The 144,179-nt window shown below is 35.0% G+C and overlaps 1 long non-coding RNA gene across 1 annotated transcript; it reads right to left on the bottom strand.

Annotated features, from left to right (window-relative positions):
* Positions 1 to 26,974: 26,974 nt before the first annotated feature.
* LOC144577396 (uncharacterized) lies at positions 26,975 to 139,341 on the bottom strand. Its single transcript, XR_013521164.1, has 3 exons — positions 138,099 to 139,341; positions 95,338 to 95,498; positions 26,975 to 29,667 (listed from the first exon to the last, which is right to left on the bottom strand). It is a non-coding gene; the product is annotated as an uncharacterized LOC144577396 (long non-coding RNA).
* Between the last annotated feature and the right edge of the window lie 4,838 nt (positions 139,342 to 144,179).

The raw sequence follows: 144,179 nt of genomic DNA, 5'->3' as shown, positions 1-144,179 counted from the left end.
AAAGTGCTGGGATTACAGGCTTGAGCCACCGCGCCCGGCCATTAATATACTTTTAAACAAACAACAGTCTTAGCTATGCAACATACTTCATCTCTTAAACCAGTCATTCTTCAACTTTCTCCCTTTCCTCCTCCCTCTCTCTCCTCCTCCTCACTCCCCTTCTTTGCCATCCTCATACACACACAGGCAAACAAGAAAATACACAGGATGTCTTAATTCACATAGGAAACCACATAAATAAGCACTTACTTTAAAATAATCAAATGCTATTTATTTTTATTCCTGTTTCAAATTTATATTACATTTACACTGTTACCTAAAATCTAACTCATAATTTAGCACTACTTATCTGTATTTGTTTTATACATAGGGAAGAGTTAAAGAACAAAACTCAAAATTCTCCTGAGTATTAATAACTGAATCATTTTTGAATCTAGCATACATCCCAAACAAGAAAATGTACTTTATCATAATCAATCCTGTAATTACTTACCAAATTAAAAATACATATTTTGTTTATTCTAATGAAAATAGTCACCCATAGAGGACCACTTGTACCTTTAGGTAAGGCTGAAAGTAGTTTCACAAAATAAGTATTTGTTATTGTTTCAGGGTCTTTTTGTAAAGCTGTATGGTATCCTTTTCTCTCAAGGAGTTCTGGGTGTGTGAGCTGACTCAAGTCTGGGACTGCATTGAGGCTGCGAGTATTCTGTGTGATTCAGACAGATTTCTGTTCACTAGGCCTAGAATATTTCTGCTTAAACAGATTAATTTGGACTTTGATAGGCTGCCCAACTATTTCAGTTCTAGGAACATTATTATCAACTAGCCAAAGCCAACCACCTCTGCAAGGAAGATTATTCTAAATGCTGCTTTGCTTTGTGAAAATAAAAGAAAACCAAACAAATGAGAAAAAGCCTGTTTACTAAGAACTTGCTATAGCAAGAGAGGCACCAACTGTCATTTGCATTTTGGCAGAGATGCAAATGCAGGCAGAAGAGTGGAAAAGCTTTATAGTTGTGGAAAGAGAAGATTTCAGGTACACCCTGATTGGAGGCTATTGGCCTGAGGATGCTGTAGGGCTAACTAGAAGTGTGGCACCCTGTGGGATTGGTTACAGGTGCACAATTGGTTTTCTCTGGATGGTCCTAAGTTGGAAGCAGGAACGAAAATTAGGGAAGCTGTCAGTTATTAATCAATTATTGGAAATTTTGGGTTCATTGCACAGAATTTATTGTTTAGCTTCCTGGATTATTCTTAAAGATAATGATCCAGCTTCCTACAAGTCTGATTTATAAGTTTGGCTTCTTGGGCTGCTTATTATAGAAAAGGGGTTGGTTTCCTGGGAAGGTTGCTACAGGCTTTAGGTCAGAATTCTGTTTTTGAATAGGATCAGGTCATAACCTATTTGTACATTCAATTTCTTAGCATCATTGTCCATTATATTATCTAACATCATCTTTTCCTTGGTGATGAATTGTCGCTGCTTTGTCTCTGATACTCCAGAATTCCACCATCCCCATTTAAGCTGGGAATCTCAGTATAATTGCAGATACCACTGTAATTCTGGGCCTACATGAAATGTCACCACAGAGTTGTTCTACATTGTTAGGGATCCCTTCATAAATTTCTAACAGCCTCTGTTAAGTGAATGCTCTCTGGACCTTCCCAAGGGACATAGTGAAAGGGTATGTTTAGTAGATCCTGCACGATAAATCCACTCTAGCATTCCAATCTCCCTATTTCTTTGGATGGCTTCCTGACCACCTTCTGGTATTTTAATTTTAATTGTTCCAGATCAATTTTCAGTGGAGAATTCTGTCATCCAGACAAGCAAACTGCTAGAGCCATGACCAGCAAGGCCACTCTATCCAGAGTCTATTCTTATGATCCATACCAATAAACTCATTCTGATTTAACTTATATTCTTTATACTCTGATTACATATTCCCTGGTTTCTGTCTGTAAAAATTGGCAAAATCATGCAACTCTCTTGTATAGCTCATCTTCCCAAACAGTCCATTTGGTACCTCATTCTTTGGGACCTGCTGGGAATTGAGTCTATGTATAGATTTATAAATAGGTCTAGAAGCAGGATAGTGAAGATAGATTCTGAGGAGGAGTAGCAATTTCCTGTAAGGTACTTACCACTGGTGAGGCCATAATGGGTTCTTCAGACAAGTTGAGAGTAGTTTCCATATGGAAGGGATGGAAGAGTTGTTTCTGCCACTGAAAGAAGTTCGATGGAATGAAAGAATTCAAAGCCTGTGTTTCATTGACTCAGTGCATAAGACTACCTTTCGATTTTCAAGATTTTATTCTTCCCTAAGAAATGCCTTAATTGCAACAAAGCACATGCTGAATATTTGGGAATATAATTTGCATTATAATTCAACCACCTGCAAGATTGGATTTTAAATTTTGTTTTCAGAAATCCCACCCTTATGGCTACAGAAAGTAAGAGTTTTTTAGAGCAGTCAGAGGCTTTTTAGGTCCCTTATGTGGACTTTGAAGTGAGAACGTAGCATGTTCTTTCCACATGCTCTCTGGTGCACTTATGATAGGATGTGCTGTAATCCTTATATTTGCAAGCATATTCTAAAGGAATACATGCTTTGCAAAAATTTCACCTTCTGTAGGCATTTGCATTATCTACATTATCAGACAATTCACATAACTGTCCTGCCACTGCATGTCATGGACTATCACCTTCATCACTGGAAAGATTTAATGCTTTTACATCTAATTAGATCACTTCCAGAAAATGCAAAATTAATTCATAGAATGTGTTGTTAAGATTCAGTTCTGTCAGCCTTACTCTCAACATCAAATTGTGTATAACTCAGAGTCAACAAGAGAAGCAAAACCATTCCTATATGTTAGATGAGCAATGTATTGCGGGGCTTTAACATTATACAACTGTAGCATCTGGTTAAACAAACTCATCAGAGCTGTTGTTTTTATGTGTAAAGCTGAAGGTTTAAGTTCAAAGGACAGAAAATGAGGTTGTGAAGAGAACAGCAAAGACCAGGTTAATCCCATAAACATGTGCGATTTATGGCATGAGCAGGCTTGAATCCACAATGAGAGACTAGAAATTCCTGTCAGTTCTTACCATTTCCGACTTTGTTAATTAGGAGTCATGAAGGAGAAGTTAGCACCTGTCTTATAGCACTAAACACTTATTTGGTCGAAGGGTCAAAGAAGCTGAAAAAGGTGGAGTAATTGTGAGCCCAAAGTTTCAAAACCTACACTATGCAATATGCTAATCACTAGTCACATGTGACTATTGAGGATTTAAAATGTAGCCAGTCTAAATTAAGACACATTGTAAGTATAAAATACACACTGGATTTCAAAACCTTGGAATAAAACAATCAGAAAAAGAATGTAAAATATTTCATTAGTAACTTTTAATATTCAGGGTATGTTAAACTGATAGTTTAGATATTATTCGTTGAATAAGTATATAATTAATATTAATTTCATCTGTTTCTATTTTAGTGTTTTTAAATGTTTATATGAGGAAAAAATTGAATTATGTATTTGATTTCTATTTTATTTCTACTGAACAGCATAATTTTAGACTTTAAAAGTGAAATTTCTATTATCTATAAAATAAGTTCTAGTAAATTTCTTGTGAAGAAATCACCATACCCAAGTTTTAACAGCTTACAGTGGTTCTTCTTCAAGAAATTTCCTTTAAATGATTTATTTAGTATTGAGTAAAATTAATATTTATATATTTTCACAAGTTCTGTAAGGGATTTTTTTGCTTAGTTGATTTTTACATTGACCAATTAAACAAAATATGTCACTGAGTTTTTTAAAGAACACTTATTAATGCAGATGTTTATTTTATTTATACTAGAACTTCCTAGAAATTGCTATCATTAAAATTTTACTATGAACTCATTTCAATATCCCCAAGGTATGATGTTATATCTAGAGTTTCAATATGAAGCTTTTAAGATGTAAATTTCATTCCTTGTTATTCAAATATATCTTTAAATTTGACTCAAAATTTATGACTTTCAAGTTTGATCAGATGGCTGAAATCGTTTCTTATCCTCCACTGAACTAAATAAGTAATAGAGCCAATTTCTCTTTCTTTCTCAAGCATATTGGCCTGTAACCCAATACCAAAGCTCTTCGAATTTAAGCTTTGCCAAGAAAATAGTCTTAGGAAAAGAGAAAATAATGTAAAAAGTATCATACATATGTAGTGAAAATATTGAGTGCTTTGAAATTATTCTAGTACTGGATAGAGATGAAAATATAAACAAACAACCTTGACCAGTAATAAGATAATTATTCTGGAAAACAAAATAATTGCTGAGTTTTACCTTTGTATGATTTTGTGTTTTTTTTTTTAACTTTTGCTTTTCTAATTACCTTTACATATTTTCACAAAATAATTCACTTTAAAAGCAGCATTAAAAAGGAAGACAGACATAATAATAAAAAAAAATAATGCTTACATATGGCAGGCATTCTTCATAATACTGTATATGTATAATATATGTAATCCTGATAGCAATTTAGATGTTATTGTTATCTCTGTTTTACAGATGAAGGAATTAATGAACAGGGAAGATAAATAATTTGCTAAAATTTTCCTAGCTCTAAGTGGTGGAGCTAGGTTTGAACAAGGCAATTTGGCTTCGTGGACCATGTTCTTAATTCCAATTATTGAAAGGAGAATGCTATGTGACTTGCTCTAAGTCTGATGACTTTTGGTGTGACCAGGACCATTCAGGTTATCTGATTTCTAGTTTAATATTTTCCTATTATTCAGAAAATCTACTGAGACAGTATAAGAGGAAGAACAAAGAGAAGGGATGGAGGAAACAAGGAAGAAGAAAAACATAAAGAATCTGAAGCGTACAATATTATTACTATGCAAGTGTTTTAAATTTTAAATTTTTTAACTTTACTACTGCTTTCCTTCTGCATATGAATTCTCTCCCATACCATTTAAAGACTGAAACTTGATAAATGCCTGCTTTCATTGTAGTAGTGTGGCATTCCCTAAGACTGTGCTTTTATTTAAAACTAGTAATTACACTATGAACCAAATCTAACCAATCCTAAACTAAATCAAACAAACCTAATATATGGTAGGTTGAATTTTACATTTTATACAATATGTTGAGTAGATGTGCTTTGACATTACATTTGCAACTTTATATCTATGTGGTGCTATAGAATGGGCCCATAAAGAGAGCAGAGTGGTGACTGGAAATTACATTGTAAACATTAGGTGGAAATATGTTAAATCTATCCAAACTTTTCTATATATTTAAATTAATCACAATCAAAACCGCAACAATTATATGTGTGTATGTATATGTGTTTGTGTATATGGATATTAACAGGCTGCTTCTAAAATGCATGTGGCAATGAAATGGACTAAGAGTTCAGATAACCCCAGATTATCTTGATAAAGATGAACAATCTTGGTAGATTTAAATTATGTGATAATTAAGAATTTCTAAATGGCTAAAGCAATACAGATAGGGTTGTTTGGGCTAAAGGTTGTGCAAATAGACCAATGGAACAGATTAGAGTCCAGAAATAGACCCATGTGCATCTAGTAATGTCACTTTTGGCAAAGGCAACCCTGCAATGAAGTGATTGTCTTTTCAATAAATATGTTGCGTTGATTAACTATTCCTATAGGAAATAAAATAAGCCTTACATCTTACTTCACTTTATAAACAAAAATTAATTTCAGATAAATTTTAGGCACACATTTAAAAATAACAGTAAACTTCTAAGAGAATATCTTAAATACCTCAGAATAAGCAAAGATTTATTAAACTAGACAGAAAGCCATTAACCATGGAGCAAAAAAAAAATGATGAATTATTCAGGGTTAAATTGTCCATGACCTATATATGTGAAATATGGTTTGTTAAAACTAGTCAAGAATAGATAAAATATCATAAAATTCATTTTTTTAAAGTTAAGGCTACTATATTTTAAAAAGTAGCAAAAGTCTTGTAAAGGTAATTCAGAAAAGATAATACACAAAGGCATTGGGCATTATTTCAATGCCTTTTTCATAAACACATGAAAAATTAAGTCATCAGGAAAGTGTAAAGTCATTAATTAGCATCACCATGCATCCAACAGAAATACTAAGAACAACAACAGTATTGACAATTGTTGATGAAGATGTGGAGAAACTAGCATTCTCATATGTTGCTCGTGGGAATATAAATTGATACAACTTTGGAAAACTCTTTGGAAATGTCTACTATATCTAAAAATTTGTAAATTCTATTACACAACAATTCTATTTCTAGGTAAATATTGAAGAGAAATGTGTACAGGCATGTGTCACTTAATAATAGTGATACCTTCTGAGAAATGCATCATTAGGCAATTTTGTCACTTTGTGGACATCATAAGGTACACTTACACAAACCTAGATGTATACCCTACTACACACCTAGGCTATATGGTATATGAATACTGTAGGAAATTGTAATACAATAGTATTTGTGTATCTAAATATACTAAATATAGAAAAGATATAGCCAAAATATGGCATTATAATTTTATGGGACCAGTTTTGTATATGCTATCCATACTTAATCAAAATTTTCTTATACAATGCATGACTGTATTTATATTTGTGCATGAAAAGATATAGAAATGTTCATATCAGTAATATTTGCAAAAGCCCCTAAACCAGAAAAAAACAAACTCCTATTATATTAACCATTGAGAAGAATCTCATAAATAAGATAATGAGCAAAAAAAAAAACCCATTGTAAAATAATATATACTGATGATTTCATTTATATAAATTTCAAAAGAAAGCAATAAATCCAGCAATGGAAGTCATAATACTGATTATCTTTTAGGGATAATGATAAATATGAGGAAGTTGCCTGACATGCTGATAATGTTCCATTCTTTTGTCTGTGTGTGTGTGTTTTAAAAACTATCCCCAAGCCAGGTGCAGTGGCTCATGCCTGTAATCTCAGCACTTTGGGAGGCTGAGATGGGAAGATCACTTGAGGCCAGATCTTCCCAAGATCAACATGGTGAAACCCTGTCTCTACTGAAAATACAAAAATTAGTGAGGTGGTGACCCACACCTGTAATCCCAGCTACTTGGGAGGTGGAGGCAGGAGAATCACTTGAGTCCCAGAGGTGAAGGCTGCAGTGAGCCTAGATTGTGCCACTGCACTCCAGCCTGGGTGACAGAGTGAGGCTCCATCTCTAAATAAATAAATAAATAATAAAAAGTATCCCTGTACTTTTTCATTATGCTAGGAAGCCACTTCTATGGGTCCTTTTTTTTTTTTTTTTTTTAAATGGAGTCTTGCTCTGTTGCCAGGCTGGAGTGCAGTGGCACAATCTCGGCTCACTGCAACCTCCACCTCCTGGGTTCAAGCGATTCTTCTGCCTCTGCCTCCCAAGTAGCTGAGACCACAAATGCGTGCCATCATGTCTGGCTAATTTTTTTGTATTTTTAGTAGAGACGGGATTTCACTGTGTTGGCCAGGATGGTCTCCATCTCTTGACCTGTGATCCACCTGCCTCGGCCTCCCAAAGTATGGGTCCTTTTTTCTCTTGTCTAGTCATTTCTTAATATTTCCTACCAAAAACAGAAATAGAAGAAAAAGAAAAAGAAAAAAAAGTGAGCTATTAGATGATGATGCAATAACTCCAACTATGATTTTTAGAATGATTTTGGGCAAGTGTGTTGCAAAATTTTAAAAATAAAAACTTGAAAATAACAACATGATTGAAAACAATATAATGATACACAGTTATTGCTATCTTTGGTCATTTCACAGATAAAACACATCTTTACATTTTCCTTTCTCTTACTAATATCAGTTTTCCATCTTCCTACTCGCCCTTTCCTCCATAAAATTTTCTTCAAATTTATTCAGACTTTACTACTAAATTCTTCCCATAAAATTCTCTCTCACACCTTTATGTTAACTGAGACTTGGTAAATAACTGTTTGCATCATACCATTCACACACTTTCTAACAATCATAGTTGTGACTAAAAGAATTGGTATTTCAGTTCTTAATGATCCTTCCAGATTATTGTAATTTTCTATCACTACTTTACCAAGTTCTCACAAACTTAGTGGCTTAAAATAACACAAATTTATTATCTTAGAATTTTTAAGGTCAGAAGCCTTACTAAACTAAAATCAAGATATTAGCATGACAGCATTCCTTCTGGAAGTTTGAACAGAAAACTTGTTTTCTTGCATTTTCCAGCTCTGGAACTGTCAGTATTCCTATTCCTTGGTGCGTGGCCTCTGCCTTCATCTTCAAAGGCGGCAGTGTATGTAGCAACTTCAAATCTATTTTCTCTAACTCTGGTATCTAACTCCGTCTTATAGGGACCCTGTGATTACACTGGGCTCTCTTAAATAATTTAGAATAATCTTCCCATTACAAGATTCTTAACCAAATTACATCTACAAAATCCCTTTTGCCAAGTAAAGTAACATATTCACAGGTCCTAGGGATCAGGACATTGATATCTTTGGGGAGGCCATCATTCTGTCTACCAAACAGATCTTTCAATCTCTGTGAAATATCTTAAAATGGATTTTGTCTGTCTCTAAAACAATACAATTACTATCTAAACAATAACTATATATGAATATTATCTCAATTTTTAATTTCTCCCTCACAGACCATATCTAAATATACAACAAATGCTGTGAACTCAAACTTCTGTTTTACTCTCCTTCCTCTCCTTTGCCTATGCTCTTTTTATTCCCCTATCATCTCTATCTTGATCCATTGCAAAAACAACCTAACTTTCTGTCTTTACTACGTCCTCAGTCCCAAATCTATTATTAATTATACTGCCAGATTTATCCTTTTAAAAGGCAAATTATTTATGTCACTCTATACCTTCACCCATTTTGGTGCCTAATTATTTACTAGAAAATAAAGTTAAATTATTTTTTAAGGTTCACGAGGATCTGTATGATACTAGCTCAACCTATCTTATTTTTCTTACAGCATATCTATGCTATTTAAATTATCTCTCACTTCCAAATCTCCTTTCTAAATTATGCATTGTGATTCTGGGACTGAGATTCTGCAAAATCATGAAACCTTTCTGAAGATTCTTTTTGTGAAAAACGACTTCTGTCTTGTTTTGAAGACCCTAAAAGAGACTGAATATCTTAGCACATGACATCAAATAATAAATGGATTTCAGTGACTCATCATGAAGTACATGTTATCTAACTGAGCAATCCAAAAGGTTAGGCATGCATAGCCTAACCAGTTTGACATTAAGTACAAAGAGAATATGAGAATTTCAGCTCCAAAAGATCTGAGGCACAAGAGAGTTGCATGAACAGGTAGCTGAGACTCCTGGAACACCTACTCTTGTTTCATCCTCTCCTCTCCTTCAATCACATATACAATCTCATTGAAAGAACATAAACACCAGATAATAGATGAGAAAATAATTTTACTGTTTTAATAACTTTTATTTTAATGAGATACTTGTACCAAACAGAATTAGATGGCTGTCAATCAAGAACTTCCCTGAAAGGCAGTAATGAAATGTTACCAACAGACAGAACTGAGAGGAATGTATTTTGCTATCTACTTTATACTGAAAAAATGATTATACATATGGATTTGTACAAATTAATATGTAATTGTTGGAGTTCACTCAGGGTGGTTGGCAAAATATTGGGGAAATATTAGGGAAAGTTATAGATTAGTCTCAAACCTCATGGAAGGCTGAAAGGTTTTATTGGGACAAGCTGAAGGAAGCCAGTTCATTACATTAGCATAGTAAAAAGAGACAGTAAGAGGCTTGAGTCTTTCCCGGTTAAGTCTGTTTACCCCATACCCCTTTGTCTCTACTCTGTTTATTCATGTAAACTTTGTGTGGATGGTCCTCTCAGCAGGGAGTTACCTGTTATCGGTGTTTACTCTGGGCCCCCAGAACCTAGAGCTTTCAGCATTCATAAAACCACTCTTTTAACCATGTTAATTATCCACAAGCATGTTGACCTAGAACCTCCATTATGAAATTTATACTGAATAAATGTGTGTATGTACAGGGGTTTTGGTCAGTTGGCTGCATTCGCCCTCTGAAAGCAGCCGATGACCATCCCTAGCCTACTCGAATCACTGAAATAGGTGTGAGAGTGCATTTGTTCATCCATCATTGAGTCGGGGTCTGCAGAACAGACTGCCACAGGTGGTGATCGAGGTCTCATGTGATGGCTAATGGCTTGGTCTCATGGTCAGGAACTAGAAAGAACAGGATGGAAGATTGGCAATTTGAAGGAGGCATAAATATACATTATTAGAAAAGGGCAAAAGGTAGTAAGATTTTTGCTTTCATTTGAATGTTCACCACAGTGTGAAAAGGTGGTGTGTGTGTGTGTGTGTGTGTGTGTGTGTGTGTGTGTGTTCTGTGGACATCAATAAGCTTCATTTGTCAGCTTTCTGGTGCTTGGTTAATGAATTCAAGTATGGCATGTTCACAAAAGTAGAGTTGGAGTTATTGTGTGAACTCAACAGTGGACTTTCCTCACCAAGTCTGATCTTGCTACTTCCATTGCTCAGTAGCTGAACTGCAAAGAACAAAGACAAAGCTGTGCTGATACAGAGCTACAAGTGAGGCATAATTACCTTGAAGGACTAGCTAGGCATCTCATGATACAATGATTACCCAAAATTCCTTCCAGGCATAGAGATGTCTACTACTTTGCTTCATTAAAATAAAAGATAGTTGCTCTATTGTTATGTATTTCATGACCATAACTCTTCTGCCAGTATGAAAATCTGTGGACTTAGGGAATGACTTTTGTTCTAGCATTCCACCCAAAGTTACTTTTGTCAAGGAATTTATTTCATATAAAGGAATTGTTACAGTTGGCTCCCGCCTATGGAATTTACTAGTCTTACTAAATCGCTTGAAGATGCTGACATGAGAGAATAGAGCAATAGCCTAATAGAATACCAAAAGCTCAATTACAGCACCAGTTGAAAGAGAACATGCTGAAACTTTCAAGGTGCCATACACATATGCTCTGAATAATGAAGGTATGTGAATGATAACATTGAATGTCAATGAACCAAACTCTCCAATCAAAAGAAATCAATTGTCTGAATACATGAAAAAACAAGACTCACACTTGCTTATAAGAAACACACTTCACCTATAAAGTCACACACAAACTGAAGATAAAGGGATGAAAAAAGATGTTTCATGTCAATAGGAACCAAAAGAGAGCAAGAGTAGCTATACTTATATCAGAAAAAAAATAGATTTCCAGGTGAAACTATAATAAAAGACAAAGTATATCATTATATGTTGAAAAGGAGTCAATTCAGCAAGAAGATATACAATTGGAACTACATATGCTCCAAGATTTGAGCATCTAGATACATAAAGCAAATATTTTTAAAGCTAAAGAGAGAGTTAGACCTCAATACATTAATAGCTGGAAACTTTAACACCTCACTTTTAGCACTGGATACATCTCTCAAATACAAAATCAACAAAGAAACTCTATACTTAATCAACACTATACAACAAATGCATCTAACAGATATTTATATAACATTTCCTCCAATGTCTGCAGAATAAACATTTTCTCCTTATCACATGAATCACTGTGAAGGATACTATATGTTAGCTCATAAAACAAGTCTTAAAACATTCAAAATAATTGAAATATTATCAAACATCTTCTCTGATTACAATGGAATAAAACTACAAATAAATAATAAGAGAAATTGTTGCAAATATACAAACATATGGAAATTAAACAATATGCTCCTGAATGACAAATGAGTCCATGAAGGTACTAGGGAAAAAGCTGAAAATTTTTTTGCAACAACTAGAGTGAAAACAAAATATACCAAAACCTGTGAGATACAGCAAAGCAGAACTAAGACAGAATTTATCACTATGAGGAGGGCCTATATTGAAAAAGAAGCAAAACTTTAAATAAACAATCTAAGACGCATCTTACACACCAAACCTAAAATTAGTAGAATATTTCTGAAAAGAATAGGAGTCAGCAAGGAAAATGATGTGTCTCATATTTCATATAATTTCTCATAAAAGAATTCATAGAAATAAAATGAAAGAAGACAGATTACTAGAAATAAAAGTAATGTTTAATTAGAGATTTAGATGACTGAAAAAAGCAGTGCACTTTCTGTCAATCTGGGGAAAACTTTCATTTGGAAATAATTTTTTAAACCTTAGCTAAAAATGAGAAAAAATGTTAATTAACTCATACTTTGTTAATGGCACAGAAGCATTTTGCTTTCCATTTTCTGTAATACCAAATGTCTTTTAGAAATATTAACACATTTATTATTATATTTGTGGCTACATATGAATTCAGTTAATTTATGTAATTATAGATAGAAAGAAATATAAAATGGTCTTATTTTCCAACAAATAATTTTTTTTAATTTCCAAGAATAGAATATAGAATACATAATTTCTATTCTTTTTGTTGTTTTAAACCATGGGTCTATTTCAACCTTTAAGTCAGAGTTTAACATTGGGTAGATAAAGACATAGAAATAGGAGCAATAAACACTGGGGACTCCAAAAGTGAAGAAAAGGAAAGTGGAAGGGAAGGGCTGAAAAAGTACCTATTGGTTATTACATCCACTATTTGAGTAATGGGTTCAACTGAAGCTCAAACCTCAGCATCACACAATATATCCATGTAACAAATCTGCACATGTACCAACTGGATACAAAATCTTTAAAAAATTAGAGATTAATAACATAAAGTTTATGAAAAGTTATCACACATTCAGTTACTTATGTGCATAAATCAGTGTTCAAATAGGATGTGGCGTGTGACCACCACCAGGATTTCAATCAAATATTTAAAAATGTGTCATCTTATTACTCTAATACAAAATTATAATATAAATTATCATATAAATAAATATAATATAAACTATCATTAATAAAAATGTTTAACTCATATTGAAAGCATTCCACAATTAACAAAAATAATTCCATTTTTAAACTTAAACCATTTTCTTAATTTCAATATTTTAATACTGCCTTTTATTAACAGAACTTTTCCTGTACTCACATTGTCTGTATTTCTAAATATCTTATAATACCACCAATTAACTGTAAATGCCTTATTTACATGGTGTTTCCTCAAAATTTTCCTGCGTATTACATAGAATCATTTAAATTTAGAGATGGTGCCTCTCCAAATATTTTTAAAATAGTAGAAATATAGGAAATTTTAAACCTGAATATTTTAAAGCTGAATGAGATTTTCAGGGCTAGTAACCTGGCAGACATTCCAGCAGTAAGAAATATTTTGTATATCACTGATCTGAAGTTGGCAATATAAGTTTTTGACTCCACAAAGGGTCAAAAATCAACACTTTGTAATATTGGCTAAAGTTTTTCTGTTTTTAAATGTGAGATCTGCATTTTTACATATGTCAGAATAAACCATTTCTCTAAGTTTCTTTTTTCTAAACATACACAATATAGTGATGCATGAAAATTACCTATGCAGAATAGGTAGTTCCTAAGTTAAAAGCAAATTCTTTAGTTTCAACATATTGATAATATTTTTCCCTAAGTACTAAAAAATTGGTAACATTAACTATACACACAGACATTATAATTAGAATTTTTAGCTTTCACTTAATTATTTTAGAGTTATGCTTTTAATGCAGAATAATATAGTGTTCATATTATAAAACTTAAACTTAGGGCTATTCAGAGGCACTACCATTAAATATTTCACACTGGGCCAGGAGCGGTGGCTCATGCCTGTAATCCCAGCACTTTGGGAGGCCGAGGTGAGTGGATCACTTCAAGCCAAGAGTGTGAAACCAGCCTGGTCAACATGGCGACATCCTGTCTTTACTAAAAATACAAAAATAAGCTTGGCGTGGTAGCACATGCCTGTAGATCCAAATACTCAGGAGGCTGAGAAGTAAGAATCACTTGAACCCAGAAAGTGGAGGTTTCAGCGAGCCAAGACAGTGCCACTGCTCTCCAGCCTGGGCGACAGAGTGAAACTCTAACTCTAAATAAATATATAAATAAATAACCCAAACCCAAAACTACCACAAAAAGTTTCATACCGAAAGCAAGAGCACAAAAGTTTCATACATTAACAGTAAATAATGTAATCCAATTTAAAATCATAGTTAGCATTTAACTTATGAATAATTTTGAAATTCTATTGGAATCAGATTTTTGTTCATAGGAAATAAGTTTTTACTATACATCTTTGTTTAATATAAAATGTTTAATTCTCTTTACTATAGAATGTTTTTATGAAAACTGAGAAGAAAATATTTAGTCTTTGTTAATGATAACAAAAACCTAGTTGAAATACTATTAACATTTTGTATTTAAAAATAATAAAGAAAACAAAAGTTTGGAACTCATTTTTACAGAAAACATAAAGAGGAAAACTATGATATATCAGGGCCAATAATTAGCATAAAGAACTAGATAAATGAATGAGCTCTGTGGAAATTAAAAGATAAAGAAGTTTTACCTGTCATTTCCTGGCTCATTGGTGCTATTGGATATAATACTACTTATGGATAAAATACCACTTGTATAGCTGAAAAACACGAATTTTATCATCAACCTGACTTTAAAAATAGTTATTATTAAAATTTATTTAGAACTTATTACATATTATCCTCTCCAGTATATGCAGTCCAGATTTTCCCTAATCCTTCTGACACTTAAATCTAAACATTGTAATTTCTAGTTCAATTTTGATTGACTGCAGGATGTTTATACATTTTTTTGTGTTTTCCTTTCTTTGATTTTAAAAAAAGTGCTTCATAATTTCACAAAGTTTCCCTGGCTTGCATTTATCATCTTATAGTCTCAATTTTTCTTTTAAATGCCTTTGGCTAATTTGTAAATGTTTTCTGAGGCCATTGTCTCTCATTCAACAACATCACACGTATTTAAGATGTGACTGTTTCCTGAAGTTTTTTTTTAAGTTCAGCTTCTTAAAAATGTCATGCTTAGCAAATATTTCACTGATTATGATGTAAATATGAATGAGAGAATTAAAATGTAGTTAATGGAAGCTTAAGATAGGTTACAAGAAATGACTGATCCTGAGATCTATTGTATATTCTGGTGACTATAATTAGTAACAATATATTGCAAACTTTTAAATTGCTAGGAGAGTGGATTTTTGATGTTATTGCAAAAAAAAAGTATGTGAGGTCATGCATATTTTAATTAGCTTGATTTAGCCATCATTCCACAATGTATACACGTATTAAAACATCATGTTGTGCACCATGAATACATGTGTTTCATTTGTCAATTAAAAAACAAAAAGAAGGTTGGATGCCGTGGCTCACCATGTGTAATCCTTGTACTTTGGGAGGCCAAGGCAGGTGGATCACTTGAGATCAGGTACTGGAAATGCCATTTCAAAACAATTTGACATAAAATTTAAATTCATCTTAAACTGGATTTCCTGATTCTTTGTCCAGTAATATTTGGTTGAATTAATTTTACCCTTAGGAATTTCTGTAGGTAGTGCATAAAATAATATTTCTCCAAAGTTTTACCAAATAACATGTAATAAGTGGGGAGAATGTAATCCTGGTGGTCTAATGGAATGAACTGAAGTGACTCCCTTGCTTGTGCCAGTTTCTTAATCAATCTTAAGAAAATGTTTTTTCACCTAATATCTTATTGCTTTTAGTATTTGAAAGAATTGTTCCCCCTCAAGTTATTCAGTAAAATAATAACCCAAGGGTATTTGCCACACTTGTAGTTCCCAATAGCACCTAGACCATCACTGGCTAGCTCTGGAAGAATACATTATGACAGTCAGAGAAACACAGATGGGGACATCTGAGAAATATTAAATAATAAATTTTATTTCATTCCAAACAGAACAAAGGCAGGATTATTAATATAAGTGAAAAATAATATATTTACATGTACAAGAGTAAAAACAAGTCATTATATATTTAGCATTGCTAGTGCACATAGGTATCCTATAGATGAATTGATTTTATATTAATGAATAATTCACATATGCATAATCATTTTCCAAAAAATAATTAAAAGGATCTTTAAATACCTATGCTTATTGAATGATAATGCAACATAGTCTTTGGTAGTAATATTAGCTTCATACTCTCATAGGTTACTTTGCTTCATCAGTATGAATTATTTATACAATAGAATACTGCTTTTAAGCTGTTCAAAATATGCAATATTTCTTGCTATTCTCTGTCTTGTTTACTAAATATAGTAACTTGCATTTAATTATATTTTTGATTGTTTAATTACATATCCTGCAAATAATGTTACCTTCCATGTTCTACCTATATTACAGTAGCATCATTCATCCATTTATAGTTAAAGCAGTATGAAAGAACACTAGCATTTAATTTTTTTTAATTTTTGTATTTCTTTATTGCATTTTAGGTTGTGGGGTACGTGTGAAGAACATGCAAGATTGTTGCATAGGTACACACATGGCAGTGTGATTTGCTGCCTTCCACCCCATCACCTATATCTGGCATTTCTCCCATGCTATCTCTCCCCAACTCCCCACACTATCATTTAATTTTTAAGAATTTAAGTGTTTAATATTTAAAGTATAATGGAATATAAGCAATTTTCTAACTTATTAAATGTAACTAAATGAAAGCTGCATGAAGATGTTGATGCAAACATAGATTGCTCTACTTATCTGTTGTGAGACCTCATGTAATAACATAATTCATTTTCTCTTTCAGCTTTTTAGAACCATGTGTAGATTTGTTACAAAGGTAGATTGCATGATGCTAAGGTTAGGAGTACAAATGAATCCATCACCTTGGTAGTAAATATAATATCCAATAGGTAGTTTTTTTCAACATCTACCCTCCTCCATCTCTCCTTCTTCTTGAATTCTCCAGTGTTTCTTGTTCCCACTTTTATGACCATGTGTACCCAATGTTTACTTTCCACTTATAAGTGAGAGCTTGTGGCAGTTTTCTGTTTCTGCATCAATTCACTTAGGATAATGGTTTCTAGCTGCAAACATGTTGTTCCAAATAACATGATATTGTTCCTTTTTATGGATCTGTAGTATACAATGCATATATGTACCACATTTTCTTTATCCAGTCCACCAATTATGGGCATCAAGGATGATTTCAGTTCTTTGCTATTGTGAATAGTGCTGTGCTGAACATACAAGTACATGTATCTTTTGGTTTAATTGATGTTTTGTATCAATTTTTGGGTCTCAAGTTCATTCAGTTCTGCTCTATTTTGGTTATTTATTTTTTTCTACTAGCTGTGGGTTTGATTTGTTTATTTTTTTCTAGTTCCTCTAGGTGTGATGATAAATTGTTGATTTGAGATATTTTTCTAACTTCTTGATGTAGGCATCTAGCACTACGAACTTTCCTCTTAACGCTACTTTAGCTACATTCCAAAGATTTTGGTATGTCATCTATTTTTATCAATTACAAAGACGGTTTTTATTTATGCCTTAATTTTATTGTTTACCCCAAAGTTATTCATAAGGAAATTGTTTAATTTCCATGTAATTGTGTGGTTTTGAGAAATCTTCTTGGTATTAATTTCTGTTTTTATTGCACTGTGATCTGAGAGTGTGCTTGGTATAATTTTGATTTTTTGAACTTACTGAGACTTTCTTTGTGGCTGAGCAAGTGGTTGATCTTAGAATACATTCTATGTGAAGACAAAAAAAATGTATATTCTGTGGTTGTTGATGGAATATTCTGTAGATGTCTATTAGGGCCAATTGGTCAAGTGTCAAGTTTAGGCCCAGAATTTGTAAGTTTTCTGCCTTCATGTTCTAATTCTGTCGTGGGGTGTTGAACTCTTACTATTTTTTTTATTATACTTTAAGTTCTGGGGTACATGTACAGATCATGCAGGTTTGTTACAGAGGTATACACATGCCATGGTGGTGGTTTACTGCATCCATTGCCACATCATCTACATTAGATACTTCTTCTAATGCTATCCCTCCCCAATCTCCCCTGGTATTCCTCCCCTAGCCCCCTACCAACCAGGTCCTTATATGTGATGTTCTCCTCCCTGTGTCCTTGTGTTACAATTGTTCAGCACCCACTTGTGAGTGAGAACATGTGGTATTTAGTTTTCTGTTCTTGTGTCAGTTTGCTGTAAATGATGGTTTCCAGTTTCATCCATGTCCCTATTATTTTGTGGCTGTCTAAATCTTTTTATAGGTCTAGAAAAACCTGCTTTCTGAATTTTGGTACTCTAAGATTAGGTACAGTTATATTTCAGATAATTAAATCTTCTTGCTGAATTGAACCCTTTATCATTATGTGATTGCCCATCTTTGTCCTTTTTGTCTGTTGTTGGTTTAAAGTCTGTTTTATCAGATATAATAATAGTGACCTCTCAAATAAAGGACAATATGTGTGAGCCAAGCACCTTCAAAAAGATTTATTTTTAATCTAATAGAAATAGATTATGTTAATTATCTTAATATCAAGTATATATCTCTATTGTTATTAATAATGGGTATTCCAATAATAATATAAATAACATTTTCTATTTAAATTTGTTTCAAGATATTTACATAAAATTGAACATAGAATTCCTGGCTTAAAAATATTTTCAGGGGGGAGGACTCAAGATGGCGCTGTGAGAACAACCCAGGATTGGAGTTCTCGTTGTGTCTGCGGAGAGGTGAGTCTGAGCTGCATTTCCAGACTGATCTTTGTTGCTCACGGAACGGGGAAATTCCCAAGTGAAGAGGAGACGCGGGACGCCAGGCAGATATTCCGCCTGGCGAAGCCGGCAGCCGGGGTGGCGGCGGCCGGCCCTACCCAGCACTCCCCACAGGGCGCACTTGTCCGGGTGCCCCGTTGAACAGGCAACTGGAGACGTGAGAGGGCTGGACTTGAGACTGAGCTAGACTTGAACAGTGGGCCAGCCCAGGGGATTGAAGGAACAGAGCGTTAGGATTGGCCCAGTGGGACGAACAAAACCGCGACTTCAAACAAGCCCCTTGCAGACGGCCCGAGACGCTCTGAGGGGGAGGGGCGGCCACCATTACCGAGGTAACCCGCCACAACTGAGATACACGCCCATTGCTGACGCAGTGAGCCATTGCCGAAGCAACCCGTCCCTACTGAGATACACGCCCACTGCTGACGCAGCCAGCCGTTGCCGAGGCAACCCGTCCCTACTGAGATACACGCCCACTGCTGACGCAGCCTGCCGTCGCCGAGGCAACCCGCTACAACAGAGAGACTCCGCCGCAGGGCGTGGCGGAGAACAGCAGAACCGCGGAGCCAGGGCGAGCCTCACAACAGCAGGGCGGAGCCTCGGCAGGCAAACAGTGGCTAGTCTGCATCCTAGCTGGGCAGGACCTCAACGGACATCCAAAAATAAAGCCCAAACCCCTCAACACAGCATTAGAGGAAAAAAAGGGTTTTTTTAATGAGCTCTGTTGCAGCAGAATCAAACATAGCAGCCTAACAGCCCTGAATAAACAACACAGCTCACAGCTCAGCAATTAAACCACTATAAAGTACAAACTGTCTCCTCAAGCAGCTCCCTGACCCCTCTATATCCAAAAGACTGACATTAGGCAGGCACCATCCTGGGACAAAGATAGCAGGAAAAGAAACTGGTAGCATCCCTCGCTGTGCCACAGCTGCTAGAGGTGCACCCCAGACAAGCAGGGTCTGGAGCGAACCTCAGCACTCGTACAGCGAAGGGGCTAGAATGGTAGAAGGAAAACCAAGCAACAGAAATACTTCATCATCAACATTCTGGGTGTCCACTCAGAGACCCAATCGAAAAGTCAGCAACTACGCAGACGACCAGCGGACAAATCCGCAAAGATGGGAAGAAACCAGCGCAAAAAGGAGGAAAACACCCGAAACCAGAACACCTCGCCTCCTAGAAAGGACCAAAACTCCTCACCAGCAAGGGAACAAAGCTGGACGGAGAATGACTGTGACGAAATGACGGAATTAGACTTCAGAAGATGGATAATGAGAAACTTTGGTGAGCTAAAAGATCATGTATTAAATCAATGCAAAGAAACTAAGAACCTTGAGAAAAGATTTGAAAAAAGATTTGAGGAAATGATAACAAGAATGGATAACTTAGAGAGGAATATGAATGAATTAAAGGAGCTGAGAAACACAATACGAGAACTTCGCGAAGCATGCACAAATTTCAATAGCCGAATTGACCAAGCAGAAGAAACAATATCTGAAGTCGAAGACCAACTCAATGAAATAAAACGAGAAACCAAGATTAGAGAAAAAAACGCAAAAAGGAATGAACAAAGTCTCCAAGAAATGTGGGACTATGTGAAAAGACCTACTCTACGTTTGATAGGTGTACCAGAAGGGGACGAAGAGAATGAATCCAAGCTGGAAAATACTCTTCAGGACATCATCCAGGAAAATTTCCCCCACCTAGCAAGACAGGCCAACACTCAATTGCAGGAAATTCAGAGAACACAACAAAGATATTCCGCAAGAAGAGCAACCCCAAGGCACATAATCGTCAGATTCAATAGGGTTGAAATAAAGGAGAGAATACTAAGGGCAGCCAGAGAGAAAGGTCGGGTCACCCACAAAGGGAAGCCCATCAGACTCACAGCAGATCTCTCGGCAGAAACACTACAAGCCAGAAGAGAGTGGGGGCCAATATTCAACATTCTTAAAGAAAAGAACTTTCAACCCAGAATTTCATATCCAGCCAAACTGAGCTTCAGAAGTGAAGGAAAAATAAAATCCTTTGCGAACAAGCAAGTACTCAGATATTTTGTCACCACCAGGCCTGCTTTACAAGAGCTCCTAAAAGAGGCACTACACATAGAAAGGATCAACCAGTACCAGCCATTCCAAAATCACACTGAATGCTAAAGAGCATCAACATAATGAAGAATCTAAAACAACTAACAGGCAAAACAGCCACTTAGCATCAAAATGGCAGTATCAAATTCAAACATAACAATATTAACCCTAAATGTAAATGGACTAAATGCACCAATCAAAAGACACAGACTGGCAAATTGGATAAAAATCTAAAACCCATCAGTGTGCTGTATCCAGGAAACCCATCTCACATGCAAGGATACACAAAGGCTCAAAATAAAGGGATGGAGGAAGATTTACCAAGCAAATGGAAAGCAAAAAAAAGCAGGAGTTGCAATTCTCATCTCCGATAAAATAGACTTTAAAGCAACAAAGATCAAAAGAGACAAAGAAGGCCATTACATAATGGTAAAAGGATCGATACAACAAGAAGAGCTAACGATCCTAAACATATATGGACCAAATGCAGGAGCACCGAGATACATAAGACAAGTTCTTAAGGACTTACAAAAGGACTTAGACTCTCACACAATAATAGTGGGAGACTTTAACACTCCACTGTCAATACTAGACAGATCTACCAGACAAAAAATCAACAAGGATATCCAGGGCTTGAACTCAGACCTGGAGCAAGCAAACCTGATAGACATTTACAGAACTCTCCACCCCAAATCCACAGAATACACATTCTTCTCAGCACCACATCACACCTATTCTAAAATTGACCACATAATTGGAAGTAAAGCACTGCTCAACAAATGCAAAACAACTGAAATCATAACAAACAGCCTCTCAGACCATAGTGCAATCAAGTTAGAACTCAGAATTCAGAAACCGACCCAGAACCGCACAGCTTCATGGAAACTGAACAACTGGCTCTTGAATGTTGACTGGGTAAACAATGAAATGAAGGCAGAAATAAAGAAGTTCTTCGAAACCAATGAGAACAAAGACACAACGTGCCAGAACCTCTGGGACACATTTAAAGCAGTCTCTAGAGGAAAGTATATAGCAATAAGTGCCCATATGAGGAGAATGGAGAGATCCAAAATTGACACCCTATCGTCAAAATTGAAAGAGCTAGAGGACCAAGACAAAAAAAACTCAAAACCCAGCAGAAGACAAGAAATAACTAAGATCAGAGCTGAGCTGAAGGAGATTGAGACACGAAAAACCCTTCAAAAAATCAATAAATCCAAGAGCTGGTTTTTTGAAAAGATCAACAAAATAGACAGACCACTAGCCAGACTGATTAAAAATAAAAGAGAGAACAATCAAATAGATGCAATAAAAAATGATAAAGGGAAAATCACCCCAGATTCCACAGAAATTCAAACCATGATCAGAGAATATTACAAACAACTCTATGCACATAAACTAGTAAACCTGGAAGAAATGGAAAAATTCCTGGATTCCTGTGTCCTCCCAAGCCTAAACCAGGAGGAAGCTGAAACTATGAAGAGACCAATAACAAGGTCTGAAGTTGAGGCAGCAATTAAGAGCCTACCACACAAAAAAAGCCCAGGTCCAGACGGGTTCACAGCCGAATTCTACCAGACACACAAGGAAGAGCTGGCACCATTTTTTCTAAAACTATTTCAAACAATCCAAAAAGAGGGAATCCTTCCCAAATCATTTTATGAGACCAACATCATTCTGATACCAAAACCCGGCAGAGACCCAACGAGAAAAGAAAACTTCAGGCCAATATCCATGATGAACATAGATGCAAAAATCTTCAATAAAATATTGGCAAGCCGATTGCAACAGCAAATCAAAAAACTTATTCATCATGATCAAGTAGGATTCATCCCGGGGATGCAAGGCTGGTTCAACATACGCAAGTCTATAAATGTAATTCACCACATAAACAGAACCAAAAACAAAAACCACATGATTATCTCAATTGACGCAGAGAAGGCATTTGACAAAATTCAACAGCCCTTTATGCTAAAAACCCTCAATAAACTCGGTATCGATGGAACGTATCTCAAAGTAATAAAAGCTATTTATGACAAACCAACAGCCAATATCATACTGAATGTGCAAAAACTGGAAGCATTCCCTTTGAAATCTGGCACTAGACAAGGATGCCCTCTTTCACCACTCCTATTCAATATAGTACTGGAAGTTCTAGCCAGAGCAATCAGGCAAGAAAAAGAAATAAAGGGTATTCAAATAGGAAAGGTGGAAGCCAAATTGTCTCTATTTGCAGACGACATGATAGTATACCTAGAAGACCCCATTGCCTCAGCCCAAAAACTCCTGAAACTGATAAGCAACTTCAGCAAAGTCTCAGGATATAAAATCAATGTGCAAAAATCACAAGCATTCGTCTACACCAATAACAGACTTAAAGAAAGCCAAATCAAGAGCAAACTGCCATTCGCAATTGCTACAACAAGAATAAAATACCTTGGAATACAACTCACAAGGAACGTAAGAGACCTCTTCAAGGAGAACTACAAACCACTGCTCAACGAAATCAGAGAGGACACAACCAGATGGAGAAACATTCCATGTTCATGGTTAGGAAGAATTAATATCGTGAAAATGGCTATACTGCCCAAAGTAATTTACAGAATCAACGCTATCCCCATCAAGCTACCATTGACTTTCTTCACAGAACTGGAAAAAACCACCATGAACTTCATATGGAACCAAAAGAGAGCCCACATAGCCAAGTCAATTCTAAGCAAAAAGAACACAGTGGGGGGCATCACACTACCGGATTTCAAACTATACTACAAGGCTACAGTAATCAAAACAGCATGGTACTGGTACCAAAACAGAGATATAGACCAATGGAACAAAACAGAGGCACCGGAGGCAACACAACATACACACAACTATACAATCTTTGATAAACCTGACAAAAACAAGCAATGGGGAAAGGATTCCATGTTTAACAAATGGTGTTGGGAAAACTGGCTAGCCATGTGCAGAAAGCAGAAACTGGACCCCTTCCTGACACCTTACACTAAAATTAACTCCAGATGGATTAAAGACTTAAACATAAGACCTGGCACCATAAAAACCCTAGAAGAAAATCTAGGCAAAACTATCCAGGACATAGGAGTAGGCAAGGACTTCATGAACAAAACACCAAAAGCATTGGCAACAAAAGCCAAAATAGACAAATGGGACCTAATGAAACTCCACAGCTTCTGCACGGCAAAAGAAACAGTCACTAGAGTGGATCGGCAACCAACAGAATGGGAAAAAATTTTTGCAGTTTACCCATCTGACAAAGGGCTGATATCCAGAATTTACAAAGAACTCAAACAGATTTACAGGAAAAAAACGAACAAGCCCATTCAAAAGTGGGCAAAGGATATGAACAGATACTTTACGAAAGAAGACATATATGAGGCCAACAATCATATGAAAAAATGCTCATCGTCACTGGTCATCAGAGAGATGCAAATCAAAACCACATTGAGATACCATCTCACGCCAGTTAGAATGGCGATCATTAAAAAATTTGGAGACAACAGATGCTGGAGAGGATGTGGAGATAAAGGAACACTTTTACACTGTTGGTGGGAGTGTAAATTAGTTCCACCATTGTGGAAGACAGTGTGGCGATTCCTCAAGGCCTTAGAAATAGAAATTCCATTTGACCCAGCAATCCCATTACTGGGTATATATCCAAAAGACTATAAATCCTTCTACTATAAAGACACATGTACACGAATGTTCATTGCAGCACTGTTTACAATAGCAAAGACCTGGAATCAACCCAAATGCCCATTGATAATAGACTGGATTGGAAAAATGTGGCACATATACACCATGGAATATTATGCAGCAATCAGAAATGATGAGTTTGTGTCGTTTGTAGGGACATGGATGAATCTGGAGAACATCATCCTCAGCAAACTGACACAAGAACAGAAAATGAAACACCGCATATTCTCACTCATGGGTGATGAAAAATGAGAACACATGGACACAGAAAGGGGAGTACTAAACACTGGGGTCTATTGGGGGGAAAAGGGGAGGGCCAGTGGGAGGGGGAGGTGGGGAGGGATAGCCTGGGGACAAAAGCCAAATGTGGGTGAAGGGGAGAAGAAAAGAAAGCACACTGCCATGTGTGTACCTACGCAACTGTCTTGCATGCTCTGCTCATGTACCCCAAAACCTATAATCCAATAAAAAATTAAAAAAAAAAAAATTTTCAATAATTTAAATTGAAACATCTTAAAATTTTCAAAATGATTGTGGCCAAAATCATATTGAAATAGACTAATTTAATATATCTCAAACATACTCAATACAGTATGAAATGTTTTATTTTGTTAATATAAAAATATTTTAAAGAAAAAGAATTCCTGATTTAAGAGTAAATGAGTTCGTGTCGTTTGTAGGGACATGGATGAATCTGGAGAACATCATCCTCAGCAAACTGACACAAGAACAGAAAATGAAACACTGCATATTCTCACTCATAGGTGGGTGATGAAAAATGAGAACACATGGACACAGAAAGGGGAGTACTAAACACTGGGGTCTATTGGGGGGAAAAGGGGAGGGCCAGTGGGAGGGGGAGGTGGGGAGGGATAGCCTGGGGAAAAATGCCAAATGTGGGTGAAGGGGAGAAGAAAAGCAAAGCACACTGCCATGTGTGTACCTACGCAACTGTCTTGCATGCTCTGCTCATGTACCCCAAAACCTATAATCCAATAAAAAATTAAAAAAATAAATAAATAAATAAGTTACCTCTAAATTCAGGAGTATGTGAGTGGATGAACCTCCCAAAATATTTAGTATTTAACTTTGTGGAAAATAGGCTGATTGTTCAGAATATTAAGTAATAACTCACATTCCTGTGAACAAAGTTACTACTTTACAAAAGAACTGGCAACAGAATGGGAAAAGAATTTTGCAATCTACCCATCTGACAAAGGGCTAATATCCAGAATCTACAAGAACTAAAACAGATTTACAAGAAAAAAATGAACAAACCCATTTAAAAGTGGGCAAAGGACATGAACAGATACATTTCAAAAGAAGACATATAGGAGGCCAACAAATGTATGAAAAAATGCTCACCATCACTGGTCATTAGAGAAACGCTAATCAAAACCACATTGAGATATCATCTCACACCAGTTAGAATGGCGATCATTAAAAAATCTGGAGACAACAGATGCTGGAGAGGATGTGGAAAAATAGGAACACTTTTAAACTATTGGTGGGAGTGTAAATTAGTTCAACCATTGTGGAAGACAGTGTGGTGATTCCTCAAAGACCTAGAAATAGAAATTCCACTTGACCCAGCAATCCCATTACTGGATATATATCCAAAGGATTATAAATTGTTCTATTATAAAGACATATACACACACATGTTCATTTCAGCACTGTTTACAATAGCAAGGAGCTGAAACCAACCCAAATGTCCATCAATGATAGATTGTACAAGGAAAATGTGGCACATATGCTATGCAGACATAAAAAACAAATGGAGTTTGTGTCCTTTGTAGGGACATGGATGAATCTGGAAACCATCATTCTCAGCAAACTGACACAAAACAGAAAACCAAACACCACATGTTCTCACTCATGGGTGGGTTTTGAACAATGAGAACACATGGACAGGGAGAGGAGCATCACACACTGGGGTCTGTTGAGGGGAATAGGGTAGGGACAGCAGCAGGTGGGGAGGTTGGGGAGGAATAACACGGGGAGAAATGCCAGATATAAGTGACAGTGGGGATGGAGGCAGCAAACCATATTGCCATGTATGTACCTATGCAACGATCCTGCATATTCTGCACATGTACCCCAGAACCTAAAGTGCAGTAAAAAATATATATATATTATATATAAATATAATACATATATTTATATAATTTATAAATATTTAAATATAATTTATATATAATAAATATTTATAAATTTATTATATATAAATATATATATCTATATAAAGTTTGCCTGAGATTTCTAACATTTAATTTTTCAATCCATTTAAATTTGAGTTGATACTTTCTAGTTTTCAAGAAGAAATTTAAAAAATCAACGCCATCATTTGTTATTACTCATTATTTCCCTATAATTTTGACAATCTAAACAAGTTCAACAATTTTTTACTCAGGGTTTCAATGACTTCATGTAACTGAAATCAATAAATAATATAAATAAATAGGAGTGTTTACATGGTGAAAGTTTCTCCCAGAGTGAGTGATCTAAGAGACAGAGTCAGGAGAAAATTAGAACGTCTTTTATGTCCTAACTTCAGAAGTAACAACATTACTTCCACCACATTCTCTCCATTAGAAGTGAGTAACTGGCCAGGCGCGGTGGCTCAAGCCTGTAATCCCAGCACTTTGGGAGGCTGAGGTGGGTGAATCACAAGGTCAAGAGATTGAGACCATCCTGGTCATAATGGTGAAACCCTGTCTCTACTAAAGATACAAAAAATTAGCTGGGCATGGTGGTGCATGCCTGTAATCCCAGCTACTCAGGCAGCTGAGGCAGGAGAATTGCCTGAACCCAGGAGGAGGAGATTGCTGTGAGCCGAGATTGCACCATTGCACTCCAGCCTGGGTAACAAGAGCGAAACTCCGTCTCAAAAAAAAAAAGAAGAAGAAGAAGTGAGTCACTACACCCTGAAGTGGCGGGAAATTAGGTTTCACTTTTCAGAGACAAGTATGCATGGGCATATCTCAAAACCCAGTCAACTCTCTAGTCACAAATTATGTACATCCTCCCACATGCAAAATGCACTCATATAACTTCTAGCTTCATGTCATAACATTTCATACCATTATAACATCTGCTCAATGTCCAGAATTTGTTCATATAAATCATGTACATGTGAAGATGAAGTTCTTCTGGTCCAGTTCTTTAAGTATAGCTCATTGATTATAGTTTTCTCAAACTGTGAAACTAGAGACAAGTTATCTTCACACACAGCCAACACACAACAGCAAGGCAGGCTTAGAATAAAGCTATACACATTTCTGTTCAAAAAGGCACAAAGGAGTTTTCAGCAGTTTTGAAATTCAGTCTGCCACATGTTGGGAGTTTGTTGGTTAGAACTCAGGACCTGGGAATACCTATTCGTGGCCTATACCTCTGAGCTCTAATTACCGGCTTTTACCCCTGTGGCATCATTCTCTTTCCCTGAAAGGTAGTACATATTTGCAGATGACCATATTTCTTCTTCACATGCGTATTGCTTATAGAAATTTGTGAGGTCAATGTTATCTTCTCATTTTGTATTGTCTCTGTCTTCTCTCAGTCCAATCTGTTGGTGTTTCTGCGAATGTGATGTCTTTAAAAACTGTGCAGGTTTTTGGCGAATTAATGTATTATTTATTTATTTAGAGATGAAGTCTCACTCTATCACCCAGGTTGGAGTGCAGTGGTGCAATCTCAGCTCACTGAAACCTCCACTCCTGGGTTCAAGCAATTCTCCTGCCTCAACCTCCCAAGTAGCTGAGACCACAGGCATGCACCATCATGCTGGCTAATTTTGTGTTTTTAGCAGAGATGGTATTTCACCATGTTAACCAAGCTGGTCTCAAACTCCTGACCTCAAGTGATCTGCCTACCTCAGCCTCCCAAAGTCTTGGGATTACATTGGTGAGCCACCATGCCCGGCCTCAGGTGAATTTTATTGAAATAAATTTCAGAACAAAGTCTTCCAAAAATATATTTTGGATATACAGTCACTTCCTTGAGCTTCTATTCAGGGAAAATGATATTAATCTTATGAGATTGTTCATTATTTGATTCAGGAGATGCCTGAGAAAAGCCTTTAAAATCTTTCTAGTGTCCATTTTCTGACTTTTGAGGCACCACTATTGATCTCTCTGAGGTTTTAACAAATAATTTAACAGTAATACCCTCGGTTTAATCTTTAGGCCATAGTTTCTCAGTGTGCTCTGGATTTAATGTTTGCCTGGAAGTAATTTCTTAATATCTTAATTTAGCTATCTGGAGAGGCTGAGAATCTTCAAAACCATAAACCTGGTTTATTTTTATTAACTCCTTTCATTGACTTATCTCTTTCTCTGGACTTTTAATATAAGCATCAAGAAGACAGTTGACACCTTCAACATTCTTTGTGAAATTCTCCATAGCTATACAACCAAGTTCATCAGGCACATTTTCCTATTTCCCACATTAGCACAGGCTGTGGAGCTGATAAACTTTTGACCACTAAAGAAAAGCATAATCTCTTCCAGCTTCCAAAAAGATTTGTCTTTCTTCCCTATAAGCCCTTTCTCATAGCCTCCTCAAAATCCTCGATGCTGCCACAGTTTCTTCAACAATGTTTGATATTTTAGTAACACTTTCCTCAACACATTTCTAGATTATTCCCAACATCTGGTTTTAACGACACTCAGATTTTGGTTCCCTCTCCTCATGGTAGCACTTCTCATACCAAAACCTGTATTTGTCATGTTTTGCTATTAATACATTATCCTAAAACTTAATGCCTTAAGAAAACATTAATATTTATTGATGGATTTATTAAATTTCTCACAGGCTTACATATTTCGGGAATCTGGGGATGGTTTAGCTTACTTTAGTTTAGTTAAGTATTAAATAGTTATGGCTTAAAGTCCTCCTAAGGTCTCATTAATTGGTTGGCCAGGTCTGTCATCATCCGGGGGCTTGATAGAAATTGGAGGATCCAATTCTAAGATGGCCGTTGGCAGAAGGTCTCTGTTCCTTGCTGTCTGTCTTCAGAAAGGCTGCATTCTTCACCTCTACAATATATTCATAAAGGCTGCTTGTGTGTTCTCATAGCATGGCAAATGGATTTCCACACAGTATCCTAGTAGGAAGGAAACAACATACAGGAGACAACAGATTTAATGTCCTACTATCAAGGGTTATTTACCATCGCATCTGACATATTTATTTGTCACAAAACCAACCTGCTCCAATGTAGAGGAGTGATACCTAAGAGCATAGATACTAGGAGATGGTAATTATTGGAGGCAAGTTTGGAGGCTGGAGCAATTAAATGAATAACCAAGGAGGACAACTAGTCAATCTATACTAAATGTAGACATATGTTAGATGGAAAAAAACTGAAATACTCAGAATAATACTCAGAAACCATAACATGTTGACAAGGTGGTTGGATCTTAAACCTGATTTAAATGGTGATATATGATTCTCCCTTGTTCAGCAGTGTACACTTTGTGCATACATACAATTTACTACCGATTGTAATTATGTACATGATAATGTGTGTACATGAGTTACAGATGAAAATAATTTACATATCACTACAAACAAATCTAAAACATCTACATATCGCTACAACCAAGATGAAAGTTATTCTGGGCTTAAGATATAAGAGTATTTACTGTTCATAAATTCTATAAAATAATGACTTTTCCCCCAATATAGAGAAAATAATTATGCAACTAAAATTCTAATTGGATTACTATTACTAGAGGTACTATGATTTAAATAAAGGGTTATAATTTGTATTTTAAAAAGGCACATCAACTATATTTCTTAATGTTATTATGATTAATTTAAAAATAACAGGACATACATGGGAAATACCAAAATAGATTTGTTGTTTGCCTACAAAAGTCACCAAGGCAATACCTGCTTTGTGGTCAACATCTTGAAATATATATTTAAAATAACGCTTCCCTTTATTTAAGATTTTTTTATTCTCTTTTAGAAACTCATTTTGAAAAAAAAGAAAAGTCTTGGCTGATTAAAAACAAAAAAACTCTACCATTAGCCTCGACTACCAAGAGCCTTGTATTATTTGTAATGAAAATTAATACAGTAAACACACACAGGCATACACACAACCACACAGAGAGAGAAATAATTAAGCAATACCAAGAAGACACATAAACTTTTCTTGAAAAAAGTCACACAAGAAATAATTGGTAGTTTTTTTCAAAATCAGGTAATTTAATGAAATTTATCTTGAATAGCAATACTGATTCCTATTTCTATATGGCATTGGCTAGTTCTTAAATTGGCTCTTAAACTGGTATTTGATTTCAAATACAAATTGAATTAAAGATTTATAAACATTTTGATGGTTACTCATTTATACAGAACATCCATATGATTGACTGCTTTGTTTTTCTGTTAGAAAAATGTTAATATTAGATTCAGATGTAATGGTAATAAATTTACCTTTTGACTTCTAAAAAGACTGTTTCTAACTCACAATTATAATTGCCCAAACATCAGCTGCCACATCAGATAATATGAACAACTTTTCAAACTCTGTCTTTCTATATATAGACATGTTGTCATGTTCAAAGTATCATAATCAATAACCCATTCAAAACTAGCTTTTAAATGATCTAAAATATACAAAATCAAATTTAAATACAAGCACATGTGGATTATTTTGATGTGTGTGACAGTGTCTTTGTCAGAACTCATGAAAATGAGCAGTTTAAATTGTCTTATAGTAAATGATCGGTTCAATTGTAACAAGAAATTTTCAGGTTTATTTCTTACTGTATATTCTGACAAGAGACACAATGATCTGTCAGCCTGAGAGTTGATTTTTGTTTTCGGTAGATACTTGAGGGAAGAAATTAGCAAAAAAAGTATAAAAGTAAAAAAATATATATTGAAAAATGGAGAATTGCATTTATATAAAGAAACCATTCTAGCAGAGGATTAAGAAGGAAAATTGATGAGAAAAACCAGTACAGCTATAAAGACACATGTTTATAACAGATGCCATATTCAGATTAGTGCAGTTGATGGCAATATACCATTCTTAAATGATTTATTAAGGGTCATTGTTAACCTTTCTGAAATTTAAAGTTTCTTATCATTGTAGGAGTATTCAAAGAATATTGCTCAAGGAAGTATAGCCAGAACATTTAATTGTTCTTTTTAACTTTTTATTTTGTAATAATTACATAGATTCAAAGGAAAATTTAAAATGTAGACAGGTCCCATGCCATTCCCTCACCTAGTTCACCAAAATAGTACAAATTTACATAACAATAGTAAAATTTCAAAAACAGGGAAAAAAAAGCATCAAAACTATCTACAGAGCTTGTTCAGATTTTATTCATTTTACATGCTAGAGTGTGTGTGTGCATGCATGTGTGTGTGTGGTTCCATGCAATTTTATCATGTGTAGATTAGTGTAACCATTACCATAACCAATATACAGAAACATGACCACAAGATTATTTAATGTTATGGCTTTACAGTAACATTCCTCTCTAGTCTTCGTCCTAAATCCTGAGAGTTGTTCTTTTTTTGAGACGGAGTCTCACTCTGTTGCTCAGGCTGGATGGAGTGCAATGGTGCCATCTTGGCTCACTGCAACCTCTGCCTCCTAGGTTCAAGCGATTCTACCACCTCAGCCTCCCAAGAAGCTGGGATTACTGACGCCTGCCACCATGCCCAGTTAATTTTTGTATTTTTAGCAGAGATGGGGTTTTGCCATGTCAACCAGGCTGGTCTCAAACTCCTGACTTCAGGCCTCCGAAAGTGCTGGAATTGCAAGCATGAACCACTGCACACAGCCCAAGCAACTATATTAATCATTATAATTTTGCTAAAGAATATTATAAAAATGGACCTATATGTATTAGGTTGGTCCACCAACCTATTTAACCTTTAGGAATTAATAAGCTTTCAGCATTCATCATATTTCCTTATGATCTATTTAAGTTATTGAATGTCAATAGTTTTATTTTTATAGCTGAATATTTCTGTGGTACAAAGATTACACACTTTGGCTAACCATTATCTGTTAATGAATATTTGGGCATCTGATTTTAAGCAATTTTAAATAAAACTGCTATGAACATTCATGTTGAGGTTTTTGTGCAAGCATGGCTATATATCTCTGTGATAAATGGCCAAAATGGAATTCTGATTCATATAGTAAGTGCAGGTTTATTTTTTAAGAAATTGCCAAACAATTTATAAAATAACTTTATAATTTTGCATATTCACCAACAATGTAGAAGTGATCTGTGTTTATTTGCATTTTGATAATTTTTTTGTGTTATCACTGCCATTCTGCCAGGTATGCAGTAATAGTGTGGTTTTAATTTGCATTTTTCTAATAGTTAATCATGTCGAAAATTTTCCCCATACTAATTTTGGATTTTTTTTGATGTGTGTGATCTAAATATCCTCTTTAATTAAATGTCTATTAATTTAATTTTCCCAATTTCTAAGTGAATTATTTATAGTTCTTTCTGTTGAATTTTGAGAATTTGTTATGTATTCTAGTTACAAGGTCTTTTTCAGGTATGTAGTTTGCACGTATTTTAATCTGAAACCATAGATTACTTTTTGTTTTCTTTACTGGGTCATTTGCATAGCAAAAAGTATTTAATTTAGATGCAGTACAATTTATTATGTTCCTGTTATATAGATGATGCTTTGAGTACTAGTCTAAAACTTTCTCCTGTTACTGCATCCTAAAGTCCTAGATTTTCCCATGTGTTTTGTTTCCTAAAATTTAATAGTTTTATATTTTAATTTAAATGATTCATTTTTAATTAATGTTTATACAAACAGTGATATCCAGTTGTTTCCACAGAATTTGTTGAAAAGCCTACTTTCACCCACTAAATTGCATTTTCATCTTTGTCAAAACTTCACTTGGCAAATTTGCGTGTGGTTTCTCCATTCTGTTCTGTTCATCTTCATTAACATCACACTGCTTTGATAACACTTATTATATAGTACTAAACATTAATATCAGAAAGAGTGGTTTCTCCCTTTTAATTCTTGCTACTCAGTATTATTTTAGGCATAATATGTCCTGTGACTTTTTCAAATACATATAAGATAAGCTTATCTATTATCTATAAAATCCTTGCTGGAATTTGATAGGATTTAGAATAATCCTATAAATCTTTTTTTGGAAGTTGACATATTTACTATGTTGAATCTTCCAGTCTTTGATCATTGTATGTCTATCCTTTATTTGTTTGTTTGTTTGTTTGTTTGAGATGGAGTTTCGCTCTTGTTACCCAGGCGGGAGTGCAATGGCGCGATCTCGGCTCACCACAACCGCCGCCTTCTGGGTTCAGGCAATTCTCCTGCCTCAGCCTCCTGAGTAGCTGGGATTACAGGCATGCACCACAGTGCCCAGCTAATTTTTGGTATTTTTAGTAGAGACGGGGTTTCACCATGTTGACCAGGATGGTCTCGATCTCTTGACCTCGTGATCCACCCGCCTCGGCCTCCCAAAGTGCTGGGATTACAGGCGTGAGCCACCATGCCCGGTCCTCCTTTATTTATTTATATTTACATTTTTTAAATTTCAACTTTTAAGTAAAATGATATCTCAGTGTGAATTAATTTGCATTTCTCCAGTGATTAGTGATGTTGAGCATTTTAAAGTATGTTCATTGGCCGTTTGTATTTCTTCTTTTGGCAAATGTCTGTTCACATCCTTTGCCCAAATTTTCATGGGGTTGCTTTTTCTTGAGTTGTTTGAGTTTTTTAATAAATTCTGTATATCAGTCATTTGTCAGAAGCATAATTTGCAAATATTTTCTCCCAGTCTGTAGGTGGTCTGTTCACTCTGTTAATAATTTCTTGTGCTGCATAGAAACTTTTTAGTTTAATTAAATCCCATTTGTCTATTTTTGGTTTTGTTGCATTTGCTTTCGGGTCCTACATTATGGATTATTTGCCTAAGCCAATGTCCAAATAATTTTTCTTATGTTTTCTTCCAGGACTTTTATAATTTCAGGTCTCATATTTAGGCGTTTTATCCATCTTCAGTTAATTTGTAATATGGTAAGAGATAGGGGTCCAGCTTCATTTTTCTTCATATAGCCAGCCAATTTCCCCAAAATCATGTATTGAACATGATATTCTTCTTTTGCCAACTCTGCCAAAGATCAGTTGGTTATAAGTACATGGCTTTATTTCTGGGTTCTCTATTCTATTCCATTGTTTTATATGTCTATGTTTGTACCAATATCATGCTGTATTAGTTACTATCACTTTTTATTATAATCTAAAGTCAGATGATGTGATGCCTCTCGGTCTGTTCTTTTTTTTTTTTTTTTTCAGAATTACTTTGGCTATTCAGGCTTTTTTGTCGTTGTTCCATATGAACTTTAGGAATTTTTTTTTCTGATTCTGTGAAAACTGATATTGATGATTTGATGAGCATTGCATTGAATCGATAGATTACTTTGGACAACACAGTCAATTTAATGATATTGATTCTCCCAATCCATTAGCAAGGGGTGTTTTTTCCAATTGTTTTTATATTCCGCAGTCTTTCTTTAGTGTTTTATAGTTTTCCTTGTAGAGATCATTCACCTCTTTAGTTAAATGTATTCGTAGCTATCTTACTTTTTGTGTATGTGTGTGTGTCTATTATAAATGAGATTCAGTTCTTGATTTTGCTCTCAGCTTGAATGTTATTGTTGTATAGAAATGCTAATAATTTTTATACATTAGTTTTTGTATCCTGAGATTTAATGAAGCCATGTATCAAGTCTAGAAGCCTTTGGTGGAGTTCTTAAGGTTTTCTAGATATACAATCATCGCATTGTTGTTACTGAGCAAGTTGTAAGGAAAGCGCCACATTCTAAGATTTGAATCAGGAGTCCTTCATTGCCAGAGACTGAGAGTCAGCTCATGCTCAAAAATCTCTCAGCCCCAAAGAAGGGGTTTGATTCCTTTTTATATCTTGCTTAAGAGAGGGGAGGGAGAGCCTAGCTGAAGCAGAATTTACAGAAGCAGAACAAGCAAGTTAGATAAAGAGGCTGGTAACTAGGAGGCAGGAGGTTCCCATGATTGTTGATTACTAGGAGGGTATACACAAGCGGTTCCCATGATTGATTGCTGGTTACCAAGGGGGGTTTTCGATACTTGTCATACAATCAGTCAAGGGGCTATTCACAATAGCAAGTGGGCTTGCCAAACAGGATATGGTTACAATGGTTATATGCCTCTATAGTTCTAAGCACAGCAGGACCCATCAGAGTAGCATGACCCAGGTATGCACTCAAGGCAGAAATGGCGGGAGGGGTGAGGCAGAGGTTAAAATGGAGTCTGTCTGGCTCTCAGCAAGATGAGTCTGTCAGGCTAACACACGGTAGGTTAGCACATCATCAGTGAGCAGAGATCATTTGACTTCTTCTTTTACAATTTGGTTGTCTTTTATTTCTTTCTCTTGCCTGATTGCACTGGCTATGACTTGTAGTATTATGCTGAGTGGGAGTGGTGAGAGTGGACATCTTTATCTTACTCCAGTTCTTAAGGGAATGTTTTTAACTTTTTTAAATTTTTACCATTCAGTATGATGTTGCCTATGGGAGTTGTCACGTATGGCTCTTATTATTTTGTTCCTTCAATTAATAGTTTGTTGAGGGTTCTTACCAGAGGGTTTTAGGTATAATATTCTGAGTGTTCGAGTTTATAAAATTCTTTTTTTTCTTTTTCATCTACTGTGATTATCTTTTCGTTTTGCACTTAATTCTGTTTATATGGTAAATCAGATTATTGATTTACACATGTTAGAACAACCTTGCATCCCTGAAATAAAGCCCACTTTATCATGATGAATTATCTTTCTGATGTGCTGTTGGATTCAGTATGCTAGGATTATGTACAGGATTTTGCTGAAAGGAAAGTTAATAACATAAATGCCTACATCAAAAGACAGACAAATTTTCAAATGAAGAAATTACAACATATGAGAAAAACAAAAACCAACAAAACCCCAACCTAGCAGAAGAAAAAAAACTAACCAGGATCAGAGGAGAACTAAATGAGTTTGAGACCAAGGAAAAAATTATACAAAGGGTCAATGAAATTAAAAGTTGGTTATTTGAAAGGATAAACAAAATTGTTAGACTGCTAGCAATATTAAAAGAAAATGATTTTGATAAGCATAATCAGAAATGTCGAAGATGTTACCACTGATACCACAGAAATACAAAAGATCATCAGAGACTGCTGTGAACACATATGTGCACAAAAACTAGAAAACTGGATAAATTCTTGGAAATATATAACCTCTGAAGATTGAACCAAGAAGAAACAGAAATCCTGATCAGATGAATAACAAGTAATTAAATAAAATTAATAATAAAAAAAATCTTCCACCACAAAAGCAAAGAACCAGGCAGATTCATAGCTGAATTTTACCAGATGTGCATAGAAATGCTGTTATCAATCTTACTGAACCTGTTCTAAAAATTCAAATACAAAGAATCTCTCCCTTATATATTCTGCAAATCCAGTATCACCCGGATACTTAAATCAGGCCAGGGCACAACAAAAGAGGAAAACTGCGGGCCAATTATCTCTAATGAATTTAGACACTTTTGGTTTATTTTGCTCTTTTGTTAATTTCTTGGTGTTAGAACTTAGATTATTACTTAAAACTTCTCTTTATTTTCAGTGTAAGCTTTTAGGGCTATAAACTTTCCTCTTTATATGACTTTTCCAGCATACCAAATATTTTAACATTTTGTTTTGATTGATTCAGTTCCATATTATTCTATTTTCTGAGACTTTCTCTTTAATCTATAACCTATAGATTATTGAGAAATACGTTAATTTCCATGAATTTAGAGACTTTCCCCACCATCTTTCTGTTTTTTAAGTTTTTAGTTTGACTGCAATAAAAGCAGAGAAAACACAGTGTGATTTTAGATTTTTTAAACTTGTTGGGGCATATTTTATGACCCAGAATATTGTTTATTTCAGTGAAAGCTCCTTGGGTGCTTGAAAAAAAAAAATGGGTGATATTCTATTTATGCCAATTATCAGCTGTTGATTGATTGTGCTGTTCAGATCTATTTTCATGTTAATTTTCTCTCTAATAGCTCTATCAGTTTCTGAGAGAAAGTGTTAACTCTAATTCTATGTTTGTGTATTTTTTTCTTTCCAGCACTGTTGGATTGTTTTTAGGTATAATATTCTGAGTGTTGATACACACACATTTAGGATTCTTATCTCTTCTGGGATTCTTTTATCAATATATATAATATCCCTCTTCATCTCTAGTAATTTTCTGTTCTCTAAAATTAATTCCATCAAAAAATCTAGCCACCCCTGATTTTGTGTTAATTAGAATTTTGTTTATCTTTTTCAATCATTTTACTTTTAAACTACTTGTATATTATTTTGAAGTGAAGTTCTTGTTCATAGCATAGAATTACTCATATTTTTTTACCCAATTTGTCAATATCTATTCTTCAGTTGGTGTGCTTAGACTATATTAGAGTAATTATGCAAATGTTAGGACTTAACTTGACATTTCATTTGTTGTTTTCTGTTGTTCCTTCTCTGGTTCCTTTTTATCTTTTCTTGCCTTCCTGTGTTACTTAGCAGTTTTTAATAATGTTTTGTTTTATATACAGTTTTTTAGTATATTGCTGTGTCAATTTCCTTAGTGTTTGCTTATAAAATTTATCACAGTCAGTGATATCAACATTTTATCACTTAAAGTGTAGAAATAATATTTCCATTTAGGTTCCTTTACCAATTTTCAAACAGACTTGGTTAAGTATTTCCTTTAAAATACGTTGAGCACAATATCTGATGTTATAATATTTTCTTCAATGATCTGAGTTTATACCTGATAGGAGAAGGCAAATACATTATGTTTAACTTTACCCATTATGTTATTTTTTCTTCCTTTCTGAATTTCTAAACTATACTCTCCTGCCATTTTTATTTATGTTAAAAAATTTACTTTAGCCATTGTTTAAGATTTAGTCTGCTGGCAATAAAGTCACTTATTTTTTCTTGTCAGATAATATCTTTCTTCCATCTTTACTCCTAAAGAATACATTCACTGAATATAGATTTAAAATTGAAATTCTTTTCTTTCAGCATTTGAAAAATATGCTACTTCTAGCATCCATGGTTACATATAAGAAATCTTTTGTTATTCAAATTGAAATTCCATTTTAGATAATGCGTGTCTTCCGTCAATATGGATATTATGACTACACACACACACATATTTTTCTCTAATTTTCAGAGGTTTGTTATAATGTGTCATGACAGAGATTTATTTTGGTTTATCCTGTTAGTGATTTGTTCAGCTTCTTAAAACTATAGGTTTAAACCTTTTGCCAAATTTGAGGAATTTTCTGTCCTATATTTATTTTCAGCACTTACTCCTTTCCCTCTCCTCTGTGGCACCAATGCTTTGCATGCTAGATGTTGCTTTTTGTCCTATTTGTACACGAGGATTCTGTTCATTTTTTGTCTATTTTCTCTGTGTTGTCAGATTGGGTAATTTTTATTCAATTGTCTTCAAATTCACTGATTCTTCTGTTATCTCCAATCAGTGCCATTTTCATTTTGATTATTGTATTTTTAGTTCCATAATTAGGCTTTCTCTACATATTTTTTTCTTTTGCTGACTTTTTTACTTTTTTTTGTTTCATTAGTATTTGTAATTAATCTTTATTAGTGGTACCTTAAGTTTTTTTTTTACTTGTAAGTTCAGGGGTACAAATGCAGGTTTGTTACATAGGTAAACTTGTGTCATGGGGGTTTGTGTTATATTTTGTCACCCAAGTATTAAGATTAGTACCTATTAGTTGGTTTGCTTGATCCTCACTCCTCTAATCCTCCACCCTCCAAAAGGTCCCAGTGTGGTGTTGTTCCACTCTATGTGTCCATGTGTTCTGATCATTTAGCTCTCACTTTAAGCAAGAACATGTGGTATTCAGTTTTCTGCTCCTGTGTTAGTTTGCTAAGGATAATGGTTCAACATCACTGACCATTAGAAAAATGCAAATAAAAACCATAATGAGATATCCATCTCACATCAATCAGAATAGCTATTACTAAAAAGTCAAAAAATACCAGAATCTAGTGAGGTTGTAAAGAAAAGGATATACTTATACACTGTTGGTGGCAGTGTGAATTAGTTTAGCCATTGTGGAAACAAGCCATTCCTCAAAGACCTAAAAATGGAAATACCATGTGATCCAGCAATTCCTTTATGAGGTATATACCTGAAGGAATATAAATCATTCTATTACAAAGACATATACACATATATTTCGTTGCAGCACTATTCAAAATAGTAAAGACATGGAATCAGCCTAAATGCCCATCGATCATAGACTGACTAGATAAAGATAATGTGGTACATATACACCATGGAATACTATGCAGCCTTAAAATAGAATGAGATCATGTCCTTTGCAGAGACATACATGGAGTTAATATCATTTTTTAATAATTTCTATATCAAACGAGTCAATTCATTTGTCAATTTCTTTGATTGTGTAATTTTCTTTTTTGATATGATAATTGACTTTTGCTTTCTGGACAGTTTAATATTGTTACAATATTCCTATACCACTTATTGATATGATGGGACTTGATGGAGACTTATTTTGGTTTACCCTGTTTGTGATCTTCTCAGGTTCTTAAACCTATAGGTTTAAGCATTTTGCCAAATTTAGGAAATTTTTTGTCTTGTATTTATTTTCAATACTCACCCCTTTCCCTCTCCTCTGGGCATCAACACTACTTAACCTTTATTTTTAGCAAGCAGTCACGTTACTTAGGTGTAGCATATAGGTCCAGTTATGAATGAATGTTTACCCTACGACATGATCTGCTAGTGTCACCCCAGCAAAAGGGAGCCCTAAAGCATACTGCATCATTACACATGTGTTGGATATAAGGACAGTGCTTTCCTTAGCCCCACAGAAAGTTTTCTGGTAAAAACAGACTTCTAATTTTATACATTATTGCTACCATTACCTCTGTATTGGTTGTAAACTCAGTTTTTCTACTGAGATATGTCAACACAAGGTAATAGAAAAACAAGGCCAATTTTCACTGCCCCATTGCTGCAATTGTGTGTGTGTGTGTGTGTGTGTGTGTGTGTGTATGTGTGAGAGAGAGAGAGAGAGAGAGAGAGAGAGAGTGGATGAGAAAGAAAAAATAAGAGAGAAAGAGAACTTTTTTGTACTAATATAGTTTAGAAGGAGTCTTTGCAAGAAGTTTGACAAGAGAAAGTGAGTAGTAAGACAGTAGTTCAAAAGATAGAGAAGAGTACATAAATAATAAATAAAGTATTTTAGTCCATTCTCATGCTTCTAATAAAAATGTGCCCAAGACTGAGTACCTCTTTTTTTTTAATAAAGAAAAGAAGTTTAACTGTGAGAATTAACTCACTACCATGAGAACAGCATAAGGTAAACTGTCCCCATAATTTAGTTATCTTTACCTAGTCCTTCCCACGACATGTGGGGATTATGGGAACTACAGTTCAAGATGAGTTTTGGGTGAAGACACAGCCAAACCATCTCACAAAGCAAAGACAAACAATTAGTAGTGGATTAGTTTCTAAAATTAGAAAGGTCAATGAGGAACAAAAAACAAATAATCTTCCTTTATAGCAAACAATGAGTCTTTCCTATAAAGAACTCATAAGTTTTGTGGTGATCAAATTGCATCCTAATAGTAAATTATTGAATGTATCATGTGCCAAGGAAACTATGTGTAGTTAGAGGATGTTTGCATTTATGACACATAGATGAAGATAGTAATATTCACTATAAAAAAAATGTTGAACTATTCATGTATAATCCACCTAAATGCGGCACTAAAGTACAAAACACAGACTTGTTATACTATTTAGCAATCACATTTCTAGGTATTTGCCCAAGTGATTAAAAAACTTCTGTCTGCTCATGTGTTTACTCTGTTAATAATCCTTGTATTTATAATCACCAAAGACTGGAAGTAATTAATATTTATTTCAATAGATAAATAGATCAATTTTATCAAGTGACACCAAAAAGTGGTTCATAAATGCATACTGCTAACAAAAAGAAGTAAATCTGAAAAAGCAAAATACTTTATTATTCTAGTTATTTGATATTCTAGAAGTGGAAAAAACAGAGTAAGTTAGCAGATGAGTAATTGCTAGTATTCTCTTTAATGGGAAGGGTTCAAATAGACGGAGAAGTTAGAGCATTTTTAGGATGGTGAATTTATTGTGTATGATACCTTAATGGTACATACTTAAGCCCATGAATGTGTCAAAGCTTGCAGAACTTTACAGGACAAAGATTAAATATTATTGCATGCAAATTTAAAACATCATTTTGAAAATTGCGGAATTCTAGCCTGGAATAAGGAATGTGACAAAAGAATCCAACTGCATTATAAATATGTGAAAATACCTAACTGAAGTGGGTTCAGAAAAAAATGTTTATTTAAGTGTGTTTAAAAATGAGTGGAATCTAAGACTAAAGGCAAAAGTAATTGTACACAAGAATTCTAATTGAGTGGATTAAATTATTTCTGTGAAGCACAGTTTAATAATTCTGAAATCACAATGCACATATATTGGCATTGAATAATTAATAAATGAATGGCAGAGGAAATAGATGTTTCGTGCTGAAGTGGTAGGTTACAGAAAAATAGGATAGAAGACCAAAATAATCCACGAGGGAATGAATTAAATGTGGTAACATCAGTATGCTTAGCTTAATATAGATATAGATAATAACATCAAAATATTTAAGGACCTGTATATGCATTGCTGTCAATATACACACAGATATTTTCTCATTATCTCAGTTTCAATGACCTAGAAGAAATATATTTCAGGAGCAACAAACACTCCTGGCATTCAGATCTTGGTTTCTAATGCCATTCTTCAACAAAATGAACTCAGTCTCCTTAGACATGCGGGGATTCTAGGGCTGTGGCACATATAAGATGAATACAAACATGAACATGGAGCATTTTATAGTACCAGAAAAGAAGACTATTAAAACACTCACACACACACATGCACACCAAGGTGGAAAGAAATCACTTGCAAAATGACAGGTGTGAAAATAGAGATCTCTGACAAGTACTATCACAGCCACATATAGAAGGTCAACATTATCAACAGTGACGTTATGTTGATAGCATATACGCTTGATACGGTGTAATTAAAATGACACCTACCCCTTGTAGTTTTCTTCCCCCAAACCCAAAACCCCAGAGTAAATGGGAAAACACACCAGTCTCAACTGAGGGACATTCTACAAAATATCTGACCAGTATACCTCAAAACTTTCAAATTATAAAAAAAAAGAAAACCCTTAGAAACCGCCACAGCCAAGAGAAGTATAAGGAGATATATCCTCTAAATTTTAGTGTATTCTGATTGGTATTCTGGATCAGAAAACAATATTATGTCAAAATTAGGTAAAATAACTTTAGTTACTAATAATAATGTATAAATGTTGGCTTATTAGTTGTGACAAATGTACCATACTAACATAAGATATTAACAATAGGGGAAATTGATGAGGATCATACAGAAACTCTGTGAATTATCTTAAGAGTCCTTCTGTAAATCTGAAACTCTTATAAATAATAAAGTTTATCAAAACATAAAATAATAATAACACTGTTCTTAAAATTCTTGTGCATATGCCACTTTAAAAAAAAGATTTTTGGTTTCTTAAAGAGATTCTATTCTAGACATATCAAAAATCCATAATATTGTGCCTCGAAGATCTCAACCTCTTTCTCCATTTGTTAGATTATGAACATAAAATTGGTATAACATTTTATCTTACTGTAATTATTTACATGTCTAACTTTTAATGAAATGTTGAGATTTAGCATTAGTTATTTCTATTCTTATCCTCAGTTCTGACACTTTGAAATGAAGCTTTTCAATTACTATTTCATGTCAATGGTTCACATAAGAAAAGATTTTACTATCCATGGCAACTACTTAGAAATGAATGTCAGGTATTCTTCCCACCCACTTTCAAGGTTATCACTGAATGAAGAGGGCATATTTGTTCTTTTTTATTTTTCACTCAAATTCCATGTCTCTGGGAGGAAATTGATTTGACCATGTGGCTGAATGATCAGATAATGGAATTTATAAGATTCTTGGGGAAGCAATTGAAATAGAAAATGTAATATACTCTGCTTTACAGCAAGACTCCTAGGAACCTAAATTCTCTAAATACATCATAAATGCCCTCTTATATAACAGCACTTAACATTTTTAAAAAATCACTTCTAGACTTCAAAGAGTACATTATTAATAACAATAGTATCAGTGATTCCCCAATTTAAGTCACAAAATAATATTCATGATGACACTAGTATACAATCTTGCTGTGAAGATTTCATGAAAAAAATATATAAAAATATTTAGTAAACTGTTACCTACTATTGTAACATACACTGATTAGAAATTTTTTCCTTCTCCATTATTTGCCACTAGGATCTAAATCTGAAAAAAAAAAAAAAAAAAAAAAAAGAATGTACACTTTGGAGACTCCTCAGCTCACCCAAAGGCACAGCACACTAACTTAACTACATATTTCAATGGCTGACCAAAAAGCAAATGCATGAGCATGTTTACAGTGCCATTTTTATTGTTTCCCCAAAGTAATCCAACACCTACATGAATAGAAAGAATGGGAATGGTTGGAGTTTAGGAGTCTTGTTAAGAATATGGTACTAAGAGAAAAGAGTCTGTTCTCTCCCTCTACCCCACAAGGTAGAGTGAAAGTTGTCCCTCTTCTCTGGAATAAATTGAGGCTTTCAAAATATCTCTCATACAGATCTAAAGTTGGTGTATCAAGAGAATAAAAAAATCTTTCTCTACAATTGGAATTGTATTGAACTCTTGAAGCTCTGTTCCAAGGATTCTTAACCCTTGCCCTGGTGACATTTTGACTGGAAAGTTCTTGTTGTGGAGGGCTGTCCACTGTAAAGATTAAGAGGAAAACTCTTAGAGCTTGTAATGTTTATGGCATCCCTGGCATGACCCAGTAGATACCAGTAAAAACATTCATGACATCAAATATGCCTCTAGACATTGCCAGATCTCCCAAAGAAGGCAAAGATGGCTTCAGCTAAGAATTACTCCTCTTATTCCACATAATTCTGCCAATTAAACAGAGTGAAAGTGTGGGGAGATTTAGAAAATATAAATGAACATAGACACAAGTTGTAACCTGAAGCAGAGAGATTAAAAAAAAAATGTACTGTTGGTCCTCAGTATCCATGGGTTCCATATTTGTGGATTTGACCAACCACAGATAAAAAATATTCATTAAAAAATGAACCATTGTGCCCATACTGGTCATACACAGACTGTTTTTCTTGTCATTATTTCCTAAACAATACAATATAACAACCATTTGCATATTGCTTATATTGTATTATGTGTTATAAGTAACCTAGAGATGATTTAAAATATACAGGAGGATGTGTGTGGGTTGTATGCAAATATTACAGCATTTTGTATAAGGGACTTGAGCATCTGTGAATTTTGGTATGTGAGACAGAGAGGTCCTGGAATCAGTCCATGAACCCTGAGGGATGGCTGTATAGTAGAGTATGCCTAGTACATGGATTAAGAATATGAACATTTGTTTCCTGAAGCCTTGTTACATAAAAATGAACAATTCCTGTGACCTGATGCAGAGCACAGATGACAGAATTGCCCATCTCTAAAATGTCTTTATCAATGCAGCTTGTTGGTCTGAAACTAAAAAATTCATGGAAATCACATGCACCAAATACATCAAGGCCACTACTGAGAGAAAACAAATTATATAACATCTCTGACTCCCCTATTTACCCTAACCTTGGAGTTAGGCTCTGATAGGAAAGAGGAGAAAGTTCATACCATGCAGGTGGCATCCCAAGAATCTCAAACAAAATTTACTTGGTTTAAGGGAAAGGATACATATTAAAAATCAGATCTATTATATCTAGAAATTGTTTTATGCCACTATAATCATGACAAAACCTGAAAAGGACATTACAAAAATAATGGAAACAAAAGCCAGTATCATTTATAGATATATAGATACAACATTTCTTAACAAAAAATTAGCTAATAAAATCCAGCAATACATAAAGAATGATACAAATAAATTGGAATGCAAGTTATTTCAAAATATGAAAATTAATGTAATTCACTACATTAACAGGTTGAGAAAGATATATTAGATGGGCATTTTGATGTGTTTAGAAAAAGCATTTGGCAAACTACAACAGACATTTAAAAAAACCTGTTCACCAAACTAGGAATAGACCAGACATGCGCCACCCAGGACTTCCTGGTCAACCCTCAGTGAGGGCAATGCTGCCAGCAGCCAGCTTAGCTATTATGTCCTTTAGGGTCTCAGCTACAGAGTCCTTCCTTGGAATTCAGTCTGACCAGGGTAGCCTGCAACTAGTGATAGAGCAAGGCAGTTACATAATGGCCTGTACATTTTACCCAGCATAGGACACTCAAGGGCAATACTCACTCCAGAGTTTACCACTGGGTTGGCCGAGGCCTCAGAGAGCCTACATGTCACTTCACCTTCTGTCTCTAAGCAATATTTTTTCCTTTTATTTTTTTGCATAATGTTGATTCTCAACAAACATATCACACATCAAGTTTTGTGTTGGCATCTGCTGCCAAAGAATCCAAAATCTTTCTAGTGATTGCCAAACTGTCTCATTAGCCAGTAATTTCCTTCCCAGATTTACAGGGCTAAATTATGTCAATTAAATTAAAGAAGTAGTGTTGAGCCATAACAACATTCATATTTAGATGTAAAAATCTTTAAAGTAAAATTTATTACGATGCTGATCAATACAGTTAATTTGTGTTCTTACATTATTGGTAAATGCTGAGACCCAATTTGCTTTATGCTAGTGGTTGAGGTTGGAAAATCAAGACACACAATGAATTTATCATAGCAACACAGTCATCATGAGATAAATATCTCTGTTACTTATGTATTTGAAAACAATGTTCTATAAAACAAAAATGGTGTGAGCTGAGTTACTATCAATTAGATCCTTTTGTCAAAAACATTTCTTCCTAGACTGTCAGAAGAAAGCTTGAAGAGAAAAGTTGGGAACATAAAGAATATGATTTATGATTTCATGTTACAGTGGTCATCCTTTCTTTTTATATTTGTTTCTTGCTAAAACTTTGGTTTGTCTAGGATACAAAAGTTATAGATGCATGAATACAACCAAATAGAGACTTTTTTATATAAAATGACACTGAGATTTGTCACAGTATAAGGGATTCTTTGTGTTTTGTGCAGTATTATACATTGTGAGTATATACCTAATAAAAATTCAAAGTTACTGAATATTAAGAAATGATACTAACATTCAATTTACATTTCAAGTGAAAAAGAATTTGTAAAAAAAAAACCTCTGTGTCAATATTTACAACTTATGTTTTTCTTTCACTGGTAGACCTAAAATGGGTTATCTGACAGCAGAGAGGATATGAAAGATACTGAGAATTACATATTCACATTAATATCTACAATGAATATCCAAGTGCTTGTGGTATGTACTAAAATATAGCTATATATGTTTGATACTATAAGATAGTGGTCTGAAAATTGTGCAGTTTTCTAACTAATAGAAGACTGATATCTGTGCCTTTTCTCATTTATTTTAGTAAGTCTCTTAAAAGTTCTATAGTATGCACAATTATAAACTGAGGAAAAAAACCGAATCCTTAATTATTTTAAATTCCATCATTCAGGGTATAACTAAAGGAATTCACTTATTTAGAATGAATGTCTGAAAACTATTAAATTGTATGAAACATGATTTCCATATGGTAACTGATATGACTAGGTATACACATTTAATATGACAGTAGACTATGAGTTGAAAATGATGCTTTGACTGATTTAAACCTGAGGCTTTCATAATATTTAATATTTCATATAATTCTTTATTCCATAATTGTTCTTTCATTGTGCCAAACCCTAGAAGAACAGATGAATCTTTTATCTCTTGGTGGCAAGTAGAAATGTGAATATTTTCTTTTTTTAATAGTTTTTCAGTCTGAGAATAAGACAAAAGAGAGAACAAGTTTTCTTTTTGTGAACACAACCAAGTAGACTTTTCACAGAATAAAGTCTACCATCAACTAGAGGCTCAAAGGTAGTGAATGAGTAACCAATTTAATTTGGGCCAATAAGTTATTTTATGGAAAATTTAAGGTTCTAACTATTTCATGTCAAGTAGTAAGAGTTATTGCACTTTAGGGTAGACAGATAATGAATCTTGTCTGCATATTTTGAATGTACTCTTTAATATCTAAATCATCACATTTTAAGCATTTTTTGTTTTCCTATTTCAAATTCAACAGCAAAACCAAATTATGCAATTGTAAAACTACTTCTGAGGCTGAAAGTGTATTCTTAGTTGCACCACCTAAATAAAAATTATTTTATAATCACCTAATCTTAGTTAATATTCAATATTTATGTAGTAAGATATACTCTTTACAATCAGTTCTCTAAAGACTCAAAAACAATGAAATGAGCAGGACTTCACCAGCTTGATACAGCTGTCTCCCTAGAGATGATCCTGCTGTCATTTGTGGTCAGCATCAGGCATCTGCCACTGAAGGCTCTGCTCAAATCAAGAACTCTTAAAAAAAAAAAGAGAGAGAGAGAAAGAAAGAAAAATAAAATGAAGGAGAGGAAGAAAGAGGAAGAGGGAGAGAGAACGGGAGTGTTGCTTTATGGCCCTGGCTAGAATGCAGTCAAAAATGGGTACTGAAAACCTCTTTTATGCCAATTATTGTGCTTAATAATGGAGACAGGAAAAAATGAGGGAAGAAAATAACAAATAAACAGCCAACCAATATTTCATTTAAACCTGTGAGTAGGTGGGATGTGGTACTGATAAGAATGTATATTTTGTGAGAAAGTTTTGTGTATATTTTGTGAGTTCTTGCAAGAAAGAACTCGTTCTTGCAAAACACTGATGACCATCTAGGTCAGCCTAGGACACTCTCCTTGTCCACAATGCTTTCCTTGGAACAGTTTAACTTCTTTCCCTATACCTTTTTCTCTTGATATGAGAAGTTACTCTGTTTGATGTGGAAATGTTGATATATAATGTTTACATATCAATTCAGTATACAACTATGTATGATTTGCAACATTGACTGACTTGTGGATAGCGATATTGACTGACTTGTGACTTAAATTTCTTTGTTAAACTTATCTATAGGAATTTTTTTTTTTTAGATGGAGTCTCCCTTTGTCACCTAGGCTGTAGTGCAGTGGCATGATCTCGGCTCACTGCAGCCTCTGTCTCCTGGGTTCAAGCAATTCTCCTTCGTCAGCCTCCCAAGATGCTGGGATTACAGGTGTCCACCACCACACCTGGCTTTTTTTTTTTTTTTTTTAGTAGAGATGGGGTTTTGCCATGTTAGTCAGGGTGGTCTTGAATTCCTGACCTCAGATTATCCACTCACCTCAGCCTACTAAAGTGTTGGGATTATAGGTTTGACCTACTGCACCTGGCCAGAATTCTGAATTCCTACTCAGTTATCTTGATTTTCTTTCACTTTCCTCAGAATCATTATTTACTATTTTCTGTCTGTTCCATCACATATTTCCGTTTCTTCAAAACTGATTCCTGTGCCTTATTTAGCTTGTTTGGTGAGGTCGTGTTTTTCTGGATGATGTTCATTCTTGTGAATATTTAGCAAGATCTGGGAATGAAACAGTAGTTATTGATATGGTTTGATTCTGTGTCCCCACTTAAATCTCACCTTGATTTGTAATCCTTATAATCCGCGTATGTCCAGGGTGGGACCTGGTGGAAGGTAATTGAATCATGGGGGCAATTTTCCCCATGCTGTTCTCATCATAGTGAGCAACTTGTCATTAGTTGGTTTTATAAGTGTCTGTCATTTCCCCTGCTGGCTCTTATTTTCTCTCCCGCTGTCCTGTCCACAGGTGCATTTCACCATGATTTTGAGTTTCCTGTGGGCTCCCCTGCCATGCAGAACTGTGAGTCAATTAAACATCTTTTCTTTGTAAATAGCTCAGTCTGGGTTATTTCTTCATAGCAGTGTGAGAATGGACTAATACAGTTATTTATTGTTTTATTTGCAGTATGGACTTGTTTGTACTCATCTTTCTTAGGAAGGGTTTCCAGGTATTTGAAACAACTTGGGTATAATGATCAAAACCAAATCTGCATTAGAGGCCACCCCATGCCTAGTGATTCTATGGTTCCTGCAGACTCATATAAGTACCCACTTGGTGATCTTGGATAAGATCTGGAAGTATTACCTATATTATGAAACAGAAACTCTTGTTCTCTTCCCTTTCTCCCAGACAAATATAGTCTCTTTTTCTGTGCTGAGCTGCCTGGAGCTGGAGGTGCAGTGACACAAATATACCTGTAGCTCGCACCACTGGAACTACACTGGGTGAGACTAAAGCCCGCACAGCACAGGATCTCACCCAAGGCCTGCTGTAACCATTGCCTGACCACTGCCTTATGTTTTCTCAAGGCCAAAGGGCTCTAAAATTGGCAGGTGTTAAAGCCAGGTGTTTTATCCTTCACTTCAAGCTCGCAAATTCCCTAAGTGCCAGTTTGGTCCAGAGATGTCATTGAGAAGCCAGGGACTCAAAAACATTAGAAATCTACCTAATAATTCTACTGTACGTCAGCTGAGCTGGAATTCAAACCACTCTCTTCTCCCTTTTACGCAGTCAGAGGAGCCTCATCCTCTGGATACCACTACAACAGGTCCATGGGGAGTACTGATAGACTATCTCTGATGTTCTGTTAAGGTCTGGGGCTCTTCATTCAGTTTGTAGTGAATGCTGCAGGGCCTGAGACTCTGGCCCAGGGCATTATAACCACTACAGCTAAGAACATGCTGGGTGTCATCTGAAGCCACCATATCTCAAAGTCTCACTCGAGGCCCACAGCATACTACCTGAGTATTTCTGCTGCTTATTCAAGGCCCGAGGGCACTTTAGTCCACTGGATAGGCCTTTCCACGACTGGGTTTCTTTTTTTAAGGCAGCAGATTTCAATTTAGCCCATGGTGCGTCTAGAAATGTCATCTGGCAGCTAGAGCAAAGGACAGGGGTCTTAGAACTCTGAGTGATTCCCCATCCTACTGTGGCTGAGCTGGTATCCCAGATGCAAAACAAAATCCTCTTTACTCTTCCCCTTGTTCTCCTAAGTAAAAGAGAGTGGCCTCTCTTGGAGCCATGAGCTGGGCTGCCTGGTTTTGAAGGATGGTGGCATAAGCATTCCCTTACCTGTCCCAGCTGGTATTTTATATACTCTCCCAATCAACTAGCTCTTAGCCAAGCTCACCACTAGTACTCACCTAGGAATTGCAGTCTTTGTTGCCAAGACTGCCTTTCAAGTTTATTTAGAGTCCCAGAGAACTTTATCCTTCTGCAGAAAGGCTTGCTAGAACTCAAATTCCGACCACTGCAATGGGCAATACCCTTCTGACTAGGGGTTGTCTAAATTCTCTCTGTGTGTGAAGGCATCAGTTGAGTTTAGTTTGGTTTTGCTTTCTGCTGTGACAGGACAGCACTGAGTTCAATGCAGTCTAACAATCATTCCACTCTCCCTCTTTCAGGTACATAGATTGTCTCTATGCCATGTGGCTGCTGCTGGGGAGAGGAGTAGGGGTGCATCAGTAATTCAAGACTGTCTTTCCTACCCCCTTCAGTTATTCTTTCAGTGATACAAAGTTAAAAGCAGATACTATGAGTGCTCATGTGATTTTGGGTTCTTATGATGTTAATTTTTTGTATAGGTAGTTGTTAAATTTGATGTTCCTATAGAGGGGACATTCAATGGAGCCTTCTATTCAGCCATCTTGCTCACCTTGTTGCTACATATTTCGTACATGCTCTCTTCAAACTATGAACTCTTTGCTTTCGGCACACAAGATTCCCCAAAATCATCTTGCATATTTTCTATTCCAGATAAGATTAGCTATTTCTCCAAAAAAACTTACTTCTTTCTAGATAAATGGTAAATAATTGCTCTGAGAATTAAGCACAAAAATAATTTAAAATTACCAAACAGTTTAATGTTTCAATGGCAACCTTAAGTGTCTCTTCGAAAGCCACTCCCTAATTTACTCCATGGAGAAAAATGAATTTTAAATATTTCTTACTTCTCTGTTATTTGAATAAATCCTGTGCATCTCCTTTTCCATATCTGCTAAGAAAGTTGAATTCTACAGACATGAATTTAGGCTCTAAAACTTAACTACTAAAAGTCTAACAAAAAATTCAAAATGTGTAACTCTTTATACTTGCCAATGTGGTATAAAAGGAGATAGATGAGCTCAATATTCCCTCTTATTTGAAGATACATACATATACATATATATACATATATTTATAGGTATATGTATATATATGCATACACATATATAGACATATGTATATATATTTATATGTATTGGTATATATGTATACATATATATGTATACATGTATAGTACAACACATATACATATATACATGTACATGTATACCTACATATACATATGTATATGTATATGTAGGTAAACATATGTACCTATATATGTACATATACGTATATTTACATGGAAAATGCCACTCAATGGTCATCAAGATGAGAAACTTCTCCATTTTAATATTTTGCATAATAATTTTAAATTGCCTCTTTTGCTGATTTTTTAAATTTTGTTTTGCATATGTTAATTGTCTTAAGAATGCTTAAAGAATTGTGCAAAGGAAGGAAGGGAGATATTTACTGAAAGACAACATGAGCAAAGGCAGTAGTTTAAGAAGAAAACGTAAAGCTTGTTTAAATAATACAGAGAGGACTCCAGTGCTTGTCAAATTCCATAAGATGAGATAAGAGATAACAAGCAAAAGAATCAAAAGAGAATGAACAGACTGGCATGCCACATAAATGAATTTGGACTGAGAATTACCGAATTATTCTGTTATGATTAAATACATTTTATCAAATTATTTTTTACTAAAAATGTGATGAAAAATTAAAGCGCTAAAGGATGTGAAGATTCACAGATTAAAAATTTGGTCCTCATAAGAGGAGATGGAGTCTTATATTAGGGCAGAGGCAGTGGAATTGAATCAGCTCAAATGAGAACTTTCATTTAAAGAAGTGCAGAAGTTCTTCCTGTCTTCTCAACAAGCTATTGTTGTTACTGCCACAGGAGAGTGTTATGCTGCTGCTTTAATGAGAAGACTCCAGATTTATGTTGTTCGCATCAAAGAATAAGATGTCTTTGGCTGTTTCAATTGTATTTTCAGTAGTCTTAACATCTACTGTGAATAAAAGTTTTAAAGGCTAAAAATGCATGAAGATACAGGCCAAACAACTATAATGATGGGATCTAACTTGACCTCTATCAAATAAAAACATGTAACCACATGAATCAAAAAGATTGAGTTGAAAGTGAGCAAATAAAATTGTTCAAAGGCATATAGGACATATAGATAGATGTAAACATTTTATTTTTTATCTTAAATTACTAATTTTTATGCTCTTTTTGTCCCTGGTCTCCTTTAAATACTTACAATGTTTCTGTGAGACACAAATAAGTTTAAATAGAAAACCGTATTTCATTCTCATCCAATCTATTAAGCAAAGAAGACCTAGGCAATTCAGAAAGGTAGATAAATTTAATGAACCTAAACACTGCATAATTTGTGAGTATACACATCTAAAATTATTGAAAAGGAAAGAATACAATTATGCATCACTTACAACAGGAATACATTCTCAGAAATGCATCCTTAGCAATGTGCAAACGTGAGTGTATTTACACAAACCTAGACAGCATTGTCTAGTACAGTTAGACTATATGCCATATGTCTGTTGCTTCTAGGCTACAAATCTGTACAGCATGTTATTGTACTGAATACTGTTGGCAAATGTAACACAATGGTAAGTATTTGTTTACCTAAAGAGAAAAGGTACAGCAAAATTATAATAAAAAATGTTTTAAAAGTGTACACCTGTACAATGCACTTACCATGAACGAAGTTTGCAGGACTGAAAGTATCTCTGGATGAGTCAGTGAGCAAGTGATGAGTGACTATAAAGGTCTATAACATTAGTGTACTCTCCTGTAGACTTTATAACCACTTACGCTTAGGCTACACTAAATTTATTAGTAATATTTTCTTTCTTCAATATTATATTAAGCTAAGCTTATGGTAACTTTTTTACTTAATAAACTTTGACTTTTTTTAATGTGGCTCTTCTCTAATAACACTTAGGTTAAAACACAAACACATTGTCCAGCTGTACAAAAATATCTTCCTTATTTATATTCTTATCTATAAGCTGTTTTGTGTTTTTAATTGATTTTTTCTTTTTAAACATTTTTATTAGCACATTGACTCTCATTAACCTAGGCTTACACGGGATCAGGACCATCACTATCACAATCTTCCTTTTTTTTTTTTTAATCGTGAAGTTTGATGCTTTACTTGAATGAAAAGAAGTCCATGTGTAACTACAGAATTAATGTATATAGATTACATTTTTAAAAGATTCTAAGGCCACCTTCCAAATCCACAAAATTTAAATCTCTGGAGTCAAGACCTCAGAAATCTGTATTTTTCATAAATACCCTGTGTGACTACAGAGCACCATGAAGTTTGTTGCTGTGACCAGTTCTCCAGTGCAGGTATGGGGAGGAGGAGGAGGACAGTCCTGGGCTTTGGGGTTTGACTCTGTTCACCATGGACCCAGCATTGCTTCTACTCGTGAAAGGAGCCCCCTCTGATGCCACAGCCAGCAACCTCAACACCAGATGCAGAAGCCAGCACAGACTTGCCGACATCACTCTGGCCCATAATCTCTCAAGACTTAGATCTCAAGCACCTCAGGTGGAGTGTCCTGGGTCTAGTGCTACACCTGTCCAGGTGAAGATGGAGTGAGGATGGGAGGTCAGCGCAGATGCCCCTGGCTGGCCTGGAGAGACAACTCAGAGAGACCAGAATGTCACAGTCTCCAGCTCCTCCAGGGGTACATGGTCCTGCCCAGGAGGGTCCAAGCACGCAGCTCAGGTTCTGAGCATACCCATCCCTTACTCCTAGCAGAAACCTACCCTGACTTAGCAGAAGCTTGAGCTGAAGGGACTCCTTGCCCTCCTGTTTCGGTGTGAGCCTTGCATCCTGTTTCACAGCTCTCATATGATCTCACTGTAGCTAGACAGCATCCTGCAGGGAGGCAGGGCGTGAGGAAACCACTGCTCGGAGAGGGTGATGAACTTGCTCAAGTCACACTGTCAGTTAGATGCAGAGCCAGAACTAGAGCAGTCTAAGGCTCCAGATCCTGGACTCCCTCCTCTGTCTCAAAGGGCAACAGCATGGGCTGCCTGGTTAGTGTTCACAGTATAACTGCTCTGCACCAAACGCCACGCATAACCACAGGAGCTTGAGGATGTGGCTTCTCTAATAACCACACGAGCGGCAGGGCGAGGTGGTTTACACCTGTGATCCCAACACTTTGGGAGTCCGAGGTGGGCAGATCATGAGGTCAGGAGTTCAAGGCCAGCCTGGCCAACAAAGTGAAACCCTGTCTCTACTAAAAATAGCCAGATGTGGAGGCTTGCACCTGTAGTCCCAGCTGCTTGGGAGGCTGAGGTGGGAGAATCGCTTGAATCTGGGAGATGGAGATTGCAGTGAGCCGAGATTGTACCTCCGCACTCCAGCCTGGGAGACAGATTGAGACTCTGTCTCAATAATAATAATAATAACAACCCCACAAACACTGCCTGCCAAGCCACGCCCAGCACCTGCAGTTTCCCCATCTCCATTTTTCTTCTGTGCTTACCCTTCTAGGACAGTAAGTTACAACAAACACAATGTTCCAACTCTATAGCTTGTCCCACTGGAAAGCTTGAGGGGCATTAACACTCATGGAGCTGTTATCCTCTATGATAACAGTGCCTTCTCCTGGAATACCTCCTGAAGGAACTTCCTGAGGCTGTTTTGCAGTTGACTTTTTTAAAAAGTAGAAGGAGTACCATCTAAAATGATGACTAAATGTGTAGTAAATACATAAACAAGTAACATAATCATTTGTTATTATCAACTACTATATACTATATAATTGCATGTGCTATGCTTTTATGTGACTAGCAGTGCAGTGTACTTATTTATCCCGGGATCACCACAAACACCTGAGCAATGCACTGCACTACCGTGTTATGATGGCCATGACATTACTAGGCAATAGGCAATTTTCAGCTCCAGTATAATATTATAGGACCACTGTTGTATATGCAGCCTGTGGTTGACTGAAATGCCATTATGTGATATGTGACTGCATATATACTATGTTACAGAATACATTTTTTCATTGTTTTGTCATAATAAGCCCCATAACTTTAATTATAAATGTTTTCACATCAAACATTTTCATATACCAGTGTAAATATGGAATCATTTTACATATGTAAATCATTACACACAGCTAACTAGGTATGTATTAAAAGGCAAACATACTCTGATTTTTTAAGACACCTGTCATAAAAGTTCTATAGAAGTTCTATGATTGAGGAAAAAAAACAGTACTGAATTATAAATAAATATACAAAAATCTAGTATTAGCTTCTCATTGCTTGACTCTGCCCTGCCTATCATTTGGGGGTATCCACACTTGTGAATTTAAAATCAAGCTAATTTTCAGTTTGACCTGGAGTCAGGAAAGAATAACTATTCTAACTCTTGCCAAGTATTTAATTGTAGACCCAAGATTTTACAATAATGTGTAACTCAGCATATATTCCCTTACATATGTGCCGAGCAGACTGATCCTTGCTTTTTCTAAGGAAAAGGGCTTTTTAAAAAAAAAAATTATTTTATTTTTGTGGGGGTACATGTGAAAGTTTGTCATCTAGGTAAACTCATATCACAGGGATTTGTCTTATAGATTATTTAATCGCCCAGGTATTAAGCCTAGTACTCAACAGTTATTTATTTCTGCTCCTCTCCCTCCTCCCACTCTCCACCCTCAAGTGGACCCCAGTGTCTGTTCTCTTCTTTAAGTTCATGAGTTCTGATCATTTAGCTTTTCAGGTTCCAACCCGATCAGAGGTCCAAGAGGGGGTGGTGGATGGCCGGTGGATAGCTGGAAGAACATTCAAGGGACTGTAGGCAGTTGGAACATGGCTTTATTTTCTCTTCCTCTCCCCTGCAGAGTAAGAAGTGCAGCTATATTTCTCAGACAACAGTGGCTCAAAGCCAGATATGAACTCACACAAACAGGTTACATTAAATGGCTACATAAATGTGATTACATAGTGCACAGAATTGTGTGCCTGCTCTTCAAACCCACAGTTGTGCTGCACGAAATGCCTGCCTCAGCCTACTCCTGACTGAAGCACAGCCAGTTTCCAAACTTAATGTTTGGAGTGGGAGAGACAATAAGTTGGAGATATTTTTACCTCCTATAGCCTAAGGGCTGGCAGTTGGATGTTCCAATTTTCATGTAATCAGGGGTCAGAAAAGGGGCTGAAGATCAGGAAATGTGTGAAAGTTTTGTGTTCAGATAGGACCACTTGTCACCCTCTCCCTTAAAGCAACATATGAACTCTCACTGGCAGACTTCCTGTGGCTTGTGTCCAAAATTCTGGTGGCAAAGCATCTTTTCTAATGCAAAAAATCACACTACTGAAAGGAAACAGCTGTATTAGTCCATTGTCACAGTGATATAAAGAAATACCTGAGACTGGGTAATTTATAAAGGAGTAAGGCTTAATTGACTCACAGTTCTGCATGGCTGGGGAGGCCTCAATAAACTTACAATTATGGCGGCATGCAAAGGGACCTTCTTCACATGGCAGCAGGAGACAAAGTGCAAAGGAGGAACTGCCAAACACATAAAACTATAAAATCTCTTGAGAACTCACTTGCTATCATGGGAACAACAGGGGAAAACCACTGCCTTGATCTAATAGCCTCCCCCTTCAGGTAACTCCCTTGATATGTAGGGATTTCAGGGATTACAATTTGAGATGAGATTTGGGTAGAGACACAAAGCCAAACCACACGAATAGCTAAACAGCAATTATCACAAAATGCTGATCCTTGAGATTATCTCACTGGAAACGCTGGTTGTCTCCTGATTACCTTAGAGTGAAACCATTTACTTAATAAATTCGGCCAGTGACATCAATTCTAATTCATATTTAATTCTATACTTTTAAGTATAAATGCCCCATCAGTAATTACAGACATTTGGAGGGGAAAAATCCTCCTTCATAAAAGGGAAAAAACAGACAGAAAAGAAGAGGATGACAGTAGATCCTGTGAGAGACCTCAAGTTGTAAATACTTTCAAAGATAATTTTAAAAACTTACAGAGACACACACAGTGGCCATAATATTATTACATAGCTCAATAGTGTACTGTATCCTAGAAGACATTGGAAATTACCCTTTGAAATTCTGAAGGAATATTATTTCATCCTAGAATTCTATACCTAGGTAAATTTGTAAAGAGTTTTTGCCATTCAGAAAAATGTAAAAATTAATGGAAAAAACAGGAAGATATAGGATTCAGGGTACTGGGAATTCAAAAGGAGAAAAAGAATGAGGAAAATCCTATGATGAAGACTTAAGGTAGCCCAAGAGGGCTTCCAACCACATAGAAGACAGAGGTCAGAGATGAGTAAGGAAAGACTACTGAAAAAACAATCTTAACTGACAGATTATTGGTGTTTGTGGGGGAATGTATTGGTGTTTGGAAAAAATTTGACAGAAGTTTTGGACCCCTTGAAAACATTAACAACCTGACCGAATGAGAAAAAAAAAATAAAAGCTTAATTCAAGGAGAAAAAAATTCCAGATAGGAAAGGAAATCAAATTATAGAATATTAACTTTGTTTTTCCAAATGTAGTATCTGGACTGGCTGCCAGTGCACAAACTGTCCATTATTATGAGTCAAAGAAATACATATCTTGAACCAGAACACAGAAGTATGATAAGCATACTTTTTGTTCCACTGGTATTCTTTCTTCATACATTTCATTTTGTCTAGGAAGGAGGAAGTACATTGATTTTCTTCTTTCAGGATTCTTTATTCTGTCATAAACTCAGCAGTTTGAGTACCAACACATTAGAATAGCTTATTGGCCATGAATTGCAACAATTATGGCAAAAGTGTTGTGAGAATTGAGGGAAATTCGACACTAGCTAACAACGTAAGAGAGCTATAGTTTCTAACTATATAAAAGGAAATTAAAATTTATCTGAAATGTGTGAATCAAAAACAGCAGTGTAAGAAAGGTATTATAATACATTTAGGTAAATCTTTTAAAAGCTAAAAAGGCTAACATGGTTTCCTTTGTATAGCAGGAATAATAGGTAATGGTTAGGGGATCTTTCATTGTAAGTTATTTAACAGTAGAATATCTTCAAATATATACTTTTTTGATAAAATTTAAATTAATGTTACATAAGGGATTTTAGAAGAAATGTAACTTTCAATAAGCATTTATTTCAACTAAATAATTTCACATATATTGAGAACTAATTAACTTATCAAAGATTGGAACCTTTTAGGAAGTAAAAGAAACAAATTGAAACTGTATAAGAATTTTGAGAATATAATTGAACATTATATAATAAAACATTAGATAAATCAGAAAATTAGAACAATGGAGAGAAGAGGAAGAATATAAATTGCATTAAAATTGAAGAAATATATAAATTGTCACTAACATAAAATAAACACAAAAATATAATACAGAAAACATGTCTTATAATTGTGAATATGACAGAAAAATATTGGGGACAAGAGTTAAATACATTGTATAAATATCATAATACTTTGCCAATATCTACTAATAACTTCATAAATCGCACATCTTGAACAATGTACAGCTTGTCACAATTTTATAACTACTAACATCTTGAAGTAAACACATAACTTACTTTTAAAAACGTTGATTTAACAAGAAAATGAATTAAAAAGAAATACATAGTAAATACATAACTAGATTCAAAATCCCTGCGGAAAAATGACTCTTTTATTCCTAGAACTCTGCATTAGTTTCTGAACAGCCAAACTAAAATAGAAACTTCAGTCTCCTTGCAGAATGCTGAGTAGATTAATTAAAGTGGTAGAACTGACTGCTGTAATTGAATTACAGTCTTTTCTATGAGCAGTTATTGTGTTATTCTCTGTATTTTATTGACCCTTTTATGAGTTCTACTGCTAAGCCAATTCTAACCACTGCATTAACTGGAAAAATTCCACTTTCCACTGCCAGATCAATTATAGTCACACAATCAATATCTACTACTTCAGTCTTTTTGATAAAAAGAATGTAAAAAGGAAAAGAAAAGAAACTCTGCTAAAGCACAAAGCAGAAATAATACTATTTCTGTATTCTTTTAAAGAAAACATATCTAGTTTAGCACATAAATATTTACATTGGATATAAGCTTCAATAATAAAAATTATTTATATGAAAATATTTTCAAAGTAATTATTTAACCTATTTTAGTTGACTCCTAGCAGATTGACAGTTTACACTTAAGATTTCTTATATACTTATTATGAGAATCTCTTGTGCTAGATATATACATCAGACTGAAACAATTTACAATAGCTAGATTTCACATTGAGCCTGGGACCTGTTGGCTGCTCTTCTATTTCATTATTTTCCTGCCTCATCAATAATTTTCTTGCTTCAAAGTCATACCACCTTTTCTTTCCCTCCTATTATGATATAAACTCTTTAAAAGATTTCCATTATTTTCAATACTTTCAAAATTAATAGTTTTTATTTTTCTTAATTTTTATTATCCCAAATGACTATAGCTAGTATTTTTAAGTCAGTAATAATGCATTTGTTTAAATATCTTTGATCTCTAAAATATAATGACATTTGTCTACATAATCATAATTCAGAACACCCGAGGGACCAAACTTCCAACTGTCCAATCTTAAAATTATCTTTTGTGACACTAAATACTTTACTTCCATATTTTTCTCTTCCAGGTTTAATTGAGAATTTATTATTAAGAATTGTGTTCAGTCTCATAGTAATTTTCAATCCATCACCACTTTCCTAAGTACCTTGATTCCTGGATTGGTCAGAAACTAGTGGAGTTTCTCCCTTGAACCACATTATTTAGATTAGTCTCTAGGAGCATATTTTCAGTTTTGGTATGATAAACATGGCACATGCCTATATAAATGATTAAAAATACACCTCAACATCAGCTGTATCCCTTTGTGTCTGATGCCAGTTAGATTATAGTGAAAACATTTAGATGGAACAGAATGCAGGAGACATTTCTGCAGCATTAAAGAAATTTCTAGAGAGTGTTTTATACCATCACCAAATATTTTCTAGTTTCTCTGGATTGCTAAGATTTATAGGGAGATAGAATTAGTGAAATCCTTTGAATTATTATGATTTAGGTTTTCATTAGAATATTGTAGGGAAATCGCTCATAGTTTAGAGTTGTTGGTGAGGTTAGAATATGTAGTACTAAAAGTATTCCTCCAATATTTGCTTGATACAGTTTATCTATCAGAGGGTGTATTGTAGGTGGTAAATGAGGACATGGAGCCTTGAAGAGGACCTAATAGGTTTTCTTTTTTGCCATTTTGACAAAAGATAGCATATGATCTCTCATTTAGTAAAAATATAAAATTCTAGTTACATATTTTTTAAGTATATGAATAAGCTTTTACAAAATTGGTCTTCATGATACTGTGGTAAACAGAATGACAGTTCCCAAAGATACTCATGCCATAATCCCTGGAACCTGCACAAAGGGGATTTTGTAGGTGTAACTAAGGTTATGGACCTTGAGATGTGGACATTATGCTGGATTATCCAGGTGAGCCAAATTGATAGCACAAATCACTAAATGCAAAGATCCCATCTCAGCTGTGAGTAGAGGGAGACATGTAAACAAAAAAAGGATCAGAGAAAGCAATGCCACTGGCCTTAAAGGTGAAAGGGAATCACAAGTCAAGGAATGCTAGTGGCTTCAAGAGAATGAAAAAGGGAAGAAAATGGATTCTGCTCCAGAGAATTCAGAAAGGAAATTCTCAATTTTCACCTAATGAGGTCCAGGTCAGACTACTAACCTGCCAAACTACAAGTTAATTCATTACAACAGTAAGAAAATGAACAGAGCCAGTAATTAACTGAATCCAGGGAAGTGATTACTTCCTGTCTGCACAGGATTGCTTGAGGCATCTATCAATACATGGTAGATTAAAGTTCTGGCTTTAATGCCCATGTAAAAAGAATGAGACAGGTCTTTGAACCCCTCTAGGGTAAAGACTTTTTTAAATATAAAAATTTTTAACTTCTTGGGGAGAGATGAAAAAAAATTTAAACTTCAGACAGACATAGAAAATTGGTATAGATGATCCTTGGTTCTGACTTGAATTACAATGGCCTACTCTCCTGGAATTAATGGCCATGGCCAGCCAATGAGTGAATGGAAATGCTGAATCTAAAAATGGTATAATAATAAAAACAAAACAAGCCAAAAAGCCAACTACAGTTCAATCTTAATATGCTTTAGATATTGGTGTTATCAGATAGAAGACATACAATGACTAGTATGTAAATTATTATTTTTAATTTTTTATTGCATTTTAGGTTTTGGGGTACATGTGCAGAACATGCAAGATAGTTGCATAGGTACACACATGGCAGTGTGTTTTGCTTCCTTTCTCCCCTTCACCCACATTTGGCATTTCTCCCCAGGCTATCCCTTCCCAGCTCCCCCTCCCGCTGGCCCTCCCCTTTTCCCCCCAATAGACCCCAGTGTTTAGTACTCCCCTCCCTGTGTCCATGTGTTCTCATTTTTCATCACCCACCTATGAGTGAGAATATGCGGTATTTCATTTTCTGTTCTTGTGTCAGTTTGCTGAGAATGATGTTCTCCAGATTCATCCATGTCCCTACAAACGACACAAACTCATCATTTCTGATTGCTGCATAATATTCCATGGTGTATATGTGCCACATTTTCCCAATCCAGTCTATTATCAATGGGCATTTGGGTTGATTCCAGGTCTTTGCTATTGTAAACAGTGCTGCAATGAACATTCGTGTGCATGTGTCCTTATAGTAGAACGATTTATAGTCTTTTGGATATATACCCAGTAATGGGATTGCTGGGTCAAATGGAATTTCTATTTCTAAGGCCTTGAGGAATCGCCACACTGTCTTCCACAATGGTTGAACTAATTTACACTCCCACCAACAGTGTAAAAGTGTTCCTTTTTCTCCACATCCTCTCCAGCATCTGTTGTCTCCAGATTTTTTAATGATCGCCATTCTACCTGGCGTGAGATGGTATCTCAATGTGGTTTTGATTTGCATCTCTCTGAAGACCAGTGATGATGAGCATTTTTTCATATGATTGTTGGCCTCATATATGTCTTCTTTCGTAAAGTGTCTGTTCATATCCTTTGCCCAATTTTGAATGGGCTTGTTTTTTTCCTGTAAATCTGTTTGAGTTCTTTGTAAATTCTGGATATCAGCCCTTTGTCAGATGGGTAAACTGCAAAAATTTTTTCCCATTCTGTTGGTTACCAATCCACTCTAGTGACTGTTTCTTTTGCCGTGCAGAAGCTGTGGAGTTTCATTAGGTTCCATTTGTCTATTTTGGCTTTTGTTGCCAATGCTTTTGTTGTTTTGTTCATGAAGTCCTTGCCTACTCCTATGTCCTGGATAGTTTTGCCTAGATTTCCTTCTAGGGTTTTTATGGTGCCAGGTCTTATGTTTAAGTCTTTAATCCATCTGGAGTTAATTTTAGTGTAAGGTGTCAGGAAGGGGTCCAGTTTCTGCTTTCTGCACATGGCTAGCCAGTTTTCCCAACACCCTTTGTTAAACAGGGAATCCTTTCCCCATTGCTTATTTTTGTCAGGTTTATCAAAGATTGTATGGTTGTAGATATGTTGTGCTGCCTCTGATGCCTCTGTTTTGTTCCATTGGTCTATGTCTCTGTTTTGGTACCAGTACCATGCTGTTTTGATTACTGTAGCCTTGTAGTATAGTTTGAAATCCGGTAGTGTGATACCCCCCGCTGTGTTCTTTTTGCTTAGAATTGATTTAAATTATTTTTTTAAAGAGAAACATTTTTTTCAAAAAGCATAAATTTAAAAATACTATGAAAATTACCAGATATGATTAAACTATAACTTCTGAATAGAAAATATTAATCTGAAATTAGGCCTAAATGAAGAGAAAGTTAATTGCTAAAAGATAAAACAAAATCAAAAAGACATCAAATGTAACAGAGAGAAAGGAGAGGGATATATGAGAGAGAAGTCCAAAAATGTCCAATAATAATTTCAAGAAAAAAATTAAGAAATATTTGGGTAAAAGGCAATATTTGAGGGTATAATAGTTGAGGATATTTTCTAAAATGAATAAAAGACACTTTTTTAGATTCAAGAAACATAAAAAACTTGTCCTAGTCAAAAATACATCTTCACCTAGGTTCATTATAACAAAAGTACAAAATAACAAATAAATTGAGGTAATATTAATAATAGAAGAATAATGGGAGCTAATAACTTATATAAATAATAACACTGAATATTTTATATGTCAAGGAAGAAAATATGACAAAGGTGGTGTAATACATAGAATTAAGTGCCAATGAAAATGACATGTCAAAGTTTATAGAATGCATTAATGTCTATACTTAATAAAAAATATAGCATTAAATAATTATGAATGCACTAAAATGAATTAAAACTAACAAAATAGAAAGAAAGTAGAAGAGCAAATTAAAGTTAATAATACAAAGTAAAATTAATATAACAGGATAACACACAGTAAAAAAGGTCATTTAAAAAGTGATTGTTTGAAAAGATTAATAAGTGTGACATAGCTCTGGAATGATTGACCAAGGAAAGTCAAGAAAAGGCTCCCCAAAAATTACACCTGGAAAGAAAGTGGGACATAGGCAGACATACAGCAAAACTTTAAAAATAACAGGACAATTAAATGGATTAATTTTCCTTCTCTGAAATATTATGGCATATATAAGCACTACCTAAAGAGAACAAAAACTGTAATACAAACAGTAACAGCTACATATTAATTTTACTAAGATTTTGTTTTTGACATAAAATGCTATATATTAGAAAATGGCATTGTAATATAACAAACATATAAATCTCAACTTTTTAAACTATCATTTATGCCCACACCAGCCACAGAGCACAAATGTGTTCTATTTAGAGTGATACTACCAAGTAAATGGATTCAGCAATCATTCACTATTTTTGTAGATAATCTAGTCTTAACCACACTTGTTTCCTTATCACTCTTCTGAGGTATATCCAGAAGGCCAGGATAAGAGAGGCACATCATCTACTTAATCCCTAATCTCTTCTCTCATCTTGTTTCTATTGTTCGTTTCTGTGTTCCACCAGCCCTGCTATAGTCCAAATATTTATATCCTCCAAAAATTATTATGTAGAAACATAATTACAAAGGTGATGGTATTAGGAGATAGTCTGGGGGAATGGTTAGGTCATGAAGGTATAGGTCTTGTTAGTGTAATTTGTGCCCTTTTAAAAGAGTCCACAGAAAGCTGCCTTGATTATGCAAGGATAAAGGAGGAAGCTAGGAGACACAATCTATGAATCAGAGAGCCAGAGAGTGGGCCTCCAACACCAGATCTGCTGGTGCCTTGATCTTACATTTCCCAGCCTTCAGAACTGTGAGAAATTAATTTCTGTTATTTACAAGTGACCCAGCCTATGGTATTTGGTGACAGTAACCTGAATGGATGAAGACAAGCCTTTCCATTGTTTTGTACCTCATTATTCTCTCTCCACATCACTGCCCTTGACAAAGTCCTTTTTGGATAACTGAATATTTTCATTCATTTCTGTCAGCAGCTCTTTCAGTGGGTTTTTCTACAGTGGTACTGCTGCTCCCATTCCATTCTGTTCTTTACTTTGCACCGCACTCTTCTGGTGTTACATAGACTCTTCGAGGATAGGCTCACTAGAAAGTGACAAGGAACAATGCTTAAATTACTTGTGAAACCATGCTGCTTCCATCCTTTCAGGCTTGCTGCTGAGTGTCGCCTAATCTCTTTATTTACAGTAAGTTTCTTTCAAAAGTTCTAGTGTCTTACCTTCAAGCCTGGCCTACAGCTCAGATTCCTCATCCATCTAACCAATCTGCACACACCTTGAAAACAACTTTGGGTTGGATTAAATTAGGAATTGTTTCACCCATGAAAATCAACGAATGTGGCTATTTCAAGTCCCAAAACTGTTCCTCACACTTAAGAATTTTTCTGCAACATCTTTGGCCATTGGCTGATTTATGTTGAAAAGATACTATCATTTCTGACCTAATTCTAATTAAAACACTGTATTAAGTAGTGATTATTTGTCTTTGACAAAATATTTAGATTTTATATAGAAACTTGATTCTGCTCTTTTTAATTCTGTGGTGCTCTTCTCTTGTATTTATTATATTTTAGGCTTTCTATAGACAATTTGATACTTCTCACATCTGCTTTATGTAAGAGTAAAAACACTGACAATATATTTTTATTCTATTTTCTTTTGTTTTACTTTAATTTGAAGATTCATCAAAGTGTCATCTACCTGAATAATATTGATCCCTCGGAATTTCTGTAGAGGTGGCAATTTCATTTTGAATATCATCTTTGAGTAATTTTTTAAAGTCAGTACAAGCCACGTTATGTTTGTTGAGGCTTTAACTGTTTATAAAGCACTTTTGTGTACCTTATATACCACAATTGTTGCAAGAAGCCCTCTAAGTAGACAGAACGGAGTAAGCGGTTTTCCATAAGTTCAGTCATATGAATGGTAACATTCAAAAATAGAATCCAGAACATTTATGATACATAAAACCTGAATCATTCTCTGTGTTCTTTTACTTACATTCAACCCAAAATCTAATCCTGTTATTTCTTTAAAGATATCTTTTAATCTATTCTTCCTCTTTACTTGTATTACCAACCCTGTATGTAACATAATTATCAACTTGCAACTAGAGTGGAGTAATAATCAGCTATTTTATCCCTTTCTGCCCTACCACCAATTCTAACTGTGAACTACGGCCAAATTAATCCACCTATGATGCTACAATTATCTCAGTACTTCCTTATGCATATATTTCAAGGGTTCATTGTTGCCTAACGTATGAATTCTGCATATCTTGGCCTGCCTTCCACCTGCTTAGAAGTCTTAGTAACACTACTTGTTTCATCCTGAGGGATCAGGGAGGTGTATTATAAAAGACTGCCAACCTCAGAATCAGAGAGACTTCAGTAAAATCCCCCTTCTGCCAGTTCCTACTATGTGATACTGGCTTGCTTGTATCCTCTATTAACTGAACTCTAAAGTGAGGACAGCTGTATTTAAACCATCATATTGTTTCAATTTTTTAATGTATAAAAATATGCTGCATATCATGAGTAAGGGGTTGTAATCATTACTTATTTTCAAAGGTTGTTTTCTACTATTACTTAACACCAAATTATCTTAACACAATTTATCAACACAATTTAAGAACCTTATGAAAATATTTTTTCTTGCCACATATATTATCTTTATTTGCCTATTTGCATGATGTTATGCCCCCAAAAAATCTCAGAACAGGAGGAGGTAAAGACAGGTGTAACGTTAAAAAGAGTATGATAAAATAGCTTTGAGAACTCAATAAGTTAACCATTTTTATCTTAATAAATATATAAAAATAATGACACCAACAGTATAATTTTATGAATTTAAAGTTTATTAGCAACAAAAGTAAATGAGTAAATGAGTAGAATCTCTATTTTGATAGAGATTATAATAACACTGATGAATATGCTCAAAGTAGATGCATAAAAGGACAGGAAAGGTAAATGAATAGAAAACTACCTCGTTGTATTTTCAAGTATGATGAGTTTTGGTTGTAAAATCAATCAACCAAGAAAAAATATTAATCTTTGCTATAATAAATTTAAAAGTTATCAGTGAATAACAAAATGACTATCAGTATATTAAAATATTATTTGTTATATAAACCTACCTATCATTTTATTTAGTTCCTTATAAAGGTTATGATATATTTCTTCTAGCTTCCATTAAACTTTTATGAGATCAATGAGGCCAGATAATGTACATTTTCATTGGTTTACCAATTACTTATTTTTATATTCTGTCAGTAAGCATATTTTTTGCATTTACTAGCAGTAAGTCTAAATATTTCAGTAACTCATGGTCCAGTAAATGCAATTAGTATAAAATGTATTTTTGCTGCACATGAGCAAATTAGAAATTAAGCTATTAGTAAATCAATCCAGGAATATTGCAAGGGTAACAGAAATGGATAATCATAATAACAGTGCCATGATAGTGAATGAAGAAAGAGGGTTTGTGAAAACAAGTGTCTGATGTTTTAACGACTAAAGATGGGGAACACTAGATTACCGGTCTGTTCTCTGATAATGACTCACATACTAGATGGCATTTTACAGCAATAGGGTAGCATAGCAGTATATTCACAAAAAGAAAAATGGTAGATTTTTATTATGTTTGGAAATGGTTACATGAGATGATGTGGTGAGCATGGCTCTCTTGACTCTATTAAACCCAGTGTTGAACTAAAATGTTAGTAATTTTGCCATCATACTTATAAAGCCTGACCACTATTAGAGAGCTCCAATTTTCCTATCTGTGAAATAGAGGCAAAGATTTCACAGGATCATCCTGAATAACATATAAAATAAACTATGTAAAATAATTCAATGTAAAATTGCTGATTGTTTGGCCTAGGACTGCTACATCCACAGCCTTAGTAATAACAACATTATCCTTTTAGTTGTTGACACCAAACAACTTAGACTCATCCTTGACTCCTCTCTTTTGCTTACAAGTCTACATCCAATCTCTTGTGGAATCCTCTTGGTTTTACCTTCAAAATATATCCAGAATCTTTTTATGTTTTCACCACTGTCACTTCCACCACCATGAACCCAGCCTCTTCATTTAACCATTGGTTCACTACAATAACCTCCTCAATAATCTGAATGTGTCTACCTATGCCTTCCTCTATGACTCTCAATTCAGCATCCAGAATGATGTGCTAAAATACATCCCATGATGTCACTCTGTACAAAGCCCTGCAATACACAGCCCTTTTAATCAAAACAAATGAAAAATTCCATACAGCAACTCGTGATCATATCTCTCATTACCCCGGCTTTGCTCACTCTTGCTCCAGCCCTCCTGATGTTCTCAGTCCCAAGGATAGGCCAGCATGCTGCCCACATAAGAGCGTGTGGCTTTAGTACTTTTCTCAACCTGGAACACCCTGTTTCCCAGATATCATGTGATAAATTTCTTCACATCCTTCAATCCTTTGCTCAAATCTCTACTTTCAAACTTGTTACTCTTCCCTTGTTCCCTCACTCCTGCCTGCCGTCAGCCCCTGTACTCTTTATTTCTTAAACCTGCTATAATGTCTCTTTGATTTTCCATACTAGTAATTTCACTGTCTCCCTGCTAGAGTGTAAGCTCGACAATAGCAGGGGACATCTTTTTTTTTTTTTTTTTTTTTTTGAGACGGAGTTTCGCTCTTGTTACCCAGGCTGGAGTGCAATGGCGCAATCTCGGCTCACCGCAACCTCCGCCTCCTGGGTTCAGGCAATTTTCCTGCCTCAGCCTCCCGAGTAGCTGGGATTACAGGCACACGCCACCATGCCCAGCTAATTTTTTGTATTTTTAGTAGAGACAGGGTTTCACCATGTTGACCAGGATGGTCCCGATCTCAGGGGACTTCTTAATTTTGTACACTGAAGTGCTCCAAGCCCCTGAAACAATGCCTGTAATATTATAAGTCCTCTCTACATATTTGAGAAATATTATGTGAAGAAATGTTCTATAAACTTATTGACTACGTTAACAAAATTTGATAATGATGTTTCTGCAAGCACCTCTAAGTAGGTGACAACACTCTTCCATCTCTTCTCTGTTTATAGCAACTGAATGTCCTATTAATTTCATAAACAATTAGTTTCATTTATTCACAGGAAATGCCCACAATAAAGAATTAGAGATCCTTTATCTTTTTAGAGGACTAATAATTATTGTTTATAATTCTAAATCATATTCATGAAAGAATTAAAATTAAAAAGTATACTAGATGTAATATTAAAGTGATTTTGAACCTAAATTTCTTTTAATTAGTAAGTTAGTAATAATTCACTGAGATGAAGAAATAGTGCCTTTTCCTAGTTTGAAGCAGATTCAGTGAAACTCGTACTATGAATCCAGATTGTACTTTGGAGTTGTTTACAGATTCTTTCCCTGATAACACTGCTATTATTACCAGGATTTACTGCAACTGTTTTACTTTATATACTTTAAAATTTTTGACTATATTTATTTTTGTAATAACACAGCTTAAAACAAACAAACAGCTATACAAAAACATATTCACCTATATGCAAATTATATATGCTTTTATCTATTTTAAATTATTTTTTTACCTAAAACATTTTGTGTGAAAAACTGAGAAACAAATACATGGAGGGTTGACACCGAGTCAGGACCATCTAAATCACAGTGTTCCTTTTGCACATCTTGTCCCACTGAACAATTTCAGGGCAATAACACACATGGAGCTGTTTTCTCCTATGATATCAGTGCCAGCAGCTCATAATCAGTTCCAGTGGTCTTCTGGAAAGCACCAACCATTTTGTTGTAGGCAGTACAAATCATCAGTAGCTTATTTTGATTCCTGCTTTATGATTTCCTGCACACTGTCAGCAGCTTCTCCTACTTTCATCTCATCAGCTTTCCCTATTACTGAAGGTAACAGCTAATAACATTATATAAGCAATTTTCTGAAAATAATTCTGACATAATTTTCTTAGCCATTTGATTATTATTTTCCTTATAAAATGTGTAAGAATAGGTGAATTTTTATGGTAATTCAGTAAGGGTGAGTTTGAGATACTGAAAAATTAATTGACTCTCACCACTTTATGGCTTCTTGTATTTCCTAAAGGTAAGCAAAAATGTAAAGTTAGCTTTAAAAAATAAACCTATGGATTAAAAATAGATTGTTTTCTTAATTGGACTCAATATAATTATTTTTCTTAAACTTTACATGTTATTTATCCGGAAGAAAAATTAAACAAATTTTAAAACCTTGACCAATATTACACAGACAAAAACAATGGGTCTTTCCCCTTCATTCTACTTTATCACCCTGAGAAATGGGGTCTTCACATAAATATGTTTTAAAATGAGATGACAGTTTAAATACTGGCAATTATCTTGCTAGACCTACTTATTTATAAATGGTTTACATTTAAAGGTAGTTCAAGCAATTTTTTCCCATTTGACATAATCAGAGCAAATTTCTCACTTTAGGAGGATCAGCCCACTACCATAGGTAGTCTTCAGCATTATCGTCTTCTGTTTTTCATATCTAGGAAATAATGTCTCGTATTCAAACATAATTTCAAAGTATTTGAACTATCAACACTTTATCCCCTCATATCCATTCTCACAAGGAATCCTAGCTTCCCCAGACAGGAAGAAGGTTTTTTAAAAATAAAAATATGAATCAAGATAAAATACTTGAGGGGGAAATTTTGTCTTGTTAGTGTCAAATCAACTCAACCACCATAGCAGGACCACTTTGTTAGTGTTGAATTATTTTTCTTTTTATTATTAGTCACTTTGGCACTCTCTAGATGTGTTTGCATACTAACATGCTTAATTTAATTCAAACAACATCCTAGATTCCATAGCTCATAATCTTATTGAAATGCTCTTTTCTCTGGTTATCAGTGTGGATGATGCCATGAACTTTATTATACAAATACATTTCAATTTACTTGTAATGTTTTCTACTTTTATATCAAAGGTAAGATTAATATTTAAGATAGAATTACAATTTACTTTCACATTTGTATCTATCTAGTAGTTCTCCTTAAGTTACTGCTTATTTTGAAAATTACAAGTCAAAAATAACAATCAGAAAAACTAACTGCTCCTGAAATTAACCCAAAGAGAAGTGAGGCAATTTCATCCTACATTATTAAAATATTCTGGCAAAGAGTTCAAAAACATTTTTTGTTTGTACAATCACAGTTCATTTTCATAGTGTTGGCTCTCAGTTACTACTGCTAAATATAGGAATCTAAGATATAAATAAACCAAGAATGTTTAATCACTAAATATCATTTATGTTTTACTTTGAAATTCATTATGTAACATCCTATGGCATACTTGCCTTCTAAGTCTCATTTGTATGGCCTAATATAATCAGGTTATTTACTTCAGCCAGATTGCAGTAGTCCTTCCTTCCCTATTAGAGATAAATTCCAAGACTCCCAGTGGATGCTTGAAACTTCAAGTAGTACAGAAAGAACTATATACACTATGTTTTCTTTGTATACATACATACTTGTGATAAAGTTTAATTATAAAATAGGCACAACAAATGATAACAATAACTAATAATCAAATAGACCATTTATAAAAAAAATATGCCAGAATCACTACTCTTATGTTTTGGGGCCATTATTAAGTAAAATAAGGGTTATTTGAGTCCAAGCACTACAATACCAGGACAGTCAATCTGATAACCAACTATTTAGTTACTAACAGGCAAGTAGTGTATGCAGCATATGTGAAGCAAAGGGATGATTCACATCCCAGGCAGAATGGAGCAGAGTGGCATGTGATTTTATCACACTACTCCGAATGGTGCAGTTTGAAACATGAAGTATTTATTTCTGGAAATTTTTATTTAATATTTTCAGACAGCAGTGTACCTAGGTAACTGAAATTGTGGAAAAGTATTTGAAACCACAGATAAAAGGTGACTGTTGAACTAATTTTAGTCTCTTTAATATCAGCTGCTTCAGAGGTAAGAAAAGACTTAATTTGGGTTGTACTTTTATAAAATTATGTATTTCCAAATATGCCATCCTCCCCAAAATTAAGAGTGTCATTTTGCTGCTTTCTGGGGAATACATACATATCTAGGGACTAATACAACATCACGGGATATGGCATAAAAGTAAGGTGAACAGAAAAAAATTTCTCCCATTGTATACATTATTCAAATATTTAGTGTCATTATACATATCTGTTCTCATGTTTGAATGCAGAGACCGGGGTTGATATATGGATTACACTACAAATACAGAAAAATGGAAACATATTTCATATGGTTTAATACTTAAATGTACTTCATTTCCACATCAACTCTCTTCTTACCACATCAACACTTTATCTTTTTAAAAAGTTTAGTGGCTCTTTTTAAAAGACAGGTGACCACTCGATATAATGAAACACAAGCGCTTTGTGAATTTGGACTCTTGACAGTAACTGATTGTTATGCCCTTATCAAAAGACTACACATGTGCCTTACCTAGACATCCAAACTAATTAGTCTATTTTCCTATGGAAACAATAGGACTTTAAGAATTACTTATTTTCTTGCATTTTACTTTTTTTGAGTGGAGTAGGAGATTTAGGGAGGAAAATCTTACTATATTTTTGTAATATATTTTTTCTCATTCACTCATTAGAACAGATTACTAGCAGAATATCACTTAACTCTTACTTAGATGGACTATTACATGAGGCAATACCACTAGCCAATCTCTAAAAGCAAACAAAGTTTTTACAACAGTAATAATGGTAATAATAATTACTAGCATATCTAAATGCCTACTAGAAAGTATATTCTACTAAGCAACTGCCTGCATTATCTCTTTTTACTGCCTCAGAAATTCTGCCAGCTAAATGCTATAATTTCCAGTTTATAAACAAACTAATATATTAATAGAAAAAAAAAATCAGAGGTGCTATTCATATAATGTCTAACTTCAGAAACTAAACTTTAAAACTTTATAACAAAGTAGTTTCTTGAGAGTTTATTATGACAGTGATATATCTATTTAAAATATAATTTTTAATATAATTAATTAATATATTATATTTACAACACATTTTTAAAACTAATTATTATTTTTGTATTATTATTTAATTATTTTAATTATTTATTATCTTTAAAAAAGTAGAAATTAGGTACTACCAAGGAAAAACAAAGGTATCTTTGATCAGTTTTAAAACCATGCTAACAAATGTATACCAAAGGAAAATTCTAAAAAGCAGGCTTTGTGAAGAAAAAGATTTCTAAATTACCAAGATCCTACTTGACCAAGACAGTTTGAATGTTGTTCTCAGCTTGAACAAACTTTAGACAGGTTTCTTCCTGACTATAGGACCCTGATATCTCTTAGAGTATTTACTTTATAAAACTTAAAATAGCACATTCCTTTTCTGAACTTTGAGATGTAAATCTTCTACAACACAGGAATATTTTTCTCAAAGACATGGAAGTCATCACTTTGAAATCTAATCATCAACAAAGAGCCTCTGTGGAAAGGCAGGAATATAACTTTTATAAGTGACAATCATCAAACACAGATGGCCTAGATGGCCTAATCATATTGAGCAACTTTCCCATAACTTGCTTCAGGACTTTTTCATTAGTTCATCACAGCATTTGAGTTTTGTTTCAGCAAAGTTGAATTCAGTCTCTCCCTCATTGCAATAGTCTTGAATAAAGTTTTCCTTGCTATTGTTAACAACTGTCCAGTACGGTTTTTTTTCTTACATACAAGAGTCAGGTCATGAAGGCTATAACTTATTATTTTTTCGTTCATATAGGAAGATACTCCTTCCAAAGCTAAGCTGTAGACATTTTACCTCCAGGAAGAAATAAGATATGATGAAGAAAAGCACACTCCAGAAGGTATGCACCTGTAGAGTGAGTGCTCTGCTTCAGCCCTACAGTAGGTTGAGAAAGCAAAGTTGCAAGCCAGAGGGAGGTCTGCCATAGTTTCACTTCCCCAGACCCAGACCTCCGTGGGATAGTGAGAAATACCCTGGAGTTCTAAGAAACTTTTGAATCATGTATTGGTCAGGGTTCTCCAGAGAAATAGAACCAATTGTTTATAAATATAGATATCTGGAGGGAGGGAGAGAGAGATTATAGGAATATGTACACATACACACATACAGGTATATATATACATGTACACATATATATACTCATATGTATACATACATGCATGCATATATACATGTGTATATACAGATATATATACACACTTGTATGTGTATATATGTACCTGTATGTGTGTGTATATTCACATGTGTATATACATATATATATACACACCTGTAGGTGTATGTATATGTACCTGTATGTGTGTGTGTATTTCTCTCTCTTTCCCACATGAATTGTGTCACATGATTATGGAGGCTGAGGGGTTTCACCATCTGCCTTCTAGAAGCTGGAGAACCAAGAAAGCCAGTGTTGTAAGTAGATCAAAATCCAAAAGCCTGAGAACAAGTAGGCCAATGGTGTGAGTCCCAAGTAGGGCCAATGTTGTGAAAATCCAAGAACCAGGAGCTCCAAAGTCAATGAAAGGAGAAAATAAATGCGCCAGCTCAAGAAAAGAGAGAGAGAGAATTTGCCCTTCCCTTGTCTTTTTGTCCTATTCATACCCTCAGTGGATTAGATAATATGTGCCCACATAGGTGACAGTAGAACCTATTTATTCAGTCTACTTATTCAGTGCTAATCTCTTCAAGAAACACTCTCATAGACACATACAGAAATAAAGTTTTATCAGCTATCTAGCCATCCCTTAGCTCAAGTAAGGTTACACATCAAATTAACAATCACAAACCTTTTCCAGCTTCAGTCTCTGAATCCCCAGGGAGCTATGTGCCACATAGGAGATTACATCAGGAGACTGGTGTAATGTTGTGGTCTGGCCAAAGGAGTTCAACTCTTCAAGATCATCCTTGGCCCCTAAGTGGCATGAAAGGTCTACAGAATTCGAAAATACTTTGTAGAGGGAGACAAAACATATCTTGTAATTCAAGCTGGTAGATTTTAAAACTCACCGTGGTGTGTGTAAAGGGCTCAGGTGGTTCAAAATTTCAGCCAGAAAGAAATTAACACATCATAAATCAGATGGAGCTATGCCAGTTGGAAATCCTGCTAGATTCTGCACAACCTTAAGAAGGCAACATTCAAATGCACCACCTGTAGACATCTTTAGCTGCTCCCAGCAAGGCATGCAGAAACCAAAAAGACAGGTGAGCTGCACAGAGGCCCAAGAAGAGACAGAGAGCTTCAATCCTGTGACCCTTCAGACTCAAGGCCAGTGAGGGGAGGAGAAAGGCAATCTCTGATAATTGACCTGGGAAGTCAACTGTTTTGGAATATAAGGCCACGAAGATGATTATTAGATCAATTATAAAAAAATAAAATGAAGTCAAAGTTTTATTTACATATGGTGAGTACATTGCCATCCATTCTGTATTCCTCAAACTCTCCCCAAAACTAGTTATATTAAAGTAGGTAAATTCCCAAACTCTGATAAGCACTCAATTTTATTACAGTGATATCATTAAGCACATATAATGCTAGTTAGCACTTAAAATGTCATGATCACAAGACATATTCAATAAAATAATCCCCATTATTTTGTTGTGCACTAGATGTGGTGTCAGAGATTGTATGTAGAAACCACAAAATGAAAACCTTTGTTCTCATATAGTTTATGCAGGGATGAACAAACTGTAGCTCCCAAGCCAAATGTAGTCCACCACCTATTTTCATAAATGAATTTTATTGGAGCATAGCTGCACCCATCTGTTCACCTATTGTGTATGGCTGAAAGAACTGTGTTTGTAGAGATGTTACTGGCAAAAGCAACTTGACACAGCTGAGGGACTGAAAGATTAGCAGAGTAACAGTGCAAAGAGCCTAGACAAGGCTTGTGAGGTAGAATGAAAACCAGTTTACTCAAGGCCTTATTGACTTCACGTTAAGGGTTTGAGGTTTTATTCTAAAAGCAGTAGGTACCCACTGAAGGTCTTTAAGCTTAGAGTGTAGGAATGAAGACGGGAGAAGGGCTTGACTGTGACATGATATAATTTGCATGTTGAGGAAAATCAAAATGGGCCAAAAACTTTAACAGATACCTCACTAAAAAATATATACATATGGCAAATGAGCATATGAAGACACATTTTACATCATGTATCTTTGGGGAAATACATATTAAAACAATGAGATACCACTGCTGACGTACTAGAATGACCAAAATTCAGAACACTGGACAACACCAAGTGGTGACCAGGATATGGAGCAATAGGAACTCTGATTCACTGCTGGGGGGAAGTCAAAATGGTACATTCACTTTTCAAGACAGTTTGGCAGTCACTTATGAAACTAAATATATTCTTATCATATGATCCAGCAATCATGTTCGATATTTATCCAAAAGAGTTGAAAATTTATGTCCACACAAAAAATCTGCACACAAAATTTATGTCCACATAAAAATCTGCACCTTTATTCATAATTGGCAAAATTCAAAAGCAACCAAGATGTCCTTTCGTGGGTGAATGGGTAAATAAATTTGTTACATCCAGAGAAAGGAATATTAGTTAGTGTTAAACATAAATGAGTCTACAAAGCCATGAAGTGACATGGAGGAAATGTAAATGAATCTTACTAAGTAAAATAAGGGAATCTAAAAAGGCTGCATAATGTAAGATTAAAAACTATATGAAATTCCTAAAAAGGCAAAGGTATGAACAGTAAAAAGATCAGTGGTTGCCAGGTATTAGGAGGTAGGAAGAGAGGAATGAATAGTCACAGCAGGGAGGAATATTAGAGCAATGAAACTACTCTGTATGATACTGTAATGGTGAATACATGTCTTTATAAATTCGTCCAGACTCTAGAACGTTCAACACAGATATTAACCCAAATGTAAACTATGGACTTGGGGTGAGAATGTGCATCAAGACAGTTTAATCAGTTGCAGCTAATGTACCATTCTGGAGGAGGGTATTAATCAGGGAGATTATGAATGTATAGGGGCAGAAGTGTATGGGAAGCCTCTGTATCTTCTCAATTTTGCTGTGAACCTAAAATTACCCTAATAAAGTTTTTTAAAAACTTAATTTGAAAAGAAAATTATAATCCATTGTTTTTTAAAAATAAAAATTGAATTAACACATGGTAAAAGGAAATAGGGCCCACAGTGTTAGATTAACCAGATGAGAGAAGATAGTAGATTGAAATATGAAAGAATTCCAAATATATAGTAGATGTATAGTAGATGTTTAGGAGTTAGAGTTATCAAAAATGGATAATGGGATTGAAAAACATATTACAAAAAATAAGGTAAAAAATAATTTCCAATAGAGTTTCCATATCTAGAACATATTCTTTTAGTATTCCCTGCCCCACTGCATGTTTTATATAAATGTGGGTGAATTATTAGTGTTAGTCAGTGTTCTCAAAACATTACAAATGAATAAAGAAAAAATGATTTCTAAAAAACGTAGCCAAATAGCTGACATTTAAACAAATCCATGTTAAAATTTGATTTCTTAAATTTTTAAATGTATAGATACAATTTTATCAGGTAGGATTATGGTCTCAATTTATCCCAAGAACATTTTAAGCAAAATTTTACAATAAATCTGAAAATGGCTTTATAATATTAATATCAACATCATAACAATTGTCCCTTTTTCCACAGATACATATATTGATTTCTTCAATATTCAGAGGTATGGGTATTATAAAATAATAGAGTGAAATAGATTATGAAAATATTTTGTTTGATGAATGATGTGGTGATCATTTGAACTAGAGGGAAAAGAGTAGGAGCATAGCATAGCAATGTACATTATTGTGCAAATTATTAAATGAAACTTTGAATGTGATTAATATACTTCAAACATGAATGCTGTCACTCTGTATGCTTTCCTTCTACTGTTTTATCATAATTACTCTTTTATGATCTCTAAAAAGGATCCAAGTATAAATAATTGTGATAATTATTTTACAATATTATAATTTCTAATAGAGGATGATTAAATGCCTTCAATAGTCGCTTAGTGATTATTTTGATGGTTTCATAAATGACTCATGTATACAAAACGATAGGCTTCTCCTTCCCAAAGTTCTCTGAGGATACTGTGTTTATATGTATACATAACACAGTGATTTTAAACATTAATAAAATCAATACTTAAAACATTTATACAATGTACTTTCACTCATATTGATTCCTACAGTCTATGTCCCAAGCCCAGGCCTTATCCTGCAAAATCTTCCTAGACATCTTACATGTAAAATCAGTTTCAATAGCTCTAAAACACAGTCATAATTCTCCATCCCTACATACTTTATCCCTAGTGATGAAGATACCTTGCTTCCAGTGATTAGGCCTTAAAATTGCTGATTCTCTTAGATGCTTCTCTACTCTTTAATATTTTATCAATCCCTAAGTTCTCTTAATTTTTTTTACATCATTTCTCCATTTTTTTCTTTTCTTCCCTGAAGGCAGTATGAAATGGTTAAATGAAACAGGTCTAGGTTCAAACTACAGAGTGAACACCTAGTATATAAATTAGCCACAAAGTACAAAAATTAAACCTGGTTACTTCTTTCAGGGAATTTGTGTTGTGGATTTTAAAATGTAGGGTTTGTAACCTGAGAGATCATTATGCCAGTCAATTTTTGAGTAGTTAGGTCTTTCTTTTCAAAATGATTTTGTTTCTTGTAGGAAAACACAAAACATTTCCACCTCGAAGGATTAGGAAAAAAGGGAGAGTGGGGGAAGAAGATGAAAAGATGTAATATTTGTGTGCAGTGCTTAGGAGAACATGAAACAATAAATAATGGGAAGAAATAGACTCTAGAGGCAAGGGAGAGGGCAGGGACACAAAAAAGAAAACAGAATGTAAAGACTCAGAATTGCCCACTGGAAACTGAATGCTTCCTGGAGTAAATTTTTAAAAAAACACACAACTGACTAAAGACAACAGTTATTTCAGCAAGAAAATTAAATGGACACTTAGAGAACATTCCAATTAAATATAAAATAAGAATATAGTAGAATGCAAGATATCCAGTCATATATTTTTCATGAACTCATGTCAGTTCTCCATATAAAGACGGAATATAGGTTGAATGAAAATTAGGAAGACTAAGAAACTTGAGATTTTAGAAGGATTGTAAATGATGAGATATAAATAATATTTAATTCAAAATATGAGTCAATGTTTTAATCATAACTGAACAATATGTGCATTGAAATATGTTTCTTATTTTTAATGAGATTATTATTTAATATTGATATCTATATAATATTGATTTGATAAATGTCCATGGCTACCCACTGATGGATGAAAAGAAAGATGGGTAGAGAGTCAGCAGTACAGATTAAATCTCTCTAAGATTTGGAAGCTCTCTAAGAAGTTACAAAGTTAATGAAGCTTGGGAAAATTAATATTTCATCCACATAGTTCAATTAATTATTACATAAACTGAAAATTCCATAATCTCTATCCTATCTTCTTCCCTGAGGATCAAAGTATATTAAAATAAATCCTATCTTTAGTCTTGGAGTGGTAAATGATTCTAATGAAGAACTAGATCCCAAGAATATTTTAAGGTTGGTGTGGTTTATAAAGGCTTCTTTTTTTTCCCTCCAAATTTTGGTGTGTTTTCTTTTACAATAACTAGCATGAGCTTAACATGTAGTTCATGCCAGATTCACAGTTTTTATTTTAATTTATACATTCATAGCAACCTCATTTACCTAGTTAACAAGAAACCAGTCAATATATTCATTCATTATTATTATATTTGTTAATAATTAGCTGGCAGCCAAAATGTTAAACAGCAATAGCTTTTTATTTTCTTAGACTATAACAAAGGTTTATTTATGAGCACTCCCCCTTTACTTCTCAAACATTTCAAGTTAAGCCTCTGTTTTTGCTTAGGTGGTTAACAGCATGGGTATTCATTTTAATCAATCAGAGTTAAGAATCCAGTCAAATTTTCTGCCTAATTTTCTTTGAATCTCAATTGTAATTTGAGTGAGCCTTTGGTCACAAATCAAGTTCAGTGGCTTTAATATTCAACTCAGATAACTTTCCAACAAGTCACGTTCCCACTGAAGCTGTCACTGGCATTTTCTTCCCTTTATTTATTACATCATGGCATCCAGTCAAAATATAAATCAAAATGCATAAGCTTTGCTCTTATTTTAAGTTAATTCCAGTAAGATAAGAAGTGAATTTAATAAATGCAACTCTTCTCTGTCAAGAACACACATCTAGATATGTGCATGGCTTGTTGGAAATCTGTTCACCAAGGTTCTACCAAACCACACTGTTGAAAACTGCACCCAGGAGAAGGACGTCTTCTCCTGTTCCTGTCTATATTTTTTTACATGGCACTCACTGATACCTGCCATGCTATTTATATACTGATAATATATGAATGTAACATATACACAGTTAATGTAATACATATATAAATATAATATATAGATGTATGGTTTCATTATATATACATATATAGATATACACATTGTCTCCCATCGTAATATAACTTCCATAGTAAAGAAGTTCCTTTGTTTTTCTATTGTATTTCAGCTCCTAGAGTAGTAACTAGCAAAATGTGGGCTTAATACATATTGCTTGTGTTCTCAATCCTCAAGATCTACATACAATACCAAAAGAAAAACATAATGGAAGAACTCTTTTATCATTTCTCTAAAGTTAGAGCAGAACATTTCTCAGAGGGCAAGTATCATTATCAATTATGTTTATAATCTAAATTCTTAGGAATGGCCTTAAGGCCATTTTTCCTGACTCTGAAATCTACTATGCAGACTATTTTAAACCCCTAAAAGAAAGGACATATTAACATATCTAATATTGTTAGGAATATGTTGGCATTAATGCCAAGTCATTCATCTATTCAGCTATATATGAAATAGCTCAGGCTAAGAGTATGTAACCTTCCTCACCTAACACTAAGCCAAACTATTACCCACACCTTTGCAGACTTTTAAGGTGAACCATGGGTCCCATTAACCATTATCAGGATAGCTCAGGAAGTAGAGACAAGCACTTTAATGAGCTCCTTTATCTTACTTTTATTTTAGCAGGTAAAAAAAGATAAGTATTAACTATCAAGTCCCAGGGTTCTTTAATGATAACATTGGTTGAGTGTGAAGCCACGTTTTAAAAGGGATGACACACCTAATAATATGTAGGTGCTATATAAGAGCCTTATGTGGTTACCTGCTTTTCTTTCAGGCAGCTCACCCACCAAAAAGTTAATCTTTTAACTTCTCTTCTAGACACATTGTATAAGCAGCTGTACAATTAAGATTTGAAATTTAAATACTCCTTTTCAAAATATAGTCAATAATATTTCACAATTGAGCTCTTTTAGCAGTTTGTTGCGTAATCAGCATGAAACCTAACGAAACTGCACACCAAAGAAAGTCAAAGACATCTGCCTAACTGCTTTATTGAGTGCTTGAGCAATTCCGTGAAAGCTTTTCCTGTATCACCTGTGGTGGAACAGATGTGGCTGCTGTGTGAAGCATATATTAGGGTTGTAGAATAACTGCTAGAAAGAAATTCCAAATGTAGAAATATGTATTTTAGTTCAGAAAAAGAGCCTCAAGGAATGCAAATCACTTTCTCCTATTACATAGTTATAGGCTGAAAAGAACAGACCATGCAAGACAGATCTAGCTGAATAAGGATTTTATGTTGAAGAGCTTGAATAAATTATAGGTTTTTTTTATTTTTCATATTAAAATGCATCATCATAATATAAAACAGAAAGTCACAGTGATAGAATATTTTGTGTTGAGAGGATATTTAATTTTGTTTTAGTTTTGATTTAAATGAATCCTTGCCAAAAGGAATTTTGAGGAAATTCTGCAGAGTACATTTTGTAATACATTAAGCAATTAGAGTTCACATTAATCTTTAGTGCCTCTTTTGTAAAAGGATAAAATAAAGGGAAAAGTAAATGTTACTTTCAAAAGTCTAAAATAATAGGCTGGGTGTGATGGCTCACGCCTGTAACCCCAGCACTTTGGGAGGCTGAGGTGGGCGGATCACCTGAGGTGAGGAGCTGGACACCAGCTTGAACAACATGGCGAAACCCCATCTCTACTGAAAATACAAAAATTAACCTGGCACAGTGGTGCGTGCCTTTATCCCAGCTATTTGGGAGGCTGAGGGAGGCGAGTCGCGGGAACCTGGGAGGCCAAGGTGGCAGTGAGCCAAGATCGCACCACTGCACTCCAGCCTAGGCTACAGAGGTAGGCTGCTTCTCAAACAATATGGCGGGGAGGGGAGGGAGGGGAGGGGAGGGGAGGGGAGGGACTCTGTCTCACTGGAACCCTTGTACTCGCCCTTGACATATCCATGGGAAGGGGCTTTAGACCACTCTCACCTTTGCCTTCATCACTCACTCAGTGTGCTGTGTTCTTAAAGTTAGGTATAAAAAATTACCACTGATAGGTTTGGGAGGAGGTACTGAGCCTACTGTCTCTTCTCTCCAAATGTCCGTTTCAGAGAAAGCGCCTTCTGTGTTATTCTCTCTTTGCCTGCAGAACACTACTGAAGACTGCAGTTGCTCAGTGCTGACTGAGACTGGGTGGGTAAGTTTGCTTGATTCAGTAAAGTGTTAGCCAGCCCAGTTACCTCATATTTAACTTATGTCCTCAAAATTGGCTTATGCATCAGAACAAAATAAAATAGATAAAACAAGTAAAAAATAAAACAATAACTTACATTTTTATCTCTCAATTCCAAACTTAATCAAAAAAGGTAATTTTATTTTAGAGTCAAACATCAAACACCTACAGAAAAGGTGTTTGAATTTTGAAAAAAAAGAACAATGTCCCTAATTACTTTTGTTACTCTGTTTATACTTATACTTATTTAGAAATGTAGTTCTTTTATACTTTACTCACACAAATATGTAAAAAATATTGCTCTTCTTTTTCTAGGGGAAATTGCTTAAAATACATTGTTTTAACCGAAGATCAAAGTACAGATAGGAGGAGAGACGGCCGAATTTGCCTTCTAAGCACTTTGGAAATTTGGGAGGCAGAGTTAAGAGAAGAAATATATGGGAGTAACAGGTAGCTAATTAATTTAGGTCATCATAAAATAAACTCAGAATCTCTGAACTAGCTGAAATTGGATTCAACGTGAAAACCAAGGAAGAACCAAGCAAGTTTATGGGAGCAGGTTCGGCCTACAGACAAGAACAGGGGAGACAGATGGCACAGGTTACAGAGTCTGACCTGGAGAACTCCAAAGAGTGGGGACATCTTTTGTGGCCATTCCTCCTCAAAATAATTTGGGCTTCTGGCCAGTAAGGGAAAGAACTGGAAAGCACATGAAATACCCATGTTTATAAGAAATTCTGTCTAATAAATCAAAAAAATGTAATGGATTCTGAGTGGTGTCTGAGTGTCACCCAGGAACGGAGGGAGGTTCAAAAAATACGCATGTTAATGAAATACCTCCCTGGTCCAATCTGAGCAGTTGCCCATCTATTTTTTTTCTTTTGTGCTCATTTTATGTTGTATTCTTTTGAGCAGAATTTGTTAACATTACAAAGTTATGTTTGAAATAAATATTAAAGAATTCAAAAGAGTACATAATCAAGTACAATTTTTAGATACCCAGTTAAAGTTGTATATATAAGAATGACTGAAATACATTTCCTAAATAGTTTTACAATAAAAAATTAGGTCTCAATCTTACCTTTCATCTAGTGATAGGTTAAATTCTAAAATACATCTATAAGAAATCACCGAAAAATTATTTTTATAATAAAATAAATTCATATCAATTTAATGAATAGTTTTACTTTATAAAGCAAACAAAACTTTACTGTTCACAAATATAATGCTTGAGGTGTTATTCAAGTTCAGTCTAAGATAGTAAGCCCCCAAATGAGAAAATTTTATATTATTTGGCATGCAATCTTTTTAAGCAAAAAAACAGATTTCAAAGAGTAATGTACACACTAAAAGGAGCTAGAAGTTTACATATTAATGTGTTAATGGTTACTTCCATTGTTGAATGTAAATATAGATATTTTAATGTGATATTTTATTTCTTGGTAATAAATTTTTTTATTTTAAAAACTTTAAATTATGGAGGGGGATAATTTAATAATAAAATAATAACAAAGGTGGGACCATTTCTAAATTACTGAGATATACTTGTCTGTTTCTTTGTTAAATGGCCTGATTGACACAGTGGATGCACTGTCATAATGGTTTCTTTCTGTCCTGACAAAATTTATGCTGTCATTGCTTACAATATAGAATTTAAAATTTTCATTTACTTTGCCACACCTACTAATATTCATTTATCTCACTATGTATCATATTAATTTCTTCTCAGAAGACTAATCAGAATTGTATCTCCATGTTGTTAATAGTTGTAAGAATCCCATAACAATGTTCACGTTTTCAATCACCTGTAAAATTCATAAAATATTTAAATATTCCCAGCTGTTAAAAACAATAACCCCATAAAATTTTACAGGCAATAGCATCAAAATGTTTGACTTTTATTACTGATAAACCACTTTATTTCTGAACCTTTTGCCACACTGTGGTAGAAATATAATTTAAACAACTTCTAATTTAAGCTTTCTTTTTTAAATACTTACATATTCTTCCTTCAAAAAGCACAAGATAGGGTATGGATAGGGCTATATTTTGAGTTATTTTTAATCTAGTATTGGTGAAATTTAATTTGCTAAAAACTCAACTTTTGCTACAATATAATCCTAATAAAGTATGTTTCAATAATTTAGAAGTGGCTCCAATAAACTTCAAACTTGCTATGATTTCATCTCCAAAGACTAGCGGTGACCTTAATATTAATAAGGAATACAAATTCTTTGAATGTTCAGTAAACTGACTTTTCAGAAAAACATTAACAAAATAAAATTCAAGTAATAAAGAAAAACGTTTTACACTCTCTGAATGGCTCTTAATACATATCCTCATTAGTAAATTAAAAAGAAGAAATCCTAGATGGGATAAAACTTCTGGTTTGTATCAGAGACACAATTTATCACAATAGAAGATAAGTTTCCACGAGAATGACAGTTTTTATATTGTTGCATTTTTAAAAAATGAAATTCTTTCAAATACCTGTTGTGTAAACAAGGTATATTCACATTCTGAAGATGTTTTATCACTTTTGTGTACAAAGCAGAACAGAAGCAGGCAGCATGAAATTAAGGTCAGAGTTGGATCTGAAACCAACACATGGTAATAACTGAATAGCATATAGGATTTTTTTTCTGCCTTTAAGGACAGAAAATCTTATTCTCATATGCCTCACTTTTCATTCTTTTGAAAGGACTAAAGCTTTCCTAGCATATAAAATGATGTAAGATGTAAATTAATTTTAGTGTAACATTATTTCAAATAAGCCCCCATTTAAAGTTAAAGTAGATATAGGAAATCTGTTGCTACTGCACAGTGTTATTTACTCAATTAGACGGTGCAATATGATTTATGCATTCTCAACTAGGGGCCAGGTATGGTGGCTCATGCCTGTAATCCCAGCACTTTGGGAGGCCTTGGCAGCTGGATCACAATGTCAGGAGGTGGAAATCACCTGGTTAACATGGTGAAACACTCTCTCCCCTAAATATACAAAAAATTAGCCAAGCTTGGTGGCACATGCCTGGAGTCCCAGCCACTCGGGAGGTTGAGGCAGGAGAATCACTTGAACCCAGGAGGCGGAGACTGCAGTGATCCCAGATTACACCACTGCACTCCAGCCTGACTGACAGCGCAAGACTCCGTCTCAAAAAATTAAAAAATGAAATAGAATAAATATTTGCTCAATTAGGTAAGCATAAATTTGCAGAAGTCTTGAAAAAAAAAGCAAAGTATTTTCACAAATCAATTTTATTTCAATGAATCTGATTAGAAAAACATTTAAAGTTCAAAATATTATTCAAAATGTACAATGTTCCACAATATTCCATCTTTCCATAAAATTATTTTATGCATTTTTTAAATTGACATGTTACACCTCCCTTCATTTTATATGACAGGATTTGTTAACAATACTTAAAGATAATATTTACATAAAAATAAATAGAATGGTGATATGGTTTGGATCTGTGTTCGCACCAAATCTCATGTTGAATTGTAATCCTTACTGTTGGAGATGGGGCCTGGTAGGAGGTATTTGGGAAATGGGGCTGATCCCTCCTGGCTTGGTGCTGTTCTTGTAGTAGTAAGTTCTGGTGAGATCTGGTTGTTTAATAGGGTGTACCTTCTTCCCTGATGCTGGCTTTCTTGCCATGTGAAGTGCCTGCTCCTGTTTTGCCTTCCACCATGAGTAAAAGCTCCCTGAGTTCTCCCCAGAAGACAAGCAGATGTCAGCACCAAAGATAGGTCTCCATCAGAAAGGCTTTGTCTCCTCTGACTCACTTCATTTGAAATGAGATCTTTAACAAGACTTTCCACCCTCGGTGGCTCTGGTCACAATCTTTGCTATATACGTAAATGTCTATGTAATACGATAAATGAATTTAATGCTCAGTAACTGCCTTGTCCCTTTGATTACAGACTTCATGCAAAAATCAGCCTTCGAGTTTCTCATTGTGTTTTATCTCATGGTCAGGTTTTTAATAATATGAAGAATATAGTTTTAAATTTTATTTTGTAAAGCATTTTTTATTATTAACAACGGTTGGAAAAATCCCTGAATATCAAACGAGATCTCCTTAGGTATAGATATCTGAGAGGATAATTTTAAGCAAAGAATAAAAGATGAGGGAAAAAAATTCAGTTCTGGGAAAAATCCTTTTGTTTTCTGAGTGTGGATCTACAAAGAGCTGAAAAAGTCTTTAGTGCAATGAGTAATGACAGTGGTGGCAGAAAACATGATGAGAGAGAGGAAAGGGCAAGCTCAATGAGAGCCTTAGAGAATATAATAACTGCATATGCTCCTTATTTCCTCCATCAGTAAAACCATGAACAGAATCCACACCACAATTTGCAAATAATTACAGAACATAAAGACATCAAAAAGAAAGTGATTTTATATTAATATATGATCCTCAAAATAATTAATGATTATCTAGATCAACATTTTCAAAGGTTGCTGTGCAATGCCCTAGAGCCATCAGTCAATGGGAAAAGGAGTTCATTATAGTAAAAATACTTAGGAAACTCTTTATTTTATTTCTGTAACATTTCAATGACAAAAGCTTTAAGTTTCCATAATTTATTTAGGTAATTCAATATTTATTTTAGGATAATCTGATTTGGTCATTAAATGCCAGATTATTCTTCTGCTTCTCTAGGTTTAAAGTTATATAAGTTTGATATTTGATGAATTTGCACATTAAAAAACACAAAGAACTTTTATCTTTTTTTGGATTTTTTTGTATGTGTTTATGAGTTGGAATTTTATTGAAGACAATATGTGGGAAACTGTCATCTGAACTGAAGGCCATTGAAATCGTGTGAACAGATGTTATTTACAACGGTACTCATCCTGAAAAGGTATTATCCAAGTGAGAGTTCTATAGAAGGGGTATAAAGTCAAGTTCATACAAAGTTTAATGCTTATAACAGACCCACTACAGAGACTATTATCCCTGTTTATCTGAGTCAGTAACGTTCTATGACCATGTGTTTCTGTAAATGAATAAAATACATCAATGTAGATTATCATTGTCCTTCTCTAGTGTTTGAAGGTATTGAGAACAATTGAACCCTGAGGCTTGGCACTTTTTTTTTCTTTTCTTGCAACTAATATTTTAAAATTATGTGTAGCAAGCTTGGCTACTGAATTCTCCACCACTTATTATTTATTATTAAAACACTTTCATTCTTGTCTTCTCTTTGTGAAATGTTTAACTGGTATGACCAAATTAACATCAATCTGAAAGTTTTGACTGTTAAATTGAATGCTTATAACATATTTGAAATTATTTCAGAAAAAAATGACAAATTTTCCAATAACTTTAGCTTGTCTTGATTTGCTAATAAATTATACCATTTTGGTATGTAAGAGCAATGTGAGAAAATTACCTTGTCAAATATCAATTTGAAAATTAAATAAGGAATTGTCCTTTATTTTTTTCTCCTGTAAAGTCACTGAAACTAAATGATTTTATTTTTTGCATTGTATTCTACCACACTTAACTTTTACTATGAGCAATACAATTACAAAGTCAATATTTTAAAACATGATTTCTATAAGACATTCTGCCTGACAATTTACCTCTAATAGAAAAGCAATCTTTCGCTTTATATTCTTAGAAAAGATGCTTCACATTAAAAAGGTCTGAAGAAATAAATGTCAAGTGTTTCTCATTCACTTTCAAAACTGCAATGGAGAAATAAATGATTTACTTAAATTGATCTTAGTAAAAAGGCTTTATGGAGCATATATTCATCTCAGAGCTAGGACTTGATCTTTCAGATTATGATTTTCAATAGTACTTGAAATCAGATTTTACCCATCTTTCAGGATAAAGAGTTTATACATTTTGGAAATGATAATGGCTATACCTTAAGTACAATTTCTCTATTGCTCAGGTTAATTTCCCCAAAGGTATTGAAGTAAATAAATGGTTATATTAAAAATAATTGTTGAATAAGCTTATATTAAAATACCACTAAGCCTACTCTTTATGTTCTCCTCTGCACAAAGGCAACTTTTTTATTTCAATCTTTGTGACTGTAATATATAGCAATGATTTGAATGACTGTTTTTCTTCAGCAAAGTTCAAATTTATCTCACATCTCCCTTCTCATCTCTTATTTTTCTCTAAATAAAAGTGTATGCACAAATTATATTACACTGAACTATTTTAAACTAACCTTTGGCCCTTCTTAAATTCAGAATGAAAAATGATTGAAATAGATATGTAGTATTTTATAATAATAAGTTTTGATAAAGTGTAAGAAAGATTTTGGACCTACTATTTTTAAGGTATAATCCTATTAATAAATGCCTTCAAATAAAGTTCTTCAAAATAATTTTTGTACAAGTTTTATTGTAATCAGACATAAGAATTATGTTTATTGTGAAATCTGCCTACATTGTCATAAAAAGCTTTTGGCTATTTCTCAGAGAATTAACACTAAGAAACCATTGAAAAACAACTATTCTCTAGGGATACTATTTTTATCCCTAAGATCCCATCATTGGCCTTCTGCTAATGTTTAAATCACTTTATTGTGACTTTCTCCTTTTCCTATTATGAATATATGTTTTAATTCAGGGCAAGCCCATCCTGTCTCATGGTGTAAATTGCCATGTGTTCATCAATGTAACAAATCATATTTCTATCTCTTCCTCCACTATGCCTCTTAATAACTTCAAAATGAACAATTATACCACAAACATGCTGTGTTTAATGTCTCATTTAAGAGTAACATAATGCTAGAAATCTGAGAATTATTATAAGCAATTCTCCTTTCTTAATCACTCAAATGTTACAGTTTATGTCTTACTGTCATTCTGAGAGCTTCTTCATTTCACACCATGTTTTTTGTGCCCACTTCTGTAATGCACAGCAGGCCTTCCTTATGCTTGCTTTACGTATCTAAAAGCCACCAAATAATTCAGGCTCCTTTCAGTTTCTTCTACTCTACAATTAATCTATTAAAGACTAATATTCTATTTTAAAATTTTATATCTGGTTATATTTTTCTCATAATAATAAAAAATAAAATAAAAGGTTAATGGGTCTCTAATATCCAGAGTACATATTTCAAGATCTTTACTATAGCATAGATTAGCTTCCATATTTACCCCCAAAGCTAACTCTCCAGCTGATATTGCTCCATCAGTCCTTTTCAATTTAACCTTTGGAAAGCTCAGAATACTTTAATGTCTTGGTCTTATATCTCCATATAGTTGATTATATTTTACTTGCATCCAATGTATATTTTATCTCTAAAAATATAACTTCGAAACGTCTCAGGTTATGTGTTATCTTTGCAAAGGGTTCCTTTTTATTCATACACAGAATTAATTATCTTCACTGTACTTGCATATCATTTTGTACATAGCCCAGCTAAAGTACTTATTACATTATATAGAGTGAGTCAATTGTGTTTTGTTTTTGTGGTACCACCATTTATGTATTATTCATATTCATAGTTCGTCACCTAGCATAATGCTTACCAAAAACACATTTATTAAATTTAAATGTTTAAATTTTTTTAAGTTTATGAGGGGTATTTTGACATGTAAGTATAATTATTATTTATATTATGATTTAAATGCATTCTAAACCACAAGGAAGCAAATGCTGTTTTTATTAAAGAAATTTATTGGCTGAGCACAATGGCTCACGCCTGTAATCCCATCACTTTGGTCTGCACGAGGTCAGGAGTTCAAGACCAGCCTGCCCAAGATGGTGAAACCTTGTCTCTACTAAAAGTACAAAAATTAGCCAGGCATGGTGGCAGGCGCCTCTAATCCCAGCTACTTGGGAGGCTGAGGCAGGAGAATCACTTGAACCTGGGCAGCAGAGGTTGCGGTGAGCCAAAATTGTACCCCTACACTCCTGCCTGGGCCAGAGAGCAAGACTCCGTCTCAGAAAAAAAAAAAAAGACATTCATTGTACATTTACTTAATAAAATTATAGCTACTATATGAATTATTTACTCCATCCCCACAAAATTTGTAAGTACATTTGAAAAAATATTTACTAAGTGATTTATTAAGCATTATATTATTTTGCTCTATGTTAACAATGTCACTATTGAGTGGAAAAAAATTGCCACAGAGTAAGAGAAGGCAGGCGAGAGTCTGAGACAGAAGTTATAGATTTAGGCTGAACATACCTCTAGGTAGCATTCTACACACAGGAAATATCTTAGTGGACTGCCTTTACTCTGAGGTAACTTGCTCTTTATTCAGTTTAGGACTCCTGGCCTTAGCCTTTCTGGCTAATGCAGCTTAACTAAGTTGAGAGGAAGTGCTCTCATTTTTATCAGCAAAACTGTCTCCTTCCTTTTTCCACATAACAAACTTAGGAAGACAAACCAATTTAAAGAGTCAAGAACATGAATTATTGAGGCATGTAGAAGAGAAGAAAAGGAAGAAGCATACCAATCCTTTGTTTCTAGTTTTTAAATATTTACAAAATTTTTTCTCAAGCTGGTACAACACTAAATATATAGCAGAGTAATCTGCCATTTAATATGCTAAGTAGCATTTAAATGTATTTCATTACAACTGAAAAATGCAATAGGCTTGAAGCAATTTTGTCATTACAAAAACGTAAGTTTAGATTCTTCTTAAATATCTTAAATTTACAGGACAGATTTCAAATGAATAGTACATTTTTAAAAAGCTAGTAATTATAAAAATGTGAACTTTAATTTATAATTGCTGAAAATGTTCTAGCTCTTTAATTTTTCTTATTCTGTGAAATCCATTTTAAATTATTTTATATTAACCTTTAAGTATACCATATTGAAAAATGTTTCAATTTCAAAATTATGTTAATGCAAGTCCAGTATTTAAGGAGTTCTTCATCTATTTCATATTATCTCATTACTATTTTCTTCTTCTATGGTAACGGAATGCATGCATCTTTAATATAATATTGGTGAGTTCCACATATATGGAACAAACGGCCGACTGAATGGAGGTGGATTCTCAAAGATTTTCTGTCTTCTAAGTGTGACCTTTAAAAGCAATTTACCTCTTTCAGTTTAGTCTTAATGCACTAATTATCATATTACTTTCACTTTATAACATTTTTCTTTTACATGCTTAAGAGTAATCATATTTTTTGTAGCAAGTTAAATGGCAGAGGGATAAAAAAAGAAAACCTTAACTTTACCAAACTTCTCTAAGTCTGCTTTATTAAAGTAATGAATATCAGTTTCATGTGCATCTATCTATCTATATCTATACTCATAAATTATATGTATATAAATATATTATCTAAGAGCTCTTATTTAATATATGATGAAAATACAGATATAGAAAGTTATTTAAAAAAAGTATGACTCAATAAATCATAAGTGAATACCCATACACCATTGCCTAATCAAGAAATAGAACATTCTCTTCCTCCATTTGTTCAAATTATTTTTATTATTACCATTATTATAACTGAAATGCAGTCTTGCTCTGTCACCCAGGCCAGAGTGCAGTGGTGCAGTCTCCACCAACTGCAACGTCTGCCTCCTGGGTTGAAGTGATTCTTCTGCCTCAGCCTCCCAAGTAGCTAGGATTACAAGGACCCTCCACTGCACACAACTAATTTTTAGTAGAGACAGGGTTTTACCATCTTTGCCAGGCTGGTCTCAAACTCCTGATCTCATGATCCACCCACCTCAGCCTCCCAAAGTGCTGGGATTACAGGCATGAGCCACTGTGCCCAGTCTGTTCAAAATTTTTTATAGAAAGAAGTGAGTTAAAGTGTTCAAACATACAGTAAGATGAAAGGAATAAATGCAACATTTGATAGCAGAGTAGGATGACTAAACATAAATATATTGCTTGGGTGATAGACACCCTGAGTATGCTGATTTTATCACTGTGCATTATATATATGTAACAAAATTTTCCATAAATTTACACAAATAAAAGGACAAAAAAAAACATCGCCACAGTAGCTGCCTCCTGCTCTAATCAATCACCATGTCTAGCCACATTCTAACTTATGACTATGCTGATTCCCAGGACTATTATTTTTGCTTTCCATAGTGGTATAGAAGTTAAGAAGAAATCACTTAAACAGATAGCAAGGGTATGAGAGCCCGCGATAAGGCTTTTCTTTTTAATGAAAAGCAGCCCCAAATCATTTTCTAATAATGATCAGCCTGTAAAGTTGAGCTGCAGACATAGACAATTAAGTTGGAAGCTTGCACCAGTGAATGCTGGCAAGAACTAGGAACTGGACGTGTTCAAGATGGCAGTTTCATCTTTCCTTCTCTTTGTCAGCCACAGGTACTATAAGAAGCAGACGATACGGCACTGATCAACTAGAAAGCCCATTTGCATAATAAGATTAGGGTGGGGCAACCAGCCTTCCCTGCACACTATGTAAACATTATACCTGATTGAACCAATATGTGAGCCCTATGTAAATCAGACACCTCAAACTGGAATATAAAATCCAGCACATTTGCCACTAGCCAGTCCCTTCTGCTTGGAGGGTCCTTTCTCTATAAAGAAAGCTGTTTCTCTTTCTCTTCTCCTGTGCCTATTAAACCTCTGCTCCTCAACTCCTTGTGCATGTCCGTGTCCTAAATTTTCCTGGCATGTGACAACAAATCCCAGGGTATATACCCCAACAACATGGCCGTTTCATATTAGGGATATCGTCCAGGATATCAAGGTAAAACATTCATCAAAACGATGAGTAGAGGAGCAGACTTCAACTCTGTCCCTTCATTCTGAGGCTCTCGGCCTCCATTTTAGAACCAAATCAACCCAAATATTGGGCCCTTTCCGTCATTTAAAAACTATTCGCATGGCTGCCAGCCTTACAAGACTTGGGAGACGGACTTGCTGGGAGAATATGGAGAATCCCCCAGTACCCACAAACTGCTGGGCATATTGGCCATGTTTGAACCAGCTTCCCTTTATGGAGGACTTAGCCATCATGTGGGGCTGGAAGAAGTCCTGGGGCAACCAAGGATTTCTGGCCAGGGCTACCCCTCAGTGTTATCCAAAGACTTCTGGACTGACTCCAGTCTCCGACCACCTCAATGGGATGTAGGCCACAGGATCTCCAACTTTTCCACTATAAATGTCCTCTTTTTCTGTCCATGACCATCCTATCTCTTATCCTCTCTGTGTATGCAATGTGTGGGAAGTTTTGCAGTTCCAGGAAGTAATCTTGTTTGGCAAAGATAAGGGAATACTGTGGTAACCAGGGATATAGTTCAATTCAAGGAAGGCATCTTATGGATTTTCTAGGAACAGAGGGTTTCCTCTCAGGTGAAAGTCTCTCTCTGCCTTTGGTTAAAAGGGGCCAATGTATAGCTTAGGCTGTGGCTTCGAGGGTTGAAAACCTCAAGCCTCTGCAGCTTCAATGTGGTGTTGATCCTGCAGGTGCACAGAAGTCAAGACCTGCCCATATAACTGGTGGCTACAGCTGAGCTTGCTAACATTTCAGTGCATGGATCTTGGCTCTGGTTACCTCCCTTGGTCTTATTTTCCTAAAAAGGAAACCTCTGGGTTATAAGCACCCTATTTACTCCCATTACCTGGCAGGATTCACAGGATAATTACTCAGAATTAAAATATTAATCCAGATTTTTACATCAACAATTTCTTTTGTTCCTTTTGAGCTGCAGCTAAAGATTATTATTACAGGAATAATCAGCAGTAAAGTGTAGGCAAGAAACTTAAAAGCAACTAATGAGTCTAAAAGCAACTAATTTAATGACAAATGTATAAGTTTTGAAATATAATTTGTCTCTCTCCATAATTGGCTTTTTGTTAAAAGCCAATCATGATAAGATGAGTTGTTTGCAAAATAGACTTTAGTCTTATACTTGGCCTGATTATTTGCATAAAGTGCAGAAAGAAAAATTATTTTTACATAGGCTTCTTGTATTGGCTTTGATGGAATTCTTTTCCACAATGAATCTCAGATAGGGCTTACTAAACCTCAGCCTCACCATGGGTTTATACCATCACATACCTGAGAGTTGGGTAAACACTTCTTTTCTTGAGGTCCCAAGATATTGGGTTTTGGTGCCTGAGAGAAAGTGACATTCTTTACTCACCACAGTTTAGAAGCACTGTAGGGGGACTGTGTAGACAAGGTATGAAGCCAGTTTTCCCAAGAGGCTTTTATTGGCTCTGCAAGTTGAGCTTGATTCCTTAAAGGGAAGCATACCCTTCCAGTCAAAGCCTTGGTAAAAAAATCAGTTTCTCCAACTCTGCCCTGTTGAAAAGAAAATGAATTCTTATTACATGGATGCAAACAACTATATTGCCACAAGTCGGAATACCCACAAATAGTTTCCAAATTTTGGAAAAGCCATGCAGAAGGAGAAACAAATATGCTCCAAATTTTGTTCAGTGGAACACAACTTACTCAATTATTAAAGATCGTAAATAGATCTAAATAAGTCTCCTTTACTCTGAAAAGCAAAACAAGGACCCGCAAAAGTCAAAAAACATTACTTCAGTTTTCTATTAGTTCCATCCACTCAGTTAACTCTTGTTTTGCTCAATATTTGTGAACATTTTAGATCTTCATGAGTCCTACACATTTTTCCTTTATTTCAGCATCAGAATCTCCAAAGTTATAAGAGACCTGCATTTGAGAGCACCTGTCAAAGTTCCATAGCTCTTTATAAACCATCTTTTGAAAAGGATCAAAGCAAGATGACAACTGCCTGTGAATAACAAAATGTTCAGGATAGTTACTGTCAAAAACATGACTGACAAATTTGGTTATCTCTGTGGTTTACACTACTTAACTAAATAACCTTAATTGTGACTGATAGCAGATACTCAGACATTACAATTTTAGAAATCCCATACAGTTTTGGAACATATATTAATATTATTCCCTAAAATATAAGCTGAAGAAGATTAAACATCATTTTTGCAATACCACGAACCTAAATATGTTGAATAATCCTGTTTAACTCTCTTCTGGATGCTCTAGGAACCCTCCGTAGCATCTAAAAGCTAGGAGTCAGGAAAGACAACCTTGAGGCAGAAATTTGAATTGTGGAAGACTGTTAAATGTTACAGGTTTAAAACACTTAATGTTACGAGATAAAATCCCAGCTTACCATAACTTATTTATTTTGCCAAAATGATGACTCAGAAATTTTAAAACAAGGCAAAAATCTTTAGCCATTAAGAGGAAAGGCTTAGCTTTCCAAACAATTTGTCATCTCCTGCCTTCTCTATTTCCCTTGGCAGCCTATATGCAAGGCAAATGGAAATCTTTCATTATCCTTTACTATTAGATGAAAATCTTGTACAAGAAAGCCAAATTTTACCTTCACATTAGTTAACTATTAATGTCAACCCCAATTTTCTAATGAAACCTTGTAGACAATTCTATCTAATATTAACCAGTTTGACAATGAGGTAAGATACTTAAAACCTTTTATAACCCTTTATAAATCTTGCTAAAGAGCAGATTACTGTCTTAAGGGAAACTTGTAGTTTTATTTCAATGCTCAATTTGTTGCAAAAGCATATTGCCTTTTCGAATTTAGTCAATGTTTGCACACAGAATTTCTTTTGCAAAATTAATTTTTGCAGTCCTTCTACAACTTGCTTAAACCTTTAGCTTTATTTTGTCTATTTAGAACAACTCTCTAACCATAGGCAAATTTCACGTTTCTGTGCCTTCTTATAATCATCTACTAAGATTATATGATTAATAACTATTTACTAAGATTAAGGCCTGTGTCCTTAGGCCTGAGCAAGTTGTAAAGAAGGCAAGTTGAACAGTTCTCAAAGGCAAATAAAAAAGCACTCCACAGCCTTAAAACATTGAGCAAACTTAGTATCTGACCTGCATAATTTAGATCACCTATTTACATTTTAATGACATTTGCATTTTACCAGTAATCTTTAAGACTTTTTAATTTGCAAAGATTAAAGTCACATGAACTAAAAGGCGTTACAGCTTTTTTTTCCTTCAAAAAATTTGATCTAAGTGCTTATTTTCCTGTACACTAATTGATTAGAGCATTCTTTTATTATAGACTTGGGAAATTAACTTTTCCCAGTTTCAAGGACACATCTGACGGAAGTGTCCTGCAGCATGGGGACATAACCATACATCTGTGAAGAGAGGAAGAGGAGGAAAAAGGAAAAAGAAGGCATTTCTTCAAAACTCAGGATGCATTTGAAACACATGCAGCCTGAAGATGAATGGCTACCCATGTAGAAAGAGAGGAGCAAGATGTCCCTGGTTCCCTTCTTCTCCTAGCAAATACTCAGGATACATGAAGGAGAGAAAGTGAGGTGTCCCTCTCTCTTTCTTCAGTCCTTATATCATTAATTCCTGGTGACCATGACAGAGTGCCACCTCTCTGTGAAAGCAGTTTTCAACTATGTTTACAGGAGGGTCTAGGGAGTGCAACTATCTGATCTCATGCACATATGCCCTATCTCCTCCGCTGTCAGTAACCTTTGAATTCTGAAACTTGGAATTTAGTTTGGGACAAAAATGTGTCTCAAGGAATTGCATGGACTCCTTCTCATAAGCTGAAAGTTAAAGTAAAGCTGTGAAATTGAGTACTTCTTCAACAAGGGAGGAAAAAGGGTGCCTTGTGAACTAAGGTCCCGGCCTAGTAAAATGCCTTATAAGAGAAAAAAAACAAAGCCTCTGGCATAAAAGTTAACTCCTGAACTGGTGAAAAGAAAAAAAGCTTAAATGCAGGTCTATGTTAACTGCTGACATGGTGGAGAAAAGGCATTAAAAAAAAAAACAGTTTAAATACAGAGCTGTGTTTACTGCTGACGGGATGGAGAAAGGAAAAATATGCCTAGAGAAAAAATCTCTTACTCTTATGCAAGTAAGTTTCTCCAACAGGGAGAGAAACTTTTAATTGCTATTTCTTCCCTGGGCTCAGACCAAGGCCCAATGTGGACCCCTCAGATGGAAGAGGGGAAGATTCTTTGGGTACATGGCAGGAAACAATGGTGCATTAGTCCATTCTCATGCGGCTAATAAAGACATGCCCAAGACTGGGAAATTTATAAAGGAAAGAAGTTTAACAGACCCACAGTTCTACATGACTGGCAAGGCCTCATTTTCATTGCAGAAGGCCAAGGAAGAGTAAAGGCAAGTCTTACATGGAGGCAGGCAAGAATACATGTGCTGGGGATTTCCCCTTTATAAAACCATCAGATCTTGCAAGATTTATTCACGGTCACAAGAACAGCACAGGAAAACTCTCCCCCAGGATTCGATTACCTCCCAGTGGGCCCCTCCCATAACACATGGCGATTATTACAATTCAAGATTAGATTTGTATGGGGACACAGAGCCAAACTATATTAGCTGGCCAGCAGGCAGTGGGGCCTGGACCCTCAAGGCTACTTTGGGGCTGAGCAGCAGATGTGGCTCAGTCCCATCCTGCATGGCTGCTGGACACCACTAGCACATGCAGTATTCATTTGACCAGGAAGAATATGTGTGCCATGTGGGTACAGTGGCTCACACCTGTAATCCCAGCACTTTGGGAGGCTGAGGTGGGCAGATCACCTGAGGTTGAGAGTTCAAGACCAGTTTGACCAACATGGAGAAACCCTGTCTCTACTAAAAATAAAAAAAATCAAGAAATTTCAATAGAGAATAACAAATTGGCACATGTAAAATTCGGATCATGTTACAGTCATATAGGCTGGAAAAGGAAAATATTTTACAGACAGAAACAAATATAACAAGACAAGAGAAGTACACATGATCAATGAAAAGACCCAAAGTACTTTCACTATACTCTCATTAGACTTCTTGAATATTCTGGGAGTAGAGGTTTCTAGCTTCATAACCATCTCTGCTTCTCATATTCTTCCTGGTCAAATGAATACTGAAAAATTATGGCCAATTAAATAACTAGGTCAGTCTGAGACTTCAATACACTTGGTCCATTTCTGCACTTTTTGAAAAATGCTATCTAATATCTTCAAGTTGATATGACTCAGATGACAATCTTTAATTGAGTTCAAAAACTTGTTATGGGTGGTGCAAATCGTCTATATCTGAAATATGTGCAGTTTGTTCAGTTTGCTATATAGAGGTTAAAATGTGACTATCAGATTACTTAAACTTACTGATTTTTAAGGTATTTTTAGAGTTGCATAAGTATATGAAAGTATAAAATGACATGTATAGGAAATTTGATGAATGCTCCATAATTTATAGAAGATGAGAAGATAGAAATAGACCCCTCAACTGGTAAAAGCAATATCTTTTTTTTTTACTTTCTAGTAGTTTTTATCATTAAATAAGATACACAGTAATTCAGACTTACTCAGTACTCATCCATGAAGGGATCACAGATTCCTTATGAAAGGAAGGTTCATAAGCTGTAATATTATTTCAGACAATAAAGGAGATAATAAAGCTAAGTAAGTTTGGTGCAATTTTATTTTAATTCAAGAAGCAAAATAATAGAATTAAAATAGCATGCCATGAATGGGTCTTACTTCGCAGAAAAAAAGCTTGATTTACTTACTATGTAACAAACAATGCAAATGAATCATTTACTTCTTATAGGAAATTGATGGATCTGAATTTTTTCATGAATTGCTCTTCTGCAAATATAATCCTTGAAGAGTTATTTGATGTCATCTTTTCTAACAAAACCTTTTATTCCATTTTACAACACATTGACAGCCCTCTCAAAATAGTTAGTAAATGATAGCAAAATACTCTAGAGAAGACATTCATTAAGAATAGAATTTAATTTACATGGAAAGATACCCATTAAACAATTTACACATTATCACATATCTTGAAGCACTCATTAGAGTCCATTCTCTTACCTTTAGTGTTTGTTCCACCTCATAGACACAATCTTTTTGAAAATTACCATTTTGAATACTTACTCATAATCTGCATTTTATTAAATGTTAATGAAATTGCCAAAGGAAATGAACCAAACCAAAGTGTTCACAGAAAATAAGACACATTTGAGGGTTTGTGAACACACTTCACTGAATTTTTAACAAATAAGATGAAACTGTGAAACTTTTCATGTCACAAAATTAAAAAGTATAGAGATGTGGAGCTCTCATTGCTGAAGACTTTATTATGCACTGACATTCTTGTTTAGAAATGATGTAATTATAGAGTGAATTAAACTTATCAAGAACTCATATCTTTTCAGTTTGCCAAGGGCAAGGGTTGGGGGAAAGTAAAAAAAAAAAAAAAAATATATATATATATATATATATATATATATATAAACCCTATCATGGCTGCACGCAATGGCTCATGCCTGTAATCCCAGAACATTGGGAGGCTGAGGCAGGTGGATCACCTGAGGTCAAGAGTTCGAGACCAGCCTGACCAACATGGAGAAACCCCATCTCTACTAAAAATACAAAATTAGCCAGGCATGGCGGCACATGCCTGGAATCCAGGCTACTCGGGAGACTGAGGCAGGAAAATCACTTAATCACTTAAACCCACAAAGCTGAGGTTGTGGTGAGCCGAGATCATGCCATTGCACTCCAGCCTGGGCAACAAGAGTGAAACTGCATCTCAAAAAAAAAAAAAAAGAAGAAGAAGAAATTAAACCCCATTTCTATTTTAAAAATACAAAAATTAGCCCAGCGTGGTGGCAGGTGCCTATAAGCCCAACTACTCAGGAGGCTGAGGCAGAGAAGTGTCACTTGAACCCAGGAATCAGAGGTTGCAGAGAGCCAAGATCATGCATTCCAGTCTGGGCAAGAGAGTGAGACTCTGTCTCAAAAAAAAAAAGAAAAAAAAAAAATATATATATATATGGGGGGAAGTTTTATATACATATATTTGTGTTATATGCAATTGTGATTACATATATATGCTTTTCTTATATTTTTTATTATTTTTGTGTGTGTTATATGTAATCGTGTGTCAAATTTGTTTAATAGCTTTAATAGATTTTGCATGGACCACTTGGCTTTTTCTACATACAAGATTATATTATGTGTAGATAGAGATAGTTTTAGTCTTTATTTACAGTATGAATGCCATTAAAAAAATTCGTGGGAGGCTGAGACAGGAGAATTGCTTGAACCTGGGAGGCAGACTTTGCAGTGAGCCAAGATCATGTCACTGTACTTTAGACTGGGCAACAGAGCAAGACTCCATCTCAAAAAAAAAAAAAAAAGAATACAACTTTGATGTATCTCAAAACTATGAAAAATACGATATTCTTACTAAATTAATGCATTTTGGATTGGATATGGGAAAGACATAAATTGTTATAAAAAAAAAAAACTGGCTGGACAAGGTGACTCATGCCTGTAATTCCAGCACTTTGGGAGCCCCAACAGGCAGATCACTAGGTCAAGAGATCAAGACTGGCCAAAATGGTGAAATCCTGTCTCTACTAAAAATACAAAAATTAGCTGGGCGTGGTGGCCCATGCCTGTAATCCCAGCATTCGGGAAGCTGAAGCAGGAGAATTATTCTAACAGTATACACACACACACACACACACACACACACACACACAGTAATTTTAGTACAGTATTTTTGTGAAAGAGTAATGTGAAATATATAAGTTCAGTTTACATGTTAAATAAAACATAATTTAAACTCATTTTGCCAGAGGACCACATTCTGTTTAGAATTAAGATGAGAAGATGTCTTTGTTTATTTATTTATTTATATGTATGTCATTACACTTATGAACAATACCACTAAATAGCATCCCTACCCTAACAATGGTAGCTAAATATAAATTTGGGATCTTTACAAATGAGTAATTTCAAGTCAATATTTTGTGGCTAGCAAGGTCTTGAGGCTGACCAGAAAACACTTTCTTCATTCATTAATTCAGCAATTATTTTTTGAGCTACTAATACGTGTCTAGCATTGGGATAGATTCTGGGAACAAAACGGATGCAAATCTGTGTTGGGCTTACATGATAGTAGATGGAAACAGTAAGCACAATGGGTAAATAATATAATGCATAGTAGGTAATAAAGTTCTGGAAAAAATTAGAGCATAAAATCAAAATTGGGGGTGTCAGGTTGGGTTTGGGAAGTTTGCAAATAAGGACTCCTTAACTAAAGGAGTCAGGATAAGCTTAATGAAGAATTTGGCATTTTAGAAAAGGTTTATAACAGCACAGGGAGAGTTCCATGAAGATAGCTATGGAAGTTTCAGGTAGAAAAACTAGTGTAAAATTTGGAAGAAACATGAATTAGATGTTTTTAAAGAAAAACAAGGGAAGAAGTATGGCTTGAGTAGAGTGACCAAGAGTAGCAGAAGACGAAGTTAGACATAGTGAAACAAGCCAGTTAGGTGGCAGGTGCAAAAATGCTGATGAAAGATTTTGCAAGTTTAAAGCAAGATAGTGAAATCATGAAAAATGGTTCAATTCAGACTTAAGTTTCATATGTCTATTACATATCTAAGTAAATTCATCAGTGATAAAGAATAGGGGAAAGGTACTTGATTTTAGATATAACTTTGGAGCTTAGGAATATTTAAATGCTTGAAACCATAACAGTGGATGAGGACACCTAGGTAATTTATATAGACAGAGAAGATCAAAAGCTGGAAAGAAGAAATTTGATAAGAGAGTGAGAGGAGTCCAGTGATAAAGAAGGAAAACAGATCACGTTTTAGCACCCCAGTGAGAAAAGTGTTTCCAGCGAGGAGTAATTGTATGTATCAAATATTGCTGACACATGTAGTATAATAATATCTGAGAATGATCTTATAAGTGCATGAACCATAGTTATCCATAACTTACTATTTTACTAAAAGTTGGAATATGTGCTATCCCTCTAGTATTAACTTACTTAAACATGATTTGCATTAGAACCATTTAATTTTAATTGAGGTATATTTTTAAGTAAATGTTCACTAATGTGATGAACACAATTGAAGTCTGGGATAGATATCTGTTTTTTTTTTGTCATCTGTTTTAATAACTTGGATATTTGTAAGACAGTAAGCCATGGAAAGTTTTGAGTTCTAAAAATTTTAGTTTATAAGAAAGCAAAATAAACTGATAAAGAAAATAAAATAATGTTGCTGCATTCACCTGTTAGGCACCGCATGATGAAGAACTATGCTGATGTCAAAAAGAAAAATCTCCTCTGTTCTCTAAAAGAGATTGTAAAATTAGTTTCTTCTGTTCATAAAGAAGAATAACTAATGAAAATTAGCAGTTATACAGTTTGACACAGCTCATAAAGAATTGCAGCAGAATACTTTGCTTTCTCTCTTTAAGCTTCTGCAAATTGAATTGACATTTGAGGAAATGAGGATCTAGCAAATAGATAACAGCTTTTCTTATCTCTCCAAGTTTTACTTAACAGAGGCAGAGACCAGTGAAATAATTTTTAACATGAGAATGCATTTTCACTCCCTAGCAAATTTACAATTTTGATTAGTAATCTATGTATCATATTTGTTTTTGTTTTTGGACAACAATTCAGTGAAAACTTTTATAATGTTTTCACTTTGTGAATTGATAAGGACAAAGGGTTTAAAAATGACTAAGGACTAGTGAGAGAAGAACAATAATACATTTAAGTTTACATATTTTAACCTGACAAAGAAAATGGTGCCAACAATCAGGTGTTAACTGTGTGACTGTTAAAAATAAATGTTAAAATTTAAGTGTATAAATATATTTAAATAAATTATCATAGGTCAATACTATTTGCAAATAAAACTATACTAACTTATTTCTGTTCAATTTGCTTTAATAGGGAAAAAGCATTTTCAAGGAGAGCTCTTTACTACTTTATAATGTTGTTTGTTTTTGATAAAATTTGAGTACCCCCCCCCGACCTTTTTTTTTGAGACAGAGTCTTGCTCTGTCACTTAGGCTGGAGTGCAGTGACATGATCTCAACTCTCTGCAACTTCCTGCTTCAGCCTCCTGAGTAGTTGGGATTACAGGCGCACCACGCATGGCTAATTTTTGTATTTTTAGTAGAGTTGATGTTTTACCATGTTAGTCAGGCTGGTCTTGAAACCCTGACCTCGTGATCCATCCACCTTGGCTTCCCAAAGTGCTGAGATTACAGGCATAAGCCACTGTACCCAGCTGAGTAAACCCAAATTTTTACATATTAAATATGCTATTATAATTGTAGTGGAGTGTTTGAGAATCCAGATAAAATCCATATATATCTACCATTTTGTAAGAGTATGAATTATATTAATACAGTTTCCTTTGGTGTTTTTATGCATGAATGTATCTTTCATCACTTCTTCCTTATTTCTTGCTTTATTTTTCTTCCGTCCTTCTTTTTATATTTTATTGCATTATAAGAAACACAAAAATGTACAAGTCAAAAGTTAAAAATGATAGCCTTCATCTAAACACAGTCTTGGATTAAGCATCTAGATAACGAAACAGGATACTTTCAGCATCTAAAAGTGTCCTGTATTCCTTCAATTCAAAATAACAACCCCCAGAAGAGTAAACACTATTCTGACCTCTAACATCATGGACTAATGTGTTTTGTTTTCAACTCTAAATGGAAGATAAGCATTTTCTGTACTCTTGCTCACACTGTTATATGGGATATTCATCCATATTGTTGCTGTTTTAGTTTATGCACATCCAGCTCTAACTAGTGTTCCATTGTGTGAGTATATCATAATGTTTTGATCCAGTCAAAACCATTTGGCTGGTCCACAGTGTGTGACTATTATGAAAAGCACTATTAAAAATACCTGTATATGTTTTTTAGTAAACATACATAAATGTAACTGTTGGCTATATACTTAGAGGTATAGTTGCTTGGTAATAAGATATGCATATATTCAGCTTTAATTGGGACTGTCAACTATCTACTAACTCATACACTTACTAACACTGTAAGAGTTACAGTAATCCCTCATCTTCCCTAACAGTTGGTATTGTCCGTCTTTTTAATAGTCACTGCTCTGGCAGATGAGTAATCGTATGACATTGGGGGTTGAGTTTGCAACAAATTAAAATTTAATAATTTTTATTATCCGTTTGGTGATCTCTTTTGTCAAGTGCTTAAATAAGTCCTTTGCCAGTTTTTCTATAGGGTTATCTGTCTATTTCCTGTTAATTTGTTAAAGTTCTTGATCTACTCTGAATATGAGACATTGGTTGGATATGCTGGATACTTTCATGCAAAAAACATTAAAGGAAACTGTATTACTATAATTCATACTAATACAAAATTGGTAGATATATATGGATTTTATCTAGATTCCAAAACACTCCACTATCCAACCAATGTCTTATATTCATAATATATCAAATTTGTAATATTGATCTTTCTGTTATATTACCACTCTTTTCATGGTTACTGTTGATGAAGATAAATTATTGATATCAATAACACCCGATTTATTAAAAATATCTCATGATCTAGACATTTTAATATTCTATTTATCAAACATTTGCCTACTGCAAGTTCTGAAGATATTCTCTCAGGTTTTCTTCAAAAAAAACTTACTTTTCACTTTCATATTTAGAGCTGCAATTCGGAAAATTTATAATTGGGTATGACATGTAGTAAGGGAGATGAGGTTATCTGAATTAATATTTATTGTCCTATATGGTTGATCAAATACCTTTTAATTAGAAAGACAAAATCTAAGACTATTGAGAGAAGTTGCACTATTTCTGTACTACTTTTCATTATAAAAGGTAAGATGAGGGTGTAGCCGTGAAGATATTCCATTTACATGTAATACAGGTTGGGGGTAGGATTGAAGAGGAAGGCAAAAGTGAGTTACAAAGCAGTGAATTAATAACACCTAACCAAAGAAAGCTAAAGAACGGGTAAAACACACACACACACAAAATCATCACTTAAACATTCAAATTTGCAATATATGGAAAATAACTTTTCCGCATATTCCAAAATACTTAAAGTATCATAGAGGCAAGAGATGGTCCAAACGAATAAAACTTGGCAGGTTTGGTAAGGAAGTATTTAAACAGGCCATTATCACTTAGTTAAGGGCTATATGTCAAACCTTGTCAGGAATTTTCTGAGAACACCTCACTTTATGCTCAGGCACTAGTATAATTCACATAACTAATCATAAACCAATCTCTATAAAGGGAATAAGAGTACCAATATTAGTTTAAATTAATTACCTGGATCGGCATGGATATTAGGAATATTACAAGATGAAATAGTTTGCCTACATGTAGTTAATTTTTATTTTTATTAAACGTATATCTGTATGCCCTGAGCCAATACTAGTTCTGTTTCTATGACTCTTTCTTTTCTCTAAAGAATGTGTATGCACTTCTAGGACAGTTTACTTATTTTACACTATCTATTATATTAACGTTGTTATCATAAACCCTATACAGATTTACATTTTTTGGTACTCTTCATCAATTTTCCAAGAAAAGTTATCTATAGTTATTTATGTATAAATTTCTCAATATGATTTTATCAATTTTTATTTTATATATCTCACAAGTAGAATAGTGTATGGTTTAATAACTATCATACATTCTTGATAAATTTTCTTCTTGCCAAAATATATATATGTATTTTATTCTTTTTAAAGCACTTTATCTTGAGTTATACTTTGTCTTTTTTCTTTTTGTAAGCACTCATCTCATATGTGATTTTTACCTTTTTTCACTCTCCCAGTTTCACTTGATTTCAGGATGCCTCTCATAATGTCATACAGGTGAATTCTGTGCTTTAACTCTTTTAATAAATGTCATTGCATTTTAGTACCCTTTATATTCTTATATATTCTTATTATATTTCTAACACTTTTATTTTTCTAGCACTATAGTTAAATAATGTTTCAATGACTCATCTACCTCCATGTATATTAACTTTTATCTTAAAATGTTCACCTCTATTTTAGCTTACTGTCCTAAAAATTGCAATGTAAACTTACAGCATGCTACATGCTCTTCAGCAATGTCTGTTTTTCTGCTAATATAATAATCTAATCATTAAATTTTAAATTTCAAATAATATCTTTTAAGTCTTCTTATGGATACAGTAACTTATCTTTCTGAGGACATTAATTATACCTATGCTAACATTACAGCCAAGAAGTTTTCATATAATCTAATGTGCTTTTAAGTAATTTTATTTATTGAATGTATGAGTGTCTTTCGTGCTATTATCTTTTCTCAGTTATTTGATAATTCTTCTTGGTGGTGGCAATTTGTAATTAGAATGCTATATGCCTTTTTATCTCTGCAAAACTTGATAGGAGGGACAGAAAGAGCAAGGAAAATTTATATTAGTTTGTCTATGGTAGGATTGAAGAAAGTGTGGGGCATTTTATTGTATATAAAAATTCTGTTTCTTCTGGGATCACAAGTGATCTCAAACACCATGCTGACTTTTTAACCTCACCATCCAGTTATACTGCCCCTACACAAAAATGCCTTGATTGCTGTTTGATACCCAGTGGAGGAGGAAACAGCAGACTTCCTGGCTACCACTGTTGTGCTGGGGCAATCAATTGCCTTATCCACTGATTTGTACAACCTCCTGTTCAAAGTAGCTCCTGCCTCATTTTTTACTTTCCTCTCCTATGTATGTTTCCAACCATTACTTTCTTTTTCTATGTTATTATTTTATTTTTTTCAGCTATCCGTCATGAATTCTAGTAGAGAAAACTTTCTTATTTTTCAATGCATTATTTATTTTTAAAAATTACTTTCTTTAGTTTTATTGACTTGAGAAAGATAGAATAGGCTACAGTGTTTTCAGTCCATTATATTAATTAAAACTTCTAATATATGTAGATAATCAAATTTTGCAATATTTACTTTTACTTGTATCTACTTTTTTCTACCTGTCTTCTCTTTGGCTGTTATTGTAAATGAGAATCAATAAGTAGCGTTGTTTATTCTCTGCTGAACCAAATAATGTGATCAGGCCCATAGAGATTAAAATATAATCCCAGGTTCATGATAATGGTCAAAGAAGATATTGCAAGTTTTAAGGTCTAGAGGTTTCACTTTTTTCTTTTTTTAGAAAGCAAGACACTTCAGAACTTAGTGGCTTGAAACAACAGCCATTTATTATGTCTCACAAATCTACCAGTTGGCTGAGTGGTTTTGCTGATCTTGTCTGGGCTTGTTTTATGTGTCTAAATCAACTTCCTGGTCAGCTGGAGGCTGCTTGCTCTAGGTTTACTCAGACTGAACGATTCAGCCCTGCTTAATGTGGTCTTCCCTCTTCCAGCTGACTAGTCCTGATGTGTTCTGGAAGCAGAAGTAAGTTGCAAAGAAAGAGAGTAGAAGCACGTAAGTCTCCTGAGACCTAGGCTCAGAACTGGCACACAGTCACTTTCCTTCCTTTGGTGAAAGCAAGTAACAAGATCAGCTCAAATTTAAGGGGAAAGAAAATAGACTACTGGGAAAAGTTACAAAGTACCTCCCCGCCAACTTTTATTTTGACAATTTTCAAAAATACAGCAAAGGTGAATGTCTCAAACTACTACTTACATACTACATTATCCATATATCAATTCATTTTTCCATCACTCTATCCATCCATCAGTTTATCTTATTTTTGACACACTACAAAATAACCTGAAAATATAGTGGGTTCTCTTTTCTGTAACTTCATTTAGCACTCAAAACAGTATCACTATTTAATGTTACACTTTGACTATAAACTTCCCTTTCCCCTTACAAGTCTTTTATAGATTTAATATTATCTTGGCTATTTCTGTGTAAACTAGTTAAATGTTACTCTAAAGTTCTTTTCCCTACATCACCTTAGTTACTCTAGTGGACAGTAATTGTTACTTTATGTGGTCCTCTGTTATGGTGTTGAAATGGATTTAATGAAAAGACTACAAGATATAATACTGGTGGCTACATAATTTTCCTCCACTTTTTCTTAAGTCTCTGCACTCAATGAAGCAGCTGACAGTCAGGTGGGCGTGAGTGGTGAGATAGGTTAACTCTTACACTTCCCTTTAGCTTGTGTCATCAAGAAATGATCTCCAAATGCAAAAATATAAAGCACTTTATTCTTGGGTAACAATGTGCACAATGGAAGGCTTGATCTTTCTTAGATAAATTTCTCAGATTCAGAAGGAACACATCTTGATTTAATAGCAATCTCTATAGAAGGACCTGAGAATGGGATGAGGAGAGCTGCTGGCCTTTGTACTATGATTTAATCACTCTGATTACTCTCCATCCTCCCAGCCCCACTCTTCTTCCAGTCTCTTTCTGATTAGTTACCATAGTACTCCCTCAGACTCTATACGTCCCAAATACAGTTCCAGACTTAGAGGATCTCTGAGATTCTGTCAAGAGGAAACCCTGTACACACTCCCTACTCATCTATCACTGTTTCCTGGTCTGGGCACTCTCACTGTGCAGCTTCTTCTGCTCTGATTTAGCCAACAATATAATCCCATAGGTTTTCTGAATTCCATCACTGCATCTGGTCCTTGTGTCAGTCCTCTTTTATTCCATGTGCTATTACGGATATTTTTAAATATCTTTACTGTTGATACAGTGAAATTTGTGGGGAAAGAGGACAGAAACATATGCCAACCTCCTCTCTTGAAATAGACATATATTATTAATTAAAATGCATCAAAATACATGTTCTTATTGTTATATCTTAGTTGGATAAACATGAAAAGACCAAAATTCTGTTCACTAATCACAATTACCTTCAAAATATTATTGCAACATTTCTCCTTGATTCAAAAAAGCTAAAGATGCTAAAATGGAACAGTTTGGACCATACTATTTTAAATAATTTTGTTATCCAACCAATATTCTCAATATTTCCCCTTAAATCCTTTCACTATTTTATTATTCACAGTGTTTATTTCAAAATCTTGCCTGTCTCCCTCAATTATCCATACAAATTCCTACCTGTTCCTTTACAGAGAAAATAAAAGTTATCAGAAAGACTTTTAACTTCTTGTCTCTTTTGATATGAACATGCATGCCCCTGTTTTAGCTTTACTTCTTTCCTTCCTGTCTTGAACATTCTCCTAATAAAGGTAAACCATCTATTTAAAAATCTGTTCCTATCACCTCCTATTATTTCTGGGACCTTGGACTGTTCGCTCTTTTTGCTCTGTTTTCTCTCTCATGCTTCAATTTGTGACCATTTCAATTTCAATACAGCTGATCTGGCAAAAGTTAAAAATAATCTCTTTGTTGAAACATACAATGAATACTGTTTAGTGACCATCATTTTTAAATTCTTTGCATCATTTGAACTGCTAGTCACGTCCATGTTGTTGACACTCTCTCCTCCATTAAATTGTAGGACCTGACTCTGTTCTGCTTCTCTTTCTATTCTGTTTCTCCCTATCCATCTCTGTTCTAGGCTACTCTTCTAGTCTTAGTAAAAGTTAATGTCATATTAGGCCTCCTTCTTGACTTCTCTTGTAATGCAATGTATGTGTTCCCTTGCAATATTCTCTGGGTGGTATTATACATCACTTGACTTTAGTTATTGTACAAATTATTCCAGATCCATATATTATTTTCAAGTTCTAATCTGGTTACCAACATTTATATATACTTTCTCTTAGACATATCTGCCTGATTTACCACTAAGCACCTCAAACTGAGAATATTGAAAACTGGATGCATTATATTTATTAATTATCAAATATGTTTTGCTGTTATCTTTGCACCTGGCCCCACAATGGATGCACTTGCCCATGTGGAGACACACTTTACTGTATCCACTTTCTCACTTCTTGAGTCTAATCTGTCACCAATACATGACCTCCTGACTTTATCTTTTTTTTTTTTTAATTTTTTATTGGATTATAGGTTTTGGGGTACATGAGCAGAGCATGCAAGACAGTTGCGTAGGTACACACATGGCAGGGTGCTTTGCTTTGCTTCTCCCCTTCACCCACATTTGGCATTTCTCCCCAGGCTATCCCTCCCCACCACCCCCTCCCACTGGCACTCCCCTTTTCCCCCCAATAGACCCCAGTGTTTAGTACTCCCCTTTCTGTGTCCATGTGTTCTCATTTTTCATCACCCACCTATGAGTGAGAATATGCGGTGTTTCATTTTCTGTTCTTGTGTCAGTTTGCTGAGGATGATGTTTTCCAGATTCATCCATGTCCCTACAAACGACACGAACTCATCATTTCTGATTGCTGCATAATATTCCATGGTGTATATGTGCCACATTTTTCCAATCCAGTCTATTATCAATGGGCATTTGGGTTGATTCCAGGTCTTTGCTATTGTAAACAGTGCTGCAATGAACATTCGTGTACATGTGTCCTTATAGTAGAACGATTTATAGTCTTTTGGATATATACCCAGTAATGGGATTGCTGGGTCAAATGGGATTTCTATTTCTAAGGCCTTGAGGAATCGCCACACTGTCTTCCACAATGGTTGAACTAATTTACACTCCCACCAACAGTGTAAAAGTGCTCCTTTTTCTCCACATCCTCTCCAGCATCTGTTGTCTCCAGATTTTTTAATGATCACCATTCTAACTGGCGTGAGATGGTACCTCAATGTGGTTTTGATTTGCATCTCTCTGATGACCAGTGACGATGAGCATTTTTTCATATGATTGTTGGCCTCATATATGTCTTCTTTCGTAAAGTATCTGTTCATATACTTTGCCCACTTTTGAATGGGCTTGTTTGTTTTTTTCCTGTAAATCTGTTTGAGTTCTTTGTAAATTCTGGATATCAGCCCTTTGTCAGATGGGTAGACTGCGAAAATTTTTTCCCATTCTGTTGGTTGCCGATCTGCTCTAGTGACTGTTTCTTTTGCCGTGCAGAAGCTGTGAAGTTTCATTAGGTCCCATTTGTCTATTTTGGCTTTTGTTGCCAATGCTTTTGGTGTTTTGTTCATGAAGTCCTTGCCTACTCCTATGTCCTGGATAGTTTTGCCTAGATTTCCTTCTAGGGTTTTTATGGTGCCAGGTCTTATGTTTAAGTCTTTAATCCATCTGGAGTTAATTTTAGTGTAAGGTGTCAGGAAGGGGTCCAGTTTCTGCTTTCTGCACATGGCTAGCCAGTTTTCCCAACACCATTTGTTAAACAGGGAATCCTTTCCCCATTGCTTGTTTTTGTCAGGTTTATCAAAGATTGTATAGTTGTATGTATGTTGTGTTGCCTCCGGTGCCTCTGTTTTGTTCCATTGGTCTATATCTCTGTTTTGGTACCAGTACCATGCTGTTTTGATTACTGTAGCCTTGTAGTATAGTTTGAAATCCGGTAGTGTGATGCCCCCCGCTGTGTTCTTTTTGCTTAGAATTGACTTGGCTATGCGGGCTCTCTTTTGGCTCCATATGAAGTTCATCGTGGTTTTTTCCAGTTCTGTGAAGAAAGTCAATGGTAGCTTGATGGGGATAGTGTTGATTCTGTAAATTACTTTGGGCAGTATAGCCATTTTCATGATATTAATTCTTCCTAACCATGAACATGGAATGTTTCTCCATCTGCTTGTGTCCTCTCTGATTTCGTTGAGCAGTGGTTTGTAGTTCTCCTTGAAGAGGTCTCTTACGTTCCTTGTGAGTTGTATTCCAAGGTATTTTATTTTTTTTGTAGCAATTGCGAATGGCAGTTCGCTCTTGATTTGGCTTTCTTTAAGTCTGTTATTGGTGTAGACGAATGCTTGTGATTTTTGCACATTGATTTTATATCCTGAGACTTTGCTGAAGTTGCTTATCAGTTTCAGGAGTTTTTGGGCTGAGGCGATGGGGTCTTCTAGGTATACTATCATGTCGTCTGCAAATAGAGACAATTTGGCTTCCACCTTTCCTATTTGAATACCCTTTATTTCTTTTTCTTGCCTGATTGCTCTGGCTAGAACTTCCAGTACTATATTGAATAGGAGTGGTGAGAGAGGGCATCCTTGTCTAGTGCCAGATTTTAAAGGGAATGCTTCCAGTTTTTGCCCATTCAGTATGATATTGGCTGTTGGTTTGTCATAAATAGCTTTTATTACTTTGAGATACATTCCGTCGATACCGAGTTTATTGAGAGTTTTTAGCATAAAGGGCTGTTGAATTTTGTCAAATGCCTTCTCTGCGTCAATTGAGATAATCATGTGGTTTTTGTTTTTGGTTCTGTTTATGTGGTGAATTACGTTGATAGACTTGCGTATGTTGAACCAGCCTTGCATCCCTGGGATGAATCCTACTTGATCATGATGAATAAGTTTTTTGATTTGCTGTTGCAATCTGCTTGCCAATATTTTATTGAAGATTTTTGCATCTATGTTCATCATGGATATTGGCCTGAAGTTTTCTTTTCTCGTTGGGTCTCTGCCGGGTTTTGGTATCAGGATGATGTTGGTCTCATAAAATGATTTGGGAAGGGTTCCCTCTTTTTGGATTGTTGGAAATAGTTTTAGAAGGAATGGTACCAGCTCCTCCTTGTGTGTCTGGTAGAATTCGGCTGTGAACCCGTCTGGACCTGGGCTTTTTTTGTGTGGTAGGCTCTTAATTGCTGCCTCAACTTCAGACCTTGTTATTGGTCTATTCATAGTTTCAGCTTCCTCCTGGTTTAGGCTTGGGAGGACACAGGAGTCCAGGAATTTATCCATTTCCTCCAGGTTTACTAGTTTATGCGCATAGAGTTGTTTGTAATATTCTCTGATGATGGTTTGAATTTCTGTGGAATCTGTGGTGATTTCCCCTTTATCAATTTTTATTGCATCTATTTGGTTGTTCTCTCTTTTATTTTTAATCAATCTGGCTAGTGGTCTGTCTATTTTGTTGATCTTTTCAAAAAACCAGCTCTTGGATTTATTGATTTTTTGAAGGGTTTTTCGTGTCTCAATCTCCTTCAGCTCAGCTCTGATCTTAGTTATTTCTTGTCTTCTGCTGGGGTTTGAGTTTTTTTGATCTTGCTCCTCTAGCTCTTTCAATTTTGACGATAGGGTGTCAATTTTGGATCTCTCCATTCTCCTCATATGGGCACTTATTGCTATATACTTTCCTCTAGAGACTGCTTTAAATGTGTCCCAGAGGTTCTGGCACATGGTGTCTTCGTTCTCATTGGTTTCGAAGAACTTCTTTATTTCTGCCTTCATTTCGTTGTTTACCCAGTCAACATTCAAGAGCCAGTTGTTCAGTTTCCATGAAGCTGTGCGGTTCTGGGTCGGTTTCTGAATTCTGAGTTCGAACTTGATTGCACTATGGTCTGAGAGGCTGTTTGTTATGATTTCAGTTGTTTTGCATTTGTTGAGCAGTGCTTTACTTCCAATTATGTGGTCTATTTTTGAGTAGGTGTGATGTGGTGCTGAGAAGAATGTGTATTCTGTGGATTTGGGGTGGAGAGTTCTGTAAATGTCTATCAGGTTTGCTTGCTCCAGGTCTGAGTTCAAGCCCTGGATATCCTTGTTGATTTTCTGTCTGGTAGATCTGTCTAGTATTGACAGTGGAGTGTTAAAGTCTCCCACTATTATTGTGTGGGAGTCTAAGTCCTTTTGTAAGTCATTAAGAACTTGCCTTATGTATCTGGGTGCTCCTGCATTGGGTCCATATATGTTTAGGATCGTTAGCTCTTCTTGTTGTATCGATCCTTTTACCATTATGTAATGGCCTTCTTTGTCTCTTTTGATCTTTGTTGCTTTAAAGTCTATTTTATCGGAGATGAGAATTGCAACTCCTGCTTTTTTTTGCTTTCCATTTGCTTGGTAAATCTTCCTCCATCCCTTTATTTTGAGCCTTTGTGTATCCTTGCATGTGAGATGGGTTTCCTGGATACAGCACACTGATGGGTTTTGGATTTTTATCCAATTTGCCAGTCTGTGTCTTTTGATTGGTGCATTTAGTCCATTTACATTTAGGGTTAATATTGTTATGTGTGAATTTGATACTGCCATTTTGATGCTAAGTGGCTGTTTTGCCTGTTGGTTGTTGTAGATTCTTCATTATGTTGAAGCTCTTTAGCATTCAGCGTGATTTTGGAATGGCTGGTACTGGTTGATCCTTTCTATGTGTAGTGCCTCTTTTAGGAGCTCTTGTAAAGCAGGCCTGGTGGTGACAAAATCTCTGAGTACTTGCTTGTTTGCAAAGGATTTTATTTTTCCTTCACTTCTGAAGCTCAGTTTGGCTGGATATGAAATTCTGGGTTGAAAGTTCTTTTCTTTAAGAATGTTGAATATTGGCCCCCACTCTCTTCTGGCTTGTAGTGTTTCTGCTGAGAGATCTGCTGTGAGTCTGATGGGCTTCCCTTTGTGGGTGACCCGACCTTTCTCTCTGGCTGCCCTTAGTATTCTCTCCTTTATTTCAACCCTGTTGAATCTGACGATTATGTGCCTTGGGGTTGCTCTTCTTGCGGAATATCTTTGTGGTGTTCTTTGTATATCCTGCAATTGAGTGTTGGCCTGTCTTGCTAGGTGGGGGAAATTTTCCTGGATGATGTCCTGAAGAGTATTTTCCAGCTTGGTTTCATTCTCTTCATCCCCTTCTGGTACACCTATCAAACGTAGGTTAGGTCTTTTCACATAGTCCCACATTTCTTGGAGACTTTGTTCATTCCTTTTTGCGCTTTTTCTCTGATCTTGGTTTCTCATTTTATTTCATTGAGTTGGTCTTCGACTTCAGATATTCTTTCTTCTGCTTTGTCAATTCGGCTATTGAAACTTGTGTTTGCTTCGCGAAGTTCTTGTATTGTGTTTTTCAGCTCCTTTAATTCATTCATATTCCTCTCTAAGTTATCCATTCTTGTTTTCATTTCCTCGAATCTTTTTTCAAATCTTTCTTCAAGGTTCTTAGTTTCTTTGCATTGATTTAATACATGATCTTTTAGCTCACAAAAGTTTCTCATTATCCATCTTCTGAATTCTAATTCCGTCATTTCATCACAGTCATTCTCCGTCCAGCTTTGTTCCCTTGCTGGTGAGGAGTTTTGGTCCTTTCTAGGAGGTGAGATGTTCTGGTTTCGGGTGTTTTCCTCCTTTTTGCGCTGGTTTCTTCCCATCTTTGTGGATTTGTCCACTGGTCGTCTGCGTAGTTGCTGACTTTTCGATTGGGTCTCTGAGTGGACACCCAGAGTGTTGATGATGAAGTATTTCTTTTGCTTGGTTTTCCTTCTACCAGTCTAGCCCCTTCGCTGTACGACTGCTGAGGTCCGCTCCAGACCCTGCTTGTCTGGGGTGCACCTCTAGCATCTGTGGCACAGCGTGGGATGCTACCCGTTTCTTTTTCTGCTATCTTTGTCCCAGGATGATGCCTGCCTAATGTCAGTCTTTTGGATATAGAGGGGTCAGGGAGCTGCTTGAGGAGACAGTTTGTACTTTATAGGGGCTTAATTGCTGAGCTGTGTGCTCTGTTGTTCATTCAGGGCTGTTAAGCTGCTATGTTTGATTCTGCTGCAACAGAGCTCATTAAAAAAAAACCTTTTTTTCTCAAATGCTCTGTGTTGGGGGGTTCGGGCTTATTTTTCAAAGTCCGATGAGGTGTCCTGCCCAGCTAGAAGGCAGACTAGCCACTGTTTGGCTGCCGAGGCTCCGCGCTGCTGATGAGTGATTCGCCCTGTTCTTGCAGTCTCTGCTGTGGTCTCCGCCACGCCCTGCGGCGGAGTCTCTTCGTTGTAGCGTGTTGCCTCAGCAACAGCAGGCTGCGTCAGCAGTGGGCGTGTATCTCAGTAGGGAAGGGTTGCCTCGGCAACGGCTGGCTGCGTCATATCTCAGTTGGGGTGTGTTGCCTCGGTAGTGGTGGACGCCCCTCCCCAACAGAGCATCTCGGACCGTCTGCTCGGGATAGTTTGAAATCGCGGTTTTGTTCGTCCCACTGGGTATCCCAAACAATCTGTTCCTGCAATCCCTTGGGCTGGCCTATGGTCCAAGTCTCGTTCAGTCTCAAGTCCAGCCCTCTCAAATCTCAGGTTGCCGGTTCAACAGGGTACCCGGACAGGCGCGCCCTGTGTGGATTGCTGGGTAGGGCCGGCCACCGCCGCCCCGGCTGCCGGCTTCACCAGGCAGACCTACTGCCTAGCGTCCCGTGTCTTTTTTATACTTGGGAGTTTCCCCGTTCTGTGGGCAACAAAGATCAGTCTGGAAATGCAGCTCTGGCTCACCGTTTGCGGATTCAATGCGAGCTCCGATCCTGGGTTGTTCTCACAGCGCCATCTTAAGTCCCCTCCTGACTTTATCTTTTAAATCTCTTGAACCCATTTTATTTTCCTCAGCCTTCACTGTCACATCTCTCATCAACCATTAGGTTTAATTAATTGATATTCCAATTTTCAGCCAGACATCCAGACAGACTGATATATCTAAGTCAAAGGTGAAAGTAGATTTCTTCTCTGCCTAAAGCCCTATATTAGTCCACTAATATTTCTAGCATAACAATTATTATATCAATTTTTTATCAATTTCTCCTTTTGATTCTCTTCTTTTGGAACCCTATGTTCCAAATACATCAAATTACTGTTATGTCCTTAAATGCTTCATGTTATTTCCCAGTACTTTTGCAGAAAAGTCACATGCACCTAAAATATGTTCTACTCTCCATCTCTGCTCACTCACATTCATCTAGTTCCTCCTTGACTCCTATGGAGCCTAACTATAACATATACTCAACAAATGAATGAAAGAATAATGAATAAGTCCTTCTACACTCTATTTTCCAGTTCACCTTTAAGAGTTTATTTTGGTATCAGTGCTCACTTAGACTTGAATTATCTGAGGAAATATCTGTCACAAATTACTTTTACTACCACATAGAAACTTTAGTAAGTAAATGGGAATATAGAAATGTATATTTTAATAATCCAAGAAGTTATTCAAAATAAATAGTTCAAATCTGAAAGTTACTATTTTGCCTACTTTATCCATTTTGCTGGCCTGAACTTCCCTTTTGTTCAGGGATTAGAATCTATTAGCATTTCTTCAAGTCTCATTAAAAATAAATTAATCTTTGTGAAGCACATTTTAACATTTATATGAAATTAAACTGCAAACTATCATTAGTAGAAATCCATGGACAAGAGCCCAATTTTTATTATGTATCATCAAAAGTATAGTTGGCTTAAAAATACAAAAAACAAAAATAAACTCAAAAACAAAACAAACAAGGAAAAATAATCTGATATCATTGGTATGCATGGCCTTCACTCAGACAGCTACTGAGGAAGTTTGACAACCTTGGAAGTTAACTAAAATACTGTGGCTTTCCCATAAAACTCACTGTCTCAATGTAGTCATTATATTTTTTTGCTAAAAAAAATTCTCATAATGAAAAATTTGAAACCAAATTTCAGCACAAAAAATGTCAGAGAGGAAAATAATCGGTGAGTTAATAATGAAACTCGCACTGCTTAAAGGAAAATTATTTCTGAGATTATAATACATTCATTTTTACTTCATGGATATGTGATAAACCTGATTATAACTGAGGTCAAGTGTTAAACCAACAAAAAATATTTTCACTGTGAACATCACTGAAAATATTGGCCTCCTATCAAATGCTATCCTCTTAACAGTATCTATTCACACCACCCTTACCCATATACCCCTAATTCTTTTCAGCCTGTTCTGCTTTTTTACACAGCACTTTAATGTTCTAACATTCTATAAGTATACATACTTTAATTCTTTTTTATGTTACCTCACTAATATCTAAGTCTTATAGTGACAGGAACTTTTGTTTCTTTTGTTTTCTGTAGTAGCTAAGACCGAGAGTACCTGCCATGTAGTACTCATTTTGAATAAAACTAGAGCAAGTCAATCATAAAGAATAAAATAGCAAAGAAAGTATTTTTTTTTTTTGGTGGACAATAAAGCAAGCAAATGGAAGTGTGTTGGTCCTGGATCATGTCACAAGCTAAACTGCTCAATCATTAGAATATGCCAGCACCCTCCATCATTCCATATCATCTCATCACAGTCACAGAAGTAACAAGAAGTCCAAGTTTCTGTGCTTCAGCATGTCATGGACATTTACTCTATTAGATAAGCAGGTCATTTTATTTTTCCTAATCTTTATTTTGAATTCTAAAAGATAGTAAAACATTGCAGATATAGTATATGTGACTTTGAAGTTCTTCAGATTAAATGAAATTTTTACACAGCAAATTTGAACATAACTTACTTTCTCTCTTTCTTCTTGACGGTATCTTTGATTTACTGGATTTAAAACTAGCAAAGCGATAAAATTGCAATTACTGAAGAAGACCAGGATTTCTTTGCTCTTCTTGATATGCTGAACAGAAAATAAATCTTTAAAAAGACCTAACAATGCATAATAAAATTACCAACTTATCAATGCCTTTCAAGCTAATAATTACAAGCCTGAAAGAACACCACTACTTGATAGATGGAATAACCCCATTATTTACACATCAAGGTTTGTTTGACACTGAACAAAAAGAGTGCTGATGATGACTGTGTTTAATCTGTAATAAATATGCCACCCATATTTCATTATTGAAAATAAGCAAAATACATTTGCATTTGTTGGTTAGTGAATTTTTTTCTGAAAAATTTCCCAAACATTTTACATCTTGTTATTAAACTAACTTTGAATATACCACATTGAATTAAGACACCAACTCTCACACAAGCCAGTGTGAAACTTATACAAATGAGAGAAATATTTTTAAATAGTACTTTATGAAAATATCATAAAAATAAAATTGGGCATTGGTACACTTCATAATGTTGCAAGTGGTGATAAAATAAAGATATAAAATTTGATACTTTTTCTTATATAGAGAATATAATTAAGATATTTTATGCTGCTATATTCTGCAGCCAATAAAATGGTGGCAGGCATGGTGGCAATGCATAAGCTCAGCAACACGGACTTACCATCACCAAGGCCAACCTGGCCATAGCCACTTCTGAGTACCCAAACTTCCAGCAGTGTAGACCAACATTGATTCCTGAAATGATACTATGATACCTTTCCTCAGGAGTGATCAGCCAGCTACCTGGTAGCACATTGATTACATTGGATGTCTACCATCATGGAGGGGCAGTGTTTTCATCTTAACTAAAACAGACACTTATTCTGGCTATGGATTTGCTTTCCCTGAACAGAAGGATTCTGTGAAAACTACCATCTGCAGACTTACAGATGCCTTATCCATTGTCTTGGTATTTCACGGAGCATGACTTCTCATTGAGAAACTCATTTTGTAGCTAAAAACACAAGAAAAAATCCTAAGCAATACAATTCATGACATAAGCATAGGCAAGGGCTTCATGACTAAAACACCAAAAGCAATGGCAATGAAAGACAAAATAGACAAATGGGATCTAATTAAACTTAAGAGTGTCTGCACAGCAAAAGAAACTATCATTAGAGTGAACTGGCAATCAACAGAATGGGAAAAAATTTTTGCAAGCTACCCATCAGACAAAGGGCTAATATCCAGACTCTACAAAGAATTTAAACAAATTTACAAAAAAAAAAAAACAAACAACCCCATCAAAATGTGGGCGAAGAATATGAACAGACACTTCTCAAAAAAAGACATTTATGCAGTGAACAAACATGAAAAAATGCTCATCATCACTGTTCATTAGAGAAATGCAAATCAAAACCACATTGAGATACCATCTCATGCCAATTAGAATGGTGATCATTAAAAAATCTGAAGACAACAGATGCTGGAAAGGATGTGCAGAAATAGGAACACATCACTGTTGGTGGGAGTGTAAATTAGTTCAACCATCCTGGAAGAGAGTGTGGCGATTCCTCAAGGATCTAGATATAGAAATACCATTTGACCCAGCAATCCCATTACTGGGTATATACCCAAAGGATTATAAATCCTTTTATTATAAAGACACATTCACACATATGTTCACTGTGGCACTGTTTACCATAGCAAATACCTAGAACCAATCCAAATTCCCATCAATGATACACTGGATTGGGAAAATGTGGCACATATACACCATGGAATACTATGCAGCCATAAAAAAGGATGCATTCATGTCCTTTGTAGGGACATGGATGAATCTGGAAACCATCATTCTCAGCAAACTGATACAAGAACAGAAAACCAAACACTGCATGTTCTCACTGATAAGTGAGTGTTAAACATTATGAACACATGAACACAGGAAGGGAAACATCACGCACTGGGGTCTGTTGGAGTGTTGGGGGGCTAGGGGAGGGATAGCAGGAGGTGGCAAGATTGGGGAGGAATAACATTAGGAGAAACACCTAATGTAGGTGATGGGGGGATGGATGCAGCAAACCACCATGGCATGTGTATACCTATGTAACAATCCTGCATAATCTGCACATGTACCCCAGAACTTAAAGTATAATTTTTAAAAAATGTAGTTTTAAGCTCAGCTCAAGTAATACATTGTTTTACCTTCTTCCCTACAATCTGGGAGTAGCTGACTTGGAACAATGGTGAATGTCCTTTGAAGACTCAGTTATCATGCCAGATAAGAGAATTGAGGTACAAAAACAGCTGTACTGGTTATAGCTTAGTATTTGCCGAATTTGAAAAGGTTTTGAACAGTTGGCCAACTTTGATTGGTGAACCTGATGGTTGGTACAAAAACAGATTATAGTGTGTTTACATATCCAGTTACATTACAGTTTATTATGTACAGAGAAACATTTAGGCCAAACCTACAATACCTAAGGAGGCAGCATTAGGCTAAATGTGCTTCCTATTTCTGCAACCTTATACTCTTCTGGCCTAAAAGTCTTAGTTCCACAGTGAGGAAAGCTTCCATCATGAGATATAAAAATGATTTCCCTGAATTGGAAATTAAGACTGCCACCTGGGCACTTTGGCTTCCTCATGCCTCTAATTCAATAGGTAAAGAAGGAATTTATTAATATTATGCTGGCTTGGATGAATGATCCTAATTACTCAGAGAAAATTGGACTACTACCCTATGGTGGAGACAAGAAAGAGCATTTCTGGAATACAGAAGACCATCAGGGAATCTGTTAATATTACCATTCTCTATGATTAAAATCAATGGAAAAACTACAACCTAGTTCATACAGGACTACTAATGACCCCAGACTCTTCAGGAATGAATGTTTCAGTGCCTGTACCAGGTGAAAAAATCATGACCATCTGAGTTGCTTCTTCAAGGAAAAGAGAATACAGACTGATTAGTGGAAGAAGGTAGTTATACCTTCCACCTACAACCCTGCAACCAGTTAAAGAAATGAGGCCTGGAGTTGTCATGAATATTTCTTCCTTGGATGGATATGCATATGTGTGTAACAAATGTCTTTGTTTTCTATTCTCTCTTATCCTCTTATTACATAACATACAATGTACTGACTCAACATATTGGTATTTAAATATTGTTATCATAACATCATAGTATTTAAGTTACAAGGTATGAGGAAAACAGTGAATATCACCCAATTACTTTTCATTATCTTCTATAGAAGAAATTAGTGCATTTTCAATTATATGCAGGAAAGTTGTACAGATATACCTCTTTTTATTGTGTTTTATAGTGCTTTGCAAATACTGCATGTTTTACAATTGGAAGGTTTGTAGCAACCCTTCTCAACAAGTCTGTTGGTGCCATTTTGCAACAATATGTGCTCATTTTGTAACAATATGTGCTCATTTTGTGTCTCTGTGTCACATCTTAACGATATTCTCAACATTTCAAAAATTTTGATTATTATTATGCTGTTATCATGATCTGTGTTCTTTGATGTTCTATTGTAACTGCTTGGGAAGTTCATAAACTGCACCGATATACAGCACTGAACTTAATCCATAAATGTTCTGTGTGTTCTGACTGCTCCACTCACTGGCCATTGCCCATTGCTCTCTTTCTCCTTGAGCCTCCCTATTTCCTGAGACACAATAATATTGAAATTAGACCAGTTAATTACCCTACAATGATCTTTAAGTGTTCAAGTGAAAGAAATTTTCACACATCTCTTACTTTAAATCAAAAGCCAGAAATGATTAAACTTGGTTAGAAGGGCATTGTTAAAAACCAATATAGGTAAAATCTAGATCTCTTGTGTCAAACAAATAGCTAAGTCATAAATGAAAAGAAAATGTTATAAATGTGAAAGGAAAAATTTGTAAATGCAAAAAGAAATTAAAAGTACTACTTCAGTGAACACATGAATGATAAGAAAGCAAAACAGCCTCATTGCTGTTATGGTGAAAGTTTTAGTGGTCTGGAAAGAAGATCCAATCACCCACCACATTCCCTTAAGCCAAAACCTAATCCAGAGCAAGGCCCTGATGCTCTTCAATTTTATGAAGCCTAAAAGAGGTGAGAAATCTGCAGAAGAAAAATTTGAAGCAAGCAGAAGTTGATTTATGAGGTTTAGGTAACAAGAGCCATCTCCATATCAAATAAGTTGAAGGCAAAGCCCCTAATGTAAAAGCTATAGCAAGTTATCCAGATGATCTAGGTAAGATAACTGATTAAGGTGGCTACAGTAAACAACAGATTTTCAATGTAGACAGAACAGTAATTCAGTGAAAGAAGATGTTAACTCTTACAGAGAGAAAGGAGAATCAACATGTGGCTTCAAAGCTTCAAAGAACATTCTGGCTATCTTGTTAGGAGTGAATGCAGCTGGTGACTTTAAGTAAAAGCCAACACTCATTCACCAGTTCATAAATCATAAGGCCCTTACAAATTATGCTAAATCTACTGTGTTTGTGTTCTATAAATGGAGCAACAAAGCCTGGAAGACAGAACATCTATTTACAACTTAGTTTAATAAATATTTTAAGCCCATTGTTGAACACTCCTCAGAAAAAAAGATGCCTTTCAAAATAGTACTGCTCATTGAAAAGACACTTAGTCATGTGAGAGCTTGGATACAGAAGTACAAGTAGATTAATGTTGTGTGCCTGCTAACACAGCATTCATTCCACAGCCCACGGATCAGGAGTAATTTCAATGGTCAGTTATTGTTATTTAATAAATACATTTCATATGGCTGTAGCTGCCATAGTGATTCCTCTGATGGATATGGGCAAAGCCATTTGAAAACCTCCTAGAAAGAACTCATTCATTTTTTATTTTTATGTAAAAATTATTTTGCTTAAATTTTAATTTGAGGAGTACAAGTGCAGATTTGTTGCATAGGTAAACTTGTGTCAGGGAGGTTTGTTTACAGATTATTTCATCACCCAGGTATTAAGCCTAGTACCCATTCATTATTTTTTCTGATCTTCTCCCTGCTCCCAACCTCCATCCTGCAAAAGGCCCTAGTGTGTCTTGTTCCCCTTTATGTGCCCATGTGTTCTCATTTTAGATGACATTAAGAAGATTCATAATTCATGGAAGAAGGTAAAAATGTCAACATTAGCAGGAGTTTGAAAGAAGTTGATTCCAACTCTCATGGATAACTTTGAGGGATTTGAACTTCAATGGAGGAAGTCACTGCAGATGTGGTAGAAATAGCGAGAGAATTCGAATTAAAAATGGATCCCAAAGATATGATTAAATTGCTGCAATCTCATGATAAAACTTGAACAACTAATAAGCTGCTTCTTATGCATAAGCAAAGAAAAGAGTTTCTTAGAGGGAATCTACTCCACGTGAACATGCTGTGAACATTAGTTTAATGACAACAAAGGATTTCAATATTTCATAAACTTAGTTGATAAAGTAGCAGCAAGGAATAGAGTATTGACTCCAATTTTGAAAGAAGTTCTACTGCGGGTAAATGCTATCAAACAACATGGCATGCTACAGAAAAATCTTTTGTGTAAGAAAGAGTAAATCAATGTAACAAACTTCATTGTTGTTGTATTTAAGAAACTGCCGCAGCCATTTCAACTTTTAGCAACCACCATCCTGAGCAGTTAGTAGCAGTCAGCAGGAAGGCAAGCCCCTTTACTAGCACAATGGTTATGACGTTACAGGCTCAGATGATCATTTGATAATCATTAGTAAAGTAATTTTTAACTAAGGTATTTACATTGCATTTTTATATATAATGCCATTCACATTTTATAGAGTACAGTATAGTGTAAACATTTATATGCACTGAGAAATAAATTTGTATAGCTCACTTTCTTGCCATATCTGCTTTATTGCAATGTTCTGAAATAAAACTTGAAATACCACTGTAATATCCATGTAACGTGTTAAATGGAAATGTGACCTTGTTGTTGTATTTATATTGAGATTAAGTGTTGCTTGAGGAGATGCATATAGGTACCAAGACCACAAGGAATAGATTCGTGATGGTTAGTTTTATGTGTCAACTTGGTTAGGCCATAGTACCCAGATATTTAGTCAAACACCAGTCTAAATGTCTCTGTGAAGGTATATTTTAGATCAGATTAACACTTAAATCTGTAGACTTTCACTAAAGTAGATTATCCTTCTTAATGTGAGTCGGCCTTAGCCAATTAGTTGAAGGTCTTAATAGAAAAAGAAGGAACTCGCTAAAATTATGCCTCAAAGTGGCTTCCACACTTAAGCTACAAGATCAGCTTTTCCCTGGATCTCCAGCTGGCACACACACAATTAGTTCTGTTTCTCTGAGAATCTTAAAACAAGAGGTCATTCCAATTTTGTGTTTTATGAAAGGAGAAAGAAATGGATGAGAGTAAGCTGGCTGATTTGCTCCCTTTTTCCCAGTTACATATTCATTCTCACATCCAGATGAATTACCCCAAATACATTTATGCCCAAATAAGCCATGCTTCTTCATGTTCTGCAATTTTGCCTATTCTGCTGTCATTCATTGGAATGTTATTCTACCACTAATTTTGAAAGCCTAATTTTTATTGTCCTTTAACATTTAGCTCAAAGAGCATCTGTCACCATTTTTCTCCGATATGCCTTCCTTTAGTTGAGTCTGAATTACTTGCTATTACCACAGATGTCTCAAGAATTGTGCCCTGTCATTAAACTAAATTGTAACTCTCTGATTTATGGTTTGTTATTACTCTCCTTTTGTGTTGTGATCTTCCCTAAATTAGTAAAATATGTCATTTCTTTAGTATTTTTCATGTTTATGCTATTGTATTATATAAGCATTTATTCTTGTTAATATTGAACGAAAATAAACTTATAAAATGATTTTATTCATTACGCAATTCTCTCTCCTAATTATATTGATGATAACATGGTATCCCTCCACTCCTGCTCTTAATGGGCTTGGCCTTCCAGATGATATTTATGTGTTGTATTCCACCAACAGTACAGTACCACTAGATTTTACTCCAGGATAAGAAAGCATCTATTTCACACTATCAGCTATTTTTTACCTCCAAACCCTGGCTAAAACTGAGTCAAACAACTCATATTTTCCAGCAGCAAACAGCCAGAAGTCCAAAGTCACTATTGAATGAAATTAATGTCAATGTTTGATCACATTTCCGATGTTAGTAAAAATAAAATTGTCCAAATTATCTGAATCCAATCCCAGGTATTCATGAATCTGGCTCTGTTCCAATATTGGTTTAGGTTTTATGAAACTGTTAAAGTGTACTCTTTAATAAGTACTATTTGCTAATTGGCCTCCTTGACGTGGACCAATAGATCAACAGGATTTTTCCTTTATTGCAAAACTTATCCATTTCCCAAATAGCCTTCCTATTTTCACAGCATTGAGCTTCCTTGAATGTTTGTTTCATGCAGTCTTCCTGGTAATATTGGGGGTACTACCACAGTAAACAATGGACCTAGTGGAAAATACAGCACTTTTTAAGGAAATACTGCACATTTTTTTGCATTATTTCCTTTTATATAATGCAAATCTCTGCCTTCTCATGTACTACCAAGGAAAACCAAGCATAGATTTGAAGTGATTATATAATATTAGATAAAATTAGATAGAAAATGTGATATTTCAGAAAATAGAATTATAGTGTTTGGGGTTCTCAGACATAGAAAAACAAAGTTCTACATTTCTATTCTTTTTTTTTTTTTTTTTTTTTTTTGAGACGGAGTTTCGCTGTTGTTACCCAGGCTGGAGTGCAATGGCGTGATCTCAGCTCACTGCAACCTCCACCTCCTGGGTTCAGGCAATTCTCCTGCCTCAGCCTCCTGATTATAGGTATGCACCACCGTGCCCAGCTAATTTTTTGTATTTTTAGTAGAGACGGGTTTCACCATGTTGACCAGGATGGTCTCGATCTCTTAACCTCGTGATCCACCTGCCTCGGCCTCCCAAAGTGCTGGAATTACAGGCTTGAGCCACAGCGCCCGGCCTACATTTCTATTCTTAATCAGCTCTGTGCTTCTTACCTGGTGCTACAGCCAATGAACATCTAAATCTACACTTTGCTGTGATTTGATATTCTAGTAAATAATAAATATGTGAAACAAATCTCTCTGTAAAGTGTTTTTTTCCTAAAATTTTTTCTACTGTCAAAAAATTAACTTGTAGACTCACTTTCCTCAAAACATAACAAACCTATTTTTAAAAATCATAATTCAATTATCTTGTAAAATATGAATATAAGGTGACATTCAGAGTATTTAGACAACTGTATTAAATCCTTTGATTACATGAACTGGACAAAAATGAAGCTAATCATTTGAAGTTTAATAAAAGTAATTGTGAATAGAAGTATATTGAAGTTAATAGGAGCTAAATTAAAGTATCTTAGTAGATATTTCAAATTTCCAAAGACTTGCATACATTCTTTCTGAGATATTATTTATCATAGAAATCTCCATAGAGCATTTAAACAGTTATCTGACTTTCAGCCATGTTAACCAGTTTTAAGGATGCTGGATTAGATCTAAGTATTTCTGATTCTACAAATATTTGTTTAATTTTTTAGGATTAGTTACAATATATCATTGATTAATACTTTTATATAGCTCTTTTATTGGGGACTTATAAAGCCCTATGCGCTGGAGCCAAATACTCCTGGAATGTGACCTCCCTGAGAGTAGCTGAGGCTATTTTGTGCAACACCTTAGCAGTGCCTAAGACAATCTCTGGGCATAGCAGACACAAAGTTTATGAATACTTACTTTATAATAATGACTAATGGTAAACATCAATGTGGCTACATTCACTTGTAACTATATTATGTGCTTATAAGCATTAGATAAACAAAATCTGACATTTTTCTGTAGTATTTAGACATTCCTAGGTTTTTGTTGGAACCACTATGTAGAGAAAGCTGAATTTTGTTACAAATGCAAAGAGCAGGAGCCAAAGAATCTACTTTTTACCTTTACAAAGGTAAAAATAGAAACAAGCATGTCCCAGTCTATAAGTCTTCTATGCATTGCAGAATGCACTTTCATGCTTTCATTGAAGATTAATATATAACAAGCTTACTAAGATTTAGAAGGCAAAACAGTAGCTAACAAAATGTTTAAATTGTTTTTTACTGAAGGATACCAGTATTCCTCTATACAACTTACAGAAAAGAGGACATCATTCCTCAAGTCCACTCAGTTACTGGAATTCTGTAGATGAAGTAAGAAACCATTTTTATTTACTCTTTTCTTCCTTCCCTCGCAATCAGGAATCCAGGTCTGAATAATTCTGATCAATGGCAATTAGAGTTATCATTATTGTCTATGTAGCAATGACACAGATTTCTGTAACTATTATGAAACTATAAAAATATCTGTTGGCATTATACTAATAATGAATATGAAGCAACCATAAATTAAGTAGACATTATTACTGACTTAGCTGAATTTGTCTTTCACTTGCTTCTTTAGCCTTAACTCTAATAATTGCCCTGAAGCACACTGAAACCTTGCAATTTTCTGCAATAAGTAATACTCCATTCTACCTCAATGTCTTACATGTGTTTTCTCTGTACAGACCAATTTCTTGAGTTCAACCTCAATTGCAACTCTCCTTTTAGATTACATTTTCAGAAACCAGTTTCTACCTCAATTCCTAACTCAACTTTGTTTAAGCATCTCTCTTACAGGTCCCCATGCATCCAGTGCTTCTATTATCAGAGGAATAGTATAGGGCTTTGCACTGCTTCTTCCTCTCGAAATCAAGCTTCTTGAAGGCAAGAAACTATATTGGATCCAACCTTATACCTATCTTAATAAACATAGTCTAAATTCAAGCCATAAATAAATACTCAGCTTCTATGCTGCGACTTCCTAAAGTTGGACTCTGGAAACGTTTTTCATAGTATTCTAATAATATCCTATAAATTAGTTAAAGAGAACATCTCATTATGTGATAGTAGCATTTACTATATTAAGCCCATTTAATATCAGCATAATATAGTTTCACCTAGTAGGAGCCATGTATGAAATTTATCTGATTCTACCATGTTTAAGTAAAAAGTTAGGTAAGACCTAACCCAGCTATAGCTTTCATAAATTACTAATATTGCAAGTATTTCAAATTCTAAGCCACTACTTCAAATGTTAAAAGCCATCCTTGGTCCTGTAAAAGATTTACCAAAGACCTAAGAATTAGGAAAAGCCTAATGCAGCCACAGAATAAATGATCTTAGTCTCATTCTCATTATTAAAAGAAACTCAAATAATTCTTTAATAAGAATTATTATTATAATTCTTATTATAATTCCTCCTTATAATAAGTGGGAATGAAAAGGATAGAGTATTTTAAAGTAAAATAAAAATTTTATTTTCATTTTAAACAGCAGTGTTTTATCTAGCCAATTTTACAATAATTTTCATATAATCTTGACCATATTTTATTGAAAAATCAATATACATAGGTGACATATAAACAAAAGACAGAGAAATAGCTGAATGTAAATGATACGAAATAAATGTATTTATTCTTATGAATACATATTTTTCAGAGGCTTATTGACAAATACGCATTTTCAAATACCCTAATTTACATTATATTTTCCCCTGGAGTCTATAACTTCCATACACAGCAAAGAGAATCATGGCTGAGCAACTAACAGTAATATGAAAAATTGAAAGAATATTTGATTCTATTAAAATTATTTTCACAAAACAATATACTTCAACTGCTTTTTGGGGGGAGAGGGACTAAATGTTTTATATTAGAATTTTTTAGATTGACAGAAAAGTTGAGCATACTTACAAAGAGCTCCCATGGGTACACTGTTTTTTGCCTATTGTTAAAATCTTACATTAATATGGCATATTTGTAACAACTAAAGGACCAATTCTGATACATAATTAATTCAAAATCTATAATTTATTCATATTTCCTCAGTTTTTGCTAATGTATTTCTTCTGTTAAATGATACCTGTCCATGATATTATGTTCCATTTAGTTGTCATGTCTCCTTTGGCTCTTTTTGATTGGGACATTTTTGCTTTTGAGGACCTTGACAGTTTTGAGGAAAACTGACCAAGTATTTTGTAGAATGTCCATCAATTGGGCTTGCTTACACTTTTTCTCATTATTAAGCTGTATTGCATTTTGAGTAGAAGAATATTAAAGAAGAAAACGTAGGCAAAACCATCCAGGACATAGGCATAGGCAAGGACTTCATGACGAAAACACCAAAAGCAATGGCAATAAAAGCCAGGTTAGACAAATGGGATCTAATTAAACTCCAGAGCTCTGTACATCAAAAGAAACCATCATTAGAGTGAATCGGCAACCAACAGAATGGGAAAAAATTTTTGCAATCTACCCATCTGACAAAAGGCTAGTATCCAGAATCTACAAAGAACTAAAACAGATATACAAGAAAAAAACAAACAACCCCATTCAAAAGTGAGCAAAGGATATGAACAGACACTTTTCAAAAGAGGACATATATGAGGCCAACAAACATATGAAAAAATGCTCATCATCACTGGTCATTAGAGAAATGCAAATCAAAACCACACTGAGATATTATCTCACGCCAGTTAGAATGGCAATCATTAAAAAATCTGGAGACAACAGATACCAGAGAGGATGTGGAGAAATAGGAACACTCTTATACAGTTGGTGGGAGTGTAAATTAGTTCAACCATTGTGGAAGACAGTGTGGCAATTTCTCAAGGATCTAGAAATAGAAATTCCATTTGACCCAGCAATCCCACTATTGGGTATATACCCAAATAACTATAAATCATTCTACTATAAAGACACATGCACATGCATGTTCATTGCAGCCCTGTGTACAATAGCAAAGACCTGGAACCAACCCAAATGCTCATCAATGATAGACTGAACAAAGAAAATGTGGTACATATACACCATGGTATACTACACAGCCATAAAAAACGAGTTCATGTCCTTTGTAGGGACTTGGATTAATCTGGAACCATCATTCTCAGCAAGCTGACCCAAGAACAGAAAGCCAAGCACCATATGTTCTCAGTCATAGGTGGGTGTTAAACAATGAGACCACGTGAACTCAGGGAGAGGAGCATCACACACAGGGGACAGTTGTGGGGGGTAGGGGAGAGACAACGAGGGGTGAGGAGGGAGGGGTGCATGGGGAGGGATAAGTTGGGGAGAAATGCCAGATGTGGTATGCACCTAAAGTAAAATAAATAAATTATTTTTTTTAAAAAAAGAGAAGAATATCAAAGAGTTGAAGCGTTCTTTTTATCACATTGTATCAAAGGTACACTCTATCAACATGATTTACCACTATTGATATTGACTTTGACCCCTGGCTGAGGTAGTGTTTGACAGGCTTATTCTACTGTAAACTTATTCTTTCCTTCTCCCTTTCTATATGGTACTCTTTAGGTAAAAATCTCTATACACAACCCATATATAAGGGAACATAAGGGAAATTATGTTCCATCTCTTTGAGAATAGAGTTTCCACATAAAGTAATTGGAATCAAACCAAAAGAGAGATTTGACTGTTGCTCCAATTATTTACCTTTTCAACCACTTATTTATATTAGTATAATCTCATGGATACTTATTTTATATTTTGAGTTATAATTCAAAACAAATTTTTAAAAAATGTTGCTCAAATTGTTCCAGGTCTGGCCATAGGGAGTCTTTCAGGTGGTACCTCTATTGTCCCTATGTCCCTTTGACATATTCTTATGACTGTGAGTTTAATTGTTGTTTTAGCAAATTATTACTTTTTGGTACAATAGGTTGCTCCAAGCTCATCTGATATATTTTCATCTTCAGTCCTACCATCAATCATTTCTCTAAATAATCCTGGTTCCTATTACTGGAGAATGGCATTAGAAATGAAGATATGAATTCTGGATGTTGGTTTATCTTTGGATATCATTGTTTCTAGGCACTTTCAGCTGATGATAGAGAAAAAATACGTTTATACTAACACACATATATACACATATCTATAAACATTTACATATGGATCATCTTTATCCATATTAAGATAAATATGAGTTCAAACTGATCTCTTTAGTCCTAATTCACTAACACATGGGTCACTCTAGCCCTCTCCTTTTTTGTCTTTAAACTCTCACTTCAGCTGTAGCTCCCTCCATCTTCCATACATTTACTTAATTGTTTCATTCCTGTATTCAGAAATTGTTTAGTGGTTTCAGAATTTCTAAACCATACTCCTGTGGGAACAAACAACCAGAATACATTTTTCATGTGAAGTTTATTTTGCCTTTAGTCTTAGAGGCTCCATTCATTTCCAATGCCACGTAAGTCAGCAGATATATTCCCTTCCCTTCAGTAAGGTTATTTCAATCATTTGTAGTATGTTTAGATACTCATGCTGCAGTATGAATTCCTAAGAAAACTATGTGGCTCTCCTAATCAACTCAACTCCCTTATCAAATCCCTGGCAACCACTGATGTGTTTACCAACTCTAACTCCATAACCACATGAATGGAACCGTATGGCATAAAGTTCTACAGTCTTATTTCTTTTCATAGTAATACAAATGTTAATACTTACACACATCTTTGCATGGCTTGATGGTTATCCCTTTTTATTGCTAAGTGGCATTCTATTTTATGGATCTACCAGCTTGTTTATCTAATCACCTATTTAAAGTCATTTGTGTTGTTTTCATGTTTACTGATAATATGTACATCTCCTATAAATATTTGTGTATAGGATTTTTTCTGTGGGCATAAGCTTTTAAATAAGTTGGGTAGGTATCTAGGTGCACAATGGCTGAATCATATAAGATTATGTTTACTTCCTATGAAACTCCCAACCTGTCTTCCAACGTGTCCATACCATTTTGCAGTTCTGCCACTGAATGAAAATTCTTAGTTCTTGTCAGTCCACATCCATACCAGCAACTGCTGTTAGCTTTTGGATTTTAGGCATTCCAATAGGTACAGAGTGGTATCTCTTTGTTTAAATAGCAATTCTTTCATGACAAAATATGTTGAACATCTCTTCATATGCTTACTTTCCATCTGTACATCTTTTTGCTGAGGCATCTGGTCAGATACTGTGCTCATTTCTGGATGCATTTTTGTTTCCTTAATGTTGAGTTTTAACAGTTTTTTGTATAATTTGGATACAAATGCCTTGTCAGATATTTGTTTAATAAACATTTTCTTCCATTGTTTGATTTGTATTGTGATCTTCTTAACAGTATATTTTGCAAGGCAGATTTAAAATTCAATAAAGTCAAATTCATCAATTTTCTTAGTTTCATGGATTATACCCTTGGTGTTATATCTAAAAGCTTATCATCAAACCCAAAGCCACATAGAATTTTTCTTATGGTTTCTTTTGGAAGTTTTGTAGTTTTACATTTTACATTTAGTAATATAATAAATTTTTAATTAATTTTTATAAAAGGTATAAGGTATCTTTGGAGTCCTCTACATAGAATAGCATATAATCTGTGAAGAAAACATAGTTTATTACTTCTTTCATGTGTGTAAAATTTATTTTTAAAAGATTTTTGCATTGCCTAGGGAGTTCAGCATAATATAATATGAAATAAAAGTGCTGAGAGAGACTCTCTTTGACTTCATTGTGGAGGAGAAGCATTCAGTAGTCATATATATATACATATATATATAGTTTATATATCATATATATTTAGATACATATTTATATATATGACTACTACTATATATAAACTACATATATATGCTATGTATACATATAAACTACATCTCTCTATATATATATGTACATATATATATATACATATAATTTCCTAATTAAAGTCATGCCCTAAATAATGGACTGTGTGAGGGAGAGAGATGTATATAGTTTCTCTCCTGTTTGAAAAACGTCTTAACGTTTCTTTGAGCAAAAGTCTCTAGCAATGAATTTTATTTTGTTTATCTGAAAAAAAAAGTATTTATTTCTTCTTCACTTTGAAGAATGATTTCACTGATATAGAATTCCAGGTTGGCATTTATTTTTCTTTCAACAATTTAAATATTTTACTCCACTGTCTTCTTCCTTGCATGATTTCTGACAGAAAGTTTATTGTAATGCTTATCCTTGTTTTTTTATATCTAAGCTGGTTTTCTGTCTTTGGCCTTCAAGATTTTCCTTTTGTATTTTCTTTTCTGTAATTTAAATACGATATGCATAGGGGTGTGTGTTAGTACATATTTGAGACTTATCTTATGCAGTTTTTGCCATATTTCATTAAACATAGAAATCGTTTCAACTAGTATATTTAAGGGGCCTACGATAAGTTTGGACATTCTTAATCTATCTTTCCTTATTAAAGTCATTTCCTAAATAATGGACTGTGGGGTGAAATTATACTTTTTCTTTTGAAACATATGCTTTCTTTTTTAGCTAAGGCCAAGAGCAAGTAAGAACTTAATCTTACAAATTGTTCTCTGTACCTGTTATCTGAAGAAAGTAGAAGATCATTTACATATTATACAAGAACTAAATCAAAGGAAATTTAGATCTTTTAAGTCTTGACTGAGGACCTAGGAAAAATGGCAGAGGCCTTCGGTGGATTGCTGGGGCACAACTGTTTAGGTATATTGTCTGCCCCAGAGGAAGACCAAAAGTTAGTGACTTTAGTCTAAAGGCACACTGAACAAAGGCAGAGAAAAGATCTGTACATTAAAGATAGTAGCTTCAGGCAGAATTGATGACAAGATGGCATTTGGCTTTTGTTAATTATGGGGAAGTAAAGTAATATAATTTTCTTGGTAGCCCTGAGGTCATGAATAAGTTGATTTCTTCAGTCATTTGTTTTCTTTACTAAAACAAATAGTTTTCCTCCATTATTTGGCTTATTTTCTGAAAAGACATGAAAGTAACAAGAACGAACGCAGTGAATAATAAAGTAAGTTTTCAAGTATACAAACTTCCATTACATGTTTGATCCTTCTTTTCCTTCTGGTTTTAAAGGATTTGGGAAAGTTTGGGTAGTACTTTAGTAGACTATTTGAAATTTAATGGATTCATCATCAATTATTTTTTCTATGTCAGTGAATTTTTAGCACCTAGTGTATCAGATACGAGGTCAAGATCTTTATCTGGGCAATGTATGAAATATAATAGTGAAGACAAAAATATGTACAAAGAAGACAATGTAGTTATGAGTAAAGGAGTGCTGAGTCTAGAACTTAAGAAACAGTCCTTCCGGTGTAAATATGCAATTTCATTTACAACCTAAGTCATTCCTTATTAAATTTTTAGGTATGATATTACAGAGCAAGAAGAAATATACTCACTTATAGACTGGGGGTGACAGGTAATTGTTGGGAGATAGAGAAAATCTGTTGCTTATTAGAAATACCTATACCCAGTATGGTGTGTTTACTCTGAGTAAGAAGTGGAACAGAGATAGCAGTGTTTAATACAAAAATAGTTACAAATCAGAGATTGTAACTCTTTATAAATCAGAGGTTGGTAAGTTTGACCATCTATATTTATAGTTAATTCACCTGAGTGTTTAAGTGCAAGGCAGGATCTGAGCTCTGTCTCTTTCTTGAAGTACCCTCTTTGATCTATATAAAGATTTTTTTCATCCTGATTTCTCTTTTGTAATATTAGAGAATCTTTTCTGTTCCCGTGTTCCTCCTGTTTACAACAGCTACAAGTGTCCTGTTCAATAAGCGCTTGGTTCAGAAGTAGGCCACCTAGCTATTTGATCTGTAGAACAATAAGTTTATTTTGGGTCCTGTCTGATTTTTGTTCTAAAGTTTCTTTAAAATGTTCTTTTGAGCATTGCAGTTCAGATAAAAAGGCTATCTTTCATTTTAATCTTGTTTTTTGAAATTAGGTTTCAAACTTCAGGTTTAATTTTATTGACAAAGTAAGATGAAAGGACCATTTTTATTTCAGCAGCTTCTGTAACAGCAAAAGGGAGAAATTATTTCCGAATTTATCCCACAATATTTTATAGTTTTATTTTCTCTTTATTTGCATGATTTGATTATGTTCTAATCAATTTTTGTTAGAAATGATTGAGTGCAATTTTTAAGAGTCTCTGCTCTACCTTTTGAAACTTATTTTGATCTTCAAGTATATTTTGAAAAGAGGAATCCCAAATATGTCTTTCCAAGTCAGTTCAATCAGCTTTATGCTCAGGATTTGGTTTCTAAGGTTCTGTTCAACATGTGTAGAAGTTGATCACAACTACAGGTAACACTGGGTCACAGACACCAAAAACATACTAAATTCTTCTATGAATAATGGTTGATTTTATCTGGATCCAGGGAAATTTCTTAATTATCAATCTTAATTCAACAGAGGTACAAGATTCAAATTCCACATCTGCCTGCTACCTGGCTGATGGGAGAATGAATCTTTAGAGGCATCTGGCATTGGGGGATCTTAATAGAGTTGTTGGAAAAGGTGGAGGGTCAAAACAAGGGGAAGGGGAGTAGAGCTGTGGAAAACAGACAGATTAGAGGATAGCAGGAAGCGGGGGAGCTTGATATAGAAAGCTTGACATGGAAAGACAACTGGAGCATATGGAGGGGAAGAATTCACCAAGGAAATGAATCTAGTTCATTGTTGCTTATGTTTGTCAAATTGCTTGTTAGATTTGGCCAAGGATTTTTTTTCAACTGAGCAATTTTTTAATCAGAATTTTATTTGGAGAGCTCTGTGTATCAATAAATATTGCTGTCCATTGGTGCCTGAGAAATCTTATTCTCTTCCTTTTCTTTTTTTTTTCTTTTTCTGAAATGGAGTCTCACTCTGTTGCCCAGCCTGGAGCATAGTAGCATGATCTCAGCTCACTGCAACCTTCACTTCCTGGGTTCAGGCGATTCTTCTGCCTCAGCCTCCCGAGTAGCTGGGGCTACAGGTGTGTGCCACAAGGCCTGGCTAATTTTCTTTTATTTTCAGTCGAGACAGGATTTCACCATCCTGGCCAGGCTAGTCTCGAAATCCTGACCTCCTGTTCCAACGGCCTCTGCCTCCCAAAGTGCTGGGATTACAGGCATGAGTCACAGTGCCCAGCCATTCCCTTCCTTTTCAAGGATACTTTCAAACAAACTATTTAATTCAAGTCAAATGTTTCCTGGGGTGGCCAAATCAGTCTCATTGAAATTACATCATTTAGAGAGCTAGAAACAAAAATTAGAATTGTACTGAGATTAAAAACATCTAAGAAGCAGAATTTATTTTCTGGAGGATGACAGCATTTAGAGTATCCCATGAGAAGTGTCAATGTTAAGTTTAAAGCAATACTTACGTTCTTCTTATCCTAAACCCTCAACTAGATTGCTGGCCACCTCAGAACACAAACCTGACAACTTGGATCCTTAGCAGATGAAAAACCAGAAAAAAAAGTTATCTCCGTATCATAGCTAAGCTTTCAGACCAAATATCAGCGAAAAAAGAACTGTATGCATCTTTACTGGTGACCCACTGCAAAGTCTGTTCACATGGATGCCAGTTAGGTGAGGATTACAAATATGCCAAGTCTGCAAGGCCTGGTTCAACACAGGCTTATGTTTGGTTCTGAGCTGCAATTCAACTTGTGTTTCTCCTTATGACATGTAGCACTGTTTGATAGACAGCACAACACTAAAATAAAAGCATAAAAGGAGGCAAAACATGGCAACAAAGGAATTGCCTGATTATACCAAGGATGTTAAACAAATTAGAACCAATAAAAACTGCTAGGTACCAAACTGAGGATAAATAGCTAAGAAATTTAAGGCAAAGAGAGTAGAGTTACCTGATGCTGACAGCACATGGTCAGGGACCCACAAACCATCAGCAAAGCAGCAAGACACAAGTGACCTCTGTGGATATCACCCATGTTTAAAGTCTTGGTGTCCATGTCTGCAGGCAGTGCAGACTGTATCTTCATGGAAGCTCCAGGAGAACTGGGGAAATAAATGAAAGCTACTCAAACAAGAACAGAGTGTTTATTGGGAGCTTGCTGCAACAAGTGAGTCAGTCTTCATAATTTAGATTTGGCAGAAATTGAAAGGAGGCAAAGGAGAGGGAAGCCTTTATAGTGAGTGAGAGAGTGGGAGGGGGAGGCTAGAGAATACATATTTCAGAAGTATTTAACTGGAATACATTTAAATACGTATATATTTCTGAGATAGATTAGTATTATCACACTACTAAGCATTTCTATGTCATATCTGATGCAGTTTTGCTGTGTACGCACCCAAATCTCATCTTCAATTATAGTTCCCATAATCCCTAAGCGTCATGAAAGGGACCCAGCAGGAGATAATTTAATCATAAGGGTGGTTACCCTCATGCTGTCCTCACTATAGTGTGTGTTTTCTCACTAGATCTGATGATTGTATACGAGCCTTTATCCCCTTTTACTCGGCACGTCTCGCTGTTGCCATGTGAAAAAAGGTGTGTTTGCTTCCCCTTCCACCACGATTGCAGTTTCCTGAGGCCCAGCCATGCTCAGCTGAGTCAATTAAATATTTTTCCTTTATAAATTACCCAGTCTTGGGTATGTCTCCATTAACTTGTGTGGGAATGGACTAACACAGTATCAATCACGGTTCTCCTTAGAAATAGAAAAAGCAGGATATATAAGGAGATACATAAATTTATGATTTTTTTAAAGGAATTCGCGTCTGCTTGAGGATTGGCTTATGGAATCCATAGGTCATCCTGGCAGTCTAGAACTCCCAGACAAGAATTGACACTGTAGTCTTGAGGGAGCTTATTTTCCAGAGAAAATCTCAGCATTGATCTTAAAGCTTTTCAACTGATTGGAAAAGCCTCACCATATTATCAGGAAAAATCTCCTTTACTAAAAGTCAGCTGATTGGAGATGTTAACCACATTTACAAAGTACCTTCACAGCCACACATAGATGAGCATTTGATGGAATAACTAGATACTATTGCCTAACTAAGTGTACACATAAAACTCACCAGAAATCTGCAACCAGAAATATTCTTCCCATTCATTATATTCTCTCCTTAAAATGATAGTTTTATTATTTTAAGTATTAGTTGGGTTTTTGTAGATTTTACTTTTTCCTATGTAATTTCTTTTGCAGATCCAATAGAGTTCTTTATAAATTATATGACTGTTTTTAGAGTTATATTAAAAAACAATAGTAATATAATTATTTTATAAACTAGCCACCCTATTAGAAAAATACCTTTTTATGAAAATATTTGCCTAGATGTGAAAATGCAGGTGCATCATTTATGTTGTATTCTAGTATTTTTCTTATTATATAAAGAAACATTCAGAATTTAAATTATAACAGGTACATTTAAATACTGCTAGTCTTACCCTAAACAAAGACAAAACTACACGTGAGGAATTTTTGTTAATATTCTGGGAGGCTTTCCCTCTTTATGATTGCTTTTCATTATATTTCCACATGTGTCACAGGATGTAGAATAATGAAATTGGTTGTGTTCTAGAAGAAGCATATCAAGATTTATATTAGTGGAGACACTTTCTAAAGTTAAGTGGAACAGAAAGCAGGTGATAAGGCTGAAGAGAGAAGGATAGACACCATCCCCTGAATATTAACTTCAGCACAGCATGAAAATTTCTTGTAGATACTTGCAGAGGATTGGAATTTTCTCTGAAGAAATGAGATTCAGTTGTACACTATGGGGACTTTAATTCCATTGGTTATTTTTTATTTATTCCATAGCATTAAGTTTTATTTTGATGTTTTATTTCTCCTCAGATTGACCCACTTTTTATTAGAATATACACAGACAGATAGACATCCCATATGTAAATTTTCCCACAATCATTTAAAAATGTTTTCATATAATTATAAAAGTATATTTTATTTTTTAATAAGAACAGACATTATAAAGGCCAAATACTGCAGATTTTTTTTAAACCTTAAACTTTTAAATTTTCATTGAGAAACAGCCATATTATTAAAAGGACGTGTTGGGGTTTTTTACAGTGCATGTGGGATAATATATTTACTAAACATTCCTCTAAAAACACAAGTTAAGTTAAACATTCCTCTAAAAACACAAGTTAAGTTCATTTATGTTCCTTCAATATCATTTAGTCCTTTTCATAAGAAAACTCCTAGACGAAATGGAATTCAATAATTATCTGAATCTTAGACATAACCTTCCCCATAAAAGTAGTAACGTGGTAACAAAAATCCCCAAAGTTAAAGATTCATGTTGCAGCACTGCCGTTTCTAGATGGTCTTGATAACAATACAAAAGTGTGACCAAAGGAGGGAGCAACACGATCCCTGTCTAGTATAGTTTAGAAAATAGATTATGATGGAAAGCAACAGGCTAAGAATAAAGACTAACACATGGGACAGAAATGTTTTGTGGGTGGTGGAGAGGAGCAGATGGAGAAGGACACATGTGGTTATGTATTTTCTGAAGTACTGTATGCTAAGTATCACAGTGAAGAACAGAAATTTAAGCTAAACCTGTTGCATTATTTGAGTGAAACTCTCCAAATAAATGGCCTTTTTAGTGTTATTGAAGTGTTTAATTTAAATGCCCCAACCAGTTATTGAGGAAAGAATTAGAAAAACTCTTCCTTCTTCTGAAGCTATTTAAACAGGAATTACAAAATACTCATGAAAACAAACAAATTTTAACTATTAGAAAGTCCTTGCTCTACAAAGAAATATTTTCTGAACTCACAGTGTTTTGGTGAAGCCCCCAGTTTGCTATACTTGAGTTCAATCTTTTTTAAGTTTTAAGATTTTAATCTGTGATTATAATCATGGATAAGATGTAGACAAAGAAAATGAGCCAAACTGAATTCCAGTGGCCACCAGGAAAGCCAGGATCGGCAGAATCACTATGATTAGTACATCAGTTTGAGTACATAGGTGGGGATATTTCTTGGGTTAGAGGCTTCCACAGATGAATCCTGAGTATCTCCTCTGTGGTGATGCTACAAATCTCAGAGGAATGATGCTGCAAATCTCATATGAAAGGTGCATAGCACTTTTTGTAAAAGAACTATCAAAACATGTCTGTTGAGCATCTGCAGTACTATTCTGGCACCATCAAAAGAGAGAAAAAAAAAATGGTAGCCTAAATCTGCACTTTCAACAGCCCACCTTCTCACCTCTACTTTGGGTGAGGAATCATTCTGGCAAATCTTGCCAACCTGCAAGATGGCAAAAGCCTTCTGAATTACTGAAGAATAAAGACAGACTTTTAAATAGGGTTTAGTGATAAATATATTCTGGTCCCTGGATTGCCATAGGTCATGTAAGACATACATGGTAACTATCAATCAGAAAATATACTTCTAAATATTATTTTACTGAAGTTATAATAAACAATATATATATGTGTTTGTAATCTCAACAAATGTGCTCTCATTGCTTTGGTCCATTTTATGTTGCCTGTAAGAGAATGCCAGACTGAGTAATTTATAAAGAATGGAGATTTATGTTTTATAGTTTTGGAAGCTGAGACATCTGAGGTCAGTGTGCTCATGTCTGACAAGGGCTTTATTGCCTCATCATCACAGCAGATGACAGAAGGCAGAAGGACAGGAGAGGGTGAGAGCAACAAAAGTCAAACTGGAACTTGCAATATCAAACCTTTTTATAATTGGCACTTATCTCTTCTTGAGGGTGTAGCCCTCGTGACCTTAACACCTCCCCTTAGGCCCCACCTCCCAACACTGTTGAGTTAGAGATTATACTTTCAACACATGCTTTCTGGGGGACACATTCAAACCACAGCAGTTATTTATAATCAACCCACATTAAAAAGGTCCACATCAAAATGATTCATCTCCATAATAAACAAAAGGACTAGAATACTCAAATTAGACACATTTTTAGCAACCATTCCCAAATGCTGACCTATCTTTCTGAAACATTTTATTTTTCTTTCCTTTCAAACATACATTTTCTTTTGTCTATAATACCTTTTTCTATCCCTCTATCTTATTTAAATCCCTCAAATTTTTATCCCCATTCCCAAAGGGATATAACTGTTGAGTGACAAATCACTTGTACCTTTGCAGACACAGGTTTGTGGGTCTGTAGGGAGATCCCCTCCTGCTGACTGAAAAAGACAGAATCATTAGATTCTATTTTTTAAAAATATGTTGCTGTGCCTCCTGTCAATGTAATCTGTTAAAAAATATAGGTAGGTCCTGCTGCCATAGCATAATTAAGTGACAGACTCTAACAGTAGGACCTCTGACAATATCAATTTAAAATGTTTTTAAATAAGCAGATCTCATATGAAAGATGCACAGTACTTATTATAAAAGAAGCATCAAAACACCTTTGTTGTGTATCTGCAGTGCTATTCTGGCTCAATCAAAAGAGAGGGGGAAAATGGCACAAACTCTAAGTGCCCTCTGACAAAGGGAATCATATAGTCACCTGGCTTAGCATTTTCTCTTGTTCTACTAAGAAGAGAGAAAACTAAGTGCAAAAGCTATCAGGTTGAAACCTCAGAGAGAAAAATTTCTACTGATAAAATTCATGGAATTCACACTAGACAAAGCAGGAGTGCTACTAAATATTTTAGAAAATGAAAAAGGTGCTGCATTTCTAGTGGTGTTTTTCAATGAATACCTATTAAATTTGATTATTAATTTTCTTAAAAAATTATAAAAATTTTCACTTACATTTTGCATGGTCCTTTAAACACATAATTAGCTTTACAGAAGAATGTATCCATTGCTTAGATCACATGTGTGAGATGAATAGCTGAAACTAGCTATAAATAAGTTTCATGTGGAATATACATTCCCAAAATGTGTCTGCAACCTTTGTATTTGTTCGCTATTCCCAGGTGTTGTACTGATGCATTTCAATTATCTTACAGGTTGCACATACATACATTTTATGTTAACCTTCTTTTCTATATGTTAATAAGATAACAGAAAAGTAGAAATAATTTTATATATACAATAGCATAGTGCCACATTTACATACGTATTAAGTAGCACATGATTGCTTTATACTAAAATTCAGTTTGTTCTATATCAAAGAAGATACACATCATAAAACAAGTTGAGTTATTTAAGAAAATCTTTCAATATTTTTTAATAAGTAAATGAGTCATATTACAACAGTAATAGAACTTACTATTTAATCCAAACTTTGCCATTTAATTAATGTTTCAGTGATTTTAACTTCACTTTAAGAAATGTATTAATGGAGGGGACTCAAGATGGCGCTGTGAGAACAACCCAGGATTGGAGCCCGCGTTGAATTCGCAAACGGTGAGTCAGTGCTGCATTTCCAGACTGATCTTTGTTGCCCACAGAACGGGGAAACTCCCAAGTATAAAAAGACACAGGACGCCAGGCAGTAGGTCTGCCTGGCGAAGCCGGCAGCCGGGGCGGCGGCGGCCGGCCCTACCCAGCAATCCCCACAGGGCGCGCTTGTCCGGGTGCCTTGTTGAACCGGCAACCTGAGACTTGAGAGGGCTGGACTTGAGACTGAACGAGACTTGCACAGTAGCCCAGCCCAGGGGATTGCAGGGACAGATCGCTTGGGATACCCAGTGGGACGAACAAAACCGCGATTTCAAACTATCCCGGGCAGACGGTCCGAGACGCTCTGTGGGGGAGGGGCGTCCTCCACTACGGAGGCAACTGATATACACGCCCACTGCTGAGGCAGGCAGCCAGCCGTTGCCGAGGCAACCCGCCCCAACTGAGATACACGCCCACTGCTGACGCAGCCAGCCGTTGCCGAGGCAACCCGTCCCTACTGAGATACACGCCCACTGCTGACGCAGCCTGCCGTTGCTGAGGCAACACGCTACAATGAAGAGACTCCGCCGCAGGGTGTGGCGGAGACCACAGCAGAGCCGGCAGGAACAGCGTGAATCAC

Source organism: Callithrix jacchus, chromosome 8, assembly GCF_049354715.1.
Source record: "Callithrix jacchus isolate 240 chromosome 8, calJac240_pri, whole genome shotgun sequence".
Classification (NCBI taxonomy): Eukaryota; Metazoa; Chordata; class Mammalia; order Primates; family Cebidae; genus Callithrix; species Callithrix jacchus.
Note: the sequence above shows the minus strand (reverse complement) of the source record. Positions and strands in the feature narration are given on the sequence as shown.